This window comes from Hippopotamus amphibius, chromosome 12 (genome assembly GCF_030028045.1).
Source record: "Hippopotamus amphibius kiboko isolate mHipAmp2 chromosome 12, mHipAmp2.hap2, whole genome shotgun sequence".
Lineage (NCBI taxonomy): Eukaryota > Metazoa > Chordata > Mammalia > Artiodactyla > Hippopotamidae > Hippopotamus > Hippopotamus amphibius.
Window position 1 is genome coordinate 31,108,925 of NC_080197.1, and position 128,573 is coordinate 31,237,497.

General features: G+C 45.0%; 3 protein-coding genes, 5 non-coding genes and 1 pseudogene across 9 annotated transcripts; 8 read left to right on the forward strand and 1 right to left on the reverse strand.

Moving 5' to 3' along the window:
* The first annotated feature begins 10,823 nt into the window (after window positions 1-10,823).
* TMC2 (transmembrane channel like 2) lies at window positions 10,824-86,121 on the forward strand. The gene is made up of 20 exons (XM_057701696.1): window positions 10,824-10,857; window positions 11,426-11,473; window positions 30,099-30,417; window positions 33,327-33,479; window positions 43,152-43,242; window positions 45,268-45,349; window positions 45,697-45,803; window positions 50,784-50,882; window positions 54,384-54,526; window positions 56,246-56,393; window positions 58,680-58,868; window positions 59,982-60,161; window positions 61,559-61,708; window positions 63,697-63,825; window positions 64,926-64,993; window positions 65,780-66,019; window positions 74,652-74,777; window positions 79,901-79,979; window positions 80,932-81,043; window positions 85,904-86,121. Exons 1-20 carry the CDS (start codon window positions 10,824-10,826, stop codon window positions 86,119-86,121), a joined length of 2,715 nt encoding a protein of 904 aa, XP_057557679.1.
* Window positions 86,122-98,486: 12,365 nt separating this feature from the next.
* NOP56 (NOP56 ribonucleoprotein) lies at window positions 98,487-103,834 on the forward strand. The gene is made up of 12 exons (XM_057701697.1): window positions 98,487-98,596; window positions 98,751-98,840; window positions 99,199-99,313; window positions 99,901-100,062; window positions 100,222-100,420; window positions 100,790-100,977; window positions 101,059-101,210; window positions 101,391-101,491; window positions 101,857-102,005; window positions 102,220-102,341; window positions 102,527-102,664; window positions 103,378-103,834. Exons 1-12 carry the CDS (start codon window positions 98,507-98,509, stop codon window positions 103,744-103,746), a joined length of 1,875 nt encoding a protein of 624 aa, XP_057557680.1. The 5' UTR covers window positions 98,487-98,506; the 3' UTR covers window positions 103,747-103,834.
* On the forward strand, window positions 99,677-99,744 carry LOC130834237 (small nucleolar RNA SNORD110). Its single transcript, XR_009048623.1, has one exon. It is a non-coding gene; the product is annotated as a small nucleolar RNA SNORD110 (small nucleolar RNA).
* Window positions 100,535-100,666, forward strand: LOC130834223 (small nucleolar RNA SNORA51). The gene has a single exon (XR_009048611.1). It is a non-coding gene; the product is annotated as a small nucleolar RNA SNORA51 (small nucleolar RNA).
* LOC130834234 (small nucleolar RNA SNORD86) lies at window positions 101,554-101,639 on the forward strand. The gene has a single exon (XR_009048620.1). It is a non-coding gene; the product is annotated as a small nucleolar RNA SNORD86 (small nucleolar RNA).
* LOC130834213 (small nucleolar RNA SNORD56) lies at window positions 102,064-102,134 on the forward strand. Its single transcript, XR_009048602.1, has one exon. It is a non-coding gene; the product is annotated as a small nucleolar RNA SNORD56 (small nucleolar RNA).
* On the forward strand, window positions 102,387-102,457 carry LOC130834212 (small nucleolar RNA SNORD57). Its single transcript, XR_009048601.1, has one exon. It is a non-coding gene; the product is annotated as a small nucleolar RNA SNORD57 (small nucleolar RNA).
* Window positions 103,835-103,841: 7 nt separating the features above from the next.
* Window positions 103,842-108,757, reverse strand: IDH3B (isocitrate dehydrogenase (NAD(+)) 3 non-catalytic subunit beta). Of its 2 annotated transcripts, none has more exons than XM_057701699.1 (12): window positions 108,700-108,757; window positions 108,501-108,581; window positions 108,283-108,381; window positions 108,062-108,182; window positions 106,321-106,381; window positions 106,111-106,243; window positions 105,875-106,008; window positions 105,680-105,782; window positions 105,442-105,588; window positions 105,115-105,209; window positions 104,943-105,003; window positions 103,842-103,966 (listed from the first exon to the last, which is right to left on the reverse strand). In XM_057701699.1, exons 1-12 carry the CDS (start codon window positions 108,733-108,735, stop codon window positions 103,886-103,888), a joined length of 1,152 nt encoding a protein of 383 aa, XP_057557682.1. In that variant the 5' UTR covers window positions 108,736-108,757; the 3' UTR covers window positions 103,842-103,885. The 2 variants fall into 2 exon arrangements, with proteins under 2 accessions (XP_057557682.1, XP_057557681.1); XM_057701698.1 differs by having other exon boundaries at window positions 103,842-104,259.
* Window positions 108,758-109,008: 251 nt separating this feature from the next.
* Window positions 109,009-115,513, forward strand: LOC130833480 (STE20-related kinase adapter protein alpha-like; annotated as a pseudogene).
* Window positions 115,514-128,573: the final 13,060 nt, after the last annotated feature.

Genomic DNA, 128,573 nt, shown 5'->3' on the forward strand with positions numbered 1-128,573 from the left:
GGATGGCTGGTTAGCCAGAGACGGGTAAGATTCCTCAGGGGAGGAACAACCTAAGACAGGCACAGTCGCAGAGGGGCCAACAGGGGTGGCACAGACCCTTACTCCTTCTGAGAGAGGTCTCCTGCCCCCAGGGCTGCTTTGCTTTCCACGCCCAGCTCAAATCCATGCCCAGCTCAAATCGGGATCCAGGAGGCAAACAAAGATCACTGCCCCCAGTCATGTGAGGCTTTTGTTTGTTTACTTCAAAGATAACCTTGGTTGTGGGAAGAAACTGGGAGTGTTAGACCCTTAGGCTATGCCGAGAGCTCAATAAAAGCAACATGGGATCGATCAATCAGCGAGGCTCTTGATCCTAGAGGTCTTGAGTCCCCCGGTCCCATTTTTCTCTTAAATCTGTCTGTGTTTCTTTAAGCTTGCAGCACCTGTCACTCGCCCCGAGTTGCCGAGCTGGTCTCCGCACAGATTTGGTCACCCTGTGACTTTTGGTTGAAATTGCACATGTCATTTTGTTGTTGTTGTGTTGGATTTTAGGGTTTTATTTTCTCAGTTCGAGCCACACCCATGAAAGAATTCCTACAGAGCTTACCACGCTAAACCTTGGCAATAGAAATACTCACCATTGTGATAAAATACCACTCCAATATTATTACTCTTCAAAGCAATGTTTATTTATGTTCAGTTGAATGTTCAATAAATACAACTCAAGCATTAATTAGCTAAATCTCGTGTTGAGAAGAATGAAAGAAAAGAAAAAGAATATTTTATGAAAATTTAAAAGACGTGGTTTTGCACCACTTGATTCAAAGTACAAATTGTTTTTCTTAAAACTTGCAAATATGTGAAATCAAAAGATTTCACCTTACAGTCATGGTGAAATCACCACAAAGAAAAGGCAGATATTGAGGAAAACTCAAGGACAAAGGAGAGAAGGAATCATCCCAGAGGCCAGAAGGACACCAGCCCCCACGTGACGATTTGGGATGCAGTTCCTTCCCATGGATGGAGTGTTGACCTCTGCCTTGCTGCGTCTCCCCTAGTAAGGAGCAGAGCTTGTCTTCTTACAGGGCTTCTTGGGTTAGTAACAGGTACGCCAGCTCCTAATCCTCTGCAAGAAACCCACCACCTGTCCCAGAGGAGTTGTGTGTCCAAGGCCTCATGTACCCACCAGCCTGGAGCAGTGGCAATGATGAAAGGAGAATACAAGCCAGAATCAGACGTTCGGCACAGTGCTGACCATCCCAAGTGGACTTGGAAGCTCCACGGGAAAGGAACATAAAGAACGTGGACACCAGTGTAACTATAATACCCAAGCCGGCTGCCTAGAAAGATCTTCCACAGCTGTGGCTGCCCCGCCTGCCTTGCAACCACCAGAGGCCACCGGGAAGGAAAAACTTTTAGGTTCAGCGACTCAGCATCACAGAGGTTATGACTCACCTGCTTCTAACCCTCCATTTGTTTGAGACTCTGGTGCCCTCGATCAAAACCCTTCAGGGTTCTGTATCCTGGAGAGATGATTGCAAGCCTCCTCCACAATCTGCCCAGCCGCCCGTCCGCCCCACTCTCCTCCTGGCCTCACGTCACACTCACCCAGCAACACTGCCAAAGGACACATGCCAGACTTCTTGCCCTGTCCTTGCTGTTACCTCAGCCCAAGGAACCCTCCTCACACTTAAAACTCAATTCAGCGCACTGCTTCCTAGGGGTCCCCTCACCCCTCCCCGCAAACGAGACAGGGTGCCTCCTTTTTTCTGGCATTGTGGAGGGTCAAGGGCTGCCTCACACTTGAAGGAACACAGGGGAGGGAGAGAGATTCGAGTTGTCAGGTGTGCTCAGTGCAATCAAAGAGTCGTGGGAAGTGGATTGGGGGTGATATCAAGCAGGGCCCTGTGGGCTCTGGGCACAAAGCCTTTCTGTGTCCCCCATTTCTTTGATTACAGGACATAGGCTCCATTCAGCCTCCATGACCTTCCCTGCGTTCCAATGGGCAGATTCAAGCAGTTGTTAATTAGGGAAGGGAGGGGATGCGCGAGACCTGGGAGACACAGTCAAGAGCAGCCTTGGGGCAGGGTCCTGGATCCCCTTCAAGGGAAACACACAACAATATCTTTGAGCTGTTTTGCAGATACTGAAACCCCCACCAGGTGAGAGAAGTTTAATAGTGCGCTGCCCACAAGTACGTAGACCCCAGATGGGTTGGAACGAAAAGATGGACAATGCTGACTCTCACTTACCTCACCACCAACCAATCAGAAGAGTGTCCACGAGTTGATCACGCCCTCTTTGCACCATTACTATAAAACTCCTCACTTCCCTCTCCAAGTGGGGACACACAGTTTTGAGGGCATTAGCCCATTGTGGCTTCCTTTGCTGGCAAATCAATAAAGCTATTCTTTTCTACTTCACCCAAAACTCTCCAAGATTTAATTCAGTGTCGGGATCCAGAGTCAGGATTTGGCTTCAGGGGTTGGTTTGGGCTCCATGGATGCAAACGACCAAAACTTGTGTTTGTGGCTGACCACCCGGGAAGGAGCGCTCTGGGTGCTTCCGATGGTGAGCCCTCTGTGTCTGTGAAGCTTTCATAAGTAAGCAGCAGAATGATCTCTCCCCAAAGCCAGTGTGTGTGTCAGTATAGAGAACAGCCTAAAGAGGGAGTGAGCTCCCCATCCCTGGAGGTATTGGACGCATGCCCACAAGAACCCCACTGTCGCCTAGCAGGAGGAAGACAAGGAGAAATCAACACGGTGGGACATGAAGCCCATGCAGCAGGACCAGCAAGAGGTGGACTGCAGGTGACCCCAAGACTCCCTGGTGTGGCTCCTCTTGCTCTAACAAGGTTCTCTCCCTTGGTTGGGAACGATGTTACCCAAAGCCTGAGAAACATCACTTCAAAGTGGAGAAGGCACTCTGACTGGGCCCGGCTGCAGCTTTCGGGAAGAGCTGTTCTTGGACTCTGGCTTGGGTTGAGTCCAGGGGCTTCCCTACCGACAGGTGAGCAGCTTCTTGGCTGACTCAGCACTGGCCTTGGGATCTTCCTATGACAAGGAAGAGATAAGCCCTCTTTGCCCAGTTGCCAAGGGCACAGAGGGGCATGGATAGAGAACATGGAGTGAGGGGAGGTAAAAAGGGCCCAGCAGGGCCCAGAGCAAGAAGCAGGAAACCCCCATGTGTTGGCAGTGGGACATGCTCTCCATTTACTGGAGTTCTCTGGCGTGTGCAGGCTCCTTTACCTGCCTTCATCCATTTATCCCTCACAAGTCCCAGAGAGGGTCCTCTTATCCCCATTTTCCAGATGAGGGAAGAGAGGCTCAGGAAGGGTAAGTAACATGCATGAGTGATCTTGAAGAGGCAGCAATGAGCAGTGTCTTGAAGATCTTAGTTCCCTGCCCAGGAATTGGACCTGGGTGGCCTGGATGAAAACCAGGAATCCGAGCTTGCCCGTCCACCAGGGGCTAGAGGCTAGAAGTAAAATTCCCCTGGCCCTTGCCCCCATTAAAAAATGCATTTCTCAGGGAGGCAAAAACTGTAAAAACAGGTATAAGGTTTATTATTAGAAACATAGCACAAGTGGGAGAGCACACAGAGAAACAGTTTGTTTATTTAAGACAGAAGCAAGGCAGAGATGCACACCCAGAGAGAAAGGGTGTGGGTGTCCCCCTCTAAAAAGGAGGAGCGCACTAAAGAGGCAGTTAAGTCATTTATATAAGGCAGTTCTTCCGGATCTTTGTTTACCTTTGGCCAATTATCTGGTTTCTTTTTCCACACCGGACCTGCCCTAGAACCCTCCCCAACACGCATGTGCAACTTTTTTCCAAGATGGATTCCAGCCCAGAGGGGGCCTTGGCATCACCTGTTCGGTGGTGGTGCCCCCTCTTTTCTGACCCCCAAGGAGACTTTCTGCACATGTGCAATGTCTCCCTTGCCCCAAGGATGGGAAATATCTGACCTCTGGACCTTTTACTCAAATAAGGTTTACCCCCTCTCTGTTCCTGCGTTGAGTGTTATCTTAAAGTGTCTTCAGGAAACAAAGCCTGGCTATTTACCCTGTTTCTGTTGTTATTTCTATTTCAAAGTGCAAACATGAGGCGGATTGTAAATGCCTAACCTGAAGCCCACCTTTTTCCTGCCCCAAGAAATGTAAACAGGTGGCCTGTTGTAAATACCTAGGCTGGAGCCCATCTATCTTCTGCCTCGTGAGGTCGTGCAGGACTGGACTCTGTCTGATTTCCAAGCTCACGTTCTAAATCACTTTCATATGCTGCCCTTGCAGCATATGAAAACTCTGTTGGGAAACTTCATTCCAAGACATACTTCTAAATTTTGAAAGGCTGGGGTGCCCAGGGCTCTGCCACGAGTTCCAAGGGCAGCATCCTTCAGAGCTGTGCCCTCGGTTGAGAGGACAGTGGAAGCAGAGCAAAGAAGAGTGATAGTCCTGGGAGTGAGAGCCAGGTGCATTTGCGTGGTGGGACAGCTGGCCTGAAGTGGAGAGGCAGAGGGAGCTGGAGACACCCAGAGCTCTCAGGGGCCTTGCTTGGCACCGTAAGGAATCTGAGTTTCATCCCAAGGCCATGGGGTTCCAGGGCAGGACTTTAAGCAGAGTAGAAATGAGATCAGATTTCTGCTCTAGGGGCCTCTCAGATGGGAGGCAAATGCAGGGTCCTTTGGAAGGGAGATGTGGTGTGATCCAGATTTTTCCAGAGAGGTCAGAGAGTGTAGGGAATAAAAGCCTGGGCCCTGGGTTAAGAGCAGCCTCCAGGGACTCCGGGACACCTACTTAGCCTCAATTTCTTATCTGTTAAAAAAAAAAAAAAAGATAATGAGACTACCTGCCTCAAATGGTTGTTGTGATAATTAAATAAGTCCTAAAAAGGCCTTGCCATCAGCCTGTCAGAAAGAACATAGAGGTCTTGCAGAGAGTTCTGGGGCAGGACCCAGCTCAAAGCAGCAGACAACACACTCGCTACATGGGTAAGAGTTTTAAAATATCCATGTTGTTCTCTTTTTCTCACTCCTTGAGTAAGTGACTCTAACCTGGGTGCGTTTGCCTTGCAAAACCCTGTCAGCTTCCTGCATCCCGGCTGCTGCCCAGGAACTCATGCAGAAAGCTCAGCTTCTCTGTACACCAGTGCGAAATCAAATCTCAGAGACAGAGTTTTGGGTGAAGTAGAAAAGGATAGCTTTATTACTTTGCTAGGCAAAGGGGGAACACAGTAGGGTAATGCCTCAAGAACTGTACTCCCCTCCCTAGGGAACAGGGAGAGGGCTCATCGTCGGGGCTCGTGGTCAGGGGTAGGCGACAAGGATCAAGGCAGTAACAGTCCTGCACTCTTCTGGTGGGTTGGTGGTGAGGTGAGTGGGACTCAGCATCATCAGCCTTCAAGTCCAACGGGTCTGGGGTCTACGTGCTTGTGGGCAGCACACCATCATTAATCATTAACTTCTCTCACTTGGAGGGGGTTTTAACTTCTGCAAAATAGCTCAAAGGTATTGCTGTGTGTACTGTTGCTGGGGAAACGGGACCTGCCCCAAGGCTGCTCTTGACTGTGTCTCCCAGGTCTCGTGCATCCCTTTCCTTCCCTAATGAACAACTGCTTGAATCTGCCCATTGGAACCTGGGGAGGATCATGGAGGCTGAATGAATGTGGGTTCCTATAATCAAAGAAATGGGGGACACAGAAAGGCTTTGTGCCCAGGAGCGCCACAGGGCCCTAGGTGGTATCAGAACCCTGTGGGTTGGCCCCTCAGAGACAAAGATGGCACAACCTTCATCCCTTCTTCAGGGACCTTCTCGCTCTTCCCTGAGTGTGTATTTCCTTCTGGAAATATTGGAATTGATGTAAGCGCTGTGCAACAAATAAAGCGAAATACGCATGGTATTCATTTGACTCTCAAAAATTGGATTTTGAATCCCATAGCAATAATTGTGGAAAATAGGCACTGTTGTGAGAGGGACGAAATCTCTAAATTCAAGATCACAAGTTTAGACACCATGGGTTAAAACTAGCCACCTCACATGAGAGAAGCACATCCGCCCCTGAGGGCAGGGGTCCCTGCTTTATTCACTGATGAATCCCCAAGTGCCTAGAACTGGGTCTGGCCCAAGCGGGTGCTTGATATTCTCTGTGGGAAGCAGAGAAGAGGTGTATTTCATGGTGTAGACAGGGCGGGTGCTGGATTTTTGAGGGATTTTCCCTCTGGAGAGGAAGGTGCAGTAGAAAGCATCCCCCTTCTGATGACAGAGAACAGGGAGGGGCAGGGCAGGCCTCCTGGGAGAGTCCTCCCTCATCAGGGGAGGGGGAGAGGCAGCAGAGGCCAGACAATGCAGCTGAAAGTCCCTTCACTACCCTTGAACTCCGGGGCAGGGATGAGGGGACGAGGATGTGCTGCAGAAACCATTGGATCAGAGAGGAATGTCGAGTGACAAAGAGAAAAATTTTAAAGCTTGAGCTAAACTGTTGTGTGTCCATTTCAGATGCTGCCACACTTGACTGTTCTTTTGCCCTTGCCCTTCACCAAGGTCACCAGGTAACAGGCAATCCTACGCCTGACCCCTGTTGGGGGTGTGAGAGCCCCAGGCTCTCTCTGTTCCAACACCCCTGTGAGACTTGCCCTGGGGTAGGTTCATAACCCTATTGTGAGAATCCTGGTGAGATGCACAGAATACCCTTCTTAGAACATTGATTTTAATTCCATAAGATAAAGTACTGGGATTACAAAAGAGATGAATGATACTGAAATTGGTGTCTAAACAGTTTTAAAAATCCATCATATAGTGATGCGTATGCTTCCTAAAAATTAAATAACAAGATCTAGTGGCAGATCTATAACTATCATAATTTCAAAGTGGTGACAAACATAAATGATATTTTGAGAGAGCCCCAACAGCTTAATAATGAGCTATGAAAATATCTGTGACTCCACTCAGAAATAAACCCATGCACTTATGGTCAATTAATCTGTGACAAAGGAGGCAAGAATATACCATGGAGAAAAGACAGTCTCTTCAATAAGCTGCTGACTAAAAGAATATGCACAATTGTAACGGGGAAGAACAAAATCTGACTCCATGTTGGACCTGTTTCTTTTACTTTAACCTTTGCTTTCCACTGCTTTTGTTCTGTCTATGGCTACAGGTGTATATAATGGCCTGCCTTGGGGAACCCCGCACCTCTGCCTGAATGTTAAAGTACCTTTGTTCAGCTCACAGGGAAACACCCTGACTCTGCCTACCCTTGAATGGCTGCAGAAAAGAAGAAATTAATACATCCCCTCCCCAAGGCTGGACAAAACCTGGAGATATTTTGCAAGACTTGTAGCCTTTTTACTTTACTTCCTCGCCATCTCTGTTCTATAAAAGAAACTAGCATCCGGACGCAGATAAGATGGTACTCTAGGACTCTAGTCCACCATCTTCTCAGTCTGCCGACTTTCCGAATAAAGTCACTACTCCTTGCCTCGACACCTCATCTCCCGATTTATTGGCCTGTCACATGGTGAGCAGAGTGAGCTGGGACTTGGTAACACAACCTAAAAGTTGAGAGTTATGTTTCATTCAGCAGACACACTGAGGACTTCAAGCCTAGGAAGCAGCATCTCAAGTAACCCTGAGAAAACTGCTCTGAGGAGGCAAGGTAGAAGCTAGAATATATAGGAGTTTTGCAACAAAGGGCAGGTAGTCTGAACTTCAAAAGATTATTGTTAATTAAAGAAAACCAGATATATCAAGTTAAGGAATCTAACGCTTTTCTATGAAGGGAAAGATGCAAGAGTCTGGGCTCACTGAAATCATTCCTTTGATATGCACTGCACCTATCTGGGGCCAGTATCCTGTGCTTTCTCATCCCGAGTTCCCTCAGGGCTCACCATTGGGAGTGGCTGCAGTCTGATGGATGGTAGATTGTAGGTATTCTTTGTTTCCTTCCTGAGTTCCATCAGGACTCACTGGCTCACCTTTGGAGGGCTGCAATTGCTGATGACTGTGATATCCTTTGTTTACTGATACGGCAGGCAATATTTTATTTCTCAAAGTGGTGCTGGGACAACTGGACAGCTACATGTAAAATAATTAAATTAGAACACTCTTTAGCACCACATACAGAAATAAACCCAAAATGGGTTAAAGATCTAAATATAAGACCAGAAGCCATAAAACTCCTAGTGGAAAACATAGGCAGAACACTCTGACATAAATCATAGCAATATTTTTTTAGATCTGTCTCTTAAAAGCAGAGGAAATAAAAGCAAAACTAAACAAATGGAACCTAGTTAAACTTAACACCTTTTGCACAGCAAAGGAAACTATCAACAAAATGAAAAGACAACCTACAGAATGGGAGAAAATATTTCCAAATGATATGACTGATAAGGGGTTAATATCCAATATATACATAAACAGCTCTTACAACTCAACAAAAACAAAACAAGACAAAACAACAAACAAATAACTTGACTAAAAAATGGGCATTTTTCCAAAGAGGACATGCAGATGGCCAACAAGCATGTGAAAAGATGCTCAGCATCACTAATCCTCAGGGAAATGCAAATCAAAACCAAAATTAGATATCACTTTATACCTGTCAGAATGGGTATCATCAAAAGGAACACAGGGGCTTCCTAGGTGGCGCAGTGGTTGGGAGTCTGCCTGCCAATGTGGAGGACATGAGTTCGATCCCTGCTCCAGGAAGATCCCACATGCCGTGGAGCAACTAAGCCCGTGTGCCAAAATAAATAAATAAATAAATAAATAAATAAATAAATAAAGAATTTCAATGTATGAATTTAAAAAAAAAAAAAAAAAAAAGGAACACAAACAACAAATGTTGGGAAGGATGTGGGGCAAAGGGAACCCTTGTGCACTGTTGGCGAGAATGTAAATTGGTGTAACCACTGTGGAAAACAGTATGGAGATTTCTCAGAAAACTGAAAATAAAACTACCATATGACCCAGCAATTCCACTCCTGGGTATTTATCTTAAAGAAACAAAAACACTAATTCAGAAAGATATCTGAACCCCAAAGTCCATCGCAGTATTATTTACAACAGTCTGTGGAAGCAAACTAAGTGTCCATCAACAGATGAATGGATAAAGAAGATGTGGTGTATGTGTATATATATATATACCCCCACACACACAATGGAATACTACTCAGCCATGAAAAAAAATGAAATTTTGCCATTTGCAGCAACGTGGATGGACTTGGAGGAATGTTAAGTGAAATAAGTGAAATACGTCAAACAGAGATAGCATATGTAAGTCAGATATATGATATCGCTTGTATGTGTAATCTAAAAAAAACACAACGAAAAACAGAAACAGACTCAAAGATATAGAGAACAAATTAGTGATTACCAGTGTGGAGAGGGAGGGGGGAGGGGCAATATAGGGGTAGAGGATTAAGCGGTACAAACTGGTTTTGTTTGTTTTGTTTGTTTTTAATTTATTTATTTTATTGGCTGTGTTGGGTCTTCGTTGCTGCACACGGGCTTTTTCTAGCTGCAGTGAGCGGGGGCTGCTCTTTGTTGTGGTGTGGTGGGCTTCTCATTGCGGTGGCCTCTCTTGTTGCAGAGCACGGGCTCTAGGCGCGCGGGCTTCAGTAGTTGCAGCACATGGGCTCAATAGTTGTGGCTCACAGGCTCTAGAGCGCAGGCTCAATAGTTGTGGGGCATGGGCTTAGTTTCTCCGTGGCATGTGGTATCTTCCTGGGGCAGGGCTTGAACCCGTGTCCCCTGCATTGGCAGGCGGATTCCTACCCACTGCGCCACCTAGGAAGTCCCAGTACAAACTCTTATACATAAAATGAGCTATAAGTATATTGTACAACACAGGGGATATAGCCAATATCTTACAATAACTAAAAGTGGAGCATAACCTTTAAAATTGTGAATCATGGTATTGTACACCTGTAACTTATATAATATTATACATCAACTATATTTCAATTAAAAAAGAAAAGAAAATACCTGTGACTCACTGGGGACAAAATCACATGTTTTTTTGAGGAACTGCTAAATTTCAGTTAAAGCCTAGGAAAAATGAAGATGTAACGTTTTCCCCATTCCTGTTCACAGACCCACAAGATTCCATCCATGACTCTCGGAGTGCCAGGGATCCCAGGTTAAGAACGGGGCACCCTGAGGGCTGTGATCACCTCTCAGCGGGTTCCTCTGGAAGCCTGATCACGGTTTTCAGTGCAGCCAAATCTGCCCTTTTTGAAGCCAGGCAGCAGTGGGAAGAACTGGCGAGTAAGTGAGCAGGTAGTGGGAACAGGAACAGTTCATCAGGGTGTGCTCAGGACTCAGGATTCAGACTGGGACTCATCTGAATGCCCAGTGGTAGCCCTGGGAATCTACATTTTAAATAGAAGCCCTGGTGATAACTTTCACAAACATTCTAGAATTTCCCTGGTGCCTGTGCAACCAGGGAGTCAAGATAGAGGAAAAGAGCCCCGGGATGCTCTTCACACCTCCCCTGACTAGAGTGCAAGTGGCATCGTTGTCGGGAAATGAACCAGCAGCTTCTGGCCCCTCCAGGGCCCCTCGTGTGTAAATGATGCCTGAAACGTGAGGCCACACCGCCTCTTTGCAGGGAAACCTGAGCAGAGGAGTGTGCAGCTGGATTGAAGGGCAGGGAACTCACCGCCTCCTGCCCCGTCTCTCTCCCAAACATCACCCGCCTCCGCATTCAATCTCAAACAAACCAAGAAGCCCTGGCTGCCAGGAAAGGAGGCCAGCCACCATGAGGGCCGCAAAACACCCCATGCTGAGGGTATGCGTGGATGAGCAAGCCTCGTGAGCTGACCTGGGGGCCGAGCGAGCCCTGCGGACCATGAGCCGCCAGCTAAAGGGCCTTGGGGAGGAAGGTGAGTTTATCCTCATCTCTGTGGGGTTCACACCTAGGTTTCCTGGGCAGCAGGGCTGGGGAAGCAGATGGGGTCTTTCAAGGCGCAGGGACCCAGGTCTGAGCGCAGGGCCTGCCACTTGCTTGCTGGGCAACCTCAGTCTGGTTATCCAAGCTCTCCCTGCCTCATCCATGAGATGACGGCAGCCATGGCCCCCTCGTAGGGCTGTTGGAGGGATTAAAAATGGCCTGTCCTGTGCCTGCAATGACATCAAGCAGCAGAGGCCATCAGAGCCCACCAGGCTCGTTCAGCCTCCCCTGTCTTGGTTAGAGTCACCTTTCCTTAGCAATCCCTTCCACAGATTTCTCTGTCTGTCTGTCTGGGGTTGTGATGTTGTGACCTCATGATTTTCCAGGTGTCAAAGAAATGTCAGGACTGGGGACTCTGGAGCTTCTTGAGTTAAATAGTTGGAGCCCAGTTCCCTCCGAGGCCCTGTAAACATGCCGAGGGTCCCCAGAGTGAGATGGGGCAGTGCAGGGACGGGGACTTTCCAGAGGTCAGTGGATGATCCCTGTTGCATCTCTTACAGGAGGAGGTGGCGCCAGTGGGCGGGCGAGAAACAGCTCTCCGGGCACAGGTGAGATGAAGTGAGGTGTCCTGGGGAGCCCCAAGGTCCAGCCACCCACCCAGCCTTCTCTTCTATCCTCCTGCTTCCCTCCCTTCCTCCTTCCCTCCCTCTCACTGTAAGGAGCCTGCCCAAGGCAGGTAGTTTAATTGGGGAGGAGGCTGAGTGCTGCTCAGAGAAGGCCTGCCTTGAGCCTCAGGAGTCAAAGGAAAGGCCCAGAGTTAGTGACACTGCGTTGAGCCTCAGGGAGCAGTGAACATTCACCGATCTGGGGGCTGGGCCACCGTTCTAAGCAGCTGGTAGGATGTGGAGCCAGAGCTCACACCCAGGCCACCTGACTGCAGAGGGCACACCCTTACCCTCCACAAAGTACCAGCAGTGCTGGGTCACCTTCCCATCAGGAATGTGGACACAGCTTCTCTGTGAGCCAGTGAGGGCTTTACCCAGACGGGGCGACTTCCTCCACAAGGAGCTGAAGAGCTATCAGAAGTAACGGTGGAAAAGCCTCCAATGCCAGGTGGGCAGGAGCCACACCCACGGGTCGGGCATCCTGCACTTCAGGTCAGAAGACATGTGGTTATGGTGCCGTTTTCTCCTCCTCACATCCCAGGCAGGGCCCTGCTTGTAGGTGAGGAAGCAGAATCTCAGGAGGTGATGGACGTCCTGGGGGAGGGGCGCAGGGTGTTGGGAGAGATCCCCTTGCCTCATTCTGAGAAGGACGTGTCCTGACCCCACGCCGGCACACAGTACACAAGGGAGCTGGCCTCAGGATCCACCCCATCTGCTCCCTCTGCCCAGCCCTTCCTCTTGCACCTACTGCTCCCACACTGCCAGGGGCCTGAGGCCTCAGTGAGGCAGCCCCGTGATGCAGGGGGTAGGGGGGCATCCAAGAGCAATATGTGCAGAGGAGCCAGGGCTCTTGGGCAGGCGAGGGGACCATGGAGGCACCACTGGCATCTCAAAATTCCTTCCTGCCCCCAGAGCTGCCCCATGGTCACTGTCCCTCCTCCCCACCCCACCTGCCTCCCCATCCAGTCCGCAAGTCCATCCAGTGTCTTGGGAGCAACTGTGAGAAAGTGCATAGGGCCCAGTGCACGAGAACCCGTCCTCGAGGAGGGTCAGCTCCCTTGGTGAGACTGTGTACAGGATGCTCTGGTCTGGTCTTCCACATTCCATTTCCCTGCTGTCTTCCAGCTGCTGTCCCTTCTGCACCCATCCTGACCCCCCCCATCCCTGAAGGGGGTCACCTGTGGGCAAATGGTCCTTGAGCAGGACTGAAATGGAACATCATTTTGCCTAAAATGCAAACTTTTTCCTACTAAAATATGCCCCATGCACACCCCTTCCCCCTTGCCATTTTCCCTTCTGCATAGAAATGAGGAAGTGAGTCAAATTTTTAACTTCAGGGACCCAAGTGGTCAAGGGACACAGTGAAGTTAAATAATGGGAATCCCTTAAATAAACTGGTGCCCAATTACATACAGATTTCCATTTAAAATCTCCTCTGGAGCCACCTGTGAGGGACCTAAATCCTATTCCTTCAGCTTATGTTCTACAAGAAGGAAAAAAATTCTGAGTATACAAACTTTGCTTCTCAAAATAATTACGATTTGTTATTTCATTGGTTGAAAAGAAGGATCAGAATTCTCCCTCCTCTTGTATCATTTTTTTTTTTATCAGCTGTGTTTGGTCTTTTTTGTTTGTTTGTTTGTTTTGCTGTGCGTGGGCTTTCTTTTTAGTTGCAGTGAGTGGGGGCTACTCTTTGTTGCAGTGCATAGATTCCTTATTGCCTTGGCTTCTCTTGTTGCAGAGCATGGGCTCTAGGTGCATGGGCTTCAGTAGTTGCAGCACATGGGCTCAATAGTTGTGGCTCACAGGCTCTAAAGAGTAGGCTCGATAGTTGTGGCTCACGGGCTTTGTTGCTCTGCGGCATGTGGGGTCTTCCTGGGGCAGGGATCGAACCCATGTCCCCTGCATTGGCAGGTGGATTCTCAACCACTGCGCCACCTAGGAAGCCCCTCTTGTATCATTTGATGAACATACTTAACTGTTAAGAGTTGGAGGGTGAGCCGGACCCACTGGGTCTTCCAGCTTCTCTATTTTCCTTTCAGCCTGTTCTTCCCTCTGAGTTTTCTGACTTGAGTCAGATGAATAAATGTGAGGAAGCCTGTTAAGTGTAAGCAAGTGCGTTCGGGACTTGGAGGTCTTCCTAATGTGACAGCTGCCTTCCTAGCTCCTAAATTATGCATTATGTGGAGTCTATTGAAAACCGACTATGAAAGAAAAACGATAAAAGCAGCTTGCTTTCTGTGCAAAAGAGGTTAGGGAAGATTGAAAGGCAAGCTCTGGCTTGCTTTCTGCATTCCACATGAATTTCATTCAGTTGGGAAATGAGATCACAACAGGAATTACAGCTTGGAAAAAAATATATGAACCCCCAAGGTACACATACAGTGCTTGGAAAAATGCCTGGCACAGTTCATTACCAAAGAGAAAACCATCTCTTAGCTGATGGAGGATGAGCAGTTCAGAAGAGGATACAAATGTATGCTGATGTTCTTACTCAATCTTGCCAAGCAATATGGAACTGGTCTTTGATGACCAGGAGATCCTTCTCCTTAATCCCTTGCCAACTCGCTCTGTTTCTCTGTCCTCTCTGAGAGCCTAGCTCAGTTCTAGAGCTCTTCCCTGGGATCATGGCTGTGGTGACATACAGTTTTTCACACTTGCTCCCATGTCTTTGGAGGGAGTAGATTTGTTTTTGGCCAAAGCCTTTCAGAATGTGGGGAAGAGCATCTGTAGGACAAACCTGTCTTTCCCTGATTAATACCGAACAGCTTCCCAACTTGGATGATTTATTATTACACTTAAATACATAATTTGTTGTTACATTGTCTTACCAAAATCCTCTTCCCATGGTAGGTGAGAAGCAGAAGAGGTTAGGGCAGGAATGGGTGAAGAAAACCTGCCCTGCCACACATGCAATAGCCCATCCTTGAGTCTGTAACTAGCACACAGTACTCTTCAGTGTACTTATACCAGGCATCTCTTCAGACCCTGCAGTAATCGCAGCAATTGGAAACCATGTTCCAAAGACATGGAGGTTGTTAATGGTGGAGTCAGACCCTTGCTTCATTACTCTTCTTGCCTTCACAGCAAGTAAAGCAACCACAGCAAACACACTCACAGGGTCTGCCCCACAATGACTGGGAACCAGTGTCCCCACCCTCAACAGCCTCTTCAACGCTACTGGCATCATCCTTTGATGCACATCACATCCAACCGATGCTCCAGTATTACACTGTCTCCCTCCAGATTTCCCCCTCAGGTATGCACTGCTCTCTGGGTAACCTCCTCTCTCCATGATCCCTGTCCCAGCACCAATCATACCTGAGACTCAGCTCCGCCCTGGTCACCCATGCCCCAGACCTTTTGGCATTTCCACTGGGGCCCTTCAAGCCCCTGTTTCCTCTGCCCAGAATCTCCCGGCCTCACTGCCGCCAGCACCCCTCTCTATCTCCACCCCTTTCTTCTCTTGCCAAACTCACGTTCATCCTTCAAGACTCAGAGGAAACATTGGTTCTTTGTGAAGCATTTTCAACCATCCCAACCATAATTCATCTCTCTCCCTCTGTATTTCCAAGATCTCTTTTTGTTTCATCCACCTTTTATTCCTTCTTTGTAAAAAAAAAATACATTTATCTAAGTTATTGTCAAGAGCTGGCTCCCAAAATATCACCTACACAGCCTGTTGATAAGACAAAGCTGATTTATTGCTTACAGCAAGCAAAGTCTTGACAATACCTCAGAAAGGGGAAGGTAAGGTCAGAATTTATTAAGAAATGAAAGTTTGATTTAGGATAGGACTTTCAAAGTGAGGGCTTGATTAGGATTGGGTAAAAATCACAATATAACCTTCCACGATAAACAGCAAGGCCAGGATTTTGAAGCAAAGCATTGAAAGAATCTTAGGGGGCAATTAGAGTCTGTGGTGCTTTCCACTGCAGAGTTGATGGGTCTTTGGGAAAATTCTGTAATGAGTAATCAAGACATTTGCTGGGCAGGAGATTCCTGGAAAAGTAAAGTCATGCTAAAGAAGACAGAGGTATAGCACAAGGTCATCTTCATATAGACACCAGGGTGTAGTTTGGCTTCCCTGTGTCCAGGCTGAATGTGGGGAAATGGCTTCAGTCCTCAGCTTGCCTTTGTAGTCATTCTTCAGCCTGAACTGAAGCACTGACCAACAATATCTGAGTGTATCCATCCAGATCTTCACTGCTGTCTGAGGTGTCATAATTACATGTCAATAGTCTGCCGATAGCTGTTTCTGCTGGTGGTCCTTCCAACATGTGTGTCAGGTTTTCCAGTTCTTTCTGATGGATGACCCTTTGCTGGATCATTTGAGGCACAGCAGCTGTGCAGTACCATTCAGAACTCTGGAGATCACACGTCTGAACACTGGCAGGCAGGTAAATACTAAGAGGATTATGACCAGGGTTTACATAGCCCACTTTTTAGCCAGGAGCCAAGGGTGCCCAGACTGAACAAGAGAACATCTCACACCCAATCTGAGGTGTCCACAGAACCATATATGGGGTCATCAGGCACATTACCCAGTTTTATGATATCTTCATTCACTTCCTTAAACTTTTTAGTAATGTTAAAAATCTCTGAGAGGTCTGCAGGAATGTGAGTACAACATTCCTCTCGTGAAACAGCTCCCATTACCCTTGAGAGGCCAATATGATCTCTAAAGCAGCTCTGTTTTGAGCCTTCCAGGAGATGTATTCTACGGTCTTAGTGGCATTGCCTGACTCCTATTGCTTTTTCTCTCAATCAGAGCATGCCAGTTTCACCCTGCTATCTGGGTCTCTTGTAAAGTATGAAATGAAGAGTCCTGAAGAGAGAAGAAAGAAATCCAGGATTCCCCTAGAGTAGTTAGGGTTTCAGTTCTAGAATCAGGGCCAGTTTTTCTCCTTTTTCAGTGAAACTATCTACTGATCTCTTTTTCCTAGAGGACAAACCAGTGAGCCAAAATGGACCCTGGGTAATGTCAGAGGCAATCTTGAGAGTCAGTATTAGTATACCAACATAACAAGTTCCTGTCTAATTTGTGGGTAGTGGCTAGCAGGCTTTTGTGCCAAATCCATTACCAGTCATTGAGGGCCCCCCAGTGATACGGTTTTGGCCAAATACTCCTAAGGGATTGTCAGATAATGCTGTATATTTTGGCACCATTCACCAAGAATAGTTTGGTGTCAGGCAGTGAATTCTGTACTATGAAGATCATTGGGGTGGGGGTCAAAAGAGAAGTGAGATGTCTTACTTGCAACATCTATGAATGTGAAATACTCTCCTACCACTACCTGTTCCCTAATCTTCTTCCAAGTTCTATTTCAGCAAAAGTTTAGTTATACACAATAGCTGTCACAAAGGTCCCCAAGTATTGTTTCAGTGGAGGTAGGATTTCTGGCCACCTGGCTTGCTGTGGAGTTTGCCAAATAAAAAGTGAGTCCAGCTACCTAGGAAACCAACCGATTTCTTACAATGAACTGGAACCAAGGGAAGCTGGCATTTTTGCCGGTTCATGGGTGAATTGTAGCTGAGTATTAGAGTCATACCAAGGAGGGATTAAGGATGCAAACAGCATTATTAGAGATAGAGATTATAAGTAACACAGTCAAAAGTAGCCTTCAGTGAGTGAGAGGATAGAAGAGAGGTAAAAGAATAGAAAACACAGGAATACATATTATAAAGTAACAATCTGTGGTCTTGTTCCTTGGATCTTGGGCACAGCTGATACATCCAAAGGCTGCCTGCTGCAGCATGGCTCCTAGGAATGGTCTTCCAGTAATTTCAGGATTGTTTATATCTCTTTAGTTGAAGGATATGAATCCAAGAATCAACCTGCTTAAGCATTTCACTACTGAGCTAGTTGTTAACAGTACCTGACAGAGTCCTTGCAGTCAGGGTTCTGAGACAGTCCTTTGTTGGAGACAGAAACTCTGGCCTACAGCTGAGATTTCAAGGAAACTTTGGGATAAAAAAAAAAACAGTGTCTGTAGGTAACAGGGACTTAAAATGGCTATAGTTAACTTATTACTAATAACTGTCAAAAGTGAAATATTTCGTAGCAGTAATGAAATTGACAAGGAAATTGGTTGTTTCCATAGCATGCAAAACAACACAATTAAGGCAATCTAAAAGTTTTGAACAAAATGTCTATAATAATTAAGCATTTTTATAGACGAACATTATATCAGATTTATAAAGATGGTTAAACAGATTAAATATATATGTTTACAGATAAAGATATTTTGAGGTATAACACACCATTAAATAAAGAGATATACATAACATACCAAAACATACCAAGCCTATAAGAAAACCATATCAGGTAAAGAGATTTGGTAAATCTGGAGTAGGTCCTATGCATGTGTGTTTTAATAAAACTCCAGGGGCTTCCTAGGTGGCGCAGTGGTTTGAGAATCCACCTGCCAATGCAGGGGGAACGGGTTTGATCCCTGTTCCAGGAAGATCCCACATGCCATGGAGCAACAAAGCCCGTGGGCCACAACTACTGAGCCTGTGCTTTAGAGCCCGTGAGCCACAACTATTTAGCCCATGTGCTGCAACTACTGAAGCCCACTTGCCTAGAACCCACGCTCCGCAACAAGAGAAGCCACCACACTGAGAAGCCTGTGCACCACAATGAAGAGCAGCCCCCACTTGCTGCAACTAGAAAAAGCCCACATGCAGCAACAAAGACCCAACGCAGCCAATAAATAAATAAATTTATTTTTTAAAAAAGAAGCAAAAGTATATTTTAAAAGTCATGCTTACTAATCAATGTTTTGGAATTCCATCTTAGAAATGATCTAGGCATCCAGTGAATACTCACTAACTCAATTTAATATCAGTCCAAAGTTTCAAGGTACCTATAGATCTTGGAAATTAATCTTGCAGCTGGAATACTATAAAACATAAATACTATTGAAATCAAATGTTCAGAATAATGAATCAATTTAATTAAGCACAACTTTAGGTATTTCATAACCTTAAATGCTAAGTAGAAGTAATGCTAGCATATATAATCAATAAACCTATATAAGTATAGGAAGAACATAACTAAGTAGAATAAAAGTATAATCTTGTATTATATTTAATGTTGAAAATCAAAGAAGACGTTTGTTTTTATTAAACCAGGTGTACTATTCATTTGCCAAATGTTTACCAAATTTCTAGGATTTTTGGAATATTTAATTTATATAAACACATTGATATATAAACCAATCAAATGAGCTCCTTTAATCTTTCAAGAAACTTCTCTTTGAGATGTCCCTTGGAGCATCTGATTAATCAAAGATTTCATTTTTTAATAGACTTTATTTTTTAGAATAATTTTAGATTCACAGAAAAGTTGCACAGAGTATACAGAGTTCCCATATATAATCTTCTTCCCTCCCCTCACCCCAGCTTTCCCTGTTATTAACATCTTGCATTAGTGTGGTGTATTTGTTACAATTGATGAACCAATATTGACACATTATTACTAACTAAAGTCTACAGTTTACATTAGGGTTCACTTTGTGTTGTACATTCTACGAGGATTTTTTTTTTCCTTTTTTTAAGTTGAAGTATTAAAAAATTCTGTGGGGTTTAACAAATGCATAATGTCCTGCATCCACCATTACAGTCTCATACAGAAGCGTGTACCCTAAAAATGCCCTGTGCTCCACCTAGTCACTTCCCCCCCTTCCCCTCCCCTGCTGCCCCTCCCCCTCCCCCTGCCCCCTTCCTGCCCTCAGGCAACCACCGATCTCTTACTGTCTCCATAATTTTGCCTTTTCCAGAATGTCATAAAGTTGCAATCATACAGTATGTAGCCTGTTCAAACTGTCTTCTTTCAGTTAGGAATATGAATTTAAGGTTCCTCCATGTTTTGTTTTGTTTTGGCTGCGCTGCATGGCCTACGGAATAGAACCCGACCAGGGATTGAACCTGCACCCCCTGCAATGGAAGCATGGAGTCTTAACCACTGGACCACCAGGGAAGTCCCAGTTCCTCCATGTCTTTTCATGGCTTGATAACTCATTTAATTTTACCACTGAATAATATTCCACTGTCTGAATGTACCACAGTTTGTTTATGCAGTCAGGCATTGAAGGACATCTTGTTGCTTCCAATTTTTGGCAATTATAAATAAAGCTGATATAAACATTTTTGTGCAGGTTTTTTTGTGGACCTAAGTTTTCAATTCATTTGAGTAAACACCTAAGAGTACAATTGCTGAATCGTAGGGTAAATATAATGTTGAGCATTATAAGAAACTGCCATACTGTCTTCCCAAGCAGCAGTACCATTTTGCATTCATATTAGCAATAAATGACAGTGGTGGCTGCTCCACATCCTCATCAGCAATTGGTGCTGTTGGTCAGCTGAATTTTAGTCATTCTGGTAACTGTGTACTGGTATCTTCTTGTTTTAATTCCCAGTTCCCTGATGACATGTGATGTTAACATCTCATCATATGGTTATTTCCCTTCTGTGTATTTTCTTTGGTTAAGTATCAGTTCAGATCTTTCATCTACTTTTTTAATTGAGTTTTTTCTTATTGTTGAATTTTAATAGTTCTCTTTTTGGAATTTTTTTAATTTTTTTATTTTATTTTTTTTTAAGAACTTTTATTGGGATACAGTTAACATACAATAAACTGCATGTATTTAGAGTGTACAATTTGGTATTCCAATCTCCCAATTCATTCCCCCGCAATGCTCCCCGCTTTCCCCACTTGGTGTCCATATGTTTGTTCTCTACATCTGTGTCTCTATTTCTGCCTTGCAAACCGGTTGATTTGTACCATTTTTCTATAATCCGCATATGTGTGTTAATATACGATATTTGTTTTTCTCTTTCTGACTCACTTCACTCTGTATGACAGTCTCTAGGTCCATCCATGTCTCTACAAATGTCCCAGTTTCATTGCTTTTTACAGCTAAGCAATATTCCATTGCATATACAATAAAAAAGATGTGGTACATATATACAGTGGAATAGTTCTTTGCATATTTGTGTACAAATTCTTTGTCTAATATGTGTTTTACAAATATCTTCTTCCAGCTTATGGCTTGTATTTTCATTTTCTTCTTAAGTGTCTCTTGCAGAGCAGAACTTTTAAATTTTAATAAAGTCCAACTTTTCAAATATTTCTTTTACGGATCATGCTCTGATGATATCACAGTGTGATACAGTAAGTTTTGAAGTTGGGTAGTGTCAGTTCTCCAACTTTGTTCTCCTTCAATATTATGTTGGCTATTCTGGACCTTTTGCTATTCCATATAAACTTTAGAACAAGTTTATCAAAATTCACAAAATAACTTATTGAGATTTTGGTTGGGACTGTGTTAAATCTATAGATGATATTGGGAAGTGTTGGCATCTTAGTAATATTGAGTCTTCTTATCCATGAACATAGAACAGCTCTCCATTTATTCAGATATTTGATTTCCTTCATCAGAATGTTGTAGTTTTCCTCATGTAGATCTTACAAATTTTGTTAGATTTATACCTAAGTATTTCATTTTTTGGTACTAATGTAAATGAGGTTTTGTTTTTAATTTCAATTTCAATTTGCACACTGCTGGTATATAGGACATTTGCACATTAACTGTATTCTGCAACCTTACTATAATCACTTACTAGTTCTAGGAGGGTTTTTTGTGGATTCATTGAGATTTTCTGCATAGATAATAATATAATCTGTAAACAGAGACAGTTTTATTTCTTCTTTCCCAATCAGTATACCTTTTATTTCTTTTTCTTATCTTATCACATTAGCTATGACTTCCAGTAAAATGTTGAATGGGTAAGAGGGAACATCCACATCTTGTTCCCGATCTTAAGGGGAAAGCATGTACTTTCTCACCATTAACTGTGTTGTTAGCTGTAGGTTTTTTGTAAGAATTCTTTATCAGGTTGAAGAAGTTCCCATCTACTTTTAGTTTGCTGAGAGGTTTTATTATGAATGAGTGTTGTATTTTTTCAAATGCTTTTTCTGAATCTATCGATATGATCATATTATATTTCTTCATCATCATGTTGCTATGATGGATTATATTAATTTTGCTAATATTAAATCAGTCTTGCATACCTGGAATAAATCTCACTTGGTTGTGGTACATAATTCTTCATATATAGAGAGACATATAGAGATGTATATGGATATATAGATATATATAATTTGTTTTGTTTTGACCATGCTGCACAGCTTGTGAGATCTCAGTTTCCTGACCAGGGATTGAACTGAGGCCATGGCAGTGAAAGCTTGGAATCCTAACCACTAGGCAACCAGGCAACTCCCAATTTGCTAATGTTTTATTGTGGATGTTCACATCTATGTTCATGAGAGATACTGATCTGTAATTTTCCTTCTGCATAATATTTTTGCCTAGTTTTGGTATTAGGGTAATGCAAGCTTCATAAAATGAGTTGGGAAGTATTCCCTAATAGAAACTTTATGGAAGAGATTGTAAAGAAATTGTATTTCTTCTTTAAACGTTGGGTAGAATTCACTAGCGAAACCACCTGGGCCTGGTTTTGGGGTTTTTGTTTGTTTTTTTGTTTGGGTTTTTGTTGTTGTTGTTGTTTAAGATTAATTGTTGATTCAATTTCTTAAATAGATACAGGCCTATTCAGATTTCCTATTTTTTCTTGAATGAGTTTTGGTAAATTGTGTCTTTCTAGAAATTTGCCTATTTCATTCAAGCTGTCAAATTTATAAGCATCAGGCTTTTCATAATATTCCTTTATTACCCTTTTAATGTCCATGTGATCAGTAGCAATGACTACTCTTTCCAATATTAGCAATTTGTGTCTTCTGACATTTTTCCTTGCTATGCCTGGCTAGAGGTTTATCAATGTTATTGATCTTTTTTTAAAAAGAAATTTTGGTTTCATATTTTCTCCATTGCTTTCCTGTTTTAAATTTCATTGATCTCTTGTTCTAATCTTCATTATTTCTTTTCTTCTGCTTACTTTGGATTTAATTTGCTCTTCTAGTTTCACAAGATGGAAGCTTGGATTATTGGTTTTAACTCTCTTCTAATGTGTGTATTCAGTACTATAATTTCTCTCTAAGCATTCCTTTTGCTACATCCCACAAATTTTGATAAGTTTGATTTTCATTTAAATTTAGTTCAAAGTATTTTAAAATTTCTCTTGAGGCTTCTTCTTTGTTCCATGTGTTACTTAAAAGTGTGCTGTTCCATCTTCAAATGTTTTGGTATTTTCCAGTTATCTTTCTGTTATAGATTTCTAGTTTAATTCCATTGTGATCTGACAGCATATTTTGAATAATTTCTATTCTCTCAAATTTGTTAACATTTGAGCTGGAATGGGCCAGAATGGTCTATCTTGGTGAATGTTCCATGTGAGCTCAAGAAGAATGTATGTTCTGCTGTTGTTGGATGAAGTGTTTTATAAATGTCAATTAGATCTGGTTGATTGATGGTGCTGTTCAGTTCAATTATGTCCTTACTGAGTTTCTGCCTGCTGTATCTTTCAGTTACTGATAGTGTGTTGAAGTCTCCAACTGTAGTAGTGGATTTGTCCGTTTCTCCTTGCAGTGCTCTGTTGTTAGGTGCATAGATATGAGATTGTTATGTGTTCTTGGAGAACTGACCTCTTTATCATTAAGTAATGCCCTACTTTATCCTTGGTAAATTTCTTTGCTCTGAAATCTGCTTTGTCTGAAATTAGTACAGTTATTCTATCTTTCTTTTGGTTAGTGTTAGTATGATTTTTTTTTCTCCATTCCTTTACTTTTAGTCTATATATGTCTTTATATTTAAAGTAGATTTCTTGTAGACAACATAAAGTTGTCTTTTTTTATCCATTCTGACAATCTCTGTCCTTAATTGCTATACTTAGACCATCGACATTTAAAGTGACTATTGATATATTTGGATTAATACTTACCATATTTGTTGCTGTTTTCTATTCATTGCCCTCATTTTTTTATTCCTATTTTGTCTTCCACTCTCCTGTGTTTTGTGGTTTTGATTGGGCATTTTATATGAGTCCAGTTTCTTTTTTTAGCGTATCAATTATATTCCTTTTTCACCTTTTTTAGTGGTTGCACTTGAGTTTGTGGTATACTAAGCCAACTCCACTTTCAAATAACACTATACCTCTTCATGGGTACTGCCGGTACTTTATAATGGAGTGTTCCCAATTCCTCCATCCCATCCCTTTAACACTGCTGTCATTCATTTCACTTATCCACTAGCTATAATCATCTAATATATTGTTGCTATTATTATTTTAAACAAACTTTTATGTGTTAGATTAAGAACAATAAAAGTAAAAGATTTATATGTCCTTTGTTTGTTCCTTCTTGAATGCTATTTATGTATATCCAAGTTTCCAACCTACATTTTCCTTCCCTCTGAAGAACTTAACATTTCTTGCAAGTCTACTCAATTTTTGTTTTCCTAAGAAAGCTGTTATTTCTCCTTTATGTTTGGAGAATAATTTTGCTGGATGCAAAGTTCTAGGCTGTGGGGTTTTTTGTTGTTGTTTTTTTTCCTTTCGGCACTTTAAAATATTTCACTCTCTTCTTGCTTGTGTGGTTTCTGAAGAGAAATCTAATATAACTCTTATCCTTGTTCCTCTATAGGCAAAATGAGTTTTTTTCTTCCCTCCCTTGGCTTCTTTCAAGATTTTCTCTTTGTCTTTGAGTCTCCGTAATTTTAATACAATATGCGAGGTGGAGATTTTTTGGAGCTTGTTCTTCTTGGTGTTCTCTGAGCCTCCTGGATCTGTGGTTTGGTGGCTGTCATTGTTTTTCAACAATTTTCAGCCATTATTACTTCAAATATTTCTTCTATCCCTTTCTCTCTTTCCTCTCCTTCTGGTATCCCCGTTACTTTATGTTACACATTTTGTAATTGTCTCACAGTTCTTGGGATATTCTGTTCTATAGTTTTATCCTTTTTACTCTTTGCTTTCCATTTGGGAAGTTTCTATTGACATATCTTCCACTCTACTGATTCTTTACTTGACTATGATCGGTCTACTAATGAGATCATCAAAGACATTCTTTATTTCTGTTACAGTGTTTTTGGTTTCTATCATTTCCTTTTGATTCTTTTCTAGAGTTTCGATCTCTTTGCTTACATTACCCATCTGTTTTTTGTATGTTGTCCACCTTTTCCATTAGATATGTTAGCATATTAAACATAGTTATTTTAAATTCTTGGTCTGATAATTCCAAAACCTCTGCCATATCCAAATCTTGTTCTAATGTTTGCTCTGTCTCTTCAAACTATGTTTTTTGCCTCTTAGTATGCCTTGTAATTTTTTGTTGAGAGCCAATATGAGGTACTTGGTAAAAGGAACGGAGGTAAATTGGCCTTTTGTATGATGTTTTGTTTGTCTGGCTAGGTGTTAAGCCGTGTTCACTGATCACTGTAGCTGTAGCTGTCAGAGGACTCAATTTTCTTTAGTGTCCTTGTTCTTGTCTCTCCTGTCATTTTGTTTCCCTGGGAACTCCTTTTTTTGAGTCTGAGTCTTGCAGTTGTTTCTGTTGTCATCCCCTGTTGTTACACTGAAGTCCTGTTGATGTGGTGGTGAAGTATGGGGCAGGCGAAGTTCTATAATCCTATGACTAGATTTCAGTCTTTACTGAGCCTGTGCCTGTAGGGTGTGACCTTCACAAGTGCTTCTCAGCCTTCTCCCCCAAGCCTTTGGTGAGACAAGAAGTCTAGAGGTGGCTGGAGTCGGGTATTTCCCTTTCAGGTCAATAAAGCTGGTAAACGCTGGTCCGTTAGGCTCACTCTGGTAAAATAGTTTCCCTGGAGCATAGGTATAAAGGAAAAACTCTTTTTTTTTTCTTTCCCACATAGGGAAAACCCAAGTTCTTCCCTACTGTGAATTTCTTCCATATATGTCTCCTTTATGACTCACACAGAACACTTCACTTCTGACATTTCTTGTCACCAAATGTGTGGAAGCTTTTCCTTACACCAGCTGGGTATCCTACAATATAAGTCAGTTCTGACACTACCTACTCAGAGATAGCATCAGACCCCAGAGGCTCGTTTCCCCAAGACTGCAACCCACCTCCACTTCAGACACCAATCACAAGCCCAGTTGCTTCTGACCAACCAGCTATAGATTGAAGCTTCCAAAGACCCCCCCACTTGGGTTCAATTAATTTGCTAGAGTGGCTCACAGAACTCAGAGAAACATTTATTTACATTTACCAGTTTATTAAAAGATAGGATAAAGGATACAGATGAACAGCCAGGTGAAGAGATACATGAAGCAAGGTCTGGGAGTTGGGGTGTGTCACCTTCCTGGTACGTGGATGTGTTTACCCATCTGGAAACTCTCTAAACCCACTATTTTTGGGATTTTATGGAGATTGCCTCACATAGGCATCATCAATTTTTAACTTCATTTCTAGCCCCTCCCCCCCCACTTGAGGATGGGGGTAAGGCAGGGCTGACAATTCCAAGCTTCTAATCATGGGTTGGTCTTTCTGGTGACCAGCCCCCATCCAGCCATTCAGGAGCCCACAGAGTCACCTCATTAGCATAATAGATGCTCCTAGTGCTCTTAGGACTTTACAAAGATTTTAGGACCTCTGTGCCTGGAACTGGGACAGAAACCAATATATATTTTCTATTATCTCACAACAGGCCTTTGTTAAAAAGAACAGGACACTCTCGGTTACTTTTCATATTTTAAAATGATTACTTTCCCCTCCCCCTGCTGGAAGCATCAGGGATTTCCCACCAGTCTTCACAGTGAGAACCTGGTAGGGCTCCCGGAGGTAAAATTCATGAAAGTGTGCCCCCTCCTCCAAAGACTGGGCCCCACAGTTTTTAACTCTCAACCTAGTCCATGATGAGCCTCCAGAATTTCATCAATTACAGTTTGTATTTCCACCAGTAATAGCCATGCTTTTTATCTTCTATATTCTGATCCTTTGGCATCTTGAGGCTTTGCTGATCTTGGAGGGGCAGCCCTCCCAGTTTTAGCTAATTCTTAGAGATAGCAAACAAATCACCTGCAAGCTTTCCTTTCATATGCAAACCAATCAACACAGAGCTTATAACCTCAACCACCTCTTTTATCAAGCTCATACTCTGGCCTCTATCCACCTGCTCTATTCACCTGAGGGCCAGGTGCCAGACAACTAGAGAAAGCCCCTATGCTCCAGGGTTCAATGAAATTATTCAAATTGGCCAATCCTAACTCTGCTTACCCTGCCTCACCCCTTCCTTCCCTTAGAAACCGTAGTAAAGGCTCTTGCTCACATTTTCCCTCTCTGCCTTGCCATTGCCTGAACCTGGTGCTTCCTCATGTGGCCCTATGTGGCATGGTGTTTCCTGGGATCTGTAAATACAAAAACCTCTTCTTCCATGATGGTTATTTCCATGTCTGAGTATCTTACCATACCTAATTAAAATAAGTCCTGAATACTCTCCTTGTAAGCACTACCAGTACTGGCTCCCAAGGAGAGCTTCTGTTCAAGGTAAGCTATGATTCTCTGCCTCTCTCTCCAGTTTGTGGACAGTAGCTTGTCCTGCAAACTCAATTCTCTGATGGATCTAAGAAGAATAGTTTTTCGGTTTGTTCAGCTTTTTTCTTGTTGTTAGGATGGAGCTCTTTACACAGTGGAGTGAAACCCAGAAGCCCAGTCATTTCATTTTTTACCTATTTTCTCTATCTTCTTAGCCAAGGCAGAACAATTCTTTTTCCAGTATCCTTTATGATTACAACTTCTTCAAGTGTCTTTATCAAGAAACTCCCTCTGTTGGGGTTTGAATACCGAATGGGACTTTTATAAAAGCATGAAACTGACCACGTCATCTCTGCTTAAAATCTTTCTGGGGGGACTTCCTAGGTGGCGCAGTGGTTAAGAATCCGCCTGCCAATGCAGGGGATGTGGGTTCGACCCCTGCTCCAGGAAGATCCCATATACCGCGGAGCAACTAAGCCCGTGCGCCACAACTACAGAGCATGCACTCTAGAGCCCGTGAGCCACAATGATTGAGCCCGTGTGCTGCAACTACTGAAGCCCACGCACCTAGAGCCCGTGCACCGCAACGAAGAGCAGCCCTGCTCGCCACAACTAGAGAAAGACCATGAGCAGCAACAAAGACCCAGTGCAGCCAAAAATAAAGAAATAAATAATAAAATAAATCTTTAAAAAAAAAATCTTTCTGGGGTCCTTCCCATCCACTCACTATCCAACCCTGCCCTGTACCCACTCATTGCACACACACCCTCCCCCACACACTCTATTTTCAGGTCTTAGTTTAGAAGTTTCTTCCTCCAGAATATCTTCCTCAGGTCTGGGTGAAGCCCACCACTGTGCTTCTTGGATCTGACCAGTATCCTAGTTTGAGATCCAAGAAGAGAACTTTGGGTAGTTTCTCTTTGAACTCCAAAGCAAATTCTATTTGCTAAATAAAGCATGCTCCAGCTTACATCACACTTGTACAGATATTATCTCAGTTAGATTTACCTACCACACTTTGAGACAGGTGCCTATAGATAAATCAGGTTCCCTGGAAGCAGAGCCTGAGATAGGGGTTCTTGTGCATGTGATTATTGAGGGTAGCTCTCAGGAGACAAGGAGTAAGGGAAGCAGGACAGATCAAGGGAAGAAGCTGAGCAAAGATGTGTGTTCAGCTGGAGTCTAGCCTCTGCCTGATCCCACAGGGAGCTCTGGAGCGTGAATGAACCACAGACTTGCTCTGCCTAGAGGCCAGAGGACTGGACTTTTTGTACCCCATATCAGTTAGCAACTGGCTGTTGGCTGACTTGAAGAGAGAGGAGGGATGTAAACTCCCAGGCATTTCCCAACAAGATGGTTTCTAGCAACCACGGACTCCCTTGGGAAGGGAGAAGCTGTGAACTGTTAGAACCAACACGCATTGCAGCTAAGGGATAATGGAGATTTGGGTAGACCCGCAGCAGCATACCCACGAGGAAACTGATTCAGAGAGAACAAGCAACCTACCCAGAGTTACCCAGGTAATAACCAGCAGAACCAGGCTTCAGGCCCAAATATCCAGACTCTGAATCCCCAGCTCAGTCTGCCCAAATCCACCAGCAATCAGTTTTGGTTGCTGTTTCACAGGATGGCTTGCTTCTCAGAATGTAAAGTTCAAGGGTCAGGGGAGCAGCAAGGAAAACTCTCTGTGGCTGCTACATTGCATGCACAACCTTGGGAGGCTGGAAAAGGAGTGGGACAGAGGCAAGAATTTGAGAACCTGGGACTCCTTGTCCTGGACTCCATCACTGATGGGACTGCTGCTGGGGATGCTGGGTGACAAAATTCCTTTCTGCTCCGCTCTGCCCGAAGTTGGGGCTCTCACAGCTCTGTTGGGAAAATCCACCTGGCTGTAGCAGAAAAGCCTGGATGGGGAACCACTGTGAACAGTGAGAACCTGTGCTCTGCAGCCAGATGGGGTTCCAGGTGACACCCACTTAGAGCACAAAAGTGGCAAGGCAGGCTGGAGGGGGTCAGGGAGAGGGGAGAGTCTTTGCTGAGTACCTCCCATGAGTCACACCCTTTATTCCTGTTTTAAATTAACCCAACTGTGTAGGGAAATAGCGGCTACCAGAACCATTTTACAGAGGAGGAAACTGAGGCACAGAAAAGTTAAGTAATTTATCTGTGGTCACAGAGATAAGTAAATGATAGAACTGATGTTTGCGTGCAGAATGACCTAGCTCCAAACCTGTGTTCTTTTTACAAGTAGAAAGATCTTATTTCTGGATAAGAGTATCAGAGTAATGAGGTCTGTTCTCAGATGTCAGTCACTGTGTCATGTTCATTAAGAAGCTGATGGAGTAGTAACATCCCCATGTTAGAGATGCGCTGAGACTCAGAGAGGTTAAGTGGCTCAAAGATACCCTACTAGTAAGTGGTGGAGAGGTTGCTTATTAATACCAGAACCTCATTACAATTTTTCCTGCATTTAGTGTGTAAATGCCCAGATAGGATAGTTGTGCTTAAATGAGGTGTTGGGCAAGCTGTTGGGGAAGGTTCACACTGTAGATTCTGCTCAGCCTGGCCATTTGCCCGTGCTACAAAGTCAAGGTTTCAAATGACAGCAACAATGTGGGGGCAGCCCTGAGGAAAAGGTCGGATGGACTCCGCAGCTTTCACCCCACCCCCACTCCCCACCCCACCCCACCCCACCCAGCCTCCCTCATGCCAGGCAGGACACACAAGGGGTCAGGCCCTGGAGAATGGAGCCAGCAGGCCCTTTGCATCTCAGTGGTCCAGCCTTACCACACAGAGACCCACGCTTGGCCTTGGCCCTGGGCGTCAGGAGAGGACTGAGCTCTGACACCAAGGGACTGCACCCCCAAACAGAGGAAGGCATGTGCCTGGGTCTCTCGCTGAGGTTTGGGTGAGAGTGTGGGAGTGTCAGCCGGTCAGAGGAGGGAGGCATCCCTCTCATCCAAGACCAGAGGCTCTGTCTGAAAGAAGCGGCTTTTGGAACCAATAAGCTTCAGGAAGCATCTTGAACATCTGATTTCTCATAGCTGGCAGCACTTTCCTGGGGTCGAGGTCCGTGAGGCCAGAACTGTTCATTCCCTGCCCCTGCAGGTGACAAGTCCGGGAGGAGACCCTCGAGGAAGCGGACCCACAAAGCCGAGACCTCGCCTGGCAGGCGTCGAGCCCAGCCTGGCCAGAAGGAGTCGACTGTGGGCAGCCCGGGGCCGGGATCTCCCCGGAGGAAGCAGGCAGAGCGCGGGGGACGCCGAGAGCAGCTGGGCGAACGGGAGCGAGGCTCGGCAGAGAAGACCGGCGGAGGGAGGAGGAAGAGGGACGGGAGGGCTTCCCTCAGGGAGCAGAGAGCACCCCCAAAGAAGAAAAAGGAGGTGCCAAGGAAGGAGGAGATGTGGAAGCAGCTGAAGAAACACAGGTGTGTTGTGACCCGGCTTCAAGCGCGTTTCATTCCGTGCTCTCCCTCTCCTTCCAGCCCCGCTTCCTCCCCTGATGAGGGCCAGGTGTCGTCATCCCCCCCCAACTCTCTCCCGCGAATGGGCACCCCCCCCACCCCCGTCTCCTCCAGCCTTTCTTTGTCCCTGCCTTTGCCCTGGCCCAGCCCTTCGCAGCTGGGGCGAGCGGAGATAAGGATAACACCCATCCCCGGTGGAGTGGCCGCTGTGCACTCTCGACTCAAACCCCTCCTGTAGCACAGGTGCAGGTGGAGGCTCTGAGTGGGGAAGTGACGTAGCTGCAAGGTGGGACAAGATCCCAGTTCTCCTGAATGTCAGCTGGGGAGTCACCACAGCTCTTGAAGAGGAGCTGAGAGATCTTAACAAAATTGGATTTAGGAGTCATCAGAGGGGTCAAGGACACCATATCCCATGCTGACCTCCAACCTCTTCCGTGAAAAGTGGCTTTGCTCTAAAAGAACCTCAAGAGTTCCACGAGCTCTGAAATTCTAGGATTCGGGGGTTTGATTTATTTGCTGTGTTTCCTTTGTTGGATTAGCATTGGCACACGGGGGTTAGTGCATAGAGCCAGCTTATGGAATCAGCAAGCTGGGATTTTCGTTTCATTTTTTGCTACCAATTTTGATGGGATAGCTCCCTCTCTGTGCCTCCCTCTTCCATTTAGTTTGCATCACTTCTCAGGATGTTTAAGAATCCCCGTTGATAATGGGCAGGGAGGCTTTGGAAACAGAGATACCAGGATTATGGAAAAGAGTTGATATTCCTTCCACTGGTTTCTAATAAACCTTCCTTGCCCACGCCCTCGCTCAGGCATTCCACTGCACATTTCCAGCTTTACAGAGAGGAAATTAAAGCCCTCAAAAGAGGCCTCTGATTTCTTCCATCACCCCTGCCAGCCATCCCTGGCTCATTTAAGCTTTTGTCTACTGTCTGGTTGCCCCTAGACCTGAGCTAACAGGGTAATTGCATGCATGGTGTCCTTAGAAACTTAGAACATGGAATGCTTGCCAGCCATCCCTGGCTCAGTTAGGGCTTTTGTCTACTGTCTAGTTGTCCCTAGACCTGAGCTAACAGGGTAAAAGATGCATGGTGTCCTTAGCAACTTAGAACCAGGCCCCAGAATGTTCAGAACTTCAGAAGGAGGCGGTCCCATCCTGTCTGGATGGCAGATGCAAAGTAAAGGATGCAGACAAGGACTGATTTGTGCCACTCACAGCTGAGGCAAGGCTTAGAGAGATGAAAAATATCCAGTCCTGTTTCTCAGAAGCTGACAGTTTAGCAGGGGAGGTAGGACATGGGCATCAGCTATCACAACACAAAGCAGAAAGCACTATGTATGCAAGAAAGGATTTGATGAAGAGCATGTTGCTAGGGGGCTGGGGCTCCTCCACAGAGAAGGTAAACATTTCAATAAGACTTTGAAGCCCAGGTGGAATTTGAACAAGCAATGGGTGAGTATCCCACCCCACCCCCACCCCCACCCAAACTGTGGGAACATCTTATGCAAAGACTCAGAGGCAGATATCCTGGGGAATGTGCGAGGTATGGCAAAAAGTCCCTGTGCTCTCTGGGCTTTCCAGCATTCAAGGGCCAGGCTCGCCTCCTCTCCACCTCATTCCTACGAACTCTGCTTGCTCCTCAGCAGTTGATCAGAAGCAGAACTCACCGAGGCTGCGGCAAACTGACCTCTAAAACCTGTGGCAACCCCAGCCTACATCCTGATATTTCCATTTAGGAACCTTGCTAAGAAGGCTGCCCGGGCACAACCCTTCTCCATGCCCTCACTCCCCCCTGGCAGTTACTGCCAACTCAGCCGAGAGTCACTGCTTTTATGGGTGAAGGAGGCTGCGAGCAGCACAGACGAGAATCTGGGTTTCGTGGCAGCCGAGCACACAGGCTTGTCTGTGAGGTGGGGAGGGTCATCACACCCTCCAGCTGGAAGGTCTCTGCAGCTGTGCTGCCCATACAGTAGCCACTGGCCACAGGTTGGGTGCTTAAAATGCGGCTGGTGTGACTGGGGAACTGAATTTTTAATTCAGTTTGATTTTAATCTGATGTTAATACCACTGAGGTAAGACAAGATTTAATAAATTTACTTAACTTGGACAGACAGATGTGGTTTTGAAGTTGATGTCACTTTGAAGCCAAAGCATTTCTTCTAAAAAAGAAAAAAAAGAAAAAAAAGACAAGCTAATTTCGTCAGTACAGATGTGAACATCAAAGGAAAATGATATTCTTTTACTTGATTCATTTATAAGGAAACTTTTAAGTAAGCCTAAAACAATTTGGATACGTGAATCTACTTTTTCAACTAAATTCCCTGAAATCCAAGTACAGATTAAATATGTTCCATGAAAGCTTCATGCCTGAATTGACACCCACAGTGAGTATAAGACGAACACTGAATTTTGAAGACAGTACAAAAAGAATATAAAGTGTCTCATTAATAATTTTTGCACTGATTACATGTTGAAATTATAAATTTTTAATACACTGGGCTAAATGAAATGTATTATTTAAATTAATATGTCCATGTCCTTTTATCATTTTAATGTAGCTACTAGAAAATTTTGAATTATGATGCATGACTCACATATTTCCATTGGGCAGCCCTGGGCAAGCGAGGGTGTGCAGTGTAGGAGGACTCAGAGGCATGCAGTTTGGGGAGGCAGCCCTCGAGGCGCCCTGGGCTCCAGGAAGAGTAGCGGCCTCCTCTGCCAGGCGTGGGGAGTCGAGGAGGGTTCTGAGTGGGACAGGCCTGTGTGGGCGGGAGCTGGGAGCCTCTTGCGGTGGGCTCCTCGCATCCCGCAGAGCCTGCGAGGACCCCAGCCTCCTCCTCCGTCTCCTCTGTTCCACCCCGTCTCTGCTCCAGGTCGTCCTCCTTGGCCTCCAGCACTTCCAGTGGGGAGTCTCTGTCTGAGGAGGAACTGGCCCGGATTCTGGAGCAGGTGGAAGACAAGAAGAAGCTCATTGCCACCATGCGGACCAAACCCTGGCCCATGGCGAGGAAGCTGGCGGAGCTCAGGTGAGCAGTGGGGTTTGGCCAGGGCCCTCTCCGTCCAGAAGGCTCAGCTCCTCTGATGGGTGAGGAAGTCCCTTCCTCCTCTTCACTCCAAGGGGGCTCGACAAGAAGGGGGTGTTCACCTTCCCACCTGCCTTCGTCACCCCGTCCCCAGCACGCAACTGGCCATCGGGCCCGCGGTTGGCCAGCACCTGGCGGGGCCTGGCGGGGGACAAGGAGGATGGCGGCCCTCGGGCTACGCTCCCCCTCCACTGCCTGGTCACGCCTCTGTGCCGCACCCCACCCCATCTGGTGGCTTCCGCGCCTCCCTCACAACCAAACAGATACGCCTTCTTGGGGGAAGGGGGGGCTTTCCATGACCCCCCACCTCAACAAGTTCAGACCTCTTTTGTATTCTCTCCCGTGTCACACAGTCACCCTTGCAGTGTGGAGAGCAGGGAGTGGGGCTGTCTTAGCGACGCTTGTGTCCCGAATGCCTAACGCAGGGCCAAGCTTGCAGTGACGCTCTGTGAATATTGCCTGGCTGCGTGCCCACGCCCCTGACTCCTATTTACAACTCAGCCACTTCCCGGATTTCCACATGACAGGTCGGCCCACCATACATTTTGTGGCTTTTGAGTCTCTGGTGCAGTTTTGAGAGACGGGCAGGATGTTTTTACTAAAAAATTCCCATCCAGTGTTATCAGCTTCCTCCAGGTCCCGCTTCCGTCCTTCTGCCACAAGATTGGAGTGACTCCCATCCTCCTTCCCTCTGTATAAAAAGGCATTTTCCCTGATTCCTCTCACACCTGAGTTTCTCATTGCTCAAGTCAAACGCCTCCCCCGAAGGGAGGGGATATCTCTATGTGCATGGCTGATTCATTTTGTTGTGAAGTAGAGGCTAACACAACATTATCAAGCAACCAGTAAAGTAATTAAAAACGAACAAACAAACCAGAAAACACCTTGCCCTTTATTGCATAGAACAATTTGGCAGCCATATTTTGACGTTCAGCCTCACTGTTTGTGTCTCGGAGGCACAGCAAAGATGCTGGCAGTGCAACATGGTGCAGACCCTAACAAGGAGTCTGGTAATCACAGCTCACTCCACTGCCCTGCAAATTATTACCTTGTCTCCAACTCAGCTTCAGGAAGAAATGCCTTCCTGTGTTGCCTCCAGGCCGGTGCTGACCAACAGAACTTTCTGGGATGATGGAAATATTCTAAATCTGCACTGATAGAGTAGCCTCCAATCACATGTAGCTAGTGAGAGCTTGAAAAGTAGTCAGTGCAACTGAGAAACTGAATTTCTGTTTTATTTTCATTTATTTAAATTTAAGTCATCACAGGTGACTGGTGGCGACAGTTTGGGCAGTAGGTACAGCTTCAGGCAGCAGGCGGTCTGCCTTCCCAGCTCCCTTTTTCTGAGCCTCTTCTCCCTGCTCCCCCAGGGCTGAGTTCTTCCTCCTTCCATCTGTCACTCTAACAGAACCTCACCCCCACTCAGGTGTCACTGGAACACATCTTTTATTAACAGTGGAAAAAGAGCAACCTTGATGCTTATGGAAATGAGATCTCCAGCTGGCTGGAAGTCTTGGGGACCATGAAAATCCCTGAGAGCCATTCAGCTGCCCAGAGGAGAATTCTGCATCTCCTCCAGGCCTGGGGACAGAGTTCCTGCTCTTGGTGGGGATGGGAAATTGCTAAGGTCCAAGAAACTGAAAAGACTCTTGTCTCTCCCACTGGAGCAGGTCTCCCCGACAAACAGTGACCTCTTCCCTCCAGCCCTCCCTCCTTCCTCTTCCCTCTTGCAAGACTCCTTATCCCAGACTCAAGACTCAGGCTCTCCAGCCTCTAGGTCTCAGGTCCAGTGGTGCCTCTGCCAGCCCTCCTGGCTAGTTCCTATCCTCTGAGACTCAGGCCAAGTGTCCCCTCTGCAGGGAAGTCCCGATAACCCCCCCTGCATTCAGACCAAGTTAGTTACTGCCTCTCTGACCCCTAAGGCTCTCACTTGACTGGGTGTTCTTGTTTGCGGAGCTATGTCTTACTCATCTTTTAATATTCTTTCTTTTTTTATATATTGCCAACATTTGCTGAGCACTCCTTATGTGCCAGCCACTGTTCTGAGTGCTGGATATGTAACATTTCATTTAGTCCTCATACTCACCCTATGATGTAGGTACTATTATTACTGCCCCCATTTCACTGATGAGCAAGCTGAGAGAGCAATCTAGTACTTTGTCCAAGGCCACACAGTGAGTTTAGTGGCCTGGCCAGAATCCGAACTCAGGATTTCTGGCTCCAGAACTTGCATTCTTAAATTGTAATTGCCTCTCTAGAATTACTAGACATTCTAGAATACACCCCTTTGCCACCTGTATGATTTCCTCTTCTGGCAGTAAGGTCTTCAACTGCAGATCTGCAGAGAGCATCCCCAGACTACATCTTTTTTTAGAAGCAATGGTGTGGAGACTCCAGTCTCTGACCCAATCAGGCAGCTGGCATAATTGTTGTAGACAATCAAAGGAGGATGGCAAGGCATAAAGAGCAACAGCAGTGAATTGGGGCAAGCCTGCATTCACACCTCTACCATATCTGGGTGATTTGAGTGGCTATTCAATCCTCCTCAGGCTGGTTTCCTCCCCTTAACCTCTCTGAGCCTCACAGTCCTCTTTTGTAAAGTAGGGATAACAATATCTACTTACAGAGTTGTTCTGATAAATTTAAAATATTTAAGTGCCCAGCATATAATATGCTATTAATAGATAATAGTTATTGCTGCTATTAAAGCTTGAACATCTTGTGCCAGACACTGCTGAACCCTGAGAGATGAGGATGGGGAACAAAGATGAATCAGAGAAGACATTATTAATGTACATCAATAATGACAATAAGGCAGGCTGTGATGATGGCAAAAGAGTTTCTAGTGTCTGTGAGTCAGAAATGTTTGCTTTAGTCAGAATTAATCAGGTGTGTCACCCAGCTTTGTCAGAAGCCTCATGTGTTAGAAAATTACCCACAGTGCTTGCTCTCTTTAGAGAGATCTGAAGAATTCCACTTCCAGGAAAATGGAGTAGGTATACTTCTCCATAGTCTTCCCCCTAAGTACAACTGAAACCCTAGATATTATGTGTAAAGCAAACATAAGAGACTCAGAAAAGTAGAGAGAAACAAGGCAGACTGGCTAAGGACCTCAGGGTCAAATGAGTGACATGGCATTGAGTTCCAGGTTTCCTTTTTGCCTATATATCCAGACTGGATATTGGAAAAGCTGGCTGCCCTAAAACACCGACAGACACCCACACAAAAACACTTCAAGAAAAGTCTGCTGTCTCTAGCCAAAGAACCAGAAAAGGGACAGACTGGCAAGACAGAAGACTTGTAAACAGTAACAACCCTACTCCAGCCAAACACCATAAACAAAAGACCAGCCCTAGTCCCACCCCTGACAGCAAAAGCCAAGTGGGGAAGCCTATATTTCCTCCCTTGCCAGGCTGTAATGTGGTGCCGCCCCCAAACCCCCATCAAATGTCAGAGAAGGCCAAGTGAAGACCAGGGACTTCCGTCCCCACTGGGCAGTAGAGCCCTCCCTCTCCCTGTGGTGTCAGTGGAGACCACATGGGGAGTCTGAACTTTCACCACCACCTGGCAGTAACAAAGTATCACTTCAAGCCAGGATGATATTAGCCGAAGGTTTGTGGGAGCCTGAACTCCCATCTCTGCTCAGCAGCAGCGAGGAGCTCCAGCCCAGCCCCAGGTGTCAAAGGAAGCCAGTGAATAATCTGGACTTCTACCTAGAAATAACCAAGCAGCATCCCCTTCACCTACTGGAGCCGTGTCAGAAGAAGCCGGCTAAAACAAAAGATTTAAATAAGATCCGGAGTCTCATAACATAATATCTCAAATGTCCAGGCTTCAATTGAAACCTCACTCATCATACCAAGAACCAGGAAGGTCTCAAACTGAATGATAAAAGAAAATCAACAGATGCTAACATCAAGATGACATAGATGTTAGAATTATCTGACAAAGACTTTAAAGAAACCATCATAAAAATTCTTCCATGAGCAATTATGAACACACGAAACAAATGAAGAAACAGAAAGTCTTAGATAATGAGTAAAGAATATAAAGAAGAACAATTGGAAATTTTAGAAGTAAAAAATATAGTAACTAAATTTTTTAAAACAGTGAATGGGCTCAACAGCAGAATGGGGAGAACTGAGTAGAGAATCAGTGAAGGTGAAAGTAGAACAAGACAAATGAATCTGAACAATAGAGAGAAAATAATCTGGGGGAAAAAGTGAATAGAGCCTCAGGGACATGTAGGATTATAATAAATGATCTAACATTAGTGTCTCCTTCAAATCCCTAGATATGCAAGAAAAAAAAAAAGGAGTCTCAAAAGAAGAGAAAGAGGGTGGGACTGAAAAAGTCTTCAAAGATATAATGACTGAAAATTTCTCAAATTTGGCAGAACTTACAGATTCAAGAAGCTAAACAAAACCTCAACAGGATAAATCCAAAGTAATCTATGCCAATACACACCATGGTCAAACTTCTGAATACTTTTAAGAGTGAGAGAAACAATGCATTACTATAAAGGAAAAACAATTAGAATGACAGCAAATTTCTCATCAGAAACAATGGAGGACAGAAGGAGGTGACACAATGATTCTTCAGGATCTAAAACAAGTGTCAGTCCAGAATTCTATATCCAGCAGAAACATCCTTCAAGAATAAAGGAGAAATCAAGCCATTCTCAGATGAAGGAAAAGTAAAAGAACCTGTCACCAGCAGAACTACCCCAAAGTATAACTAAAGGAGATTCTCTAAACATAAAGGAAATGATAAAAGAAGAAATCTTGGAATGTCAGGAAGGAAGAACATGGTAAAAGCAAAAGTCTTGGAAAATACCATGGATTTTCCTTCTCCTCTTGATTTTTAAAATTATGCTTGACATTTGAAGCAAAAATTAAAACGCCACCTCATGTGGTTCTCAATAATGCAGATGAAATAGTTAAGGCTATTATAAATGGGGAGGATAAAGCGACATAAAGGGAAATAAGGTTCTACACTTCACTGTAACTAGTAAAATGCACCAGTAGATTTTGATAATGTATAGAGATTAGATATAGATAGATAGATAGATAGATAGATAGATAGATAGATAGATGATAGATAGATGATAGATAGATAGATGATAGATATATAACATAGTTGGATGGTAGATATAGACATATATAGTAATACCTAGAGCAACTATTGAAAAGGCTATACAAATTGATATACTCAAAAACACTGTAGATAAAACAAAATGGAATCCTAAAAACTGTTCTGGAAGACAGGGGAAAAGGAAAGCGGAAATAAAAAACAGAACAAACAGAAAACAAGAAATAAAATGATGTTTTTAAACTGTAACATACAAATAATTACATTATATGTAAGTGGTCTAAATATATCAATTAAAAGACAGATTGGCAGACTGGATTTAAAAGATGACCCAACTACATGCAGTCTATAAGAAACTCACTTTTAAATATGATATACATCGGTTGACAGTAAAGGATGGAAGAAAACATACCAGGCAAACGTTAAACGAAAGATAGTAGGAGAAGCTATGTAACTATCAGACAAAGTCAATTTCAGAGTAAAGAAAATTACCAAGGCCATAGAAGGACACTGCATAATGATAAGAGGATCCATCCACCAAGCAAACAGGACAATCCTAAATGTATAGGCACCAAAGAGATCAGTGGTTTGGATTCTGCAGTGTGTTAATTGTCCAGTGCTATGTAATAAATCACACCAAAACTTAGTAGTTTAAAACAATAATAAACATTTATTATCTTCTTTTGGTCAGAAATTCAGGAGCAGCTTAGCTGGGCAGTTCTGACTTGCAGCCTCTCGTAAGCTTGAGTCAAGGTGTTGGTCGGGGCTTCAGCCTTCAGATAACTGGGGCTGGTGAATCTGCTTCCAAGGTTGTTCACACACATGGATGACACGTTGGTCCTGGTTGTTAGTTAGGACCTCAGTTTCTCTCCATATGGGCCTCTCCATAGGCTGCTTGAGTGTCCTCATAACACAGCAGCTGGCTTCCCCCAGAAGAAGGAGACTTCAAAGGGGAAGTCACAATACCTTTTATGTCCTAGTCTCAGAAGTCATAAACTGTCATTTCTACTGCTTTCTATTCAATGGAAGTATATCACTAAGTCTGGCCCACATTCAAGTGGGGGAGAATTCAGTTCTTTTTTTTTTTTTCCCCTTTCTTTTGGCCGTGACGCACAGTTTGTGAGATCTTAGTTCCCTGACCAGGGATTAAACGCAGGCCCTCAGCAGTGAATGCTCAGAGTCCTAACCACTGAACTGCCACGGAATTCCCCAGTTCTACATTTTAAAGGAAGGAATGTCAAATAATTTGCTGATGTAGTTTAAAACCACCACATGTGGGAAGCCAGATGTGCTTGGTTAGCCTCAGCTGCCCTTAGGTTGATTCAGTGACATCTCTAGAGCAGATGCCATCGTCTGGCTCATCTGAGTTTCCACTTAGAGGGAGCTCAGCATCTGTTTGATCTTTGCTTCCACAACTGAAAAATAAAAACTGCTTAGGGACAAAGGGAGACACCAAACCAACACAGCCCAGATCACCTCTAATCTCTGGCCATCTGCAACCTCTAGCCACCTCCCTTTGGCCACCTGTGTTCCCTCCCCTTATCTTGATGTTGTCTGGATTTCAGGATGACTGATACGCTCTCCCAACGTCCTGCATGGGACAGCAAAGCTCTGAAAGGTTGCCGTCAAACGCACACTGCCCTGTGTCTATTTATACCTCTGCATCTCAAAATTAAGTGTGATTTTGAATCTGATCTCCTTCATCAGGGGTTAGTTTTTGGAGGTATGTAGTCTCTCTGTGAGATGCTTTGGGTCAACTTCAGAGTATTCCCATTGTGAAAGGCTGCATTGCTGAGCCCCTGGTCCAGGCCCCTGGGGAGCAGAAGGCTCCTCACGGCAGGCCCCCGGGCTAGCAAAGCATCTTATCAGCTGCCCACTCCAGGAGCTGCTGTTTCCCCAGAAGGAGAAGGGTGACAGCCTGCTAAATGAAACTGCTGTGCCCACATGGCATGCGTCCACATGTTTAAGTCTCATAACATTGTCTCCATTTCTACATGAAAACTGCCACCCTGAGAGATACAGAATCCTGCCTGGCTCTCTCGGGCACTAAAGCCACACAATACACCCCTTCTCTCCCGGAAGTAACTGCTGGCCACCCCGACTGTATCTTCCAAGCTGTTATTTGGGCCACTTTATCGACCAGGAGGGTCTTTCTAGGGCAATGTGAGGGGCTCCTGGAGTGCTGTCTGTGGGTGGCTGCCTAGGAAAGCCTTGGCTCAATGGCTTTCTCCTCTCCTGAGGGGTTGATAATCACCTGCCAAATGTGACCTTGAGATCCAGGCCCCTAGAAGTTTCCACAAAGCAAAGGCTCTAGCTTCTTTTGCCTTTTCACTTCATTTATCACACACCATCTTGGTTTGAGGAACAGGAGAGGTGAAAGTTCCCCATTTGAAAGAAGGGGACAAGGAGGGACCAGAAGCAACCTACAGAAGTAAGATTTGCAAAACTGGGGGAAAAAAAACAAGAAGTAAGATTTGCAGGGAATTCCCTGGCGGTCCAGTGGTTAGGCTTCCACATTTTCACTGCCAAGGATGCGGGTTCAATCCCTGGTCGGGGAACTAAGATCCTGCAAGCCATGCAGCACGGCCAAAAAAAAAATAAGATTTGCAAAACTGTTGGCAGGGAGGGAAAGAAGTAAGATTTGCAACAGCTGGTAAGTGCAGGGCAAGAGCCAGTGTTTCCATAAACCAACTACTATCTCTGGTAAGGAAGAATACTGATCACAGATAGTATATCTAAAGGGGTTTGCTGTAAAAATGTTAGTTGTGGTTATTTATCTACTTTCACTGAATCCAAAAAAGCTTGCTGTGCCCATCAAAATTGTTAGACCAGTTGATCTCTTTGAAGTGAATAGTCCTCAGAGTTTGCACCCAGCACCGGGCAGGGCCCTCTGTTCTCCTGAGGACACTCTGGGCACCTGGACACAGTTTGGACATCGAGAAGAGAAGCATTTGGTGCCAGGCTCAATGGCTCAGACATAAGAGCTAGCCCTTACTTTTGAGAATTTTTATCCAAAGTCGCTAAATCTTAAAACTTGTCGCATTTAAACTCACAAACCCCAAATGCTTAGGAGTCTCTACCTACTCATAAGATATAGGAAGAGGACAAAAATATGAGTTTCATGAAAACATTCTTTGGTGTCTTGGAGTCGCTGGTAGTCACAGGTAACTCACTGCCAGAATGAGTGCTGCCTGGCGGGGAGACAGGGGCTGATCCCATGAAGGAGCCCTAATCCCACATAGACGAGCTTTTGACCCTAGACTCAGAAGCTAGACAACTGGCCTCATTAACATTGGGACAACATTGAGACACCCTGATAAAACCAGCCTTGAGATTAACCCCAGGTTAGAATGGAACTGTGACAGGTGTCAGCTACCTGTGTTTGTACTTTGCAGGTGGTGTAGGTTATGTTGCCAGCAGGGGAACTGCAACAGCCACAGCCAGTGTCCTCTCCCACCCACCCTGAGATGGACTTCATTCTTCATCTACTTGTGTGGGTTTATCCAGTGGTGACTGATAAACGGTTTCTTTTGGGGGAGCCCTGATTTGCAGCACTTGCTGATTCCCATATCTAAATACTCCCACCATGGCCAATTTCAAGCTACCAATAGTTTACTAATTGGTTGGCCAAGTTCCGGAATATTTAACAATCGATTCTGAGAAGCCAGCCCTCACCAGCTCCAGCACACCACCCAGGCTTTTTAACAGACGAACTCACCCATGTGTTTCTCGTGCAGTCTTCTTTGGGTGTTCACTCACTCATCCAGTGTTCATGCCCTCCACAGATATCTACTGACTGCCGTATTGGGTTTTTATTGCTGTTCTGACAAATTACTACAAGCTTAGTGGTTTAAGACAATATTCATTTATTAGCTCACAGTTCTGTTGGTCAGAAGTCCTGCATGATGTGGCTGGATTCTCTGCTCAGGGTTCCACCAGGCTAAAATCAAGGTATCAGTGGGGCTGTGGTTCCCTCCCACCTGGGACTTGCAGTCCTCCTCCAGGTTCACTGACTTCTGATAGAAATTCATTTTCTTCTCTCGCTTTCCAGTGTGGCATCCTCCAGGGGGGCCCCAGCAACAGAGGGTGGAGAATTCTCTTGCTTCTAATTTCTCTGATTTCCCCTTTTGCCGCATCTCTCTCTGACTTTTCTGCCTCCCTCTTCCTTTTCTAAGGGCTCATGTGATTACATTGGGCCCTTCCAGATATCCAGGGTAATCTCCCTGGTTTAAAGTCAGTCATCTTAATTACATCTGCAAAATCCCTTCTGCCATTCATCCGGGGGCGAAGGTCATGGGAGCCAAAATTCCACCTACAGGTGGCCTACCATGTTCCAATCACTGTTCTTAGCACTTGGGAAACTTCAGTGGACAAAACAGACAAAATGCCCTGCCTTCGTGGAACTTACATTCTAATTAGGGATATAAAGCACTTAAGGTTTTCAGCCACGTATACATCCTCATAGTTCAGATTTCTTTTGCTTGGGTGTTAATTGAACTTCTGCCTTTTTCCCCCCCTACCCAGGGAGGCCCAAGAATTTGTGGAGAAGTATGAAGGAGCCTTGGGAAAGGGGAAAGGCAAGCGACTCTACGCCTATAGGATGCTGATGGCTAAGGTGTGTGGTGCAGAGGCCGCTAACCTGTGGGGGGACTTGCTCAGCTCCTGAATCTGCGCGACCATCGCAGGGCCTGCCCAGCTTCACCATTTATGCCCACCTCCCCCAGAATCCTGAGCATGAGGTCCAGTCAACCATTCCAGTTTATCCAGGAATGGAAACCAACCAGCTAGCAAGGCGACATGCACAGCTAGTAACCTGGTCCGAGGGCAGCAGCTACCATCTCACACAGCTCTGAGGAAGGGAGTTAAGGTCTTCTCCCACCCATGCCCGAGCTCAGTTTTCTGATTCTCTAAACCAATGAAAGATCAGAGCTTCAATGCAGAGCTTCTCCCAGGTCTCCCTCTGCCTCTGCCCCCGCTCCAGGCATCACTTTTCAGGCCAAGATACCCACAGCCTTGAGGGGCTGTCAGATAATTGCCAGGTGACCAACTGACAGGCTGTGTCTCCAGGGGCCTCACTTGGCAACATTCATTACTCCATTGGCCTCTCAGCCTTGCAAGGCTATATTTTATACTGATTTTATCAGCATGCTGACAGGGGATCTGTCTCTTGGGGGAGGACTCACATTAATAAAGCTTATGAGACTGATATATAAAACCAGATGCGATGCCAGATTACTAATTTACAAGGAGGAATAACTGATGCAAGAACTGAAAAATTTGAAGTCCGCATCAACAGTGCCTTTTATTTTTGACAGTACAGTTAGTTATATGGGAAGCTAAACCATAATCCCAATTCCAATCTGTGAATTTGCAATGAGAAAAATTACTGCCATAGAAATTAAAATATTCACAGCCCAGGTGATGGGCAAATGCTTTCCTTATAGACAGACCTACATAAGAAGCCAAATAAGCCAATGAGGATTTTCGAGCACAGAATCAGAACTAGGGAGGGAGAGGAAGCAATGGGGTCAGGGTGTCCGTGTCCACCATCTGCCATTCCCCACATCCCTTCCTGTCTTAGGCAGGTCTTTGCCATTATTATCAACCTGTCTTTTGCTTTCGGACCCCTCTTCTCCTTGGCATCTGTGACCATCTCCCTCTTCTGACAGGAGGTTTCCTTCCTTATATGCTTATTATCCAATCATCATATAGTCAGAGCCTTCAGATTCGGAAGCCCATCTGATTCCTTCAGATTAATTTTCCCTTTTATCCTTTAGTGAATTTACAAAGGAAAGTCTCATTTCCTTCATGAACAAGTTCTTTTGAGACCTGTGTAATAATAGAAACTGCTGTTAGGATTTTCTCCCTACTTCTCTTTGCCTGCTATTTTCTATGAGTTTTTTTTTTTTTTAATTCCAAATGGATTTATTTCCAGGGGGTGGAGCTGTTGGACAGTAGCCCCTTAAAGAGCTGACAAATTTTCACGCAGCCAGCAGACAGATAGCTGCTCAGGTTTCTGATTGGTACAAAGTGAGTGTCGGAGCTGGAGCAGACTGTGGAAAGGGGCGTAATGCCTTCCTAACTACTTTTAGGGAAAAAAAACAAAAACGCACTGTTGTTTCACTGGGGGAAGAATGGGAAGCCACAGGCTGAGATCTCTTTACCACTTCCGCCAGCCTCATAGTTTAGCAACAGTTCCTATCAGATTAAGGCTCTAGACTGTCTGCCAAATGTAGGTGTGAGAGTTGTGAGATTTCTTTTTTCCCTTGAATTTTTGGTTTAAGATGAAGAAAGTTATATCAGAGTTTGCTAAGACAATTTGATTCCACAAATCAGAAATTATACACAGACTTTCTAAGTTCACATGTAAAGTGTCCAAACCTGAAATTTTATCATCACTATATAGACAAATGCAAGGTATTATGTTGCCCTGGCTTCTCTCTGACTCACACCTGACTTTGGAAAGTGAAGATGTGAGCATCCACCTCTGACAGCCTGGGCTCAATAGCTCCAAGGAGGCCGCCTCACCCACATGTCGACCTCATGTTGACATGTCCACATTCACGTGCACCTCCATCCTCCCCTCCAGGTCCCAAGGCGGCATGTTCATGAACTGAGGGTGTTGCCTGTTTAATTTCAGAAATGGGTCAAGTTTAAAAGAGACTTTGATAACTTCAAGACTCAATGTATTCCCTGGGAAATGAAGATCAAGGACATTGAAAGTGAGTATTTTGTTGTCACTTTTTTTATTTCCTTTGCTGAAGGGTTTCCCAAGGGTTTGGACTGTGTTCTTGATCCACTGATTAGGTTATGTTATAGGTTCTGTTGTATCACAAAAAAAGATGGGCTTTGGACGAGTCAGACCAAAATTTAAAATGTGCTTCTTCACTTTCTGACTGTAGGCACTTAGGCAAATCAGTTAAGCCCTTTTTTTTTTAATCTGGAAAAAGAAAAGAGGTGTGTATTCCGTAGACTGACACAAAATTGAATGTATCACACACATGCAGTGCTTGACGGTGTTAATGTCCTCTTTCTGCAATACTTACATCCACCGTCTTTCTCTCTTCAGGTCACTTTGGTTCTTCAGTGGCATCATATTTCATCTTTCTCCGATGGATGTATGGAGTTAACCTCGTCCTTTTTGGCTTAATATTTGGTCTGGTCATAATCCCAGAGGTAAGAAAAGAACTGTCTATAACTTTGGATCGTATTGAGGCTTATCTCATTTATCTTCATTGATATGAATCAAATACTCTGTTTTACAAAGAATCCATCATTCATTTTATTTTATTTTATTTTTAAAGAAAACACTTTTAATCTTACAGCACAGTACCTTGAAAAGTACAGTAGTCCAGTACAACAGCTGGCATACAGGGCTGGCATCGAGTGAACAGGCAAGAAGGTTACTGCCTGGAGGAGGGAGAGGAGGTGGGAGATGGTAGAGCTGAAGGGTTGTCAGCAATAGGAGATGGAGGGAAAGCTGCAATTCCACTCACATCTGACATTGATGGAACATACGTTCACGTCTTTGAAAGCTCGAAACTTGAAGATTTCTACGTAGGGGACTTACTGTATATCACGGTTCTATAGATCAGAAACCATGGCATGACTGTATTCTTTTCTTGGGGCCCCACGAAGCCAAAATCAAGGTTGTGGCCAGGCCGGGTTTTTATCTGGAGGCTCTGTGGAAGAATCCTCTTCCAGGCTTACTCAGGTGATGGAAGAATTCAGTTCCCTGCACTTGTAGGACAGAAGACCCCATTTCCTTGCTGACTGGTAACCAGAAGTCATTCTTAATTTCTAGAGGCGTCCACATTCTTTAGCCCATGCCCCCCTCCCTCTCCAAAGCCAGCAATGAGCTATCGAATACTTCTCACATCATTCATTTTCAATTCAGTGCTCACATCAATTGCCCAGATAGCCCAGTACAAAGAATGGAACCAAAACTATTTGCATTTCTGAGTTAACAGGTGGACCCTACATTTTTCTATCTTTGATTTTACTTTAAACTTAGTAGAGAATTAATGAGGATTTCTCCTCATACTCATCTTCCTTTGCCGCAAATCCTTGATACATTTTAATGGGATCAAACACCTCTGAATGCTTGAATGAATCTTGTTCAGCTTCAATGACAACTGCCTACAGGTCCCAGGGGAGCCCTCAGTGACGCTGCAGGAGTTCATTATCAAGGCCCTACTACATGATGAGCTCATGTACTTCTTGTCTTAACACAAGCTGCATATGAAAATCACTTGGGGAGTTTTTTTTAAAAATATGAGGTCCGATCAACTGAATCTGAATCTCTGGCATCCCTATTTTAAAAGCTCCTATGGTAGGCAGGCATCTGAGATTGCCCCCAGTGATCCTCCTCTCCTGGTATTACACCCTTGTATAATCCCCTCCACTTGAGTAAAGGCTAGACTTTGTGGCTTGCTTTTTACAAATAGAATATAACCAAAATGACACACTGTCACTTACATGATTAGGTTATAAAAGACTGTGACTTCCATCTGGCATTTCCTCTCGATTCCCTTCTTGGCTTGCATACTTTGATGAAGCAACCTGCCAGACTGGAGAGGCCCAATGGCAAGGAACTGAGTGTGGCCTTTGGACAAGAGCCAGCAATGACCTGAGGCCCTCAGTCCAACAGCCCACGAGGAACTAAATCTTGCCAACAACCACGTGAGCGCATCTGGAATCAGCTCTCCCCCACCAGGCCTTCAGACGAGACCAAAGCCCTGGCAGACACCTTGACTGAGGCCTGTGAAAGACCCTGAAACAAAGGACCCAGCTAAGCCCAACCCAGGTTCCTGACCTGCAGAAACAAGGAGATAGTATTATGGTAATTTGATATACAACAATAGATGATGCATACAGTTCCCCAGGTGATCTTAATATGCAGCCAGGGTGTACATTGCTGGTGTTCATTCATAATTAAATTAAATAATTCTTTAAAATACCTTGTAAGTTCTGCTCTAAGTTTCACATAGGCAACACTCGTCAGTAAGCCTTATATTGATACTTCCTCTAAGAATAACTGTTCAAAGTTTCAGATATATGGAAAGGTATAAAGAATGAGCCCATTTGCCTGCCACTAAGTTTAAAAATAAAAAATTACACACACACTAGAGTCCTTCATCTACTTCTCCCCAGTCATACTACCCACATAACTCTCACAAGTAATCACTCTCCTGAATTTTCCATTTCAACTTACATTTTTAAATGTATTGGCTTAAAGTTAAATAACGTAGTTTCTTGTTTTTTAAAATCATTCATGTATCTGAAGGTATATTCCCTTTCGCATGGCAGTGTAATTTTTTCCTCTCTCATTTACATTAAAGGTTTGTCTCTTTTAGTTATTTTATTAAAGAAACAACTTTGGCTTTGTTGATTCTCTGACATGTCTCTTTTTTAATTCACGTTTTGAGGGGGCGTCACTTACATATCGTAAAATTCACCCTTTTAAAGTGTACAGTTCAATGAGTTTTGACAACTATATAGAGTCAGGTAATCATAACCACAACTGAGATACCAAACATTTCCATCACCCTCAAAAGTTCCCCGTGCCTCCTTTGCAAGAAATCTCTCCTTACCTCCAGCCCTCAACCAGCAGTAATCTGATTCTGTTCCTAAATTTTTGTCTTTTCCAGAATATCGTATAAATAAAATCATGCCGTATGTAGCTCCTTGTGTCTGGCCTCTTTCATTTAGCACGGTGTCTTTGAGACTCATCCATGTTGTTGCACACATCAATAGTTTGTCCCTGTATTGCTGAGTAATACCCTGTTGTATGGATGTACCATAGTTTGTTATCTATTCACCACTCCATGGACGTTCGGATTGTTTCCAGTGTGGGACTATGATAAATAAAGCTACTGTAAACATTCACATTCAGGCCTTTGTCTTTATTTGTTTATTTATTTATTATTTATTTATTTATTTATTTATTTATTTTTGGCTGCCTGGGGTCTTTGTTGCTGCACATGGGCTTTCTCTACTTGCAGCAAGCGGGGGCTACTCTTCGTTGCAGTATGTGGGCTTCTCCTTGTGGTGGCTTCTCTTGTTTTGGAGCTCGGGCTCTAGGCACACGGGCTCCAGTAGTTGTGGCACATGGGCTCAGTAGCTGTGGCTTGCAGGCTCTAGAGCACAGGCTCAGTACTTGTGGCACATGGGGTTAGTTGCATGTGGGATCTTCCAGACCAGGAATCGAACCCATGTCCCCTGCATTGGCAGGAGGATTCTTAACCACTGCATCACCAGGGAAGTCACAGGCCTTTGTCTTATATATCTTTATTTTCTATATCATTAATTTCCACTCGTATAGTTTCTTTCCTGGCAATTTCTTTGCATTTGTATTAATTATCTATTGCTGAGTAATAAAGATATCCCAAAATCTTTGCTGAAAAACACAAACATTTGTTATCTCACAGTTTCTGTAGATTGGGAGGGGTTTATCAAAAGTGTTATAAAGACCAGGTGATATTATGTTTCTTAAACTAGGTAGTGAATTCACACTAGTTAATTTTCTTTTCCTCATGATCAAATGTACATACCTTTTTTTACATATATATACTATTTTATATACAACATATTTCCCAATAAGAACATAAATTTTAAAAGAGAAGTAGGAGGGAATTACCTAAAAATGATGAACCTATAAGTTAAAAAACAAAAATAATGTTACATTAAATGGTGGAATACTAAAGCCTCTGCTAGTAAAAACCAAGAGCAACATGGAATGCCCATCCCAGTACTTTTCAACATTATTTTCACATTTCTACCTGGTGCAATAAGTCAAGAAAAAAAAACTTCTACATTTTGTACAAAAAGAATACAAAATTCTTTTACTTTGCAGATGATATTATTATATACCCTCAAAATGCCAATGAGTCTACCAAAAGTTTCTTGAATTAATGAAAGGGTATATTGAGATGGCTGGAGTCATTTTTTTAAATATTTATTTATTTTTATTTTTGGCTGCGTCGGGTCTTAGTTGTGGCACTCAGCATCTTCCGTTGCCCCAAGGCACGTGGGATCTTTGTTCCCTGACCAGGGATCAAACCTGTCCCCTGCATTGGAAGGTGGATTCTCAACCACTGGACCACCAGGGAAGTCCCTGGTGTCACTTTAAATAAACAAAAGTCAGTGGCATTTTCTACACTCTCAATATCCAGTTTGAAATGAAATTTAAAATTTTCGTGTTCACAATAGCAATAAATCTATAAAATAACTAGCAGTAAATTTAACAAAGTAGGAACGCTATATGAGGTACACTATAAAGCGTTGCAGGACAAAAATATGACTGAATAGAAACTTCCCTGGGGGTCCAGTGGTTGAGAATCCACTAGGTCTAGGACGCTGCACGCCCAATGCACGGGACCCAGGTTCTATCCCTGGTCAGGGAACTGGATCCCACACACTGCAACTAGGAGTTCACATGCCGAGACGGACAGCCCCACATGCCACAACTAAAAGTTCCCTCACAGCACAAGTAAGACCCAGAGCAGCCAAATAAATAAATAGTAAAAATATGTACATATGACTGAATAAACAGGAGTACACATTCATGGGAGGGAAAACTTAGTATCATAAAAAAGATCAAACCTTCCTAAATCAATATGTAAATTAAATACAATCCAGATTTTTTAAATAATTTAGGATGTGAATCAAGTCATATATATATAAGGTATTAATAACAGAATTATGTATACATGAAGAACTAGAAACACTCTAATTAGTCCAACAATAGGGAATGTTTTAAGTAAGTTTATGGTACATACATATGATTAGATATTTTGAAGTCATTTTATTTTGAAAAATACCATATGCCATAGGGAATTGGTCATAAAATAATATTAAGCTAAATAATCAAACTAAAACATATAAAATTCAGAAACTGCAAGGAAAGGTATGAACAACAGTGATTATCTTCAGGATGTGAAGGTGATGTAATTTTTTAAACAGTCTTTTTAAAATTTTAGAATACTTTTTCACATTTTCTACAATGAGTATGTAATACTTTTAAAATCAAGAAAGTTATTTAAAGGAAAAAAATGAATGCTCCTGCTCCAAGAAGGGATTTAACCCACTATGTGCACATCTCCGTGTGTTTGTATCTTCTCCACTTGTAATTGTGTCGTTCTGTCCCGACACAAGGTGCTGATGGGCATGCCCTATGGAAGTATACCCAGAAAGACGGTGCCTCGGGCTGAGGAAGAAAAAGCCATGGATTTTTCCGTCCTTTGGGATTTTGAGGTACCGTTGCCAACGTGCCAATGCACTTCCATTTCATGATTGCAGATAAGTGTGAAATGTTTAATTATTGGAAATCCAGTGCTTTAACCAAATGGGATCCTAGCACTGTGCAAAATGAGCTAGCCAACCACGTCCTCCTAGGGCCCCTTCATGGGTCATTTCATCACACACTCTGACAAACGGGACTTTCCCATGAAGCCACTGCTCCCCTCATTCTGCTAGATCTATGTAAGACGATCTTACAGGATGGTTTTGTCTCACCGTAACCACAGTAAGACCCCAGGTCTATTGCCAGTGCAGCCTTTCCCCAAGCTTCAACATGACATCTTCAACTGAATATCCTACCTGCTTCTCAAATTCAATAACTATCCAACCAAACCCACATCACTTTTTCCCATGTCCTTTATTGGAACCACCGTTCATGCACTCATTCAAGTCTGAAACGTAAAAGTCATCCCACATTTCCTCTCCTCACCACCACCCCTCACATTCAGTCCATCACTAAATCCGAGCCTATCTACTAAACATTTCTTAAACCAGTCTCCTTTTCTCCATCCCTCGCATCTTTTTGAATAACACCTCACTGTACCAGGACCACAGTCAGATTCTTCCACCTTGGGATCCCTTCCTTGGCTTGGCTCCTCAAACCTCCATTCCCTCTGCTGCCAGGTGACCTTTCTAAAATGCAAACTTCGCCCTGTCACTCCCCACCTCCGATGTTCATTCATTCCCATTCCCAGTGTTCTGAACTGGGTTTAGGGAAGAACTGTTCGTGACCGGCTGCTCTCTTCCTCTCCAGTCCCACGTCTGTCTAAGATCTCATACTTTATGTCCCAATATTATCAACTTTCAGGGAAGACCAGTGCCTCCCTGCCTTCGCTCACGATCCTGTGCTTGAAACATCCCTCCCTCTTTTTGGAATCCTCACACGCCCATGCCTCTGGGGGGCTTGGTCTGCAGCTCCAAGGAGCTCCTGAGGCAGGAGGGCTGGCTATGGTGGTTCCAGCAGCACGTCTAGCTGCTGCCGTCCTTCACGCGCACAGTCCGATTCAAGACCCCTCAGAAGTGTGTGAAAGTGAATTGGAATATTTTTCCAAGTCACTTGGAACGGCGGTGTTCCAAATAACTGCTATATCACTAAGAATTACGTACTACTACTACTATATGCTGCTACTAAGAATTTCCTTTATTCTTTATTTCAACCAAGGACCCCTATTGAAATGTCCTGTCTACTCAAAACCCACAATTTATTCAGCGACAATCCCCTGTTGTATTTGTTGTTGTTGCCAAGGATACATTTTTATTTTTCAGGTAAAAATTAAAATTTTGGAAAACTTATTTCCATCACATGACAGTGGCAGTTTCTCAATAGTTAAACACTTTTCTGATGAGATCAGTGGAGATATTAACAATGTGATTTTTTTTTGTATTGTGTAAGAAATGTGTCAACATTTGCATATGTTGGTAACTCAGTGAACCACTACTTTCCAGATGACCGATACATGATGTTACAAAATCATGTGTGAGTAAAAGATCCCACATCTTGATAGTAAAAGATAGAGCAATTGAGTTTTGTAAAACTTTATATCTTGAGATAATTTTAGACTTACAGAAGAGTTGTATAAATAGTACAGAGAGTTCCCATATACCCTTCACCTGTTCACCTTATATTAACATCTCATATACCCATAGAACAATTATCAAAACTAAGAAATTAATCTTGATACAATATTATTAACTAAAATATAGTATTTATTTGGATTTCACCAGTTTTTCCACTAATATTCTTTTTCTGTGCCCAGAGCCAACTCAAAATCTCACACTGATTACAATTGAGATGTCTCCTTACTCTCCTCCAATCTGCAACTGTTCTCTGTCTTTCAGTGACCTTGACACTTTTGGGGGGTTTGTTTTTTTTTTAGTTAATTATTTATTTATTTATTTATGGTTGCATTGGGTCTTCATTGCTGCAGGCAGCCTTTCTCTAGTTGTGGAGTTCGAGGGCTACTCTTTGTTGTGGAGCACGGGCTTTAGGCGCACGGGCTTCAGTAGTTGTGACACACAGGCTTAGTTGCTCCGCAACATGTGGGATCCTCCCAGACCAGGACCTGAACCGGTGTCCCCTGCATTGGCGGGTGGATTCCTAACCTCTGCGCCACCAGGGAAGCCCAGTGACCTTGACACCTTCGAATACTGCTGATCAGTTGTTTGCCCCTGAATTTGGGTTTGTCTGATGTTCCCTTGTGATTGTATTAAGGTTATATATTATTGGGGAGGGTACCACAGAGGTAACGTGTCTTTCTCAGAGTGTCAAATCAGAGTTACATTATGTTGACCACTTGGTTAAAGTGGTATCTGCCAGAATTCTCTGCTGTAAAGTTACTACTTTTCCCGTTTTAATTATTTAGTGTTTGAGGGAGAGCTATGGACCCTAAGGTATGAAAAGCTCATTATGTGATTCATATTCCGCATTGAAACTAAGAAATGAGTATTTATTTATTGGGTTGAAGTACAAATCAAAAAAGAAATAGCCACACGTATATGAAAAAAACTATTAAAATTTTCCTCCCCTCTGCAACTACACATCTGCGTGAGGCCAGAATAATCCCCCGTTTTATATTCAGCAAAGGCATAAGAGAAGTGCTAAAATTCTAAGTTAATATTACACCTAAATAATTACACTTAAAAAGTGTGCTAATTACACTTAAAGCCAATCATACCAAGAACCAAAACCAAAATGAAACTTGAAGCTCAGGTTAGGTTGTGAGCCTTACCACATCGTTTTCTTTAGAAGTTTTGAAATACTGAGAAAGTGCATGGACTCCCTTCAAGTTCCAGAGTGTTAAATTAAGACCCTGGGGGGATTGAAACCGGGTCCTCAGCTGTAGTAGCGCAGAGTCCTAACCACTGGGCCACCAGGGAATTCCCTCAGAGAACTGTTTTTAAAAAAATTTCCAGGTAGCTTCAATGTTCCTATTGAGATATGATGTTAAAAAAGATGATGCTGAAGCTCACTAAAAATCTTTGACTTATTGGTATAATCTGTACTAAATAAATTATTTTAAAATATATAAGAAAAAATTAAGACCCTGGGCATGGGGCAGGGGGAGGGGGTGGTGCAGAATTTGGAGCCATGTGTGCGTGTGCATACAGACACACGTACACACACACGCGCACACAAGCACACACACACACACACACCCCTTATCCCTAATCTATCTCAAGTGTTAACAGCGCTCTCCTCCCTGTGCTGTATCTCAGTGCGTTTTGTATAGTGGAGAAATAGATGAGAGAAAGAAAAGAGGGGAGACGTGGAGACGTGCATAGACTCTGGAGCAACTGAGGGAGTAAGGAGAAGAACAGGAACACCCAGAACCCTTCCTTCCTTCCCTCCGGCTCCCATCACACCCCTGTGAAAGAAACCCCAGGTAGGACGGAAGGGTCTGACGACTGTCACACTGAGCTTACAAACCCAGAGCATGTGGCTCTGCTGCCCCACAGGGCTACATCAAGTATTCCGCGCTCTTCTATGGCTACTACAACAACCAGAGGACCATTGGGTGGCTGCGGTACAGGTTGCCCATGGCTTACTTCATGGTGGGGGTCAGTGTGTTCGGCTACAGCCTGATGATCATCATTAGATCGTAAGTATAACCGTCTCATTTACAGGCTTTCAATTTTCTTCCTACAGACAGTCCACTTCTATGGCCACACTGTGCCTACTTACCTTCTTGTTAGGGATTTTGAGAGAAAACAAGGAAACAAATAAAGCAACTGCAGATTTTCATATGGGGTATAAAAGACATAGGCAGGGTAATGTGGAAAGTTCTGAGAAATAGAATAGACACTCCTTTAGAGGAGGCTGGGTACAGGACTTTAGACAAAGCAAGAGCACGTGCAAAGGCCCTGAGGCAGCAGATATCCTACTGAATCCCCAAAACTGTCAAAAAAACAGTGTGGCTTGAAGGGGAACATGGTACCTGGTAAGGAAAGGCTGGAGAAGTTTGTGAGGCTTGTTTCTGTTTTCCCCATAGCCCAGCTTCCTCAGAAAAACCCTCTGCTTCTCTGTAAGTCTAACTGGCATGGGAGAACTGAGCCAGCACTTACAAAGATACAAGCAATGAGACTAAACCAGTGTATATGGCAGTGAGTAACCTTGGTGTCCTCTCCAGCCCCAACTCTACTTGTCTCTGTGATCAGAAATGGCTTTTTAATATGTCTGCGCCTCTTCATTCATATTCGCTGAAGAAAAAATTTGGCCCAGCCCATGAATTGCCTTCTTCTAAGTCAGGGGACCCCGGTTAGCGTAGGCTGTGCAGGGTGGGGGCACAGTCTGTGCACAGACCTGGCCACCAGGCCTCCCCACCCTTCAGCAAGGCCACAAGAGGTCATGTCTCCCAGAAGAGCAGGGCTGCTGTGTGTGCAGGGGAAGAAGAGCACCCTTGAATCCCAGCTAGAACCCCCAGAAGGTGATGTGCAGGCCCAGCTGGGTTTTCTATCACATTATCTCAGTGGAAAATGCGGCTGTTTACAAGAGCCTGCCTGGCACGAGACAGTCCACTAGGTGACATGTGGCTGCCGGGCTCTATCAAACAAAAGGAAAAAAACCAAGGAGACAGGCTTCTTAGCTCTCACATTGTTACATTTTTCCCAGCCAAGTTTAAGGATATGGAATGTGTCTCTGTTGAACCAAAAAATTAACTAAGGCAACCAGGGCCCTGGAACAGCAAATCCCAAAAGTTGACACGTCAGATTGCATCAGAGAGGGGCAAGCCCCCCATTGTATCCGATGGGTCCCTTGCCCAGGATTCCATGGTTCCCATGGGGCTGATCTCCAGGAAGCACAAAGAGAGGATGAGGACAGGCAGGATGAAATAGAGGGCTATCAAGGCAGGTCCAAGGTACTTTCCTCCGAGCTTGCTTAAGAAAAGGATGTGCATGTTACCTGATTGCAGTACCAACTGCCTCAGGGCTTATTGAATTTTATATCAGAAAAATATGATTTTTATCCAAGAAAACAGATGAATTAGAAGGGGATATTCCCTGTGAGAATGAAGAGTTCTCAAACATTTGCAGGTGAGTCAAGCCACAAGGAATCAGACATCAGGATGGGAAACATCGTTAAGTGTCCTGTGCTCTGCAGATGCCTTGTTACCCAGCTGATACCATGTGTGCCCCCAGGGGACTCTGAATTTGGGGGGAAGGTGCTCTGGCTATCACTAGCCTGACTCAAACCCATCTTGGCTCTTTCCCTTCACTGGATGTCTGCCACCTGTGCCCACGACTGACTCAGGCCAAGTTTCCCTTGGGCTGATACAGCAGACACAGGGGCAGACATAACAACAGCCATGTTCACCCTACAGAATGGCCAGCAACACCCAGGGCAGCACAAGCGAAGGGGAGAGTGAGAACTTCACATTCAGCTTCAAGATGTTCACCAGCTGGGACTACCTGATCGGGAATTCAGAGACGGCTGACAACAAGTACGTCTCCATCACCACCAGCTTCAAGGTAGTCACCTCAGAGCCATTCCCACTTCCCGGGGGAACTTTGGGTCCCTCCTGTCCTTAGGAGACTTCTCCCAGCTGGGGCATGGAAAATAAGATCCCAAATTAATTTGTGGTAAGAGCTTTACCAGAAGTGTGAGCCTAGCTCTCAAGGCTTCAAGAAAAAATGCTCATGGCTGGTACCCACCATCTGCTTCTTAATGTGGCAGAGAACCATGGAGCTGGGCCCTGGTTCTGCCTCTTTCCTCGTAGAACTGTTTTCTGCTGGAGGAAGTGAAAGGACTCACTGGGGGCAGCCGTTCTCAGCTTTTAAACATGTTTGCATGATCTAAGGAGCTTTAAAAATCTTCTGGGCCCCACCCCCAGAGGCTCTGCTGTAATTGGTCTGGGGTGGGGTCCTGGCACTGTTTTATTAAAAACTCCCCCACGTTATTAGAACACCCACAAAGAATTGAGAACCCTGGTTTGGGGGTGTGGGAATAAAGGAATCAATTAAGTGTACAACTCTGCACTTAATTATCTTATTAATTTGTTCACAAGAGAGATGTGAGGTGGCCTACAGAGTACAGAACAAAAACAAGCCTGAGGGCAAGGCAGAAATAGAGACACAGATGTAGAGAACAAACATATGGACACCAAGCGGGGAAAGCGGGGAGGGTTAGGGGGGAATGAATTGGGAGATTGGGATACCAAATTGTACACTCTAAATATATGCTGTTTATTGTCTGTTAACTGTATCTCAATAAAAGTTCTTAAAAAAAGAAAAAAGAAAAGAGAAAACCAGCCCCTGGCTTAGAAGACTCGATATTGGCTGCCTGCGGTGGCATATGGGATCTGAGTTCCCCAACCGGGGATCGAACCCATGCCGCCTGCAGTGAAAGTGCAGAGTCTTAAGCACTGGACTACCAGGGAAGTCCCAGAAGACTCAATATTTTTCAGATTCATTTCTAATCTATTTGATGTATAGATTTAAAACAGTCCCCATCGGTTACTGAAATCTCTCTGGGAATTAGCTGTCATGTGGGTAATAAAAGTAACTATTGGTTTGTTGTTGGGATCAAGAAGGATAATTCATGGCAAGTGTTTAGCACCACATCAGATCATAGTATTAAATCAGACCACATCCAATAAATCTAAGCTTTTGTCATTACATGTACCAAAGTAGAAGTAACAACAAAAAAATACATTTATTTATTTATTTATTTATTTATTTATTTATTTATTATTGGCTGAGTTGGGTCTTCTTTGCTGCATGGGCTTTCTCTAGTTGTGGCAAGCAGGGACTACTCTTCCTTGCAGTTTCTCTTGTTGCAGAGCACGGGCTCTAGGCACGCGGGCTTTGGTAGTTGCGGTATGTGGGCTCAGTGGTTGTGGCCCACAGGCTTAGTTGCTCCATCGCATGTGGGATCTTCCCGGCCCAGGGATCAAATCCATGTCCCCTGCATTGGCAGGCAGATTCTTAACCACTGTGCCACCGGGGAAGTCCCCAAAATACAATTTTTTAAGATTCCTTTTTTTCCTTCCAGTTTTATTGAGATGTAATTGACATACAACACTGTATAAGTTTGTGTACAGCATAATGCTTTGACTTACATACATCATGAAATGATTACCACAAGTTTAGTGAACATTCATCATTTCATATAGATACAAAATTAAAGAAGTAGAAAAATATATATTTTTCCCTGTGATGAAAACTCAGGATTTACTCTCATAACAACTTTCATATATAACATACAGCAGTGTTAATTACATTTAACATGTTGCACTTTACATCCCTAGTCCTTATTTATCTTATAACTAGAAGTTTATTTCTTTTGACTGCCTTCATCCAGTTCCCCCTCTGTCTACCCCACCCCCGCCTCTGGTAACCACAAATCTGATCTCTTTTTCTGTAAGTTTTTATTTGTTTTTTGAGTATAATTGACCTACAACACTATGTTAGTTCCTGTTATACAACAGAATGATTCAATATTTCTGTGCGATTCAAAATGATCACCGCAGTAAGTCTAGTTATAGTATATCACCCTATAAAGATATTACATTGTCACTAACTGCATTCCCCACTGTGTACATTTCATGCTGGTGACTCAATTTTGCTACTGGAAGTTTTTGCCTCTTAATCTCCCTAACCTATTCAAAATGTATTTTCTTAAAGAAAAGAACAAATTATCCGTATACCATCCCCTCTGAATTCTTTCATCTCTGGAACTATAGAAGGTAGTCTTCTCAAGAAACCCAGCAAGAATGGTTTCTTGTTAGTATTCACATCTCATTTTCACACATCAAGGAGTCAATAGTGGATGAACAAGAGAGTAACAGAGAAGAAAACGTCCACCTGACAAGATTTCTCCGTGTCCTGGCCAACTTTCTCATCATCTGCTGTTTGTGTGGAAGTGGGTACCTCATTTACTTTGTGGTGAAGCGATCCCAGGAATTCTCCAAAATGCAGAATATCAGCTGGTATGAAAGAAATGAGGTAAGGAGGGCATCTCTGCTGAAGTGAATGTTTCAGGGAAATACCGAAATTACCCTGGTTCCTATGCCATTCAACTGAATTATTGAATTCTGGACTATAGGACTAAAGTGAAATTACACTGCTCACAGATCAATTGTCTAGTAATGCCTGGGTGTGATTCTGGGCTTCCTTTTCTACTCCCTTGGCCTATTTGTCTATTCCTGCACGAATAACACGCTGATAAACTATGGCTTTATAGTATGTCTTGATATCTGATAGAGTGAGTTCTCTCATCACGATCCACCATAAAACATATTAAGGTCTTATTATGACTGCACTGAATCCATAAATCTCTCTTGAGAATTTGACATCTGTGGTAGTTGGCAAAAACAGCTACAAATCCTTCCCATCCTTGTATGCACATTTTTTTTGCAGTGTGATTTTCTAGCTCCTCCCATGAAGAGGTGGAATCTGTTTCCCCATCCCTTGCCTTAGCCAATGAAACAATAGCAACCATGATACAAGCAGACTTGAAAAGTGCTTGTGTTTTGGAACTTGCTCTCTTGGGGAACCTGAGACCTCCACCATGTGAACCATGCCAAGCTAGCCTCCTAAATGATGAGAGGCACATGGCCCAATTATCTCATCACCCTAGGTGACAGCAAACCCACCGCCAGATGTGTGAATGAAGCTGACCCCAATGGCCACACCCTGCACCACATCCCTCTACTGTTGGCTCCATTCTGTGATCTGAGTTGCTGGTCTTCCATGCTCCCGAGATGAGGCGACTCTTACCTAGCTCACAACCTTTTCAGAACACAAAGCACTGTCCCGTAGGTTGATTCATTTACTTCTCAAAGATAGTTTGCTATTTTTACCAATGCTAATAGCAACACTCATGATGACACCCAGTCACAGAGCAGTCAGGACCCGTGGGCCATACACGGACGGCTCAGGGCTTGCTGGTGCCAGCGCCAGGGTCACACAGCAAGCTGTGGAGGCCCCGGGGCATTTCCAGCGGCAGAGGAGGGGGCAGCAAGGAAATGGAGACGCATGGCCCCTGGGGGGTGTCGAGATGGTGGACGAGCCACTGATATTGACCACAAAACTAACCCAGCTCTCTCGATTTCTCAGGTAGAAATTGTGATGTCCCTGCTTGGAATGTTTTGTCCCCCTCTGTTTGAAACCATTGCTGCCCTGGAGAATTACCACCCACGCATTGGACTAAAGTGGCAGCTGGGGCGCATCTTTGCCCTCTTCCTGGGAAACCTCTACACATTTCTCTTGGCCCTGATGGATGACGTCCACCTGAAGGTAAAGCCACCAACTTCCCTCCAGTTCCTAGTGCCTGCCAAATTTCTTTTTTAAATATAATAATCTCCTTATGCATAATTTATATTAATTAAAGAAATTTTGGAAAGGACAGAAGAATAAAATGAAGAAAAATATCGCCAGATTCCTATGGCCCAATTGTTAACATTTTGCTTCAGTTTTTTCCTGTCTTTTTCTTAGGCTGTGTTTCTCACATCATCTGCATGTCATCTGGTACCCTTAATACATCTGCAGCCTTTCCCATATTGTTCCTTAGCTGCCATAAAGGTTTACCAGCCGAGTAAGCGTCCCCTGAGATGATAAGTCATGGCTGAGGTAACCTTTCATCACTGCTCACCAGATGGCTATGGCGTAGCCACCAAGTCAGGCGCTGGGGATACAGCAGAGAGCTGTACCCCCAGGCCCCGTTCCAGGGGAGACAGACTCATTTACCGCAGCATGCTGGGGCAGGTGCTTCAGTGGGGGAGAGCCCAGGGCAGCGTGGACGGGCTGCAGACCCCATGGTGGTGCATCTTAGCAGACACTGGAAAAAGCAGAGGGAACAGCTCATGCAAACAGGGAACTGTGAGTTAGCGGAACAATGGAGTGGAGGGGAAGAAGTGAAAAATGAAACGCTTCCCCACGCCTCCCTCCTCATGAACTTTTTCCTGAGGTTAAAGGGAAACTACTGGAAGTTTCTCAGCATGGAAGTGACTAGATCTGGCCCTTACCTACCCCTCCACCTTCAACTCTTGCTTCCCTCCTACCCTAGGAAATTCCTTGCCCTCCTGAGCCTCCCATTTCCTCCACGGAGCAAAATTCTCTCTTGCCCCTCTCTCCACCTTCTCCCCGTATTTGACTAGCAGACTGATCCTTCTGCCGTTTGGCTCAGATGTCCCTGCCTCCAGGAAGGGCCTCCACTGTCTGATGTGGATGTCCTCCGTCCCCAGAGAAAATCTCCCACAGCTCGTATCACTCTGTTCCGTAACTGTTCAACTCTGCGCTTACTAGACTGTACATTTTCTGAGGAAAGCCCCGTTCACTCCTGTTCACTCTTGTGTCACCATTGCCTTCATGCCCAGAATAAACCCTGAATAAATTCATCTCAAAAGAAGAATGAATAACTGAATGGATGGATGGATGGATGGACAAATGGATGAACAGACAGATGAATAATAACAGGGAAGAAAACTTCCTGGGAAGGACTCAGGGACTTCAGCCAGTTGCCTCCCTCTCCTCTATAGATTGAAAGGCTGGGGAGGGCATTTCTGGAGAGACCTGTTGAGGGCAGGGGCTGGGTGGTAGGGTTGTGGCATACGCTGGCTTTAATTGTTGTTCCTGTGGAAACATTGGACCTTCCCTGGCTCCTTCCAACCCCACATCTTCGTCTTCCATTCTAGCTTGCTAACGAAGAGGCAATAAAGAACATCACTCACTGGACCTTGTTTCACTACTACAACTCCTCGGGTTGGAACGAGAGCTTCCCCCGGCCACCCCTGCACCCTGCAGATGTGCCCCGGGGTTCTTGCTGGGAGACAGCTGTGGGCATTGTGAGTAGCTATGCTCTCCTGAAAAAGTGACCCCCATTCTCAGTTCATTCTCCCTGCCTTGATGTTTCCACTTTTAAGCCACCAAAATGTCAAGCCAGCATTTCTTAGGAAAGCTCCACCTTTTCACGTTACCTTTTTTTCAGCATCCCACATATTTCTCTGTGTGTTCCATCTAGCCATCCAATACCACTTGGATTTATTTAGAATTTTATTACAGATATCACTGAAAGCCTGAGGTTCTCCACCTGGAAATCATGAATAAATCATGGATAAATCCTCCTAAAAGTTGGATACAAGATTTTGTGTGTATATGCATCTGTGCATTTTTCTGTAAAGAGAATTAAAGGGTTTCATTAGAATGTCAAAAATTAACAACTGCCATTTCCCCTTATCCACCTTCGGTACTGTCCCCGCAGCTTACACAGTGTGGACTTCAAAGGCTAGTGTTCTTTGCCTGGCTAGGCACAAACTTGAAGTATTCACAGGTAACACAGTGATCAGCTGCCTTCTCTTCCTCAACTCCATCGCTTTGCATGGGGTTTCTATACCTGCCACCCGCGAAGAATCCACTCCCATAGAGCACCAGGCAACAGTGTTTTAAACTGAGGGTGATGAAGTCCAATGGAGGAGGGGATTATATCACACACTCCTTCAAACACTGCCTACAAGTCCACCGGCAGATATTTGCCTGCTGCAGGGTCTCCTACCCACAGGGTCCTGGGGGCTTTTTCTCCCCACTTCCTTCACAGAGCGCTCAGACTCACCACTTCTCATCTCCTCCAGTTCAGATTCCCCCATTCTCTTCAAATCCTCCCCATCTTTAATGTGTAGAGCAACTCACATTTCTAAACCCATCACAGTGTATAGCAGAGAAAGTCTTCAAGTCAGTGAAACCCACCCTCTTTGGAAGAAAAAATAGTTCATTACCTATGTGATTCCTTTCAAATATTTGCTATAGAATTTCTCTTTTCCTTCCTCACATCCTTGGAAGGCATCTCTCTTGCCCTCCTCCCTGAATGCCCATCACTGATCAAAGCTTGTTTACTTCTGAGCTTGTTGGTAATGATGGGTTTGAGGCGTTATGTCCTGCTCACCTATGTCTGCCAGCACCTCCACCCCAGGCCCCGGAGCATCACCTTGCACAGATGTGGAGACCTGATACAAGTTGGTTTGTCTTTTACTTAAGAGTAATAGTCTGAATTCTTATTGAGGAAGAACCCTGAAAATTTATCAGCCATTCATCCAACAGACATTTATTAATCATCTTGGAAGCTACAAAAATGAATAGAGCCGACCCTATGTCCCCTGGAAACTCCAAGTCTATTAGATGTCTTAAAGATTGTGATGAAGTCTGGTAGATCTTTTCAACTTTTCAAAAAAAATTAATAAATTATATATACTCTACAAATCAAAGAAAACTTTGTTCCTTTGCTTTTGGTTCTTCTTCTATGTACTTCTGTGAAAAACCTACATTATTTTCTCCGCATACCAAAAAAAAAAAAAAAATCCGATTAGCAGGGGTTGAAGGAAGCCAGCTGCTATCCCCAGGACAATGGTCAGATTCAGTCTTAGCTGGGGCAGCTGGCACTTCAGAGCAGGTGGGGGAAGCAAGAAGTGAGCCTTCAGATCCTATATCTGTGCAATAGCGTTGATAACTACCAAATACTGGGTATTGCCAACTGCCAGGCAATTTGCATACATAATCACTAAGCTTCCCAGTAACCCTACAAGGTTACTATTATCAGCTTCAAAAGGTTGAGAGACTATTCCAAAGCAATAAATTAGTAACTTGTAGAGTTGGAACCTATAGTAAGCATTTTTCAAAGCGTGGGGTCTTTTATCTGCCCCACCATGCTGCCACCATCAATCCGGGGGTTGCAGAGAAGAATATGAGTGGGTGGGGGAGCACTGGCAAGGCTGCAATCAGTTGGGAGAAGCAGGCATGGTCAAACCCTGACCATCTCCTTTCTCCATGTTCCTCTTTGCAGGAATTCATGAGGCTGACAGTGTCCGACATGCTGGTAACGTACATCACCATCCTGCTGGGGGACTTCCTGCGAGCTTGTTTTGTCCGGTTCATGAACTACTGCTGGTGCTGGGACCTGGAGGCTGGATTTGTAGGTCACCATTTCACAGCCATTCTGCAGAAAGGCATTCCAACCATCCTCTCTGATATAGTCAGATGCATTCTGTGCATTTCTTTAGATGCTTAATGTCAGTAGGCTCTGTGAAGTAGTAATTTTTTCTATGCAGGACACAAAATCCAGTAGATAAAATTTTTTTTTAATATTTTCAAGTGTTAAATTTTAAATTCCCAAGATTTAACCCCCCTGTATTTGAATTCTGCATGTTTCCTCCTTTAATCCACGCTCACTTGACCTTCCTTCTCTCTCCTCACTTTTTCTCCTTCTCTCATTCCTGTCACTTTTTGTCTCCATTTCTGGAAGACAAATTGGGAATCAGGTTTAAGCCAGCCTCACAAGGATCCTGACTCCCTAGTGCTCACATACTTTATGTTCTTTTAAACTTTTCACAAATTTCCAAAACTCTGAAAATCAGAGTCAGGTTGAAAATATGAATCTGGCTGAGCTGGTTCCTCTCCATGAAGAAGAAGATGAGAAGGAGAAAAGAGAATTGGAGGAGAGATTTATTTATTTTGTTTGTTTTTAAAGTTTTCTTTACATTTGACTCATTTAATTATTTGCATTTTGTTATTTATTAGATTTACTCGATTATAGTTTTAAGGTACATTTCGATTAGAGCATTGATAAAACGTTCTCTTAGGGGCTTCCCAGTAACACACTGTCAGCCTGCAGGCCCTAAAAGGTAAAATTTCTCTCTGTTTTTGTTTTTTTAACTTGGCTGCACCACACGGCTTGTTGGATCTTAATTCCCCTACCAGGGATTGAACCCAGGCCCCCTACAGTGGAAGTGCAGAGTCCTAACCACTGGACTGCCATGGAATTCCCCCAAAATTCTCATTTTTTTAATTGAATAAAACATTGAAGAAAGTTTCAAGTTTGAGAACTTCAAAACTCTTTTTCAAAAGTTGAAAACATGGTAAACAAATAGAACCCTGAATCTAAGGTCCCTCTCTGGTCACCAGAGCAGGCTCTTTGGGGTGGCGTGGCTTGGTCGGTTGACTGGTAGTGGGGTTTGGCTGACACCACCTAATAGACTTTTTCTCTCTCCTCTCTCTCTCTCTCTCTCCCTCCAGCCCTCATATGCTGAATTTGATATTAGTGGAAATGTACTTGGTTTGATCTTCAACCAAGGAATGATCTGGTGAGTTATCCGTTTCCTTTGGTGATCACCTCATTTGCGGAGTCAAAAAGCTGGAATCCCAGGCTTTGCCTCTCAACCAGCTGGAGGAAGTCTGGACAAATCATCTGGCCTCTCTGACCGCCCTTCTTTCACTTGAGCAGGACAGCGGCTGGCCCACCCACTTGCTACCATGTACATAGAGAGGAGAGAAAAGAGTTAGGGAGAGAGAAGGGAAAGAGGAAGAGGGAGGAGAGAGGGAAGAAGGAAAAACTAGGGTAGGGAGGAAGGAAGAGAAAGAAAGGGAGGGAGAGAGGAGGAAAGGGGAGGAAAGGAAAGAGAAAAGAAAGCAGGGAGATAAATGAACTAAGGAACTTCCCTCTGAGGAGGAGTTAGAGGAGGCTGCCGGACTTCAGCCAAAGGCTTTCAAAGGCTCATAGCAAGCCAATATCCAATTCTTTTCATGTAAGGACTTCAAATACTTTTCTGAGCAGCAATGCTGTTTAATGGAGACCATGGAGAAACAGACAAGAGGCCATGTAATTTGCTCCATGCCTGGTGGTGGAGCAGTGGTAAAACCCTGGCCAGAACCCAAGCCAGTAATGCTCGGAGTGTCCTTGTCCTGAGGAATGGATGGCTATGGCTTGGTGGTAAATGTCCTGGTTAGCTGGGAAGCCCCTTCCCTTGGGACCTACAGAGAAAGCAGCAAGGCCTCCTGACCCTAGCCCATCAATCCCATTTCCTTCTGCTGCCCTTCCCTGGCCTCTCCTGCTGTTGAGATGACCAGGTGTGTGGTCTCTGCCCTTCCAGCATGGGCTCCTTCTACGCCCCTGGACTGGTGGGCATCAATGTGCTGCGTCTGCTGACCTCCATGTACTTCCAGTGCTGGGCGGTGATGAGCAGCAACGTCCCGCACGAACGCGTGTTCAAAGCCTCCCGATCCAACAGCTTCTACATGGGCCTCCTGCTGCTGGTGCTCTTCCTCAGCCTCCTGCCAGTGGCCTACACCATCATGTCCCTGCCGCCCTCCTTTGACTGCGGGCCATTCAGGTGCACAGCTGCAGGGGAGCAGCTCCTCTCCCAGGGCAGTCTGCTCAGAGCTCTCAGGCTCAGAATTCCAGTTCTGGTGTCACATCAGCCTGCAAAAGGCCATGGAGTTTTGGGCAAGTCATTAACAGAGCTTTCTGCAGGATGGAGATGTTCTATGTCTGTGCTATCCAACATGGTAGCCACCAACCACTGTTGAGCACTTGAAATGAAGACCAAGAAACTGAATTTCTAATTTTATTTCATTTAAATTAATTTTGATTTAAGTAACCACCAGTGGCTAATGGCTACCACATTGGACAGCACTGCTCTAACCTTTTCATATGTGGATAACCTACTGCCCTGGATTTCCTTGCCATAGAATGAGTAACAGGGGGTGTTCTGAAAATGAAATGACCATACATTTACAAGTGCCATTTAAATGTGAAGCCACTACTGAGACCCTTGACAGGGTCCCCACGCTCTACAGAGCACTGTGGCCTCAAGGTATAAGCCAGACTACTTTCAGAGTCTGGACATTGTATAAAAAGAGATAAATAATTATGCAAGGAGGTAAATGGAGAGAGAATGTGCATCTACTGCTAACTTTCCAAATGGGACACCATCTGAAAACAAAGCCCTTTCTTTTCTGCATAGAAAGGATTCTGTGGTTTAAGAGTTTGGGATATGCTGCCCCTTTTATCTGTCACCTCCTCACTTAGAAATACAGGATGTACACTCCTTTATTCAAGGCTCTGAAGAAACGTGCAGTGAGAGACCACGTGCAAGCCGGTGCCTCCATCCCTACTGACCACAGACCCTTGCTCCACAGAACACCATCCAGGGCCGGGAGGAGGCTGAGTTGAGTAAGGTGCCCACCCTGCACTTGTACAAGCCCGAGGAGGTCAGTACCTCCTTAAACTGTGCATCCCAGGGCCTTACCCGCCTCAATCCAGTCCCAGCCCTGACAACTAATGTGGATCAACACGCTTTGGGAAATGCTGAGCTGGCACTTCTCAATTTATAATGGACTGACCTTGATAAAGTCCTTGGTGCCCCATAACGAGGGCCGTGGGAGCTCAGAGGAGTCATTAGCAGGAGAGCTCACAGCAGTGTGATGGGGCTGAACGGGGACCCAGATGGAAGGAAAGAGGGGCTGGATCCAGAGTAGAGGACCATGCTGAGTGGTAGGAGGCCTGAGCACCAGGTTGAGGGACAGCCACATGGCAGAAGTGCCAGAAGATTCTTTTGGCTTCTTCCTGAGCAAGCTTTGGAAGGCTGGGCTCTGGGTGCAAACACCGGTGCCCCTTTTCCCAGACTGCCCACCCGTTCCAGGCAGGAGGCCAGTGAGTGGGCCTGTGCCATGTCTGGCCCTCGCCACCTGCCCCACTCTTTCTCCATATGCTCCCTGAGGCCCTGACAGCTGACACCCAGATAGCAGAGGAAGGAACCCGAAAGTGGAGCCCAGGAGGACACATGGCTGCCACCTCCTTCCTGTCACTCTTCTGATCAAAACACATCAACAGCTAGAACGTTCATCCCTCAGGCCTTTTCACAGCTCTCCTCTCACTTGCTTCAGAGCTTTACTCAATGGTCACCTTTTCAGTGAGGCCTTCCCTGGAGACCCTAACTGAAATCACACACAGACACACATATACAGACACACAAACACAGACACACACACACGTCTTATCATCACTTCTGTTTACCACATCTCTTTATCAACAACCAGCAGGCCATTCTTTTTGCTTTTTAATCTTTTTTATTGTCTGTCTCCCCACCAGACCATAAGCTCCATCTGGGTGTGATTTTTTTTCTTCCTTTCTCCCTGCTTTACACCCAGTGTCTAAGAGAAAATTTATGGTCAGTGCTCAAACCAGACCCTTCACCTGATAGAAATTCACTTTTAGGATTTAGACCAGATCCAGGCAGGCAACATAAATGAGTGAGAAAGACAGCATTGCATAGCATATAGTTAAAAGTAAAGGTTAGTAAACTACAACCCATGGACCAAATCCAGACGACCACCTGTTTTTGTAAATAAAGTTTTACTGAGACACAGCCTCACTCATTTGCTTACGTATAATCTACGGCTGCTTTCTAACTACAATAGCAGAATTTGAGTATTTCCAACCAAGACCATCTGGCTCACAAAAGCCTAAAATCTTTTCTGAGAAAAATTGCCACCCCTCCTGATATAGAGCATAGACTCTAGAGCCAGCTTTGTTGTTTGCCAGTTGGGTCATCTTGAGCAAGTTACACAGCAGATTCATTGCTTCTTACATGGAAAATTTCACAAGCTTTGTTGATTTGTTCAGCTATGCCTTCTGCTGCTTTAAGTATAGTTTGACCACTATCAGTCATACAACATCATAGTAGATTCCACTTCATTTCAGTTGTTGCTGTGAGGATTTAGTGTGCTGTTATCTGTAAAGTACTTGGAGGAGTGTGCTAATGTATATGGGTTTGCAAAGCTTGAGCCCTGCCCGAATTCAGGGTAGCTGGTACTCATAACAATGCTATGAGGTAGGAAGCATTATCTACACCAGGGATCAGCTAACTTTTTCTTTTAGAGCTTGATAGTACATATTTTAGGCTTTAGGGATCAAGAGGCAAAATCAAGACTATTATGTAGGTACTTATCTAACAGGAAAGAAACCAATGCCCACAAAGTTTTTACTGACAAAGCTCAAAATATGAAAATAATAGAGTATCATTTTTTGTAATACAGGTCAATGAGAAGAATGGAATTCTTTTGAGGGGGAGGAGTGACATTTCATATAATAGAGGTTCAAAGTTATTATGCTCTATCATCAAAAATCAGTTGTCCTGCCCAGATAGCCATCTTTGCTGCCTGGATCCATTATTGTACCAGACATGGCAACATATCTCCCACCAAAGGAAAAAAAAATTGCCATAAAGCTTTATTACTGCCAAGCCATTGGACCGCTGTACAGCAGGGCAAGTCAGGATATTCAGTTTCTATTTCTGATAAAAATTTGCAGATATGAAAATGATTACGTCGTGAGAGCAAATGAAGTTTACCATTGACACTGTTGATTCAATTGTATATGATAGATTCAAATATTTTCTGGAACTTACTCACTGATGAATAAGACAATGAATAACCATAGTCTGCATACACTGAAAATTTCACAAGCTTTGCTAATTAGTTTAGCTATGCCTTCTTCTGCTTTATATATAGTTTGAACATTATCAATTGTAGCACATCATAGCAGATTCCACTTCACTTCAGTTGTACTGAATTCCATTCCATTCAGTGGTACGAAATTAGTGTCTTCTCAATTTCTTTGAGAAAATTTCACCCATATATGTCCTGCACAGAATATTCATAGGAGTTAATTCTTCAGTCACTTCAGACTTGGCATTAACTCCTCAAGTAAACAACTGAGCAGTAGCAGTAACATCTATTGACTCATCAAGAGCCAAGCAAAACCATTTGAGATCACTTGCTTTGTGTTTGAATGTCCTCAACTCTTCAAGCAGCTGCTCTTGCTGGAAAATCTAAAAGTCTTAAGTTTATTTCCTCTGAATACACTTCTTTAGCTCCTACAATTTAATTATTTCACCACTGGTAAATGAGGAACATGATTTTGGAAACTAGAGGAAAAGGGATCCTTGTAATATGGAAAGCTTAGATATACTATATCCTTCAGTTGTATGGAAAGCTGAATTTGTAAATGATAAGGTTGGATATTTAGCTGAGGATATCTCTTTCTTTTTTTTTTTTTTCTTTTTTTTTTTTCTTTTTGGTTGCGCCACATGGCATGTGGGATCTTGGGATCTTAATTCCCCGACCAGGGATCAAACCTGTGCCCCTGCAGTAGAAGCTCAGAGTCTTAACCGCTGGACCACCAGGGAAGTCCCCAGCTGAGGGTATTTTTTTTTAAGATCAATCTTAGTAAAACCATTTTTTTCTCTATTTTTTATTGAAGTATAGTTGGTTTACAATGTTGTGCTAATTTCTGCTGTGCAGAAAAGTGACTCAGTTATATACATATATATATGCTTTTTTTATGTTCTTTTCCATTATGGTTTATCTCAGGAGATTGGACATAATTCCCTGTGCTGTACAGTAGGAACTTGTTTATCCATTCTAAATGCAATAGTTTGCATCTCCTAACCCCAAACTCCCAGTCCATCCCTCTCCTTCCCCAACCTTGGCAATCACAAGTTGGTTCTGTATGTCTGTGAGTCTGTTTCTGTTTTGTAGATAAATTCATTTGTGCCATATTTTAGATTCCACATATAAGTGATATCATATGGTATTTGTCTTTCTCTTTCTGACATTTCATTTAGTACGATAATCTCTAGTTGCACCCATGTTGCTGCAAATGGCATTATTTTGTTCTTTTTAATGTCTGAGCAGTATTCCACTGTATATATGTACCACATCTTCTTTATCCATTCATCTGTCCATGGACATTTAGGTTGTTTCTATGTCTTGGCTATTGTGAATAGCACTGCTATGAACATAGTAGGGCTGTATCTTTTTGAATTACAGTTTTGTCCAGGTATATGCCCAGGAGTGGGATTCCTGGGTCATATGGTAGTTCTATTTTTAGTTTTCTGAGGAAACTCCATAATGTTTTCCATAGTGGCTGCACCAATTTACATAGTTCCCTTCTCTCCACTTCCTCTCCAGCATTTGCTATTTGTAGACTTTTTAATGTTGGCTATTCTGACTGGTGTGAGGTGGTACCTCATTGTAGTTCTGATTTGCATTTCTCTAATAATAGGTGATATTGAGCATCTTTTCATATGCCTACTGGCCATTTGTATGTCTTCTTTGGAGAGATGTCTGTTAAGGTCTTCTGCCCATTTTTCAATTGGGTTGTTTTGGTTTTGGTTTTCTTTTGTCATTGAGTTATATGATCTGTTTATAAATTTTGGATATTATTGCTGAGATATTTCTAAGCAAAGTGTTGAAGGTGCAGCCTGGTTTCTTCTTGCTGTTTATACTAAAAATGTGAGAAGAAAGAGATAAATTGAGGAAAGAACTGATGAGCTAAAAGGAACCAGGACTTAATGATTTTGGAAATTCTCAGCCTGACCAGATTGCAGAAGACTCTAAAAACTGATTCACTGTAAGGAAATCATGCTCTAAGGAGAAAGCCAAGAGGGAGGCTGGACAACCTTTGCTAGTGCTTCTGAAGGATCAAAACATCTGAATATTCAATCACACAATTGATTCTTTTTCTTTTTAATATTTATTTATTTATTGGCTGTGTTGGGTCTTTGTTGCTGCACGCATGCTTTCCTCCAGTTGTGGCAAGCAGGGGCTACTCTTCGTTGCAGTGCGCAGGCTTCTCATGGCAGCTTCTCTTGTTGTGGAGCATAGGCTCTAGGCACACAGGCTTCAGTACTTGTGGCACTTGGGCTCAATAGTTGTGGCTCTCGGGCTCTAGAGCGCAGGCTCAGTAGTTGTGGCATTCGGACTTAGTTGCTCTGCGGCGTGTGCGATCTTCCCAGACCAGGGCTCAAACCCTTGTCCCCTGCATTGGCAAGTGGATAACCACTGAGCAACCAGGGAAGTCCCACAATTGATCCTTTTAAGCATGTAATTCTGATCCTCTCAACCATCCCAGCAGAAGCCAGAAATAGAGATGGAATTATCCAGGAAAGATCTGTGTAGGACCTTCTTGTGTAATGCGCTGAATTCCCACAACATACATGGAAGACGCACCAGGTATTTGAGATTGTTGTATGAGCAGTAACACAGCTTGGACTGAAAGGGGCAGAGAAGAGACAAAAGGAAAGAAAGATGTTGGACTCCAAATATTCTATAGGCAGTAGACAGGCTAATAAAATCTACTCAGCTGAAACCTGTGCTTCTCTTCAAGAAAAAGGAAGGATGACTCCGAGGCCAGAGTCAGGCCTGGAGGGTAGAGCTGCAGGCACAGAGGGTTGAGCCAAGAGAAGATTATTCTCAGGCCTTTGAAATCTAATGGAATTTGGCTGATTGGATTTCAAAATTGCTGGGAACTAGTGACTCTTCCTTCCATTTTCTTCCTTTTGGAATTGGAATATCTATAACTGTTATCCTATGGCTGACCCACCATTGTATTTTGGAAGTAAATAACTTGCTTTCTAGTTTCACAGCTCCACAGAGAGGAATTTTGGCCCAAAATGGGTCACACCCAGAGTGTCATCTACACCTGAGTTAGATGAGATTTGGAACTTCTGAGTCCATGATATTTAGATGAGATTTTTGGACTCTGAGTTGATGCTGTAATGGGTTGATACTTTGGGGCATGTAGGGATGGTGGTGAGTATATTTTGCAGGTGGGATGAGTATGAATGTTTGGAGGCCAGAGAGCAGACTGGGGGGCTGAATAATGGCTCCCAAAGATATCCAGGTCCTAATCCCTGGAACCTGTGGATGTTACCTTATATATCAAAATGGCCTTTGCTTATCTGATTAAGGATGTTCAGATGGGGAGACTGTCTGAATTACCCAGATGGGCCCTAAATCACAAATGTCGTTATTAGAGGGAGGCAAAGGGAGATTTGATTACAGAAGAGCAGTAAGTGATGTGACCTTGAAAGAAGAAAGAGATTTGAAGATTCTGTGCTGCTAGCTTTGAAGATAGAGGAAGGGGCCATGAGCCGAGGAATGCGGGGAATGAAGCTCTAAAAGCTGAAAAAATGAAAGGAAACAGATTCTTCCCTAGAGCCTCCTTCTGAAGGGAGAGCAGCCCTGCCAACACCTTGGTTTCAGTCCAATGAATCCATTTCAAACTTTTGGGGCTCCAGAACTGTAAGAAAATAATTTGTATTGTTTTAAGCCTCCCATGTGGTAAATGGTTACACAGTAGTCACTGAAAACTAACACATCATCTAATACGTCTTAATTCAGTGACAAAATAATCCACATTCTATTGTGACTGAAGCGTCACATTTGAAGTCCACTTTTATTTTCTTGTTTTTACAAGATAAGTATTCACTGGTAATTTAAAAAATAATAAGGATTTCCTGGCTGTCCAGTGGTGAGGACTCTGCACTTTCACTGCTGAGTGTGTGGGTTCAGTCCCTGGTCAGGGAACTAAGATCCTGCAGGGCACAGCCAAATAATAATAGTAATAGTAAATTACATGTTATAATATGGTGATATGCGTGGCACTTGAAATGCTGTCATGTTATAACTGCATCATTGCAATCTGTAGTGTGCTCTGCAACAGTGCTAAGCATCGAAATGGCCGCAGATGTTCACTAACACAACTACTCATCTCTGCTGTTATAGCACAAAAACAACCATAGACGATACATAAATAAATGAGCGTGGCTGTGTTCCACTGAAACATTTACAGACACTGAAGTTTGAATTTCATACTTCAATCTTTAGGTGTCACGAAATACTACTCTTCTTTTGATATTTTTCCAATTATTTAAAAATGTGAAAACCATTCTTAACTCACAGGTCTTAAAAAAACAGGTAGCAAGCCGAACTTGGTCCATGGGCCATTGTTTGCCAACCCCTGATTGACACATAAGAGAAAAGTGAAGCTTCTAGATGCAACATTTTGGAGGGGACTTATAATTTGACAGTCACATACTCAATATTTTATGTGAATTCATGTCTATGTCCTCTAAACAATCTTCTGAGGAAAATGCTGTTATTATAACACCATCTTATACTATTTTATTATTGTACTGTATTATACAGATGAGGAAACCAGGGCAGAGAATTTTTCAGTATCTTGCCCAAAGATATCAAACCTTTGCAGCACTATCCAATAGAACTTTCTATATGAAGGGAAAAAATCCATATCTGCTCCTCAAATATAGTAGCTATTAGTCACATGACTACTAAGCACTTGAAGTGTGTGACTAAGAAACTGAATTTTTAATTTAATTTTAATAACCACATTGGACAGTACAGCTCTAGTGGGGAGAGTGAGGCTATGAATACAGGCAGAAAGTAAGTAAATTGTCCGTGGTGTCCCACAGCTAATAAATGGAGGAGCAAGGATTTAAATCAGGAATTTCAAACCATGAATTCCAGTTCTTGGCACCAAAACTACCAACCAAAAGCCAGGAGCAACCAGTAATTTCCGGGCAGGTATTTGTGGAAGGCAGTCTCCATAGTGGCTCTTAGGTATTCGAAGAAAATCAATATTACTGTTGTGAACTGTTCAGGAGCCTGCCCTAGGCAATCCTATCCCCTGGAATTCTCATCTGAAGACTGATTGTAGGTATTTTTGAATCACCATGAGGCTATCCATCACAACGGTCTCTGGAGAGCTGCCTCCAGGTCCAGGGGCCCAGAGAAAGCTCTATGTTGGTCTCGTAGCTACATCACAGGCCATTTTCTCCCATGAGACTATAGGAGAACACCCATTTTCATCTTGCTGAGGAAAGTGCCAGGTACAGGAGACCAAGGTAGTCTGAGAGGTTGTGAGGCACTGAGGACTTGAAGCTGGGGAAACAGGGTGCTAAGGCAGCCAGCCCTAAGCCCCCACCTACAGGGCAGCCCCTCGTGGGGCTTTTTCCACTGCAGTGCCTGTGGAGAAGAGCTCTGTTCTTCCAGAAGAGCAGTGGTCAGTGGTGACCTGGGCCCTCCAGGGTATGGACACAGTTGTTTATGCCACATGAGCTTTATAGAATGCTATAATGTATCCTCTCCTCTTTCCAGCGGGAAAAACAGAATGTATGACGTCATCCAAGAGACAGTCGAAAATGATTTCCCAACCTTCCTGGGCAAGATCTTTGCTTTCCTCGCCAATCCAGGCCTAATCATTCCAGCCATCCTGCTGATGTTGTAAGTTCGCCAGGGGCCATGGCTCTGCCTCGTGGAAACCTCCCCTTGCAGTTGAGACTTCTTTGGTAGGTCCTTCTTTCTCACCCTCTCAATCTGGATTTCCCGGAAGTACATCCTCAGACAAAGATTTAAATGCAAGTAATTTATTGGGGCAGGATGGGGGGCTGGCGGTGTGTGTAGGGAATAAGACAGAGAAGGGACGGGAAGGTGCAGTCTCACCCCTGGGATGACTTTAATCCTGCTGGGAGTTCTGAGAAACAGTGAGCCTCTGACTTATCCTGCTCAATGGGGCGGGATCGGGGTATTTGCAGACCGGTTCCCATCGGTCACTGGTTGAGTGCTGCTGGGACATGCGGCAGGGCAGAGGCATTAGTTAATTCCCGGGCAGAATGGTTTCAGGGACCGGGGTCGGGGGAGTTTCAGGCACTGGCAGCTGTCAGTCTTTCCGGTAGCACCCTGAAGATAGGGCCCAAAGAATAAGGTGAGTACTGCCAGTGTCTGCAACACCTTCCAAAACGTCCACTGGAAATATCAAAGACCCCCACCCCCCACCCCCACTCCCACCCCCACCCCGAGAAAGCTGAGGCCTGATGCAACCTGCCCCCAGCTGGGCCCGTGGAGCTTCTCTGCAGAGCACCCCGTGCACTAGAGCGTTCAGTGCATCTGTTGCCATCCCTCTCACAGACTGAAGATGTGGGTGGGCTTGGTGGTCTCCATATCCCCAACACCAGCCCCATGCCTGGGGCGCAGGGGGCAAACAATGAACGCTCAAGAAAGGAACAGGGCAGGAAGTTGTGAAATATTCCTAACATACGGAAATGTGCAGACAACCATATATAAGATCACAAGAGTAAACAGATGTTGACACTTAGCAATATTTGCTTCAGATCGATCTCTCTTTTTAAAAGAAAGAAACGTTACACTTCAAGCCCCACTCAATCTTTCTCTCGCGCTCCCTCTCCAAAAGTGACCATCTTTGGGTTAGTTTTAATCATTTCCAAAATGGACCATTTAATCACGTGTATGTACTATTGTTTTCTGAGTTCTTTCATGACTGGTTCAGGCTACACAGCTTTCCTCACTCACATTGTGTTTGGGGGACTTTTTTGTGTGGATTCACGAGCAAACATTTGCATGGCTCTACTGTGTTCCACTGTGTTGCAAAAACAATCAATAAATAATCGATCATAGGAATAGAAAAGAATTTTATTTGAGCCAAACTGAGGACAATAGTCCAGAAGACACCCTCTTTGGTGACTCTGAGAAGTTGCTCCAGAGAAGCATGGTTTTCAGCAGTTTTATATCTTGTCAGAGCAAAGAACATTAAACGAATCAGGGATACGTTCCTTCAAGGTTTCACAAAAAACAAAAACAGATCGGCATGTACACAGTGAGTCAGTATGGCCTTGGCACCTGGGAAGGGAGTCTTATCATCAAAGGAGTCCCAGCATTGGAATCCTAGGAAAGGAGACACAATCTTTATTTTTCACATGGATATTCTTTACTTCTGGTCAATGCTCCCTTTTCTTTCATAATTAAACCAGATATGGGAGTGCCCTGGTGGCCCGGTTCCCGGGTTTAGTGGTTAGGACTCTAGACTTTCACTGCCATGGCCTGGGTTCAATCACTGGTTGGGGAACTGAGATCCTGCAAGCTGAGAGGCCAAAAAAAAAAAAAAAAGCAGAGGTACAATGTATGCTTTTGTTGTTGTTGTTGTTGTTGGCTGCATTGGGTCTTTGTTAATCGTGCAGGTTTTCTCTAGTTGTGGCAGTGGGGGCTACTGTTCGTTGAGGGGTGTGGGCTTCTCATTGTGGTGGCTTCTCTTGTTGCAGAGCATGGACTCTAGGCGTGCAGGCTTCAGTAGTTGTGGCGCACAGGCTCTAGAGCTCAGGCTCAGTAGTTGTGAAACCATGCACCTCAGATTGGGACTTGAACCCACGTGCCAGGACTCAAACCCAGCCAAAACTTCAACTGGGACACTGAACCCACGAGGCTGGGACTCAAACCTGGCCAAAACCCAAGGTCTTCCAACTGAGATCACATACCTGGTTTCAGGACTTAATGGAGCTCAAGTTCTTGATATCTCATTGCAGAAAGAATTCAGTGAGAGACAAAGTGATAAGTAAGACGTGAATTTATTTAGAGAGAAACATACTCCACAGAGTGTGGGCCATCTCAGAAGGTGACAAAATAAGATCCCACATGCTGCGGGGTGTGGCCAAAAAAAAAAAACAGAAAACAAACAAACAATAAAACAACGTGCGTCCATTCTTGAACATTTGTAATATTGCCCCCCCAGAATGATAATAATAAAGTGGTGCAAAAAAAAATCTCTCTCATCATCTCAGCAGTCATCTCCAGCTCTATGCTGATGAGTTAGAATATAATTCTGCTCCTTTTCTTAACCATAGTAAAGTAAAATATCTCTGGCAGCAAGCCTATGCATTCTATGAAAGTTGTTTAATGAGGAACAAGCATGTTTGGAACAAGCATGTTTAAGCTTATTAAAAGCTTAATCTAAAAGTGTCAACTGACAAAGAAAATATGAGGGACTAAAAAAGTTTATTGAACAAGTTTTGCCATAGAATAGAGAACAATAAAATCCAAAGACCAAGATGGCATTGTTAACTTTGGAAAGAACAGAGCCTGCACAATAGAATCAACTGGGAAGATTTTGAAAATAGCAACGCTTGGCTTCTTCTGAAGAGATTCTGATTCAATGGGTCCAGAAAGGTTCTAGAAAACATTTTTGAATCTTCTCAAAAGATTCTAGCATGTGGGATCTTAGCTCCTCGACCAGAGATTGAACCCCCACTCCCTGCATTGGAAGGCAAAGTCTTAACCACTGGACCACCAGGGAAGTCCTGAGAGCACCATTCCTTTAATGACAAAATAAATCATGTCATGAGGTTGGCTGGGATCCTCTTCTTTGATGTTTCAACAACATAAAAAGCTGCCTCTGGTTTATTTTTCTTTTGTCTAATCCTTTGTAAAACAATTACATTTTTCCCTAACCAAAAAAAAAAAAAAAAAAACACCAGGGTATGCGGTCCTCAGTTTTTATAGGGGTGGGTAATTTCATATGCTAATGAGTGGGAGGAGCATTCCAGCTATTTCAGGAAGGGACGGGGATTTCCAGGAATTGGGCCACCACCCACTTTTTGATCCTAATAGTCAGCCTTGGAACTGTCATGGCGCCTGGTAGTCGACTTGTCCTCCATCTTGGACCCATTTTGTTCTCATCAGTTTATGTCATGTCCTCGGGCTATGTCATCCTTTCAAAGGTTATGCCCTGCACCCTTCCCTCCTGTTTCAATTGTGGCACATGGGCTTAGTTGCTCTGCGGCCTGTGGGCTCTTCCCAGACCAGGGATAGAACCCTTGTCCCCTGCACTGGCAGGCAGATTCTTAACCACTGTGCCACCAGGGAAGTCCCTACAATGTATGCTTGATAGGCCACAAACAGGCTGTCTTAGCATAAAATTCAAGTTAACTCAGTATAAACCAGAATGACTTCCCTGTACCTCAGTATGTGAAATTTTCTTATATCATTTGTATAAATAAACCACAACATAACCATTGCTCTGCATAGAGATAGGTTGTTTCCACTTTCTTGCTATTGCAAATATGCTGCTTATATATGTCTCCTTGTGCGCATGTTAGAGTCTTCTAGAAGTGGAATTGCTGGGTCGTAGATGTGTTTCTTCAATCTTTGTAGACAGCGCTGAATTGCTCTCCAAAATAGGTGTTTTTCCTTACATCCTCAACTTCAAACATCCTCTGCTTCTAGTCCTCATGTGAGGGAGGGCTGACATGGTAGTGACCACCGCCTGAGGGAATTCTGGAACCCAGATACCAAACCTGACCTTGCAGGCAGCACGGGAAACACTAAGCTTAGAAACAGCCTCAGGAGCAACAGAGTCACCCAGGAGCTTTTGATCATCTCTGATCTCCGATTCCTCCCTAACAAATGGGCTGTGAATTAGGAGAGAAGGCGAGGCCTCGTGGGCGCCCTTCTAACAGATGGTGGTCCCTTCGCCTGTTCTCCTTCTGGCCTCTCGTCGCCCACAGTCCTCTGAGTCTTTACTTCAGGAGGCTCATGGGAGAGCCTGTGACCCACAGCTCTGCCAAAGGCGATGTGTTTCCTCCCTTCTGTCTACAAGAGAGCTCGAGGACTCTGCTGAAGTGGCTCAGGGTGGCCCCACCCCGAGGGCAAGGATTGGAAGACCCAAGCTGGAGCAGCTGGAGCTTGAAATGCACGAAGAAAAGTGACAGATAAGGACGGGCTGTTGGAGTAATCAGTCCAGGAGGCATCCCAGGCTTTTGTGGGCCCCTCCCCCCTCAGGTCTTAGCCCCAAATCCTAGGTCCTGTGAAAGGGAAGCCCAGGCTATAGCCTTGAAGGACACCTAGCCACCCAGTCAGCCAGTGGGGGCTGGACTCTGAAAACCACAAGCCCAGGACAGATATTCGCATCAGTGCACCGTGGGCAGAGGACTTTGGGGTCTATGCAGTTGTGTTTCTAGGCAAACTTGGAGCAGGTCACTTAGCACCTCTCTCTCCTCTCTCAGCACTTGAAGATTGTGGAAAGGGCTTTGGCATCAAATGTGGTTGCCCACAAGAGCTAATAGATAGGATGGCCTTGGGCAAATGGCTTAACCTCTCTGCATTCCAGGATGCTGACCTGTAAAGATGGGAGTCATCCTTTCTTCTTCACAAGGTTTCATCAGAACCAGTGGAATGTGGAGTGGGATGCGCATGGCACAGAGCCCGGCACAGGCCAGGTACCCAGGAAACACAACCAGCCGCTTCTGCAGATGAGAAACTCTGCCTCTCCCCTGGCTCTTCAGGTTTCCCAGAAGAAGACTGATTCCTTCAGCTAACCTTTATTAAACACTCTGAGAACTAGAAATGTGTTCAATAAAGTAGAGAGAGAACACGGATGTCCAAGACCTTGTTGACGTTAACTGGGGAATTTGGGGTGGTAAGACCTCCCTCGACCCTGCCCAGAGGCAAAGCCTGGTCACCTATTCCAGGAAGCCTGCCATGATTCCTGGGGTAAGGCATCCAGCTCTTGTCATTTTCCAAGATCACAGTACCCCCCAGAGCATGCTTTTCTCTTGCAGCCTGGCTATCTACTACCTGAACTCAGTTTCCAAAAGCCTTTCCCGAGCTAATGCCCAGCTGAGAAAGAAAATCCAAGCGGTGAGTCTGTTGGGAATTTTTATTCAAAAAGATGTTATGTTTTTGGTTTCTTTCGCTAATTTGCTCTTTGAGCCCAGTTGCATTCTTTAAATGGCTTTCTTATAAACCAAACCCCAAATGATCTGTATGGCAGGAAGCAGCCTTGAGAGATTCAGTGACACGCATTTATATTCTGAGGATATTTGGGAATACATAACCGTGATGACAAATTTTGAGCGGTTGCTAAAGAATAGGAGAAATTCAATGGATTAAACCAGTGTTCATACATGATAAAACCAGTACCCACAATAATTCCTACAGATTAAAACTCATAGTAGAAATACTAGGGCTTCCTAGGCGGCGCAGTGGTTAAGGATCCGCCTGCCAATGCAGAGGTCACGGGTTCGATCCCAGCTCCAGGAAGATCCCACATGCCGCGGAGCAACTAAGCCCGTGCGCCAAAAAAAAAAAAAAAGAAAAAGAAATACTAAAGAAAATAGCGTTGTCACAACCGCATGGTGCTTTTGCCCCATGGCCTGCCTAAGGAGTCTCTTAAGTCCCCTCCACACGGGGGCAGCCTCTCTCAGCATCGGCTGACACCCTGACTGCCTCTTCCGCTCTCCCAGCCCCCACCCCTGCCTCCTACACACGGTAAAGGCTGGACCCTAACCCTCCTTAATCTCAACAGCCTCGCTGCCAGTTCCCAACCACACTTCCTTCTGTCACTCTCACTGTCCTCCTGCCCAGGTATAGAAAACCATTGAAATACAGTATTGGCAGAGGTTCTGTCCTCCCCTGGCCAGATGTTCCTACAAATGCTCTGCAAACCTGAGTCCCAGGTGCCCTCTCCAGCCAGCGGTGAGGACAAGAACCAGTGATTTAAGGTAGCTGGCCTCTAGATCTCACCATCCTGGGCTGAGAAACTCAACACCCATTTCCCTGGCCAGGACCGACCATTCTTTTTTTCCTGCAGCTCCGCGAAGTTGAAAAGAGCCACAAGTCTGTCAAAGGCAGAGCCACAGCCAGAGATTTGGAGGACACAGCTAAAGGCAACTCAAAAAATGCCACCCAGCTCACCAAAGAAGGTAAATTCTATTTCACGCTGGTTACTTTTTACGAGGCCACATGGGAAAGTGTAAAGAGCAAATGCTGTGAAATTAGATGCATCTGGGACTGAAATCAGAATTCTGGCAATTATTAGTGGTGTGAAGTTGGGCAAATTAAAACAGGAGTGAATCGTAGGCAGCCCTGCGGGGTGGTACAAATGAGATGGAAGTGCCTGTGAAGTGCTTCAATGACTTCCTGGCACAGAGAACCAACATAAGGGAGCTGGTGGGGTGAGGAGGAATGTCTGTAAACTGGGGAAATACCAGGGTTACTTCCCTAATTTCTATCCCCTGAGTCTCTCACCACATTTTCTATGGTGATGGTTCTTCATCATTTTGTCTTCGTTTGTGAAATGACTTTGTCTTCTTTGTCTTTCACACTCCTGAGTCTGTCATTTCTCATGTTATATCCTCTTAATATGCAGCTACTTAACCCAACATAGGAGCACAATTCGTGTCCCACCCAGGTCCCTTTAAGATGCTCTGAGGTCAGTTGACATGGATCACAGCTGCCAGGGATGGAGGAGGTATTTGTTTTCTGTGTCATTTTAAGTGTTTTCTTTAGGAGGAGAAATAGGAAGATTTGCATCCAGCAGCCACTACTCCCACCAGAACCAGTTTGTATTCTCTTAAAAAAGAGTGGTTGGATATAAACAGCTTAAAAAAAAAAAAAGAGTGGCATTGAAATAGCTAGAGTAACAGGGTGAGAAAAGGCCACACACATTCCAAAGAAGGTGTCACAGAGCTTCCAAGGGGAGTAATCACAGACCATCTCTACCTACGGAGTGAGGAAAGGTCAAATTGAAAGGATCAGCTTAGCATCTCTGAGCTGATCCCATTTTCCAAGGAGTGTCCCCGTGTCAAAATTAAAGTGCCAGTATGCGAAAATTTTGACCTTTGCTATGGGAATTGAATGAGATGCACAAGAAATGTCTCAGAGTTTAGGAGTTAGAATTTTTTTTTTTTTGGGGGGGGTACACCAGGTTCAATCATCTGTTTTTATACACATATCCCCGTATTCCCTCCCTTCCTTGACTACCCCCCCTCGAGTCCCCGCCACCCTCCCTGCCCCAGTCCTCTAAGGCATCTTCCATCCTTGAGTTGGACTCCCTTTGTTATACAACAACTTCCCACTGACTATTTTACAGTTGGTAGTATACATATGTCTGTGCTACTCTCTCGCTTCATCTCAAGGAGTTAGAATTTTTAGAACAGAAATTACTTATCATTTATTTGATGCCCTTATAACATGTAGGCAGGACTCTAGGAAACAGACAAGAAGAATTTAAGCCCGGAGCAGCATTTCCCTGAGGATGACAGTCAGTTCTCGAGATCCAAGAGTGCAGAGAGTGATGGTGGAAGCAGAACAGGAGAAGAAAGGGCACCTGTGTGTATCCCTAACTAACACTGGTGATATTGGAATAGCAACAAATATTAAAAGAAGCCATAAACAGGTAGATGTTGCAAAAAGAGGACGTGAGGCCTGTGTCAACATAGAACCTATTCCTGGTGAGTCTCCAAAATGTATGGCAGGCATTTCAAAGCTACAGATGTTCTTGTCAGCAAGATCAGCTGCAGTCCATTGATAGCTTGGAAGCCTAGTTCAGAGATGAAATGCAGAAGAGCAAATGGCTGGCACTTGTGGAGCTGAAAAAAGTGTTTCAGGGTTTTTTGTGTTCTGTTTTAATTGTTTATTTATCTATTTTGGCTGTGTGGGGTCTCAGTTGCAGCATGCAAACTCTCAGTTGCAGCATACGTGCAGGATCCAGTTCCCGGACCAGGGATCGAACCCGGGATCCTTGCATTGGGAGTGTAGAGTCTTACCCGCTGGACCACCAGGGAAGTCCCTGAAGAAAGTGTTTGAATTCACCTAATTTTTCCACACAGGACAGGAAGTGACGTAAATGTGATATTATGTTGTCATATCACCAACAAAAACAAGACAAAAATGGAACGGACATATTTGGACAGCAATGGAAGGAATAAAATAGGTTTATAAAACGTTTTCCGTGAGAAAGCAAGAAACCTACACTGGTTGACAGTGGTCCATTCATGTCCCCATGAGCTCGCATGGCCTTGGCCTGCAGCGGCTTGAAGCAGGGTTTTGGCTCTCGGCCAGAGACTGAGGTTGGGTCACAGCAGTGAGGGCACCGAATCCTAGCCACTAGACCAGTGGCCAGTGACAAGGCCTTGGCCCTTCAGCTTTGCAGAAAAGAATTCCCACAAAGACAGAAAGTAGTGAAACAAGTAAAGTGTTTATTTGGAGGAAAAACAGTACAGTACAGAGAGAGTCGTGCCCTCGTGGTGGTTTGAATCACTTATACGGGGCATTTCTTCCGGTTTCCTTTGGCCAATCATTTTGATTTGCCTGGTTCTGAGTCTGTTTGGCATATCTCAGGATCCTCCGCGGGCATCTCTCAGCCAAGATGGATTCCAGTGAAGAGGCCTATGGGTAGCCTTGACATCACTCCCCTTTTGACCTCCAAGGAGCTTTCTAGTCTGGAAGGTCTCTTCGACTTCAAGAATGAGAAATACGTGGTCTTTTATCGCTTATCTGGGTAGAGCCCAGCCTCCTCTCTCAATTGTCCCGCTATTGGTATTTTGGAGTTTCTGTCCACAGGGAACAAACTCCAGCTGCTTACCCGGGGCAGGGTGGGGGGGAAGGGCATCGATCTCCTGCCTCACCCACAGTCCCAATGTTCCTGTCCACCTTACTCACTCCCTTCTCCTCCTTTCTCTACTGGCTGCTGATCTAAAGTTTGCCCCTCTCCAAATCTGAATTTTTTATTACAGACCTAAAGCTCTGTCTTTCCATTTTATGTTGGTTAAGTCAATATTACAGTATTTGACTTTTTTTTTTTAATGAAGGAGTTACCTGAACACATCAGTGGGACTAGGCTGTGGGGGAGAGCTGAGGAAGATGGTTAATCTTTCCCTGAAAAACTCCAATAGCCTCTATCACTATCCTCATTTAGCTTCTCTTTCTTGAAATATTTACTAGAATTACACTGATGTGTAACAAACAGGCCTAAAACAGCTAATGGCTCAAACACAATCAAACTTTATTTCTCACTTGATAAAGTCCAAATTAGGTATTTCCACTTGGTGGCCACTTTCTTCCCAAGTGGTGATGTTAGGGCAAGTTCATGTGCCTGAGGCCAAAGTATTGGCTCTCTGTGCAATGATGCTGAAAAGATATATGGAAATAGGGTTTTGGAGAAATGAGAAAGAGTAGCTTTATTCTTAGCCAGGCAAAGAGGGAACACAGTGGGCTAGCACCTCAGGAACTGTGCCCCACTCCCTGGGGAGTAGAGAGGAGGAATAGAGAGAAGTTTATATTCTGGAGCTCATGGTCTCCAGGCTCAAATTAATGAAGGTCTTGCCTTTTTTATCTGTTCTTCTGCAAATTTATAGCCAAAGCTGGCATCAGGTGGCTCAACAACCAGGTCTGGTGTCCCTGAAATTATCACCTGTGACCTTCTTTTTGAAATGTAGAGTGCTACCAGGGAGTGTAGGGGGAGAAGGCCAGGGGAAGAGTACAATTCATATAGAGTCAGAGAGTAATTAGCTTTGCTTAGCTTTGTGAAGGACAAGTCTAGGTACAAGTGTTTGTTAGCAGTAACAGCTAAAGAATAACCAAGATTGCTTAACTCTTTCAGGCCTGTTTATGCTGTTTCCTCAGCCTGGTCATTGTTTCTTTATTTTCCTTGTTTAATCAGAAAAGAAAAGTCTCATTTCTATTAAGAAAAGTCTCATTTCTATTTTTGCTGCAACATGCCGAATGCACAGTGAGGCCAAACAAACCAAAACAACGGAGTTTGGAGCAGAAAAAGGTTTATTGCAGGGTCATGCAAGGAGACGGGTGGCTCATGCCCTAAAAGGCCTGAGCTCCCCAGAGGGTTTCAGTAAAGCATTTTTAAAAGCCAGGTGAGGGAAGGGGGTCGCAGGGATGTGAGCAGCTCGTGCACAATTTGATTGGCTGGTGGTGGGGTAACACGGGGTATCACAGGGATTAACATGATCAGTCCTTAGGCTGCAGGAGACCTGGGGCTATGTGCTCACGGTCCTCATGTAGTTAACATCTTCCATTTGGTAGGAGGTTTTCACATCTATAAAACAACTCAGGAAATGTGCTTCAAATGTTGTTATCTAGGTACTTCAGAGAGGAGCTAAAGCACAGGATATGGGGGAAGGAGCTGTCCTGGGAAGGCCTCATAGGGTCCTGCTTGGTTACAGTGATGCGCGGGGAACCCTGGCTCTGTCTGTCCTGTGGCTCTACCGGCATCAAGCTGGGACGGGGTAGAGCCTAGAGGTCACACATGGACACAGTGCCCATCAAAGCCTGGACTTCATCCACAGGCCATACCAGCCACGCTGGAAACAGTCTATTTCTATGTGCCCGGAACTGGGTTTGGTAAAGAACAAGCCAGTAATTGTCCCCAACTCAGAGTTAAAGGAGGGAGGGAAACGAGTGAGTGAAAGAGCTGGAAATGGATCTGATTCGCAGCAGCACCATCCTGGGGTTGATCCAAACAGTTTCCACCTGTGAGGCTGTTATTATTGCTCCAATTTTATTCTCAAGAAAACCAGGCTCAGAGACTCTAGCCTGAGGCCAGCGTTCAAAGTCTAGTTCTCCAGCCAGCAGATCATACTTCTCCAACACAGCTGCTTATGCCAAGACTAGGCCAAGGTGTTCCTAGATGCCTGAGGGTGATTTGATCATTCTCAGATCACCAAATAGGGCTGAAATCTACCCACAGTGCAGGGCAGCTCCAGAGAGCACCAGGAAACTGTAGGGAAATCTCCCACATGCTCATTCTTGTCTTGTTCATTTTCCAGGGACTGCACATCACTCTGCTGGCCAAAGCCAGGCCCTGGACCAGAAGGCGCAGGGCCCTGGGGCCTCCAGTTCTGCTGGCAGGACTATGCCACCTGCCTCCCAGCACCTCCCTGTATCTCAGCCCCCTGGCGTCAGACCAGACTCTGGCCAAGCCCAGCCTCAGGCGCGTCCTTGGAGGTCAGCCTCTGGAAAGAGTGCTCAGAGACCTTCCCACTGACAGCTGGGACTAACGGAGTACGGTCCTGGGGCTGATCCTCAGGCCCCCACCGCCTCACCCCAACCCCAAATCGTTCTCTCTTCCTCTCTCCTCACACAAGGCGCACATTCTCGCTCCTCTCATTGAATGTGGGAACCTTGATTACTCAATCTCAGTCCCTTTAGCTACCAAAACAGGAGGACAGTGGCTCCATCCACCTTTTAGAAGATCTGAGCCTTCCCGCCACTAACTGCCCTTCCCAGTATCCTGGCTCAGGCAGCTCTGGACCTTGCACTCACAGCGGTTTCCCTCAGCTCCAGACTTGGGAAGATCGGGCAGGGCTGTGACTGCCATCATAGACTTTTTGCACTGAGCCCATGTTGGGACAGCTTTCTGCCAGCTCCACCAACTGGGAGGAGGTTGCAGAAGGACCCACCTTTCTGACAACTACCTCCATCCAAAGAAGGTGAGACAGTGTAAATAAAAGGTTCAAGAAGCCGATGAAGATGAAACTAAATAAACTGAAGTCCAGCTTTGGTGAATGGGAAGATGGTGATTCCCCAGAAACTAGCCGGAGGGGAGCTGATGCCACCAAGCACCAGAAATGTGTGGGAGCCTCCCTGGCAGCAAGGCAAGGAGAGAGAGCAGCGTGCTTCTTCTTATCTAATTGAAGGAAATAAAATATTGCTCAGGGCAGAAGAATCTTTCTCATGCAGGAAATTCTAAAAGGAATTTGATTGTTTATTATAAAGGGACACGGACCATGGTTTGGGGGTAGTTTTGCAAAGGGTGGAGTGCAGAGCCTCGTCTCTGGCGATGCTGTGTGTCACATCCTGGTTCTGTGCAGAAGTCTCATGGGGGCATCGGCCCTGGAGGCCAGACCACTGAGGAGGCCTTGCCAGCGAGGGGCAAGTATCTGCAGGGTGCCTGTCACAGTCCAGAACTCCCAGTGGTTACCCTCAGGCTTCCAAGGTTGACCAATATCCCTACACATCACAAACACAGACAAATTATCCTGTTTTGATGATGCATAATTTTATGTGAAGGAATGTATTTGTTATCTGTTGTTGCATAACAAATTATCCCAAAACCTAACAGCTTAAAACAATAAACATTTATTATCTCACACAGTTTCTGTGGGTCAAGAATTTGGGATTGGCTTCACTGGGCAGTTCTGGTTCTGCAAATTGCAGTCAAGATCTGAGGCAGGGGATTTCCCTGGTGGCGCAGTGGTTAAGAATCTGCCTGCCAATGCAGGGGACATGGGTTCGAGCCCTGGTCCAGGATCAGGAAGATCCCACATGCCGCGGAGCAACTAAGTCCTTGCGTCACAACTACTGAGCCTGTACTCTAGAGCCCGCAAGCCACAACTACTGGGCCCATGTGCCACAACTACTGACGCTCGCGCACCTAGAGCCTGTGCTCCTAACAAGAGAAGCCACTGCAATGAGAAGCCAGTGAACCGCAACGAAGAGTAGCCCCCACTCACCGCAACTGGAGACAGCCTGCACACAGCAACGAAGACCCAATGCAGCCAAAAATAAATAAATTAAATAAATAAATGATAAAAATCTTAAAAGAAAAAAGCTCTGAGGCAGGGCTACAGTCATCAGAAGATTTCATGCGGCTGGAAGATATGCTCACAGATGGCTCACTCATGGCTGTTGGCAGGAGCCTTCGGTTCCTTGCTGGCTATCCACAGACTTATTACTCTCCACATGGACCTCTTCATAGGGCTGCTTGGGTGACCTCACAACACAGCAGCTGATATCTCCCCAGAGCCAGTGATCTGAGAGAAAGCAAGGAGGAAGCCACAATGCTTCTTATAACCTGTTCTCAGAAATTACACTATCGATTCCACCAGCATCCATTCATTAGAATGGAGTCACTAAGTCTAGCTTACACTCAAAGAGAAGGAAATTAGGCTCCATCTATTGATGAATTTTTGGACATGTTTTAACAGGAGATTTCCTAATTCAAATAGTTATCAGATCTCTATCAAGAAAATTCTAAAGCTTTTTTGAAATACATCCGTCAGAGGATTCGTTAATGGTGGCTCCTGGGACCATCAAGCAACAGGAAACTAGGTGAACTAGGGAGATGGGTAGAGGAAGAAGGCGTGGGTAACAGAGGAGGGATGTTCATGTGGTGTGGCTTTACAGCTGGGACATGTCATTAGAAATCCTCTAGAGGGTGCTTTCATCTCTGCATTCTCAGGTTTGATCTTTCAGCTCATTCCGTCTTAAAGCTTTGCTACTCAGCCTACCCAGGAGTTATAAAGCATGAAGACCACTCTTCCTTCCTTCTTTCCTTCCTTCCTCTCTGTCTTTCTTTCCTCAGCTCATCTGAGAATGATTTGAACTATTTCTAGTTCAAATAATTTAGATTTGAACTATTTAATAATTTATCCAGAGAAATATAACTGGTATCTTACTGATATTACCTTAGTTTGTCTGTGTATTCCTTACTGGCAGCAAATGAAACAGACACTGAATTTTTCTGTCAGACACTATTTTTGCAGGCTGATCCTTCGTTTCTAATAATCTACATGCTCAATGTCCTTAAAGAGCTCCACTATACACAGAACCACATAAGTAGGAAGACACTTTTGCTAAAGATCAAGGGGGACACCTGATCAACCCATGACTCACACACTCACAGAAACTGGGAGTGATGCACCAGCCAGTAGGGACCTGGACAGGGTACCAACAGCATCCACTACACTGCTGATCCTCAATTCAGATATGCTTTGTAGAGCCCCACCCAAAGCTGGGGAACCAAAGTTCCACATGCTTTGTATAAGGGACAGTAAGAAATAAACCTGCCATGCAGAAAGGGACATTTGTCTCTCTTGACCTCAGGAGAAAGAAGAGGACAAAAATTCCCTTTGAGAATTTATATCCACAAGGCAACCTTCACACAGAGTCAAAATCCCCACACCAGCTGTGTGTTCAAAAAAAAAAAAGCTCAAGTGGAAAATTTAATTTAAAGTGATCTTAGGTTATTTACCATCATATCGAAAAGAGTAAAATACCTAGGAATAAACCTATCTAAACAGGCAAAAGACCTATATTTCAAAAAGTATAAGATGCTGATGAAAGAAATTAAAGATGATACAAACAGATGGAAAGATATACAGTGTTCTTGGATTGAAAGAATCAATATTGTTTAAATGACCATACTACCCAAGGTAATCTCCAGATTCAATGCAGTCCCTATCAAATTACCAGTGGCATTTTTCACAGAACTAGAACATTTTTTAATTTGTATGAAAAAAAAAAAAGACCCTGAATAGCCAAAACAATCTTAAGAAAGAAAAACAGAGCTGGAAGAATCATGCTCCCTGAATCCAGACTATACTACAAAGCTACAATAATCAAAATAGTATGATACTGGCACAAAAACAGACATATAGATCAATGGAACAGGGTAGAAAGCCCAGAAATAAACCCACACTCTTATGGTCAATTAATCTATGACAAAGATGGCAAGAATATACAATGGAGAAAAGACAGTCTCTTCAATAAGTGGTGCTGGGAAAACTGGACAGCTACATGTAAAAGAATGAAATTAGAATATTCTCTAATGCCATATACAAAAATAAACTCAAAATGGATTAAAGACCTAAATGTAAGACCAGATACTATAAAGCACCTAGAGAAAAACATAGGCAGAACACTCTTTGACATAAATCACAGAATAGTTTTTTGGATTCATTTCCTAGAGTAATGTAAACAAAAGCAGAAATAAACAAATGGGATCTAATTAAACTTAAAAGCTTTTGCACAGCAGAGGAAACCATAAACAAAAGGAAAAGACAACCTATGGAATGGGAGAAAATATTTGCAAGCAATGCAGCCAACAAGAGATTAATTTCCAAAATACACAAACAGTTCACACAGCTCAATATCAAAAAAAACAAATAACCCAATCAAAAAAATGGGCAGAAGACCTAAATAGACATTTTCCCAAGACATACAGATGACCAACAAGCACATGAAAGATGCTCAGCATCACTAATTATTAGAGAAATGAAAATCAAAATTACAATCAAGTATCACCTCACACCTGTCAGAATGGCCATCATCAAAAAGTCTACAAATAATAAATGCTGAAGAGGGTATGGAGAAGAGGGAACCCTCCTAAACTATTTGTGAGAATGTAAATTGGTGCAGCCACTATGGAGAATAGTATGGAGTTTCCTTAAAAAACTAAACATTGAGTTACCATATGATCCAGCAATCCCACTCCTGGATATATATTTGGTAAAGACAAAACTCTAATTCGAAAAGGTACATCCACCCCAGTGTTCACAGGGAACAAAAACTGAAATACAATCTTCAAGGGCAAAATTACCAGGTAGGTGGGTGCCATCCAGTTCTGTAAGTTGGGATTGGTTTTGAGTGCTGAGGATTTCTATTAAAGACAGCTCTCTGCAGTACTGTGCCACATAATTTATTCTTCAATGCAGTATTAGCTTGGAAAATGTAAAGAAAGGCCCAGGATCACAGTTGGGCAGATGAGGTAGGTAGATCATGCAGGTCTACCACTGACTGTGTCTGGAAAATGAGCCACATAAACCCAACCTCCAAATTCTCTTTTTTTTTAAGATTTACTTATTATTTATTTGTTTGTTTGTTTTTGGCTGCATTAGGTCTTGGTGACTGCGTCCGGGCTTTCTCTATTTGTGGCGAGCAGGGGTTAGTCTTTGTTGCGGTGCTCAGGCTTCTCAGTGCGGTGGCTTCTTTTGTTGCAGAGCATGGGCTCCAAGCTCACAGTCTTCAGCAGTTGCAGTGCATTAGCTCTAGTAGTTGTGGCACACGGGCTTAGTTGCTTCACGGCATGTGGGATCTTCCCGGACCAGGGCTCAAACCCATGTTCCCTGCATTGGCAGGCGGATTCTTAACCACTGCACCGCCAGGGAAGTCCTCCCAACCTCCAAATTCTGTTGTGAAGATTCAACAAGCTGATGCACGTAAGACTAAGTGCCAAGCATTAGGCTAAGTGCTTAATAAATAACAGATATCATCACAGGCCTGGATAAGATCAGACATCCTCAGGCTCAGGTTAGGAACACAAACAGCATTGACTGATCAAAACTTTTACCCTGTACTCCTCAGTGATCGTCCTAGAATGCTTCCCATTCTTCTGTGTTTCTGTAAAGAAGTGTTGCATATATGTGTAACACATTGCCAATGAATGTTGCAGGGTTTCTTTGACCTAGGAATTGCTAGAAGCCTTTGAAATTTGATGTGAAAAATTCTCGAAATGAGTGTGAAGTGCTGCCATCCTGTGGTTGTTTCATGCAATTTCCTTTTCTGAAGCTCTCCCTGGTCCCTAGCACTTAAATAAATAGCGCATTCATTTCCATGGGTCCCCAATAGCGTTGCCAGGAGTAAAAACTCTGGGTTAATTTACACCAAAATGACACAGAGAGCCAAAGGCGGGGCTAAATAAAAGAGGAAGAGATGCTACAGTGTATTATCCTTCCCAGTGGGTGAACTCAGAGAAAGGAAAGGCCCACAAGACTTTTTAAAGCTGAGCCTGGAGCACACCTCGAAAGCCTACAGCCCCCTTCAGACCTGCTGCCCATGCAGGACATTTTCTCAGCTGGAACATGGTGAGAAATCTGTCTTGCACATCACCTCCAAACTAATCTGCAATCAAACAGCACTTTAGGGAGAGTAAGAGTCTCATCAGACCCAAGCCACCCATCCTGGCTTTCAGTCAAGGCTTCTTACATGCTGGATCCTTTAGCCTTTTGTCCAACAGGATGAATCTTACACCTCTAGCAGCTTCTTCTCTTTTTTCTGGCATTTGCTTCCACTCTCTTTCCAGCCTCTATCTCTAAATGACCTACACACTGTTCTGTGAATACCTAAATTCCCTCCTGACCCTGAAACCTTCCTCAGGAACCCTGGTCAGCCTCCCACACTGCTACATCTTAGCCCTTGATTAGTGAAGTCTCTGAGGGAAGAGGTCATGGGTTAGTACCACCACTTTTATTATCCTCCCAGATCTCTGCATGCCTTATCCCCTTAAGATCTCTGCTCAAAATGTCACCTTTTCACTGAGAGCCTCTATATAACAATGCAACATTCCTTCACAGGTACCAACATCTGATGTACTGCATATTTACTTGATTTTCTGTTTCCGCCTAGGGTATAAACTCCTTGGTGGCAGGGACTTAGTTTTTTTTTACTACTGTACCCCCAGGCCCTAGAAAGATACTTGGCATTCAGTAGGCACACAACCCACCACACTTATTTTTAAAGTACACTTACAGTACCTTCACACTCACTTTTTACCTTTTTTTTTTTTAATGTTTATTTACTTGTCTGTGTCGGGTCTTAGTTGCAGCACTGGGGATCTCCGTCGCCATGTGCGGCACCTTCCTTGCAGTGTGTGCCATCTTTTAGTTGCGGCTCACAGGATCTTCCGCTGCAGCATGCAAACTCCTAGTCAAGGCATGTGGGATCTCGTTCCCTGACCAGGGATCGAACCCGAACCCCCTGCATTGAAAGTGCAGCCTTAGCCACTAGACCACCAGGGAAGTCCTACCCCTCTCCTTTTTTTTAATGAATGGAAAAATGGATTGATTCTGTAGCTTCTTGAACATCAATAGTTATAGCTGATTCCTCATCCACAAAAGAAGATGTTAGGTCATATAGTCTCCAAGGTGTCCACTAGCTCAAAACTTACCTATGTTCTCAGGGGCCCCCAAAAGACCAGATGAATTACATTGATTAGTTTGGGTTCTGAGAAGATGAACAGATGCAGCTTTGGGCTCATTTCTCTGCTCACCCTCCCACCACCCCCACCAGTTCAATCTTCCTGTCTGTGAGGTGTCGGCAAACTGAGTCCCCTGAGCCTCACACACATAAAATGATGCCAGCTGTCAGGGCCACACCAGTACTTATAGAACTAGGCTGACGTTGACAGGAACTGGAATGATACAATCAGGATAGTAAATCTGAGGTAAGGAAGTACAACAGCTTGTGGCACCCCAAAACTGTTTTGATCAATAGCATCTTGTCTCCTCATCCAAAATGTAGGTAAGCAGTATCCTTCCCAGCGCAAAATCGGATGCTACCAGGCAGTGATGGGTGGCTGTAATTTTTCAAAGAAAGAGGAGGAAATAATGCTTAGAAAGCAGCAATGGAAAGCAAGGAGGACGTAACCTTTAATACCTATCTAAACAATACGTGGGTCATAGAAGCTACCATAATGGAAACTAGAATAAATTTGGAATTGAATTATAATGAAAGTATTGAACACCAAAATTTGCAGAATTCAGCTAAAGAAGTACTTAGAGGGAAATACATATTGAAGAAAAGTTTAATGAACCAACATCCATATTAAGAAATGAAATAGAGAACAGCAAAACAAAGCTAAACAAGTAGAGGAAAGGAAATAAATATAAGAGCAAAAAACTAATTTAAAAGAAAATAAACATACAACAGAGAGAATCAGCAAAAGCAAAAATTCATTGTCTGAAAAAGTAAATAATAAAAATTCTCTGACAAGACTGATGAAAAGAAAGAAGGTAAAAAATAAATATTAAGGATAAAAAAAGATCACAACTACAGATTTGCAGAAAACAAAAAATTCTCCAATTCAAATCTATATTAAAAAAACATGAAAGCATAAATGAAATGAACAAATTCCCAGAAACCTATAACAAAATGGTCCAAGAAAGTAGAAATCCTGAATAATCTGTGGCCATTACAAATTTGAATTAGTAATTTAAAATATTCTTTCAAGATCTTCTCTTTGTTCTTAGTGCTTTGCTGGTTTATTACAATGGGTGCAAGCCTGGATTTATTTTTATTTATCCTGCTTGAGATGTATTCCTGCACCTTTGGATCCATGCTTTTCATCAGTTCTGGGGAAACTGCATCCACCAGCTCTTCAAATATTGTTCTTCCTGGTTATGGTTAATTTTATGTTGTCTGACTGGGCTGAGGGATGCCCAGATAGCTGGTAAAACACTGCGTTTGTGAGGGTTTTCCTGGAAGAGATTACCATCTGAATTGAACTGGGTAAAGAAAATGGCCCTCCCAAATGTGGGTGATCATCTTCCAATCCACTGAGCACCAGAACAGAACCAAAAGGTGAAGAAAGGGCAAATTAGTTCCATCTCTACTTGGGCTGAGACATCCATTTCCTCCTCCTCTTGGACATGGTGCTCTGGGTTCTCAGGCTTTCACTATCAGATCTGGGCCTACAACATCAGCTGCCCCCATCCCCATTCTCAGGCCTTTAGGCTCAAACTGAATTACATCATCCGTTTTCCTGGTTCTCCAGTTCACAATGGGCAGACTGAGGAACTTCTCCACCTCCATAATTACGTGAGCCAATTCCTATAATAAATCTCCTCTTAACTGTATTTATATCTATAGCTATTGCTATAGCTATATCCTATTGCTTCTGTTTCTCTAGAGAACCTTCACCAATACACTCCTATTTATCCTTCCTGCTTTCTGGGCAGAACAGAAGCTAGACTCTCTCATTGCACATTCTATGTCTTCTAATCGCTTTTTCACCTCTTTATCTCTCTTTGTTGTATTTTGGATAAATTTTTCGGTTAGATCTTCCAGTTCACTAATACTCTCTTAAGCCATGCCTAAATTAGTCAATGCTAATCAGTCAATGCATTTCTTTTAAATTTTGAGTTTTTCATCTCTACAAATATTGTATCTGTTCACATCTGCCGTGCTCCCCAAACACAGCACAGATGAAGCTGCATACCTCAAGAACAGGAACTGGCAATCCTTTTGCATAAATGGTCAGATAATAAATATTTTAGACCTTGTGGGCCACATATAGTCTCTGTCGCAATTTTTTTACAACCCTTGAAAAATGTGAAAATCATCCTTAGCTCTTAGGCCCTACAAAAACAAGCCACAGGCCAGATTTGGTCCCAGGGTCATGGTTTTCTGACTCCTGCTCTACAGGTCCCACACTCAACCCAATGCAATGGTCAGTGCGGCACAGGAAAGCTTATTAAGCATCCATGAGGGAAGGGTTAAGATAAACTTCCTCTGGTAGTGAGCCTGGTCCTCTCAGCCTATATGTGGGAGAGATGATCCCAAAGACCACGTGTGCCTCAGTGAGGAAATACATCGGTGCCACACAGCAAGGAACCAGTGGAGGCCTGACGTCAGGAGACCCAGAGCTCAGAGATTTTAAGCATCTGGCTGAGACGAGTGTGTCTCAGAGGATAAAGTGCACAGGTCCAGGGGCCAGCCCAAAGCAGCCATTTTATAGCAGGGACTGATAGGGTCCCAAGACGTAACACTGGAACCTGAGCACAGAGAACTGAGACATCCCCCCTTTCCCCCTGCAACTAGAGTATGAGAATGCTCCCATAAACCCCACTGCCATTTTGAAAAGACCTGAAGAAGAGAGGGGAAGTCTGAAAGATTCTTAACAACCCTGTTTAAACCAGAAACAACTGAGATGCCAATAATTGGGAAGTTTATACACTGAACATATTTTCCAGGTTCCAACAACATTTAATCAGTAAACCAGGGACTTCCTAGGTGGCACAGTGGTTAAGAATCTGCCAGCCAATGCAGGGGACACAGGTTCGATCCCTGCTCCAGGAAGATCCCACATGCCAAGGAGCAACTAAGCACATGCGCCACAACTATTGAGCCTGCACTCCATGAGCCACAACTATTGAGCTCATGTGCCGCAACTACTGAAGCCCACGCGAGCCCATGTTCCGCAACAAAAGAAGCCATGGCAATGAGGAGGCCGTGCACCACAACAGAGTGGCCCCTGCTCACTGCAACTAGACAAAGCTTGTGTGTAGCAATAAATAAATAAATATTTTTTTTTTAAAATCAGTAAACTATCTACTGCCATTGAAAGTTGAAAAATGGAATACATAACTTTTACTGTGTGAAACTAAACTGTTTAGAGGTGCTCTGTCTACATGTGTAAGTTAATGGTTAACATGACAGAAACGAATCAGAGAAGCTGGGTGCACAAAAAATGGCATTTTAGTAGATTTTATGGGAAGTGATGGGAGAACTGGGACTCAACTGAGAATAAGTAAAATGAAATACTGTGATTAAAAATTTATCACTATTTATTGATAAAGGGATAAAAGAACAAGATGAAAGTTCACTCACTAACATTTGCTGAGTTCCTACTACATGCCAGTTACCACACTTGTGTCACACAGGGCCTTTGTTCAGTAAAATGTTTGTTGAGGGGATGAGTGAATCCTCCATCTTCATTCTGCAAAAGAAATGAAAGCTCAGGAAGGTTGGGCGATTAACTTAAGGTCACATTGCAATTAGCACAGCTGGGATCTGAACCCAGGTTTGCTGACTCCGATTCATCCTTATTGCTGCTTAAAAATCATCCCCAATTCGGTGAACCTAACAAACAGCCCACAGGCAAGGGAGATATGGCCTTTGACATCACATGCTGCAGAGATGCCCATGAAGGTCAGGAGATGCCCATGAAGGTCAGGATTATGAAGTACTAGGGCAGATAGTTTAGTAAAGAGAGGAAGGTAAGGAAGCCCAAGAAATATTTTAGGTGTTTATATCATGCCCCCATCTAATCAAAGCTTTTCTATCTCACTAGTTGAAGTGCACTTTTCTTCAGCCACCTAAGTTAGCAAACTGCTTTAGCACAGTTCCTTTATAACCAGAGGACTCAAATCTATCTAAAATATGACTGTGGTTAACTTACAGCTCAGTGACTCTCAGGCTTTTTGTATTTAATCCACAGAAATGTGCATTTATATAACATATATATGGTATGTATGTTTGTGTATACATGTATATGTGTATATTAACATACATATGTGTATACATATGTATGTTTAACTGAGACAAAAGTTTTACGAATCAATACTCCTTACTTTATATGATGTACTATTTTTTTTTTGGGGGGGGGGTACACCAGGTTCAATCATCTGTTTTTATACACATTATGTGATGTACTATTATTTCCTATATTCTTTCATCCTACTTTTTTAATGTTGGCAAAGAATGTCTAAATTAATTCTGCAATCCGATTCCAACTTCTCTTTGAAACCCCTAGTAGATAAGCACCTGTAGCCCCAGGAATATTTAGGACTCTAAGTATATAAGTAATGAAGTAAACCAAAGTCATAGCACTAATATTTTCCATTACATTTTGGAAACTTCTATTAATTAAACAGAAGATAGAAATAGAACTATTAATTAAATAGGTATTTATAATGTTTAAGAGAATTTAATATTCCAATGTAACAGATTAATTTTGCAATTCCATTTTAAAATGTGAGACGGAGTAACTGACTCAGACTCATGACTATAAGTGGATACACGTAACAAAATTTAAGCACATTTGTAAGCAATATTGAGACTATGAGAGTCGAAGATTTAAGACTAAAGTTTAATCTGTTATTTTTTGAGTGAGCTCAGTACTTGGATCTTGTCAAAAAACCAAATTGCTTAAGAAGAAAATATCTTAAAATTATAAATGCACGTTAGTTGTGGGAACTTGTTATAAAAATCCCCTTAAGATGATTTACTTTTTAATTTACCAGCATATATACCATTTTGGATTTACCAGATTTTGGGTTTACAACTCTAACATTAATTATTAAAGCAAAAGTAATTTCAGAATAGTCGCCCGAGTGCCCAAAAGCTGCCCCGAGGACACGGAAGCAGCTCCAGTTCACACGGGGCTTACCTGGTGTTAAGAACCCGCGCACCAGGGCGAGTGACAGGCGGCCCTGCAAAACGAGCAGGGTTCTGCCGAAGCAGGGAGCGAGACCCGACCGAGAAAGAGGTGGGCTCATCTCTCCTACTTCAGCGCCTGCAGCCCATATTTTTAAAAATAAATAAAATACAATTCAAAGGCACGAAGCCAGACACCAGGAATCACGATGCCTCGGGGACTGCGCCAGAGCGCCCCAGGCCCCGCTTCCGTCCCGGTGAGGAGGGAAGGGCGCGCGGCCCCGGGGCTCCCGAGAGGGTCATCTCCCAGTGCCGGGCGGGGACGAAGCGGGTCCCGGGGTCGTGGCGCTGGGCGGGGCCTGGGTCCAGAGATCCCCCGGCGCTGCGGAGAATGGATTCCGCAATAGTTTCTGCTGGCAAGGGTCGCCGCGGCCCGCGCGGGGGACGTCCAGCCCGGATTCCACGAGCTCTGCTGCCCGTAATTTACAGGATGGAAACATGAGGGACTGGACAATGATCCGGAAGAGCGCCTTCCCAAACCGTTTTGCGGCCTGCAAGGCCCGCTCCGAACCGCGGATCCCCGGCAGCCACGCCGCAGCGGCGGCCGGAAAAGGCCTGCCAGCCCGCGCTCGCGCCCTCCCCCCCCGCGGGCCGTACCACCCCGGCGGACCCCTCCAGGGCGCGGAAAGGTACCGTCCCCGGCCTCTGATTGGCCGATGCTGCGGGGGCGGGGCCTCCGGAGCCTGGTTCCGAGCGCCGGAGCCCGCGCGCCGCAGTGCGAGCCGGGCCAGGAGCTGAGCGCCATGGTGAGGAGTGGGTGGTGGTTGCGGGCGAGGCGGAGGCCGTGGTCGGGGCCTGGGTTACGGCCGGAGCCGCGGCCGGGGCCGGGGCCTGTCCGGGGAGCGGAGTCGAGCGGACGCGGGGGCCGCGCTGATGCTCGCGCGCTGGCTCCTTTTCCAGGTGCTGCTGCACGTGCTCTTCGAGCACGCGGTCGGCTACGCGCTGCTGGCGCTGAAGGAGGTGGAGGAGATCAGCCTGCTGCTGCCGCAGGTGGGTGGACGCGGTGGGCTCGCCGGCCGCGCCGCAGCCCCTCGGGCCGCGCGGGCCCCAGCGTGCACCGCGCGCTCCCACGTGGCCGGCCGCGCGACGGGGGGTGCGCTGGGCCTGACAGCTCCAGAGCAGGGGTCCTTACCTGCATTCGTGATTCGAATCCCGTTAGGAGCATTTAAAAGGAAGTCTCCCGGACTCCGCCCCGTACCGATGAAGCAGAACCGGGATTTAGGGCCCGTAATCCGTTCATTTTTAAAGCGTTCTTAAGTGCGTTCACGTCTGAGACTTGCTGCTGCTTTGCTGCGCCCTAGAGGCAAGAGCGAGAGAAGGAAACCAGTCATCACCTTTCTCCCCCCAGGTGGAGGAGTGCGTGCTGAACTTGGGCAAGTTCCACAACATCGTTCGTCTCGTGGCCTTTTGTCCCTTTTCCTCATCCCAGGTTGCCTTGGAAAATGCCAACGCTGTGTCTGAAGGTGAGCTGGCCGCTAAATATCTTAGGGAGATAAGCCTGCTACTGTTAAGTTTTTAAAGTGCACAATCTAGGATGTAGGCTTTATTTCATGTGGGCACTGTAGTGATAAATGTCTCCTAAATGAAATCTGGCTGGGGAGGGGGGTGCTGGTATAATGCTAGTCCCAATCAGATGTGGGTCTCTGTTGCTTTGTTCAATTGATTTTGATACCAAAAGCCAAGAGAAAGCGGTGTGGTCCCAGCAGGCACATCCAGTATTTAAATACTTCTGTTGTGCTTCAGGGTGTGTTTTAAGCTTTCAGTAATGTATTTAACACTTATGTTGTTGGGCCTGAGTCCTGTTCCTCCCATGGTTGATGCAGGCTTTGCAGTGATGACTTGAGTCTGTCAATCCCCTGAGTGTAATCACTGATGTCTCCATGTCTCTGAGCAAAGCCTGAAGGGAAGGGCTCTAGGCACACCATCCTAGCATGCCCTGCAAGACCAGTGGAAGATCAGTGTGTCACTGATGAGTTGAGGGGACAGGATCCCTTTTAACAGTTTAAGCATCCTTCAGCGTGTTAGTGGGAGCTCTGTTCTTTCCCCTGAGGTGTTGTTCATGAGGACCTCCGCCTGCTCTTGGAGACTCACTTACCATCCAAAAAGAAGAAAGTACTCCTGGGGGTTGGGGACCCCAAGATAGGTGCTGCTATACAAGAGGAGTTAGGGTACAACTGCCAGACTGGAGGTGTCATAGCCGAGATCCTTCGAGGTAAGACCATCTATAGACATCTTTGAAATCTGGATGGGGGGTTTGGAAACTTATCGGGTGCTTAAGGTTGCTTTTTAGAAGCCCTCCTGCTTGGCTGGTGTCCGTGGGTGCAGGAGCTAGTCAGAGCCCTTCCTTGCTCACAGTCTTGCCCTCCTCCAGGAGTTCGTCTGCACTTCCACAACCTGGTGAAGGGTCTGACCGATCTGTCTGCTTGTAAAGCCCAACTGGGGCTGGGACACAGCTATTCTCGTGCCAAAGTTAAGTTTAATGTGAACCGAGTGGACAATATGATTATCCAGTCCATTAGCCTCCTGGACCAGCTGGATAAGGACATCAATACCTTCTCCATGCGTGTCAGGTAAAGTGCAGGGGTAACCCTTGAGAAACAACATCTTGGGTCTGTGGTTTAGCTAATTTTGAATCTTGAGATCAGGACTGGCTCCTGTGGGTAAAACCATGTGGGGTACAGCTGGGCCTCCTGGTGCTTACCACAGGCTGTGTTCTTACACTGACTGTATAGAAAAAGGAGGCAGAGTAAGCCCACCCCATATACACCTCAGCCTAGGCCCTTTGCCTGGTCTGTATTGTGAATGGGGGGACATCCGGTTGAGGTTTTGGATCTGATTTGTTCCCGTTTCATCCAGACAAAGAGGAGGTGTGGAGAGGGCTAACGCTGTAGCTTTGAGACATGGCAGCTGGGCCAGGGAGTGATTGTGGCTCTTTACAGGGAGTGGTATGGGTATCACTTTCCTGAGCTGGTAAAGATCATCAATGACAACGCTACGTACTGCCGCCTTGCTCAGTTCATTGGAAACCGAAGGGAGCTGAATGAAGAAAAGTTGGAGAAGCTGGAGGAGCTGACAATGGATGCAGCCAAGGCTAAGGCTGTTCTGGATGCCTCGCGGTCCTCCATGGGTCAGTACAGAGCCTGGCAGCCAAAATAAGGTATGGGGCTCTGAATATTGGGCTCCTGCATTCACACTTGATGTCCCTTAGGCATGGACATATCAGCCATTGACTTGATAAACATCGAGAGCTTCTCCAGTCGTGTGGTGTCTTTGTCAGAGTACCGCCAAAGCCTACACACTTACCTGCGATCCAAGATGAGCCAAGTAGCCCCCAGCCTGTCCGCCCTAATTGGGGAAGCGGTGCGTCATGGGAAACCAAAACATGGGGGATCGCGGAATGACCATGTATATTCGTATTGTTGTATTTCCAGACCCATCGTATCTTTCCCAGTTGTGCTTGATGGGGAGGAGGTGAAGCAGGATTATGCAGTTGGTAGGTTGGCGGTTCCAGCTTCTCTAATTCCTTGAATCCTTCTCCAGGTAGGTGCACGTCTCATTGCTCACGCTGGCAGTCTCACCAATCTGGCCAAGTATCCGGCATCCACAGTGCAGATCCTTGGGGCTGAAAAGGCCCTGTTCAGGTACCAGTGAGGGCACCTGCCTACACTCAGGTGCCACTTCTGGTGCCCACTTCTTGTTTGGGGATCACGGTGATGGTTGACCAGGGCTCCCTGACCTATGCAGGCCTCTGCTATGGGGGTGATGGCCAGTCCTGGTGTCTGAGTGATTCTCTGGGCCCAGCAAAGGGACCAAGTTTCCAGGTCAGCGACATTGGATGCCTTCCCTCTGCCTCTGGGAGCCGTGGGTTGGCATGAGGTGGGGTAGAGACCCAGCCCGGCCTGAGGCTTACTCTGGAAACTGGGGGAAGAGGGGAAGGGAGGTGCTGCCTTAGCTAGCACAGTTAAAATTTCTGATCTTAAAACTCCGCTGAATATTCTTCTCCCAGAGCTCTGAAGACAAGGGGTAACACTCCCAAATATGGACTCATTTTCCACTCTACCTTCATTGGCCGAGCAGCTGCCAAGAACAAAGGCCGCATCTCCCGATACCTGGCAAACAAATGCAGTATTGCCTCACGAATTGATTGCTTCTCTGGTACGGGTGGGGAAGTTGGCAGTTGGGAGGGAGGGAGGCTGACTACCCTAGCAAGCTTCTACAATGATGGTAGTATTTTTCGTCAACAGCAGTTCACCTAGTGAGTGTTGATACTTTGGGTCTGAGTGAAGCTGAGGGTAGAGGAACACTGGGATGGGGAGTAGTTTGTCCCTTTAGGAGCTGACGTGCTTTGTTTACTTACATGCACATCCAGAGGTACCCACTAGTGTATTTGGGGAGAAGCTTCGAGAACAAGTGGAGGAGCGGTTGTCTTTCTATGAGACTGGAGAGATTCCACGAAAGAATCTGGAAGTCATGAAGGAGGCAATGGTTCAGGTCAGTTTGGGTCAGGTTGGGTGGGGAAGAACCAGAGCGGACTGTTGGAGGTGATGAACTGTCTTAGCCTGACCATGCAGAGTGGAGGCAAAAAACTGATTTAATGAGCCTGATCCAGTAAAGCCAAGAGAGAGGCCTGCGGAACCAGAGGTCTTCAAGCCTTTTCAGCACTTTTCTTTGGCCAGGCAGAGGAAGCGGCTGCTGAGCTTACTAGGAAGCTGGAGAAACAGGAGAAGAAACGCTTGAAGAAGGAAAAGAAAAGGCTGGCTGCGATTGCCTTGGCATCTTCAGAAAACAGCAGTAGTACCCCGGAGGAGTGTGAGGTCAGTAGTAGATAGTCAGCCCTCAGCCCTGGGTGAAGATCTTAGGTTGTAGGATGGAAAACAGCTGAACAGAGGATATACCACCTCAAGTCAAGGTCTGGAATACAGGCTTTTGGACTGAAATAAGGACCTGAAATCTCTAAAACTACCTCTTGATTCTATAGGAAGGAGAGAGGTGCTGAGAGAACTCGCTCAAGAGCCCAGAGAGCTGGTTTATAGCCACACCTGTTCCCTGGGCGAGTGTGTTCTGTCCTCGGCTGCCTCCCAGGAGTCCTCAACCGGGGGTAGTGTAAATTCCTGCTCTGCTTGTTCTCAGATGTGTTTAAGAGATGGTAGCATTTTATACTGGGGGTGGGGATGGGGAGGGCTCCCATGTGCTGTGTTAGAATCATTCTCCCTGGGATTATCATAGTGCCCAACTTGCCGGTGTTTCAGGGTCCCCTCTGGAATTTGGTATCAGGATTCTTTTGCAACCAGCATGGTGCGGTTTTCTGTAAATTACCTAATGGGCTTAGATCGTCTAAGTGATTGGGGGGTGGGTCGGGAGGTTCAGCTTTAAGATGGATTTCCGGAGTTAGAACCATACAATTTAAAAGTCATCTCAGAAACACTGGGCACTTTTAACACCATTTCCACTAGTCTTTCTGCCCTGGGTACTTAACAGCTGGAATTCTGACACTGTTTCATGCCCATTTTTCCCTTTCCACCATTAGGAGACAAGTGAAAGACCCAAAAAGAAGAAAAAGCAAAAGCCCCAGGAGGCTCCTCAGGAGAATGGAATGGAAGATCCATCTGTCTCCTCCAAACCTAAAGAAAAGAAATCTTTTTCCAAGGAGCTGGTTAGTCGTGACCTTGAAGAGACAGCTAGCAGTGGAGGTCTTTCCAAGAGGAAGAAATCTTTTCCCAAAGAGGAACCAGTTAGTGACCCTGAAGAGTCAGGAAACAAGAGGGTCCCCAAGAAAAAGAGAAAATTATCTTCCAAGGAGGAGCCCTTCAGCAGTGGACCTGAAGAGGCTGCTGCCGGCAAAAGCAGTGGCTCCAAGAAAAAGAAAAAGCTCCAAAAGCTCTCCCAGGAAAATTAGAATGGACACTTCCCTACCTGGGGCATAACTTGCAGAGATATTTCCCAGCCCATTCCCCCATAGCCCAATAAAAATAAAAACAAATTCACAGGAGTCATATCATGTTTTATTTGACACCTTACATGAGTGTGGGTGGGACCTATGGGTTGGACAGGGCACCAATGACCGCCTCAGTGAAGTCCTGGCAGGTGGCATAACCACCCATGTCAGAAGTTCGAACCTGTGGGGGAGAACTGTCGTCATCTCTGTGGCCTGGGCCCCATCCCTAACCCCCCACCACCTAACAGTTCTCTAAGGAAGCCAGCCCCAGACAACCTAGGCTCTGCCCAGAAGGTGATTATGGTCTAGAGGTTTAGGGCTCTTCTCTGGTCCACTGTACTGAAGGGAGGTGTATGGTCCTTGTGAGGTTGGAGGGAATAAAGGGCTCTAGCTCCCATAGGGGTGCAGGTGGCCGATGACAGACTTGATGAAGTCGGTTGTGGTGCTGTAGCCGCCCATGTCTCGAGTCCGCACCTACATCCACCACCGACAATAGCCGTGGGGAAGAAGAGAAGAGAGCCCATGAAGGCGGGAAACAGGGCAGTGTGATGGAAATGGAATCCAAAGAGGGTGACAAGGCCAGAAAAAGAAGACGCAATGCAGCAGAGATGCAAGGAGGCAGCCAGGTCTGAAAGAGCATGGACCCATCCACTCCTGTCTTCTGAGGGCCACTATTCAAGCTCTTGTCCTGGGCAGGGTGGGAAGCTGAGCATGAGTGAGAGGGGAAATGCAGATCGGAGACAGGAAGAGGATGCCTAGGAGGAAATAGAGGAGACCAGGTGGAGACAGCAGGGGAATGACAGATGAAGAAGATGGGCTTCCGGGTGTGGAGAAGTGACACTGGTGCCTCATTGTGCCAGCTGTCTCCCTCGGCTCTTCCATCACCCCCTCAATAGGAAGCTGTGAGCTCTGCATTAAGATGGCCAATTAAAGAGCCAATGGGTGGAGCAGGAAAGAGGGAAGAGCAGATAGGAACTAGGAGGCAAAGGAGATCAAGAGGATGGAACAGCCAAGAGAAGGGAAATGAACAGCCCTGTCAGGTTTGGGAGGAAAGCAGAGAGCAGAGGTTCTGGGACCTGGAGGGAAAGGAGGCCCCAACTCAGGTTCCCCAGAAAGTAGTGCCCAGACCCTAAACCCCACAGCCTTTCTAAACTCACCTTGCCAACTTTGATCACCTTCTTCACCGCATCTGCAATCATGTTGGAATGATGCTCGAGACTGTCAATGTGGACGGAAAGAAACTGAGATTCCCCGCACATTATCCCCGATTTCCCCACTGGTGCTCCCCAAACGATACTCAGCCGCCTCCCCGGGCTGGCAGTGACCTACTTGAGATGCCGCAGCATGTTGGAAGCTGACAACAGCATGGCTGTGGGGTTGGCTATATTCCTGCCCACTGCCTGGGCAAACGGATGCCGGGCACCCTATGGAGAGAGGGGCAGGCCAAAGTCACTGGGAGCAGACATTTTGCAGAAGCTGAGAGCAGGGAAGGGCAGTAGGACGAGAGATCAGGCCAGGAACACTGAGAAGATGGGGGGACAGGAGCAGGCCAGGATCACTTAGGAGGGGGATGCACTGGGGGAGAGCTATCAGGGGGACCTGAGGTCAGAAGAAGGGCACACAGAGAAGGCTGAGGGAGGAAGTGACCTCACTCACCATCTCAAAGACTGCATACTCTGCACTGTAGCTCTCACCAGGGACCACACCAGCTCCCCCAACCAGGCCAGCAGCCAGATTGTCAATAATGTTGCCATAGAGGTTGGGCATGACCAGCACATCAAACTGGTAAGGATTCTGCACCAGCTGGGGGCAAAATGTGGGCATGGAGAAAAGACATAAATGCCACTCCCTGCCTCACTCAGCACTGAGAGCAGAGACACTGGGAGGGCCTCACCTGCATGCAGCAGTTGTCTATGATCATGGTCTCAAACTTGATCTTTGGGTACAGTTCAGCAACTTCCTCACAGCACTGCAGGAACAACCCATCCCCCAGTTTCCTGTCCATGGGCCAGAGGGAACAGATTCAGCCGGGACAGGGCAGGGGGCTACCTTCCCAGGAACCTACCCCACGCAAAGCCATGTCCCTCACATGATATTGGCCTTGTGGACTGCTGTGACCTTGCCCCGCCCCTTCTTTGTGGCATAGTCAAAGGCGAACTTTGCAATCCGCTGAGATTTGGTTCGAGTGACAATCTTCAAGCACTCAATCACACCCCTCGCACTCTGCACAAGAAGAAACAGCTGGGTGATGCTGGAAAGAAGGAAGAAGCAGCTGTGCCTCTCTCCCCTCTTCACCCCTGCCCTCTGCAATTTCTAGGGCCTCACCTCATGTTCCAGAGAGCTGTACTCCCCTTCTGTCTGCTCTCGAATAATCACCAAATCGAGATTGTTGTGTCGAGTCTTGTACCCAGGAAGTGACTTCACATGGACTACATTGGCAAACAAGTCCAACTTACGCCTGGGGATGGGGCAGAGCCATGAGCACGGTGCCTGGTGCCCCAGTACCCTACTCACCCATGGCCTCCCACCACCTACCTCAGCCGCATGTCGTAGGAGGCTAATTCCCCCTTATACTCCATTGGGGTGTGGATCTTTCCTGCATAAACAAAGTTGAGGCAGGGGTTGGCAGTGGGGGTTAGCACAGGCCAGGCCCAAGGGAACCCAGACTGGTGTCCAATCCCCTCGGCGACATAATGCAACCCAGACTCCCATCTCCCACTCCCAAATAAATGACCCTTAAATGCCTCTGGAGGCGAGGGGTGAATAATGCAATTAAAACCAGAAACATTTTGTCCACTGTTTCATTTCTAGTCACCAAATTTAATTTATGTTGAAACTTCAAAATGACCTAAAAGGAGGACAGAAAAAAATTTTCTCATGTTATCAAAGAGCCTGGGTTTAATAGGTTGAGAAACAATCTAGGGGATCTGTGACCTTTCTTGATGTTTCCTGACATCTTTTCAGCCAACACTTATTGAATATCATGTTTCAGGCACTAGGGAGATCAACCAAAAAACACAACACAAACGCCTGTCCTCAAGGGGCAAACAGTGCACTGGGTGAAGACAGGTAATATGAAAGACATGATAAATACCATGGGAGAGGTATTACCAACATGCACAGGAGCACAGAGAAGAAATTCCCTCTGGTAACATCAGGAAGTATCATAGAACGGCTGGCACTTCGGCCAGCCCTTAAATTGAGTGAGTGCACTAGGCTGAATAATGACCCTCAAAATATGTCCATGTCCTAACCCCCAGAACCTGTAAATGTGACCTTATTTGGGAAAACACTGTCTGCAGATATAATAAGGTAAGAATCCTGAGACAAAATCATACTGGATCCAGGTAGGTCCTAAACCCAATGACAAGTCCTTATACAAGAAAAGGAGAAACAGATACACAGACACAGAGTAGAGAAAACCATATCAAGACAGAAGCAAAGACTGAAGTGATGCATCTACAAGCCAAGAAACACTGAGGAATGCCAGCAGCTGCCAGGAGACACCAGCAGATGGAAGAGGCAAGGAAGGATTCTCCCCAAGTCTTCAGAGGGAGCTCTGCCAACACCTTAATTTCAGAATTCTGGCATCCAGAATTGGGAGAGAATACATTTCTGTTATTTTAAGCCAGGTTTGTGGTAATTTGTTACAGAAGCCCTATGAAACTAATACAGTGGGTGCAGAAGATTCTGACAGGTGGCACCAAAAGGAGAACACTGTGGGCAAAAGGAACAGCAAAAGTCAAGACAGTACCTGTACTTGGAAACTAACATAGCTTGGTGTGAACAAAGCTCACAAGTGTTGTAGAAACAAGGCAGAAGAGCTGAAGGTCAGCTCATAAAGAACTTACTCTCCTACACTAAGGCTAGGCCCGGCAAAGTCATGCTGGTCTTTCCAAGAGAAGAGCTGTACAGGATGGACCGCAGGGGCAGAACGGAAAGCCAAAAAATCTAATGAGGCGATTACAGTAAGGAAACACAAAGAAAGACAAAAGAAAAGAGGCACCTAGAAATGACATTCTGGAAACACAATTAACCAGACCTGATGACCTATGATGTAGCCCCATGACAGCCAACAAACTCATGGAGCCTTCCGGCACAGACAGCATGAGAGGCACACAATCTCCCAACTCCTGGGTTTCCAACTGGGTTCCCACTGATGGCCACCCAATCAGTGGTGGGAGCTTGGGAGAGTTAATTTACTACTGTGTGCTGAGGGAAGCTTAATGAACATTTATTCCTTTGATTTCAACTAACACATGGGAGGCATACATACCAATGATGGCCACCTTGTTCTCCTTCATAGAACTCAGCACCTGTTCCAGCTTCTCCTCAGATGCCATATTCTGCACCTCGCTCAAGTGATGCTCCTGGAATTCCACTGGGACAGAGGCAGCCTTCAGAAATAGGTGCCAAATATCTCAGGGTCAGAATCGAGTAAGTCCTTTCCAACCCACCCCATCGTCCCTGCTACCCTGACTCCCCAAGGCCACTCACCTTGAACACCTCCTTGACAGCGTGCATCAGCTCAGGCCCCACGCCGTCTCCTGGTAGCATAGTCACGGGAAAGGCGCCCTCCACCCTCACGTCCTCGCCCTGCGATCGGGGCCAGCAAAGCTAGAGCTGGGGCGGGGACGGGGTCCGGCGGGCGGGGGGTAGGGCAGGAGAGGAGGGGTCAGGGGCGTAGGCGAGACCGGAGCCGGACTTGCGCTCACCTGGCTCCGCGAGGCGGCTTGCGGCACGGCAGAGGTAGACAGGCTCCTCCATCCCCCGGGATTCGGGGCGGCGACCAGCGCCTGCGACAGACACATAGGCTTTGAGGTCGGATCTGGGCGCCTCAGGCCCCGAATACTTCAGTGAGCCCGGTACAGACCCGCCGCCCTCCAGCCTGCCCCGGCGTGCCCCGGGCCTCACCCGGGTCAGCCAGCGGACACCACTGAGGGCCGCCATGTCCTCTGCAGGAAGTCGCGGGGAAGTGACGGCGGAAGCCGGCGCGGCCCGGCGCCCCTATTTCCGGTCCGGCCGGGATGCCGGGCGGTACCCTTAATTCCTGCGACCGTAGTCTCCTGCCGGTTCTTCTTCCACTTTCATCCACTTCTGCTCACTCCTTGCCCTAGACTGTGACGCTGCAGGGAGGCTCTTTGTCTGTTGCTTTATTTTCAGTCACCGTATTTAAGTTATGTTGAATCTTCAAATAACATTAAAGGCGTGTGTGAGGTTTCATTTTTATCAAACGAGGACCTGAGTTTAATAACTGGTTGAAAAAAATACTGGAGAATCTGTCTTTTCTTAATGTTTTTGTATCCACGTATTTGTTATTCTTTAAACAATTCTCACTGAACAATCGTATGTCCGTCACTAAAGGCCTTAATGAACGCCACACAATCCATGGGGGTGTGGGGGGTGGGGGTTGCTATTGTTGTTGTTGTTGTTGTTGTTGTTGTTGTGGCTTCTTTCAATCTCGTAGCCTGCCCGATTACTCTGTATTAATCAAATTTCCTCATCCTTTTTTCCTACGTGGTCTTGTTCTTTGCTCTGACAGTTGTTTTGCTAATAGTGTATCCCAGGCCTGAACTCCCCTGAGCAGCATCGTAATTGGAGAGAGAAAATACTACAGGCTTGTTAGTGTGACTAAACAGGAAATTCAGATCGATTTTTAAAATTCCAGTCACATGCTGTGACATGCCTAAAACAGATGACAGAAGTGGACCGGGGCACTTGTTAAAAATGCAGACTTATGAGTGTCACCCCAGACTTGCTGAATCCAAATCTCAGGATTGGGGCTCCAGAAAATACATGTCTAACAGACTCCCCCAGATGATTCACACAAATTTAAGAACCACTAACTAGGTGATTTGTATACCTAATCCATCCAAAAAGGTGCAGGGCATTCTCCCAGCCCAAGGGGGAAAATGTGGTGGTTCTAATCTTGGGGACCAAACACAAGCTTTGTGCCTCTTTTCTGCATTCCTTTAGGGAGGGCATTCTCTACTGTTGTGAGGTGAAAATATTTAAATTAGATAATAAATGTGTAATAAACTTGAACACATGAAAAGTGCTGTGTAAATACAAGGCTGTTAATATTATAACTAATATAATTTATCAATGTATAATATTAATATGACATACTCCTCCATCTCCAGAATCAAAACCAGAGAACAGCACTGTAGACTCCCTGGTCCCAAGTTCCACACTGCTTTCACCATCCACCACCATTTTTCTATTCCAAATATTGCTCTTTCTAATGGAGAAGTGGAAGATTTACACTTTTTAAAAACTATGTTTTCTGTAACTTTAGGATATTTAGGATGGGAAAGAAGAGATGTGCCATCTCGGTCTAATCACTGGTAATAATCTAATTTTCATTCCAGAAAATATTAATTTTCTTGAGGGCAACTACAAAATATTTCCATCCCTACATTCTGTACAGATCTGAGCCCAGCTTGACAAACAACATCTGCTAATTGGTATCACAAAGCCACGAGGCTGTCAAAAGGGTGAAAGGAATTGATGAAGGGTCCCAATTGATTCAGGCCAAGGAAATATGATCATCACTGTCTAAGGCCATTGTGTTCTTCTGGTGAGTTTAGCGAGCTCTCCTGGACTTTGAGTCCCTATTAAGGCATCTCTCACTGATACTACCTGAGAACAAGGAAGTTCAGGACCCTTGAAAAGTTTGTTAACCAGACTCTTGGGCAGGTGAGGGAGGTTAAACCATCTTGCCCTTCTAATTGTTATGAAGCATATATGGGTGTTAGTATGAGGCTGGATGAATTGAATGTCAATTTCCTAGGCCTATAAATTCTCAAGAACTGGGTCCTAAGCAGAGTTCCTGGTATCCATGTATGAAAATCAGTAGCATGAACTTGGATGGGGAAAGTTTTAAAAGATCACATCTTTATTCTCACTAACCTCTAACTGAAATTTAGTGTTTCCTGTCATTATGAATGTAGAGTGAAATTGTAGTGCTAATTTAGTGTCACTAATAGCAATTATAATTTATGCCACATTTTAGTTGTGGCAGATACCTTGAAATATCATGTACTCTGATCTCTACTTTGATATTATTTGACCTAATGCTGGATTTTGTTATTTAATGCATTAATAAAGCAGTACACATAGCACTAATTACAAGCTTGCATTATTGTTATTATCAATATAATGAGCTTTATTTGTAATCCTATTTGTTTTAGTTTATGCACTCAGAAACCCTTTTTAGGAAGAGGGCAGGAGATAGAACTCAGCAAGATGTAGCCTCAGTTGGAGTCTACCTCAGCCTGTTCTGGGGAGCCCTGGAGCAGGAATGATGTCTCAGGGTTGTCCCAATTTGAGGCTAGGCTTAATAACTCTGCTTCAGCCCTGCCTGGCCTAATCTTCCAGGCATCTTTGGCTCTTGGAGGCTCCACTGGGCATGGACAACCCTCCCAGAGAAGGGGGTAAGCTGTGAGCAGTTAATGACCAACACCTGAAGCAATTGGGGGACTGGATGCACCAGCTGGCAAAAAAGAACTGGACAAGGCAGCTACTATTCTGTGGAGGCAAGAATGACCATGATGCACTGGGACCCAGAGACGAGAGCAGGCATGTTTGAGGAGATGAAGTACAGTAAGGAGTAGTGAGTAAGATTGGTTCAAGTTGTAGGGCTGAGAAAAATGGAGAGGAATTAATGAGCAATACTAAGGACCTTTGGAATGGTGACCATGCATTTATCATGGTATGATTATGTGTGATTTCACAGAGGAAGCCAACACTTGGGTTCATCTAAAAATGTATTTTTCCAGAGAGAGGTACAAGAGAGTTGAAGGTGTTGGCAAAATAGAATCAGGAGGGAAGCAAAGACAGTCAGAAGAGATCTAATGGATAGAGAGGTGAGAAAGGATGAAAGATCCCAAAATAGCCAGAGCAGTGCTTGTGGGAGTCACTGAACAAGTAAGATGGAAGGAGTGAATCCTCTCACTCAAATGGTGGGTGGCAGGGTAAGGATGGCTAGAGTGAGGGTCTCACGTTGTCCTACCTGTTAATGAGGCTAAGCAGTGAGAGGCGGGATTGAAACAAGCCACCTGAATGGTGCTTTGGTTCCTGCTCACTCTCTCCCATGCAGGAGGAGGAGGATGTTATGACAATGGGGCAGCAAGCCACACAGCCCCACCCGAAAGTCAATGTGGATGAGGCTGCTGAATCAGAGCGTCCCCAAAGCTGAAATAAATGGTATCAGCCCAGATGTTTGGAATAGAGCTTTAGATGAGCCAAAAACATTACAAGTTTGTTTGATTGAGCCCCACAGATGGCATTCAAACCCAAAGTGAACAAAAAGCCTTGCTTACTGGCACAGACCCACTCTTTGACTCTGTGCTCCCCATCCCTCTCTCCCATCCACACTCTACCCTCAGCTGCTTTGATGAAAAAGCAGAGTATGCTGGGAACTTCATGGAGCAGAGGATCTCAAATGCTTACAGCTCTGTAGGACTCAATGCTTATGTCACCATCTTACCCAGTCCTGTGGATGGATGCAGGCAGAGGTGGCTGAAGGCACCAAGAGATGCAGTGTGGACTGGGGGCAAAGTGGTCCTGGGCTCAGGCTCTCTCTGGACAGATGCGGAGGTTCACGAGGAGGAGGCAGTGGCACGCCAACCCTGAAGCCAGAGGCCAAGAGAAAATGAAAGTCTTTCAGCTGCCTGCCTCCCTGCCATGAGCTAGCCTCCCCTAGCACCCAGTACGCCCTGCTCTCCCTTCTAGAATACCATGATCTCCTGAAGCTGTTGCAATAGCTCCTGATCCACACACTTGGTCTGTTTTCCCATAAGGTAAAAATATCACCCAATTTCAGAAATTTGTTGTGTTTCTATACACTAACAATGAACTATCAGAAAAAGAGAAATTAATAAAGTAAGCCCGTTTACAATTGCACCAAAAAGAATAAAATACCAATGAATACATCTAACTAAGGAGGTAAAAGACCTGAACTCAGAAAATTATAAATCACTGATGAAAGAAATTGAAGACAACACAAACAGATGGAAATATATTGTGTTCATGGATAGGAAGAATTAGTATTGTTAAAATAACCATATTACCCAATGCAATCTATAGATTCAATGCAATTCCTGGCAAAATACCAACGACATTTTTCACAGAACTAGAAAAAAATAATTCTAAAATTTGTATGAAAACACAAAAGACCCCAGATAGCCAAAACAATCTTTAGAAAGAAAAGCTACAGTCATCAGAACACTGTGGTACTGGCACAAAAACAAACACACTGATCAATGGAACAGTATAGAAAGCCCAGAAATGAACCCACACTTATATGGGCAGTTAATCTACAATAAAGGAGACAAGAATATACAATGGGGGAAACCTCTTCAATAAATGATATTGAGAAAACTGGACAGCTACATGCAAAAGAACTGGACTACTCTCTCACACAATGCATAAAAATAAATTCAAAATGGATTAAAGACTTAATATAAGACCTGAAACCATAAAACTTCTAGATGAAAATATAGGCAATACACTCTTTGGCATAGGCCTTAGTAATATTTTGGGAGGTATGTCTCCTCAGGTGAGGGAAACAGAAGCAAAAATAAACAAATGGGACTACATCAAACTAAAAAAGCCTTTGCACAGAGAAGGAAAATATCAACAAAACAAAAAGGCCACCTACTAAAAGGGAGAAGATTTTTGCTCAACATCACTAGTCATCAGGGAAATGCAATTCAAAACCACAATGAGATATCACCTCACACCCGTCAACAAGTAACAAGTGTTGGCGAGAATGTGTAGAAAAGGGAACTTTTGTGCACTATTGGTGGCAATGTAACTTGGTGCAGCCACTATGGAAACAGTATGGAAATTCCTCAAAAATTTAAAAATAGAACGATCATATAAACCAGCAATTCCATTCCTGGGTATTTATCTGAATGAAACAAAAACACTAGTTCAAAAAGATACATGTCCCCCTATGTTCATTGCATCATTATTTACAATAGCCAAGATATGGAAGGAACCTAAATGTCCCCTGATAAATGAGTGGATAAAGGAGATGTGGTATACATAATAAATGGAATATTACTCAGCCATAAAAAAGAACGAAATCTTGCCATTTGCAACCACATGTATGGACGTAGAGGGTATTACGCTAACTGAAATGTCAGACAGAGAAAGAAATACTGTATAAATGTGGAATCTAAAAAACAAGAGAAATGAACAAATGTAACAAAACAGAAAGAGTTATATATACAGAAAACAAACAGGTGGTTGCCAGAGGGGAGAGGAGTGGAGGCAGGAAAGAAATAGGTGAGGGAGATTAAGAGGTACTAACTTCCAGTTGCAAAATAAATGAGTCATGGGTATGAAATGTACAGTGTGGGGAATATAGTCCATACCTCTGGCCTCCCAGCAACCCGCCTGGCAGTGGTGCGACCTTAAACCAAGAAGGCGGAGCTGAGATTGGGTTTAAATTTTTGAAATTAAAGTAGGTCTGCACGTTAGGAACTCATGTCTTTCCTTGTAAGTAAATAGAGCAAATTAGCCAGTGGGTCTTGAAAAAGTTCGTTGTTGAAGGCTTAAGAGATTTGGAACCATTTGGAGACCAATGAGGTAAGCTGAGTAGATAGCATCCTTCTCTAGACAGGAGATAATGAGTAGCTTTCTGCCAGAGGGAGGGTGTTACAAGCTACTCACCATTATAGGTAAAGGATTCGAGGATGTGATGACAGTAAATCTAGCAAGGTACAAACCAACAGGAGAGTATGTGATGGTATGAAAGATTAACCTAGAAGCTCATTCCAATAAAATGGTGACGTTCTTGCAGGGTGAGCTCCATGTCTCTAAGCTCTTCAGCCATCCCAATATCCTGCCATATCAAGCCACCTTTACTGCAGACAATGAGCTGTGGGTTGTCATATCATTCATGGTGTATAGGTCTGCAAAGGATCGCATCTGTACACACTTCAAGGACGGCGTGAATGAGCTGGGAATTGCTTACATCCTGCAGGGAGTACTCAAGGCCCTGGACTACAGGAGTGTCAAAGCCAGCCACCTATGTTCTGATCTCCACAGAGGGGAAGGTCCACCAGTCCGGTTTACAAGCAACCTCAGCATGATCAGCAGCAGCATGTGGTCCACAGCTTTCCCAAGTACAGTATCAAGGTTCTGCCTTGGCTCAGCCCGGAGGTCCTCCAGCAGAATCTTCAGGGTTAAAATTCCAAGTTTGACATCTACAGTGTGGGAATCACAGCCTATGAACTGGCCAATGACCATGTCCCTTTAAGGATATGCCTGCCACCCAGTTGCTGCTGGAGAAGCTGAACGGCGTGGGGCCCTGCCTGCTGGACACCAGCACCATCCCTGCCGAGGAGCTGACCATGAGCACCTCGAGCTCGGCGGCCAACTCTGGCCTGAGTGAGAGCCTGGCCACCAGCACCCCCAGGACCTCCAGTAGTGACTTGCCCTCCCACCCCTATCACTGCATCTTCTCACCCCACTTCCGCCACTTTGTGGAGCAGTGCCTTCAGCACCATCCGATGTAAGACCAAGTGCCCTCACTCTCCTGAACCATTCTTTCTTCAAGCAGATCAAGCAATGTGCCTCAGAGGCTTTGCCTGAGTTACTTTGTCCTGTCACCCCCATCACCAATTTTGAAAGCAGCCAGTCTCAGGATCCCAGTGGAATCTTTGGCCTGGTAACAAACCTGGAAGAGCTGGAGGTGGGCCATTGGGAGTTCTGAGCCTCTGAAGAAGGGGCACATTCTCCATCCCGGGCCGTGTGAGCCTCTGGGACCCTTCCTGAGAGCTGGCCACATTCCCATCCTCCTGGAGGCAGATTGGGCAGAAAGGACATTTCTTCTAGGAGAGTCTTTCCCAGTCATACTGACTGGGAATGAAATTCCTGGAGAGAAGCTTTACTGCTCCAAGGCTTTTGAGGCAAAAAGGAATCCCAACAACCATGAATCGGAAGGGGCCAGAAACCTGACATTCCCAGTCCTGTGAGCTCAGGCAACTTGACCTCTTCAGAAAGAAGAGATCCTGTTCTGGCCGTGGGGTGCTAAAGTCCAAGCCCAGGGTCTGACTCATCCACCCAGGGAACGGTGTGACTTCTTCCCACTCTGGCTCTCCTACCAGCCTAGTTCCATTCTTCTCCCCTGCTCTCAGATCCTATAGGTCCATGGAGGGGCAAGCAATAAGAACCCCCTTCCCCTCAGACCTCTCCCTAATAACTGAAGGGAAGGGTATTTGCTATTTTTAAGCACTAGGTTAAGGCTAGGGCAGTCCATCCTCATCCCCCTTTTCACTTGGGCCCTGACACCTAAAACCTTCCCTTGATTCATCTGTGTAGCTCATTCCTTTCCTACCGAGTCCACCTGACTGCCTCTTGCCAGCTTCCTTGGTGCTTCTTGCCTAGCCTGAGGGCCTAAGTCCTTATGCCATGTTAGTTTCATTGCCAGCAAAAATTAAAACTTCCAGAGAATCCAAAACAAACAAACAAACAACAAAACCAAAACAACAACAGAACTCTAATATCTTTACATGGTGACATATTGTCACTAGACTTATATTGGTGATCATTTTGAAATGTTATAGAAATATCAAATCACTATGTTGTGTAACAGGAACTAACACAGTGTTGTAGGTCAATTTTACTTCAAAAACAAGCAAGGACAGAAATAGAGACACAGATGTAGAGAACAAACATGGACACCAAGGGGGGAAGCCAGGGTCAGGGGAGGGTTGGGGTGGGATGAACTGGAAGATTGGGATTACGTTACTGATAAGAAAAAAATATATCCAATTGTACGCTTTAAATATATGCAGTTTGTATGTCAATTATATCTCAATAAAAGTTCTTAAAAAAAAAACAAGCAAACAAATTCATAGAAAAAGAGATCAGATTTGTGGTTACGGCAGGGGGAGTGGATAGAAGGGGAACTGGATTAAGGTAGCCAAAAGGTACAAACTTCTGGCCATAAGATAAATAAGTACTAGGGATGTAATGTACAACACAATAAATGTAATTAACACTGCTGTACGTTATGTATGAAAGAATAGATCCTAAGAATTCTAATCACAAGGAAAAAAATTTTTTCTATTTCTTTAATTTTGCATCTCTATAAGATGATGGATACTCACTAAACTTATTGTGATCATCATGTCATGATGTATGTAAGCACTGTACTGTACACCTTAAACTTATACAGCACTGAATGTCAATTATATCTCAATAAAACTGGAAGAAAAAAAAGCACCCAATTTCAACTGATGGGCAAAGTTTGAAGTGGGGACAGGAAATTAAATTGGCCCTACAGGTGAGTCCTTTGGGTCAATTCAATGTACTGTTGTTGGGGCTGCCACTGTGGGAAGTATAATTTGTACGGATGTTTGTACAGGTTTGCACTGTGAATGCCCATAAGTGTCAGAGGGAATTCACTCATTCAAGGACTGCTGTGTACAGAGGTGATTCCTGAATCCTCCAAGACTGTCCAGAAGAAACCCTATAGGCTTCCAAGAAGAGAAAGGGAAACGGCAAGAAATAGACTCAATGGCTGCGATTACTCAGAGGAGGCCAGTTTCCCGCAAAACAGCATCAGCTTTTGGACACAGTCACCAAGTACATCCCTTTTGGAACTTACTAATTACTTAATTACTGACCCATAGAGGTCCTGTGACTCTTCAACCTGACATTCCCATTTAGGAATGGGTAAACTTGGATTTGGTGGCTATCCAGGGAAGGACACAAAAGTCTTTGCTAGTCAAATGGAAATGCTATACAGTAAGTCCCCCCACACGTGAACAAGTTCCATTCTGAGAGCACATTAATAAGTCCAATATGTTTGTAAGCCCAACAAAGTTAGCCTAGGTACCCAACTAACACAATTGGCTATATAGTACTGTACCATAATAGGTTTATAATACTTTTTACACAAATAATACATGAAAAACAAACAAACATAAAAATTAAAACTTTGTTTTTGGTGGGGGGCTGTGTTGGGTCTTCGTTGCTGCATGCAGGCTTTCTCTAGTTGTGACTAGTGGGGGCTACTCTTCTTTGCAGTGTGTGGGCTTCTCAGTACAGTGGCTTCTCTTGTTGCAGAGCACGGGCTCTAGGCATGCAGGCTTCAGTAGTTGTGGCACACAGGCTCAATAGCTGTGACTGGCGGGCTCTAGAGCACAGACTTGATAGTTGTCGTGCATGGGCTTAGTTACTCTGAGGCATGTGGAATCTTCCCAGACCAGGGATTGAACCCGTGTCCCCTGCATTTGCAGGCCGATTCTCAACCACTGTGCCACCAGGGAAGTCCAAAGAAAACACTTTTAATCTTACAGTGCAGTACCTTGAAAAGTACAGTAGTACAGTACAACAGCTGGCATGCAGGGGCTGGCATCGAGTAAACAGGGAACAGTTACTGACTGGGGGAGGGAGAGGAGGTAGGAGATGGTAGAGCTGAAAGATCATCAGCAATAAGAGATGGAAGGCAGGCTGCAATGTCACCCACGCCTGACATTGATGGCACAGGTTCTGGTTCCTTGCTGGATTCAATTCTATCTACCCTCTTGAAAAAAATGATCCAGTGATATCTGGGTAGTAGCTCTTTTTTTCTCATCACAGATGACACGGTAGCACTGGATTGCATTCTGAACAGCTGCTGCAACCTTCGTGTGCCGTTCTACACTCGGGTCCTGTGCCTCAAAAACTCACAGTGCCTCTTCAAACAAAGAAAATCCCCTTGCCATTTCCTGCGTCGTGAATCTCTTTGGTTCTTCAGTTCCTTCTTCTTCCTCTTGTCTCTCTTCATCCTTTCTCTGGGCCTCCAGTTCCATCAGGTCTTCATTAGTAAGCTCCTCGTGTTGCACAGCAAGGAGTTCAATGAAGTCATCCTCTTACAGATCTAGCTCCAGCTTTTCACAGAGGGTCACTAAGTTGCTGAAGACCTCCTTGGACTCCTCATCCACCTTCCCAAATCCATGAAAACCATGAACAAACTGCAGACAAAGTTTCTTCCAAACCCCACTCATGGTGATGGGGTAACCTCATGCCAAGTAAAGTCAATGTTTTTTATAGCCTTGTGGATGTTATAGTCTTTCCAAAACTGTTGCATGGTTGTTCCTGATTCCTCATTCATCTTTACTGCCTGACAAAAAGTGTGACATAAATAATATTTCTTGAAAGTCGCTATAACTCCCTGGTCCATAAGTTGGATGAGTAATGTAGTACTGTATTCAGTAGCCGATGCACTACTTTAACGTTGGGATGAAAGTCATCCATGAATGGGGGGTGGCCCGGAGCATTGTTGAGCAGCAAAAGCATGTTGAATGGGACGTCTTTCTCCAAACAATATTTCTCTACCTCCGGGACAAAGTGGTAGAAAAACCAGCCCTGGAAAATGGCCTTGTGTAACCCAGGCTTTGGGGTTACTCTTCAACGCAACAGGAAGAGAGCACTTGGCTATGTTTTTAAGGGCTCTTGGGTTCTCTGAATGATAAACTAAGAGAGGCTGCAGCTTCATATTGCCAGAAGCATTGCCACCGAACAGCAGAGTTAGCCTATCCTTTGCTGCTTTATAGCCTGGCATCAACTTTTCCTCCTTACTGATATAACTTCGCTCTGGCATCCTCTTCCAGTACAGTCCTGTCTCATCCACATTAAAAACCTGCTTGGGTAAATACACACCTTCATCAATAATTTCTTGAAGTATTTCAGGAAATTCCCAGGCAGTTACCGTGTCAGCACTTGCTGCCTCACCACTTGCTTTTATATTGTGAAGGTTGGCTCTAGCCTTGAATCGATGAAACCAACCATGGCTGGAGTTAAAAGATGCACCGTCTGATTCTTCACTGTGTTTCTTCTTCAAGTCTTCATAAAGGCTTTTAGCTTTCTCTTGAATCAGCATTAAGCTGAGCAGGACTCGATGCTGATTCTGATTCTGATCCTGCATCCACACACTGAGTAGTTTCTCTATCTCCTCCATCACTTTTCCAGGCTTCTTCAATATTATTGTTGACATCAACTGCACAGCGGACTTCACATGTTGCATGATCTTGTTCTTGTTTTTTAGAATCGTGCCAATGGTTGAAAGATTCATGTTATAAGAATTAGTGACATCTACTATCTTTTCACCTCTCTCCACTCTCTCAATTATTTTCACTTTTTTGTTTCCATTTTGATCGCTTGGCGCTTCTTAGCATTACCTGCTATATCATGGCTTCTTTTACCCTTGCTTCTGGACATCCTGGGCTTGAAATAAAAAAACTGTACTACTGTACTCTATATAGTACTGTACAGTAAAGTACACGAAAACACAATCACTTTTAGAGAATGCACACAAGTGACAACATACGCCAGACACGTGAATTAACTTACATGATTGGACATGCGCACGCATGTTCACATCTTTGAAAGTTCACAACTTGAAGATTTGTCTGTAGGGGACTTACTGTATTCAAGAGCACACCTGAAAGGGTGGAAGCAATCCCTTTGGGGAAAACTTTATTCCTCATTTCAGCACCTGAAGCGTAACTGCCAGCTCAATGGGGCCCTCAATTCACAGAGGGTCCCCTAAGTGCCTGCCTGGTTCACATGGACACCAGCGATGTCCACGTTCAACCTCAGCACCAGCTGTGCAGAATCAAGAGCAGGCACAGTCATTCTGCTCAATGGACAGAACTCAAGGCAGTGCTCATAATCCTGGCCAATACCTCCCCTGATGAAACTTAATACATTTTTTACTGTCTTTTGTGCTGTTGCCAATGGCCCAGCTGTCTTGTCTGCAAGACTGGTAAATTAAAGGCATTCTTCTTTGGAGCTGCAAACTGTGGCAACAAATTCAGCTGCCAATCAGACAGCCAGGGTCTCTCATGGAGATGTCCATGGTAAGGGCCCTTCTCTAACAAGACCAACTTAAATCAAGCTGCTAATCTAGCCTGTACCGCCCACACAACCACCATCACTGCCTGGATCCATCATTGCACCAGACATGGCAACACATCCCCTATCATGGATGGGACACAAAGTAAAGAACTGTATGTTTCTGATGCAGAAGCCACCACTACATACCAAACTTGTGACACCTCCCAAAAGCGGAGCCGTTTGTCTTATGGTAAAGAGGCCATCTTGCATAGGGCGTTGCTCCCACCTGCTCCTGGGTGACTGACTACCCCGGACCGTTGACCCCTTCTCCGGACTATCATTGGTGCCTCACTGCTCTGGGGCACATTTTCAAGTTCCAGTGTTGCTGGAAGAAATCTTCTGACTACTTCCCTCATCTCATTTTTGTCCACACACCTCAGTGAGGCAGGGTGGTCACTGAACACAGCCATCCCCAGACAAGGATCGTCTCCTCTCAGCCATTTCCTAGTTAATGATCAGAACAGAAAGCGTGGAGGATTATATGGACCTATTCTGAAGACTTGGGACTCTGACTATTCCTGGGCATGGTGCTACTTTTTTCTCCCTAACAACAACCCCAGGCTAGCCGAGCTGGTATACCTTCCAGCTGTCAGCCCGGCAAAGGGGGGCCTAGGAGATTCGAACTTAATTCTGGTTTAGCCACCTAGATTCTCTTGGTGGATTAACGTGATCCCAAATCATAAATGTAATGACCACTTGGTTGAATATACTGCTTGCCAAATCCCCCTACACTGGCCCACACAGGCCAAAGTGGGATATATCAATATAGTGGGTCTCTGTAAATTTTGCTCCCCTTACACCTGGCCCCTCCAGATAAAAGGTCAGGGTATGAGTAGGGAAATACTGGGGAAAAGGTGAAGATATAGGTACTGGAATGGGATACACTGCTTCTGTGGCTAAGGAGGATTGGAAAGACATCTTAGGTGCCAGCAGGTACAGGGAGGGGAGGTAATTACTGTTCTCTTTGTCCCCTACATCCAGCACTGCAGCCTAGCAACAGCATCACCTAGTTCACATGAGCCACGTTTCAGCTGGCAATCTGATCCCTTCCCTCTAGGTCTGTCATCTTTTCCACATGCTATGGAAACAGGAAACTCATGTGGGCATGGCTGGTCTGAAACTATTTTGTTGGGCCCTTTGCCATCAATGGCAGCTCTTGAATATGGAACCTTCCCCTTCCCTGTACTGGTACAAACACACCATCCAGCCATCCAACACAACCTTGTTTCAATCTGACTGGTACAAATGTACATACTTTTCCTGTCACCTGAGCAGCCTTGGTTTGTATATGGCAACCGGGCTTGCAACTATTTGGTGGCACTGCCCATGTGGCCTAACCGAACGAGTGTAATGGTGAGGCAATTCAGATTTAACAACAAATCTGGAATGACATATGACCTACTGGGGTATATGTTTGTATGTGGGCCATGGAATGTCTCTCCATTAGGGATGGGGAGTACTTTTTGTCCCATCTATTGCTCCTATAATTATTGGCAATGACACCAAAGATCAATAGGTTAGTCTGAAATTCACTTGTGAGAATTTTAATGGATAATAACCTGGGTTTAGACTATGTCCTGGCTGTCTGAAATAAGACCTACTGATCCCCTTGGGACTTAGACGACTGAGTCTGGGAATCTGGGTAGCATGGTTGAAGCCAACACTTCAGGTTAGCCTTATCTTGCTGCCTGAAGTTCTATTGATAGTAGCCTTAATTAAATTCTATATGAGACAGATTGAGCAGATTTGGTCCCAGCCTCTATTCAATCAGATTGTTCAAAGTGGTGAATGGAGTAGCATACTCATGTGAATTGTTAAGTTCAGCCAAGAATGTGTAGGGCCAATTGTTGAGAGAGTTTGGATGCCACAGGCCCTGTGCATCACTGCACATTTTTACATGGTATGCCAAGAATATAAGGCCCTGACCAATGTGCCTGCACTATTTCTCAGGGTTGTGTGTGCAGACAGCAACCTTGAGGAATAAAGTAATATCTCTCTCCAGGACAAAGGGCTTGCTTATTGCCTTCTATAAAGGAGGTGGGTTCCCCATTCTCCTGTTCCTCAGATGCAACACAAACCCACTATATGCAGAACACCCACAAGGCTCCTTCACATTGCCCCTATGGGACTTGAGAGTGAGGGCAAGAGGAACTGATGCAAACATGATGCCTTTGCTACTTGCTGTGCTTTAAGTAATAAAGTTATTTGTCTCTGATCTAGGAATTCCATGTCTTTTGCCAGCATCCATGAAACAGTAACAGGTAAACCTATTAGCTTAAAAATAGGGCAAAAAATCAAATTCCAAATAATTACATGTAGTGGGGTGAAAGAAAATAAACCATAATTGCTGGAAAGTGTCTTAGGAGAAAGGGTGTCCTAGGGTGTTGCTTTAGTCTGCTCAGGTGCTACCATAATAAAATACCAAACACTGGGTGGATTAAACAAAAAGATTTATTTTCTTACAGTTCTGGAGGCTGGGAAGTCCAAAATTAAGGCACTTGCCAATTCAGTTTCTGGTGAGTGAAATGATGCAGGAGCCTGCAGAGACTTCCCAGTGGCAGACCCCTCTGTGTCCCCCATTTCTTACTTGTTAAAAAAAATACAAAGGATTTAGTCTCCTAGGCCTTCCCTGCATTCCAAAGAGCAGACTCAAGCAGTTACTAAAATTAAAGAAGGGAGGGAATGCAGAGAATAAAGGAAAATCAGTCAAGCAAGAAAAGTAATAATAGCTTAAACAATAGTTTAGCCATAAAACAGAGTCACAAGACCCCTAGTTCCTCCTCAAGGGGTAAAGATAACAATCTGACACATAACGTTGTTTTACAGAAATCAGGACCCCACCAGATAGAAACTGCTTACCACAGACACAAAGACCTGAAACTGGTTGGAGCCAGAAGATTAATGATTAAGATTCCCAAAACACCACCCTGTTACCTCACCGCCAACCAATCAGAAGAATGTCCATGATCTGGTCATGCACCCCACAACCTTCACCCCTAATGTTGCCTTTGAAAACCCTTCCCAAAAAACATCAAGGAGTTTGGGTCTTTTGAGCATTAGCTACCCATTCTCCTTGCTTGGTGCCCTGCAAATAAAGGCTGTACTTTCCATCACCACAATCTAATGTCAGTAGATTAGCTTTGCTGCACATCAGGAGAGCAAACCCGACTTCGATTTGGTAACATGAGGACTTTCTTCCTGGCTTGCAGATGGCTGCCTTCTTGCTGTGTCCTCACATGGTGGAAGGAGCTCTGGTATCTCTACCTCTTCTTGTAATGGCACAGCCCTATCAAATCAGGGTGCCATCCTTATGACCTCATTTAACTTTTATCACCTCCTCACAGGTCCTGTCTCCAAATATAGTCGCATTGGAAGTTAGGGCTTCAACACATGAATTTCAAAGGGACATAAACAGTCAGTCCATAACAGGTGTCATCCAGGTTTCCGTTAAGGCTGGAGATGAGAGAAACCTTTAAAAGAAATGTTGAGAATACGAGGAAGTTGGCTAATTAGGGAGAAGGGTTCTGAGGGGTGTAGCAGATATTTTTTGGGTTGAAGAAGTGGTGGAGGATGAGTCAGGGCCAAGGAGAAACAGAGTATTATGGGACTGAGTATGTGGCCTACCCAACTCCAGATCCTAAGGGAAGATGTAGGTTTGGGGGACCTTAAGCTTACACAATTTGATGGTGGCTCTTTAAGAAGAAAAATAGAACATTACAAATACACAATTATATACAAGCTTGGGAACACGTTGCAAGGAGCTCATGAAGAGCCTTGGAAAGGACCTGTGTACATGAGCTTAAGCATCCTGGAGAATCAGCCTCTGCCAGGTCCTCTCCTCACTTTATCCAGAACAAGGTGAACAATGGCCCCCTTCGACCTACCCACTCCGCTCCCCTAATCCCTACCCACCCTGCTCCACTTCAGGGGTGATGGCTTCCTTTCTTGTTGACCCCACAGCAATCAGAAAAGGAATTTGATCTTCCCCCACAAGTTATAAATATAAAATTAAAGCATGCACTAAATATGGCTGTTCACATAGTTCTATGAAGAAACAAAAAGGGCTAGGGCCATCCCAGAAGGCTTCCCCGCAGGCGCGCCCCAGCTCTTAGCCTTCCTCCCTGCTGATTGACGCTTATGCAATTGGGTGGGGGCTGATATATATGTGCTGTCATTTCAGATTTTCCGCCACTACCTTTGGATAGATGAGGGGCAGCCCTTCAGGGATACTGCTAGTGCTGTTACAGCTTTAGGTTAGAAACCTGCAGGTCCTGGACACTCTCTGAAAGCTGGAGGATGGACAAAGGGTCAGCCCTGTGCAGATCTTGCTCCACAAGGGAAATGGTTCCCTTCCTCTCCCTCAGTGGGGACTGAGATTGAGACTGGTTGTCTTTGAGATGATTTGTGATTGGAAGGGGTGTGGACAACATGGAATATCAAGGGGACACACAGCCTTTGCTCCAGCCCAGAGATGGAAGATGGGAGCACACTCACCTGACAAAGTGCCCACCATTATGGCTCCCATTGTATTATTGTAAAAGATTGAATAACTCAGCCTCAACACTGGGAACGGGATGGATCCTAGGCCAAATAACACCTGTAGTGCCAGGTTTCCTGAAGCAGTTGAAGAGATCTCAAGAAGCAACAGGGAGGAACTCTAAGAGCTGGGGTGTGCCTACCAGGAAGCCTTCTGGGATGGCCTTAGCCCTTTTTTTCTTTATAGAACTATGTGAACAGCCATATTTAGCACACGCTTTAATTTTTAAATTCTTGGTATATTTTAATTCCCATCAGGGAAGTTGACATGAAGTGGATCCAAGTGCTGACCTAATACTCTGGGACCTCCAGGGGGCGCTATGGCCCAACACACAGTCTGGTGTGAAGGGCACTTCTGCCTAATGAGCCACTTTGGATTTGTTTTCTATGGTGTTGCACCCCCCTTTCCCAGAGACAGAGAGATAGTTCTGCTGATTTTTAGAATATTGTTTTAAGGCCGAGGCCTACAGGAAAAATTCCAAGCTCCTCAGCATGGCATCCTAGGCAAAAGCATGATGCTCCAGGCGCTAAAAGCTTCTACCTTGAAGCAAGCGCTGCAGACCCACGCATCCAGCTCTGCTAGTGTTTACAGATGCTGATTCTTCTGCCCAAGACCACTTCCTCCCCTCTCAGGCTCAGGCCCTTCTTCCGTGCTGGTCCCAGTACTTGCACCTGCATCTTTATCAGCCCAGGTCACTCTGGAGTGACACTGACTGTTTACACATCTCCCACCACCACATTGCAGTACCCATAAAGGCACAGCCTGTGTTTGAGGCTTTGCTTATTCTCTAGCACCAGGCACATGACAAGAGCCCTTCCTGTGGTATAAGCACAAATGTCTATGATGGAGAAGGATGAGGTCAGAGGCTCTGGGCTGGTGATCTGTGGTGAGACCCTGCCTGGGCCAGAAAGGACCAGCATTCTCTGCGGCCTTGGACCCAGCATCATCTATCTGTCACCACCACCCCTCCAGCTCTCTGTGAACACAGCTACAGCAGGCCCCCAAATTCCTTTCTCATGAAGCTATAATAGTTTGAGAGGAGAACTTTGTCAAAGGAACTAAGATAAGTAAAATAAAACACACACAAAGAGCTCCAAGAAACAGAATGCTGGATCTAAAGCAGAGATACTTACCTCTGGCTCCAAAAGCTGACCCAGAATTTGCCCTGCTGGGCCCAACTAGTACCCTTATCACTCAGGGCCTTGCCGGTTGGTTCATCAGCTCTAACCCAGAAGCCCTTCTCAGGGCCTGCAGGCCCTGGGAAGCCTCAAACCCCCATCCTGTTTGGTATCTTTCTAGTCCATGTGGTTAATATAAGACAGAAACCCACACAAGTCAGGAGCCCATCAAGACTGGCTACTTTCCTGGGTTGACTGACTCCCCTTTCTACCCAGGTTAATTCTGAGCACCTATCCCCCAAATCTACCTTAGGAAGAGGCTTCTAGGACCATGAAGACTTGCAACCCCAAAGCCCTTCAACCATCATGAAAAGAATGTGGACCCCGTTGCCTCCCAGAGAGGAAAGGTGTTGCAAAATGAGGGTAGGGTACTGCAGCTGGAGGGCACAGCCAAAGTAGAGGCATGAGTTGAGAGTGTGGGACCTGTGTCTGCATTTGGAAAACCGTAGATCTTCTGTGTCAGGCAAGCAAGGGACTTGCACAGCAAGGGAATGGAGGGAAGGCTGGCAAGAATCTTTGGATCAGGCATCAGAGGGCCTGATTCTAGTTTAGGGACTGCATCTCTAAGTGTCTAATTGGGGAGCCACGAGAGACACTTGGAAGTTTCTAAGCAGGTGATGGCCTGCTTTTAAAAACTGGCAGGAGGATGGAGGGTGGTCGAGGGGGACAGCTGGGGGCAGGAAGATAGCTAGGGAGGCTGTCATCAGACTGGGGCAGATTCCACCTCCAAGCCAGGGTGGAGTCCAGGGGAGGGCAAGTAAGTTCACTGTTAAAGATACTCACTGTGGGCCCTGGACTAGAGAGAAGGACATGGAGGGAGAATCTTTAAGACTTGACAAAGAGGTAGCTATTGGGCAGGCAAAGAAAGTATCAGAGATGAGCTCCCGGGCTCAAGCCTGGTGGGCGTCAGGAGGAGGTGCCATGGACAGACACAGGGGAGCCAGAAGAAGAGCTTGTTTGTGGGGAATGGGCATGAAAGTGGCCCGGGCACATGGAGATGAAGCAGCCCCAACCCCGGGGAGAGGGTCACTCCCTGGAAGCAGGTGCTCCCCTCCTCCCCAACCATCAAGGCCAGCTCTGTCATCAGGAGAGCACAGTGGGTGCTCTGTCACAGTGGGTGCTCAGGACTGACAGAAGCAGATAGAGGCCCACACTAGGACATCATTTTCCCAAAGATGGCCTCTGAGACTGTGGGAAAGCTTGAGTTCTCTGAGAGAAGAAAGGGAGAAGGGAGCAGGACACAGCCGGCTGGGACACACCCGGGGTAAAGGAGATACGGTGTGCTCTGGTCATCATGACGACCTTCCCAGGTGTGTGGAGGAGGCGGGTGCACAGAGCCCAGTGCTGCACGGTGGGGACAGAGGGCCTGAGGCCGAGAGAGGAACAAACAGCAGCAGAGCTGGAAGGGAGCCAGACCACAAGGGCTTCAAGAGTGGCTTGCGGGGGGCTGGCAAGGCAGCCTTGGTGGAGTGCGCCTGTGGACCTTCTCAGAAACAGGAGGGGCACAAGTTGGAGGAGGAGGAGGCGGGGACAAAGGGAGGGTTCTTTTAAGAATGGGGAGGTCTGAGCAGAGGAAAGAAGGAGGATCAACACTCAAACAGATCAGATGGGACTGAGCAAAGAGGTCCCTGAGCCCACATGCTTCTCTGGGGTGCAGGGGGGAGAAGAGAATGGATAAGGAGACTGAGAAAGGAGGAAAATCATGGACGGCTGAGAAAGACAGCAGGATTCTGCCAAGATTCCCTGTAATCTCTCCAGGAAATAAGAGGTAGGCTGTCTGCTGGAAATTTAGAGAGCCAGAGGCAGCTCTGAAGATTGGAGAGCAGGGTGGAGCACGTATGGAACAGCCTTGGGGGGTTTCTCTAGAGCACTGCTTCTCAAATGTAACGTGCCTGCCAATCACCTGGGATCGTGGTAAAAGGTAGGTTCTGATTTACCAGGTCTGGACAGGGCCTAAGATTCTGCATTTCTAACAAGCTCCCACTTAATGCTGAAGCTGCTGGTCCAGGGACCACATTGGGAGGAGCAAGGATTTAGAGTCAGATAAGGAGATGGAGAAAAAGACTGGCATAAGAATCCACCTTAAGGAGAGACTATCTTTGATCATCTCACCTGGGGTAAAAACTGAGACTTTGAGAAGTCTGGGTGGGAGTGACAGTCCAGGCAGGTGA

What these genes read in the sequence shown, in the direction of transcription:
- NOP56 (XM_057701697.1), top strand. Translation starts at nt 98,507, where the DNA reads ATGCTGCGGGGGCGGGGCCTCCGGAGCCTGGTTCCGAGCGCCGGAGCC. An exon ending in ACCTTCTCCATGCGTGTCAG is followed by an intron (nt 100,421 to 100,789) that starts GTAAAGTGCAGG and finishes GGCTCTTTACAG; the next exon opens with GGAGTGGTATGGGTATCACT. An exon ending in TGAAGGAGGCAATGGTTCAG is followed by an intron (nt 102,342 to 102,526) that starts GTCAGTTTGGGT and finishes TTCTTTGGCCAG; the next exon opens with GCAGAGGAAGCGGCTGCTGA.
- TMC2 (XM_057701696.1), top strand. Translation starts at nt 10,824, where the DNA reads ATGAGCCGCCAGCTAAAGGGCCTTGGGGAGGAAG. An exon ending in CCGTCCTTTGGGATTTTGAG is followed by an intron (nt 50,883 to 54,383) that starts GTACCGTTGCCA and finishes GCTGCCCCACAG; the next exon opens with GGCTACATCAAGTATTCCGC. An exon ending in CCATCACCACCAGCTTCAAG is followed by an intron (nt 56,394 to 58,679) that starts GTAGTCACCTCA and finishes TCACACATCAAG; the next exon opens with GAGTCAATAGTGGATGAACA.
- IDH3B (XM_057701698.1), bottom strand. Translation starts at nt 108,735, where the DNA reads ATGGCGGCCCTCAGTGGTGTCCGCTGGCTGACCCGG. An exon ending in AACATGCTGCGGCATCTCAA is followed by an intron (nt 105,004 to 105,114) that starts GTAGGTCACTGC and finishes CCACATTGACAG; the next exon opens with TCTCGAGCATCATTCCAACA. An exon ending in AGGTGATCAAAGTTGGCAAG is followed by an intron (nt 104,260 to 104,942) that starts GTGAGTTTAGAA and finishes TGGTGGATGTAG; the next exon opens with GTGCGGACTCGAGACATGGG.